Source organism: Pristis pectinata, chromosome 11, assembly GCF_009764475.1.
Source record: "Pristis pectinata isolate sPriPec2 chromosome 11, sPriPec2.1.pri, whole genome shotgun sequence".
Taxonomy (NCBI): Eukaryota; Metazoa; Chordata; class Chondrichthyes; order Rhinopristiformes; family Pristidae; genus Pristis; species Pristis pectinata.
The window spans coordinates 11,044,553-11,162,804 of NC_067415.1; the positions used below are offsets into that span (position 1 = coordinate 11,044,553).

General features: G+C 42.3%; 1 protein-coding gene across 3 annotated transcripts; it reads left to right on the plus strand.

The window, feature by feature from the left end:
* The first annotated feature begins 33,331 nt into the window (after positions 1 to 33,331).
* Positions 33,332 to 93,706, plus strand: LOC127575817 (P2Y purinoceptor 8-like). 3 transcript variants are annotated; one of them, XM_052025947.1, is made up of 4 exons: positions 33,332 to 33,427; positions 55,672 to 55,724; positions 66,804 to 66,936; positions 72,860 to 79,296. In XM_052025947.1, the coding sequence occupies exon 4, from the start codon at positions 72,925 to 72,927 to the stop codon at positions 73,975 to 73,977; it is 1,053 nt and encodes a 350-aa protein (XP_051881907.1). In that variant the 5' UTR covers positions 33,332 to 33,427; positions 55,672 to 55,724; positions 66,804 to 66,936; positions 72,860 to 72,924; the 3' UTR covers positions 73,978 to 79,296. The 3 variants fall into 3 exon arrangements, 2 of the variants coding, with proteins under 2 accessions (XP_051881907.1, XP_051881906.1); XM_052025946.1 differs by lacking the exon at positions 33,332 to 33,427 and adding an exon at positions 53,917 to 54,010; XR_007957129.1 differs by lacking the exons at positions 33,332 to 33,427; positions 72,860 to 79,296 and adding an exon at positions 93,524 to 93,706 and having other exon boundaries at positions 55,657 to 55,724.
* Positions 93,707 to 118,252: the final 24,546 nt, after the last annotated feature.

Below are 118,252 nucleotides of genomic sequence, written 5' to 3' on the forward strand. Positions count from 1 at the left end.
GCTGAAAGGCCTGTTTCTATGTTGTATACTCTGTGACTTTATGACTCAACGACCCTAATGACACATATCCTACATATACATATTCTTTCTGGGAAGAACCACCTTTCACTAAAATAATGCTGGATAAAAATGAGTGATCTGGTCATTTATTTAATTGTCGAATACATTACCTTGAATGTGCAAAAAGGACATTGTACTTCCTACATCCTAAGTGCGTCTACTCATGAGTTGTACTTCATTGACTGTAAAGCAGTTTGAGGTTCCTTGAACTCAAGAACACAAGAAAATAGGAGGAGTAGTCATTCTACCACCCAATCCTGTCTTGTCCTTCAGTATGATCACGGGTGATCTATGCTGGCCTAAACTCCTCTTTTGTCCCAGTTCCCCATGACCCTCCATTCCTCCACTTTAAATATATCCAAACCTGGCCTCCACGGAGGTGATGTAGCAAGTTGTGAGGAGGACACAGAGGGTCAGAGCATCATGCAGTTGCACAGCACAGAAACATGTCCTTTCTGACCTTATGCCCGCACTGGGGATGTATCCTTCTATGCCTTGCCTATTTAAGTGCCTGGCTAAATATAGAGTCATAGGGTACTACAGCACAGAAACAGGCCCTTCAGCCCACCTTGTTTGTGCTGATCTAACCTTCTGCCTAGTCCCATCTACCTGCACCCGGACCATCTCCCTCCAAATCCCTCCCATCCATGCACCTATCCAAACTTCTATTAAATATTACAATTGAACCCGTATCTACCACTTCCGCTGGCAGCTCATTTCACACTCGCACCACTCTCTCAGTGAAGAAGTTTCCCCTCAGATTCCCCTTAAATATTTCACCTTTCACCCTAAACCTATGTCGTCTAGTTCTAGCCTCACCAACCTTAGGGGAAAAATCCTGTATGCATTCACCCTATCTATACCCCTCATAATTTTGTTTTCCTCTGTAAGATCTCCCCTCATTCTCCTGTGCTCCAGGGAATAAAATTTTAGCCTATTCAACCTTTCCCTATAACTCAGGTCCTCAAGTCCCGGCAACATCCGTGTAAATTTTCTCTGCACTCTTTCAAGCTTTTTGATATCTTTCCTGTAGGTAGGTGACCAGAACTGCACACAGTACTCTAAATTTGGCTTCACCAATATCTTATACAACATAGCATCTCAACTCCTGTACTCAATGCCCTGATTTATGAAGGCCAATGTACCAAAAGCTCTCTTTACAACCTTTTTTACTTGTGACACCACTTTCAAGGAATTATGGATCTGTATTCCCAGGTCCCTTTGTTGTACCACACGCCTCAGTGCCCTATCATTCACTGTGTATGTCTTATCCTGGTTTGTCCTCCCAAAGTGCATCACCTCACACTTGTCTGCATTAAATTCCATCTGCCATTTTTCAGCTCATTTTCAATATCTCTTAAATGTCATGATTGTATTTGATTCCACCATCTCTTCTGGCAGAGAATTCCAGATATCAACCACTCTCTGTGTAAAAACATTTCCCTCAAATTCCCTTTAAAACTCCTTCCATTCACTTTAAATTTATGACCTTTTGATTTTGATACCCTTACTTTATCTATGCTTCTGATAATTCTATGTACCTCCCTCAGAACACCCCTTAGCCTCCATTCCAGGGAAAACAAGCCCTGCTGGTCAAATCTCTGCCCATAATTAAAGTCCACCAATCAAAGCAAATTTTTGGTGAATCTCCTCTGTATCCTCTCCAATACAACCACATAGTTCCTTTAGTGTGGTGACCAGAACTACACACAATTCTCGAAATGCGGTCAAACCAGTCTTTTGTGAGGTTGCAACACAACATCCCAGCTTTTATATTCTCTGCCTTGACCTATAAAGGCAAGCATGCAGTTTGCCTTTTTTACCACCCTATGCACCTTTGTCAGCACTTTTCAGTGACCTATGGACTATCGGTGTTTCTGTTCATCAACATTACTTAGTGCCTTACCATTTACAGTATATGTCCTACACCTACTTCACTTCACAAAATGCATCACCTTGCACTTGTCCACCTGCAAATTCCATCTGCCAATACTCTGCCCAAATTTCCGTCTGATCTATATCTCACTGCAGCTTTAGTGAACTTCCATTGCTATCCATAAGACTTCCATGTGATCCACACACCTACTAATCATTCCTTTTAAGTTCACATCCCTCTCTAAAGCTTCCACATCCTTCCTATGATGAGGCGGCCAGAACTGAACACGAAACTCCAAGTGTAGTCTAATCAGAGTTTTATAGAGCTGCAACATTACCTCATGGCCCTTGAACTCATTACCCTGACTAATGAAGTCCAGCACTCTATACGCCTTCTTAACAACCCTATCAACCTGCGCGGCAACATGAGGGATCTATGGATCCCTCTGTTCCTCCACACAGCTAAGAGTCCTAACCTTGTATTCTGCTTTCAAATTCGATCTTCCAAAGTGTATCACTTCACAATTTTCCAAGTTGAACTCCGTCTGCCACTTCTCAGCCTAGCTCTGCCTCCTACCAATGTCCTGTTGTAACCTACAGCAACCTACTATGCTATCCACAGCACCACCAACCTTCGTGTCATCTACACTTCACTGGAATTTTCCACCCAAGAGGACGGTGGAAGGTCAGTCACCAGTACACAGATGGGGTTTTGGACATCAAGGGATATGGGGTAGATTGCTAAATTTGTTTATTATTGTCACATGTACCAAGGTACAGTGAAAAACTTCGCTTTGCATGCCATCCATACATTTCACCACATCAGTACATTAATGAAGCACAAGGGCAAAGCAATAACAGAATGCAGAGTATAGTGTTTCAGTTTCAGTGAAAGTGCAAGGCCATAACAAAGTAGATTGTGAGGTCATGAGACTATCTTATCATACCAGAGGTCCGTTGAATAGTTTTATAACAGTGGTATAGAAGCTGTCCTTGAGCCAGGTGGTACGTGATTCAACCTTTTGTATCTTCTGCTGATGGGAGGGGGGAGAAGAGAGAAAGGGGAGCGGGAGCTTTGAAAAGAGCCTCTGTGTGTGTGTGCTTGTGAGTCTCACCTTGCAAGAGTCTAAACGAGGCACATTTGCAAATTGGTAATAGCTGATTGGCTAATTAACAGCAGCAAATAGAACCATAGAACCATAGAAAACTACAGCACAGAAAACAGGCCATTTGGCCCTTCTAGTCTGTGCCGAAACATTATTCTGCTAGTCCCATTTACCTGCCCCCAGCCCATACCCCTCCAGACCTCTCTCGTCCATGTATCTATCCAATTTAAAGTTAAGAGCGAGCCAGCATTTACCACATCAGATGGTAGCCCATTCCACACTCCCACTACTCTTTGAGTGAAGAAGTTCCCCCTAATGTTCCCCCTAAACCTTTCCCCTTTCACCCTAAAGCCATGTCCTCTCGTACTTATCTCTCCTAATCTAGGTGGAAAGAGCCCACTTGCATTAACCCTGTCTATGCCCCTTATCATTTTATAAACCTCTATCATATCTCCCCTCATTCTTCTCCGCTCCAAGGAATAAAGTCCTAACATGCTCAATCTTTCCCTGTAACTCAACTCCTGAAGACCCGGCAACATTTTTGTAAATCTCCTCTGCACTCTTTCAATCTTACTGACATCCTTCCTGTAGTTCGGCGACCAGAACTGCACACAATATTCAAAATTTGGTCTCACCAATGACTTATACAACCTCACCAAAACATTCCAACTCCTGTACTCAATACTTTGATTTATAAATGCCAGGATGCCAAAAGCCTTTCTTACAACCCTGTCTACCTGTGACTCTACTTTCAGGGAATTATGTATCTGAACTCCCAGATCCCTTTGTTCCTCTGCACTCCTCAGTGCCCTACCATTTACTGTGTATGTCCTCCCTTGATTTGTCCTTCCAAAATGCAACACCTCACACTTGTAAAGGGAAATAAAGGGAAGGTTGGTATAAACGGAGTGGCCATTTTGGGAGCGGCAATTGTGTGAGTGGACCAGGGTTAGTATGGGGGACTGAGGCTTTGGCTCAAGAGTCTTCAGCGAGAGAAGGCGGAGGCTGAGGTAAGTCTCTGGTAAGTGTCTTTCTTTCTTACTTTGGTGTTTCCTTCAGTGCCAGGTCAGAGTAGTTAGAAAGGCTCCAGGGTCAGTGGTGTGTTCATCTTGTGAGATGTGGGAGTTCTGGGAGACCTGCAGTCTCCCTGATAACTACATCTGCATGAGATGCATCCTGTTGCAGCTCCTTACAGACCATGTTAGGAAACTGGAGATGCAGCTGGATGACCTTTGGCTCCTACGGGAGAATGAGGAGTTCATAGATAGGTTGAGTGAGCGAGGGCTTTTACCTTTGGAGAGAAGGAGGATGAGAGGTGACTTGATAGAGGTGTACAAGATGATAAGAAGCATAGATCGAGTGGACAGTCAGAGACTTTATCCCAGGGTGACACTGGCCACGAGGGCACATAATTTAAAAGTGTTTGGAGGAAGGTATAAGGGGGACATCAGGGGTATGCTTTTTTACACAGAGAGTGGTGGGTGCGTGGAACACACTGCTGGCAGACGTTGTGAGGGCAGATATATTAGGGACACTTAAGAGACTCTTAGATAGCCACATGAATGGTAGAGAAATGGAAGGCTATGTGGGAGGGAAGGGTTAGACGGATCTTAGAGCAGGATAAAATGTCGGCACAACATTGTGGACCGAAGGGCCTGTATTGTGCTGTAGTATTCCATGTTCTAAGTTCTATGTTCTCTAAGAGGTACAGGGAGGCAGTCACTCCTAAGCTGCAGGAGGCAGGTAGTTGGGTGACTGTCAGGAGAAGGACAGAGAATAGGCAGATAGTGCAGAGTACCCCTGTGGCCTTTCCCCTCAATAACAGGTATACCACTTTGGATACTGTTGGGGGGGAACGACCTACCAGAGGAAAGCCGCAGTGCCCGTCTCTGGCACTGAGCCTGGTTGTGTGGTGCAGAAGGGAAGGAGGGAGAAGAGGAGAGCCGTAGTGATAGGGAATTCCGATAGTAAGGGGGGCAGACAGGAGATTCTGTGGATGTGAAAGAGATTACCAGATGGTATGTTGCCTCCTGGATACCAGGGTCAGAGATGTCTCTGATCGGATCCACAGCATTCTGAAGGGGAAGGGTGAACAGCCAGAGGTCGTGGTACATATTGGTACCAATGACATAGGCAGGAAAAGAGATGAGGGCCTGAAGAGGGAATATAGGTATCTAGGTAGGAAGCTGAAAAACAGGACCTGAAGAGTAGTAATCTCTGGATTGTTGCCTGTGTCACATGCCAGTGAGGGTAAGAATAAATTGAATTGGCAGATGTATGCGTAGCTGAGGAGTTGGTGCAGTGGACAGGGTTTCAGATTTGTTGACCATTGGGATCTCTTCTGGGGAAGGTACGACCTGTACAAGGGATGGATTACACCTGAACTGGAAGGGGTCAAACATTCTTGCATGTAGGTTTACTAGAGCTGTTGGGGAGGGTTTAAACTAGTTCTTCAGGGGCATGGGAACCAGAGTGATAGGTCAGAGGTTGGTGCATTTTGTGTACAAGTAGATGCAGTGCGTAGAAAGACTGTGAGGAAAGATAGGCAATTGAAAGGGCAAAATTGCAGTCAGTTGGATAGGCTGAAGTGTGTCAACTTTAATGTGAGAAATATCAGGAACAAGGCTGATGAACTTAGAGCATGGGTAAGTACACGGAACTGGAGGATCATCTACTGAGTCAATGTGGGTGGAAGTCAGAAACAGGAAGGGAGTGATCACTCTGTTGGGAGTATTCTACAGACTCCATGATAGCTGCAGAGACACTGAGGAGCAGATCAGGAGGCAGATTTTGGAGAGGTGCAAAAATAACCAGTTTGTTGTCATGGTGATTTCAACTTCCTAATATTGATTGGCACCTCCTTAGTGTAAAGGGGATAGATGGGGCAGAGTTTATTAGGTGTGTCCAGGAAGGATTCCTGACACAGTATGTGGACAGGCTGACTAGAGGAGAGGCCATGCTGGACCTGGTACTAAGCAATGAGCCTGATCAGGTTTCAGATCTCTCAGTGGGAGAGCATTTTGGAGACATTGACTATACTCCTTGACCTTCACCATAGCCTTGGAGAGATTTAGGAGCAGACCGTATGGGAAAGTATTTCATTGGGGGAGGGGGAATTATGATGCTGTTAGGTAGGAACTTGGGAGCATATATTGGGAACAGATGTTCTTGGGGAAGTGCACAGCAGAAATGTGGAGGTTGTTTAGGGAGTACTTGCATGGGGTTCTGGATAGGTTTGTCCCATTGAGGCAGGGTAAGGGTAGTAGAGTGAAGGAACCGTGGTTGACAAGAGGCGTAGAATATCTTGTCAAGAGGAAGAAAGAAGCCTACTTAAGATTTAGAAAGCATGGATCAGACAGGGCTCTGGAGAGTTACAAGGTAGCCAGGAGGGAGCTTAAGAATGGAGAGCTAGAAGGGACTATGAGAAGGCCTTGGCGAGTAGGATTAAGGAAAACCCCAAGGTGTTCTACACATAGGTGAAGAATAGGAGGATGACTAGAGTGAGGGTAGGACTGATAAGAGATAAAAGAGGAAACACATGCCTGGAGTCGGAAGAGATAGGGGGAGGTCCTTAATGAATACTTTGCTTCAGTATTCACCAGTGAGAGAAACCTTGACGTTTGTGAGGATGCTGTACCACAGGCTGATATGCTAGGGCATGTTGACATGAGGACAGAGGATGTGCTGGAACTATTGAAAAACATTAGGATAGATAAGTCACCGAGGCCAGATGGGATATATCCGAGGTTATTACAGGAAGCGAGGGAAGGGTCCTCACTGGCCACAGGAGAAGTGCCAGCTGATTGGAGGGTGGCAAATGTTGTTCCTTTGTTTAAGAAAGGGAGTAGGGGTAACCCTGGAATTACAGACCATTGAGTCTTACTTCAGTGGTGGGCAAATTAATGGAGAAGATTCTTAGAGACAGGATTTATGGGCATTTAGAGAAGCATAGGCTGATTAGGGACTGTCAGCATGGCTTTGTGAGGGGCAGGTGCTGCCTCAGAGCCTGATTGAATTCTTCGAGGATGTGACAAAGCACATTGATGAAGGTAGAGCAGTAGATGTGGTGTACATGGATTTTAGTAAGGCGTTTGATAAGGTTCCTCATGGAAGGCTTATTCAGAAAGTCAGGAGGCATGGGATCCAGGGAAACTTGGCTGCGTGGATTCAGAATTGGCTCACCAATAGAAGACAGAGGGTGGTGGTAGATGGAGCGTATTCTGCCTGGAGGTCGGTGACCAGTGGTGTTCCGCAGGGATCTGTTCTGAGACACCTGCTCTTTGTGATTTTTATAAATGACTTGGATGAGGATATGGATGGGTGGGTTAGTAAGTTTGTTGATGATACAAAGGTTGGTGGTGTTGTGGATAGTGTAGAAAGTTGCTGTACATTACAACAGGACATTGATAGCATGCAGAGCTGGGCTGAGAAGTGGCAGATGGAGTTCAACCCAGAAAAGTGTGTAGAGATTCACTTTGGAAGATCAAATTTGAAGGCAGAATACAAGGTTAATGGCAGGACTCTTAGCAGTGTGGAGGAACAGAGGGATCTTGGGGTCCATGTGCATTGATCCCTCAAGGTTGCCATGCAGGTTGATAGGGCTGTTAAAAAGGCATATGAAGTGTTGGCCTTCATTAGTCGGGGTATTGAATTCAAGAGCCACGAGGTAATGTTGCAGCTCTATAAAACTCTGGTCAGACCACTCTTGGAGGATTGTGTTTGGTTCTGGTCGCCTCATTATAGGAAGGATGTGGAAGCTTTGGAGAGGGTGCAGAGGAGATTTACTGGATGTTGCCTGGATTGGAAAGCATGTCTTATGAGGATACGTTGAGTGAGCTAAGGATTTTCTCTTTGGAGGGAAGGAGGATGAGAGATTACTTGAAGAGGTGTATAAGATAAAGAGGGGCATAGATCGAGTGGACAGTCAGAGACTTTTCCCCAGGGTGAAAATAACTAACATGAAGGGCTTGTACTGTGCTGTTGTGTTCTATGTTCTATGTTCTATAACATCCAGCGTGGTTGGGGTCTTTGATTATGTTGGCTACTTTACCGAGGCAATGAGGGAGAGGAGGCTGGATTTCATGATGTGCTGAGCTGTGTCCACAACTCTCTGCAGTTTCTTGTGGTCTTGGGCATAGCAGATGCCATACCAAGCTGTGATACATCCGGATAGGATGGTTTCTATGTTGCATCTTTAAAAATTGGTGAGAGTCAAAGGGACATGCCAAATTTCTTCAGGAAGTAGAGCCACTGGTACACTTTCTTGGCCATGGTGTCTACATGGTTGGACCTGGACAGGCTATTGGTGATGTTTACACCTTGGAACTTGAAGGTATCAACCCTCTTGAACTCAGCAGCATTGATGTAAACAGGACCGTGTGCACCACCCACTTCCTGAAGTCCATGACCGGCTCTTCAGTTCTGCTGACATTGAGGGAAAGGTTGTTGTTATGACACCATGCCACTAGGTTCTCTGTCTCCTTCCTGTACTCCGACTCATCGTTACTTGAGATTTGGCCCACTACGTTGGTGTCATCTGCAAACTCGTAGACGGAGTTGGCTACACAATTGTGAGCATGTAGGGTTAGTACAGGAAGGAACAGCATTGATCTTACAGAATGGTGGAACAAGCTCAAGGGGCTTCATGGCCTCCTCTGTTTCTCTCTTGTTCAGAACTTGTTTACAATAGAAACATCGTGCCTTAGATTCTTAATCTCGGCTTTGTCTGTGACTCAACCTGTTTGACTCAGTCACAATGAAGCCGGCATCTGACACATACCTGTATGTGTGCAGTTGAAGTTATTCTACCAGGAGATGGCATGTATTTTAAGATATCTTTATTAGTCACATGTACATCAAAACACACAGTGAAATGCATCATCTGCACAGAGTGCTCTGGGGGCAGCCCGCAAGTGTCACCATGCTCCTGGTGCCAACATAGCATGCCCACAACTTCCTAACCCATACACCTTTTGGAATGTGGGAGGAAACCGGAGCACCCGAAGGACACCCACGCAGACAGGGGGAGAACGTACAAACTCCTGAGATTTGGTATCTTTGTGGGTTTACTGAGACCTTCAACATCAGTTTCCTTGCAGTAGTGTTTCAGTTGCAGTGGCCCCTCGTTCTAGATTCATTCACAAGAGGAAGCATCCTTTCCACATCCACACTGTTAAAACCCCTCGATATTGTGTACGTTCCCCTCTCAATCTTCTAAACATCAGTGGATACAAGCCTAATCTGTTCTACTTTTCCTCATTTGACAACCCAGCATTCCAGCCATTATTTCAGTAAACATTCTCTGAACTTCTTCCAATGCATTAACATTCTTCATGAAATAAGGAGACCAATACAGTACACAGCGTTCCAGTTGTGATCTCACTAATGCTGTACATAACTGAAACAAAACCTTCCCACTTTTGTAATCAATTTCCCTTCCGATAAAAAGTTAACTTTCCTAATTACTTGCTGTACCTGAACACTGGGCTTTTGTGAATCACACATTAGGCCACCCACATCCCTTGCTACTGCCATGGGAAAGCAGCCAACATAATCAAAGACACCTCCCACCTCAGTCATTCTCTCTTCTCCCCCCTTCCATCGGGCAGAAGATACAAAAGCTCGAAAACACTCGCCACCAAGATCAAAGACAGATTCTGTTGTAAGACTCTTGTACGATAAAGATGAAATCTTGATCTTTCAATCTACCTCGTCATGGCCCTTGCACCTTATTATCTACTTGCACTGCACTTTCTCTGTAACTGTAACTGTAGCACTATGTTCTGCATTCTGTCTTCCCTTTGTACTACCTCAATGTACTTATGTTTAGAATGATCTGTATGGATGGTATACAAAACAAAGTTTTTCACTGTATTTTGGTACATGTGACAATAATAAATCAACCAACAATTACCCTCTGCATCTCAGTACTCCACAATTTTTCACTATACAGCACGGAAACAGGACCTTCGGCCCAACTGGTCCATGCTGACAAAGATTCCCATCTAAGTGAGTCCCATTTGCACACAATTGGCCCAAATACCTTTAAACCTTTCCTGTTCATATACCAATCCAAGTACCTTTTAAGTGTTGTTGTTGTTAATAATTTGCTTCTATTTTTATTTTGCCTGCCAAAATAGACAGTTTTACATTTTCCCATATTATATTCCATTTGCCAGATCATTGCCCATTCCCTTAACCCACTTATATCCCTTTGCAACTTCCTTTATGTCTTCTTGATAGATAGATATATTTATTAGTCACATGTACATCGAAACACACAGTGAAATGCATCTTTTGCATAGAGTGTTCTGGGGGCAGCCCACAAGTATCACCACGCTTCCGGCACCAACATAGCATGCCCACAACTTCCTAACCTGCACGTCTTTGGAATGTGGGAGGAAACCGGAGCACCTGGAGGAAACCCAGGCAGACATGGGGAGAACGTACAAACTCCTTACAGACAGCTGCCGGAATTGAATCCGGGTCGCTGGAGCTGTTATAGCGTTACGCTAACTGCCACACTACCGTACCTGCCCAACTTACTTACCTATTTATCTTTGTTATCAACAACCATACCTTCGCTGCCTTCATCCAGGTTATATTCAGATCTGTTGTTGCTGGGACTATGTATGAGGATCTTAACGTTCAGGACCCAGACTTTATATTGAGGAGTGGAAGTTGTCTGTGAAAAACTTCTTTAACATGGGATAAGGCAATGACACAGACTTGACAGCAAGAGGTCTTAGTTCAATGGCAAGGGGGCCCAAGACTATAAGGGACAATGCATACACACACACACCCTCATTAACTCACAGACTGTCCCTCAGCCCTCAAACCCCCATACCATTGCCCAGAGCATTCTTCTTGGCCCCATTCACTCACACACTCTCCCCATGCCCCTCTCACCCTCAGTAACCCCCAACACCAAGTCTTCCCTCCTGCAATGTCCCCATCATTTAACTTCCTTCCTCCTTCTCTGTCCCTGTCTCTGTGCCCTCCCTCTCTACCCCTAACATTCAGGCCGCCCCTCACTCATTTTGTCTTCCCTTCCCCAGAATCTCCTTCCTCTTTCTCCCTCACCCCACTCCCTTTATTCTGCCACCTTCTGCTCTCCTCAGTCCCCACCTCCACATCCACACTCTGCAACCACATGAGGAAACTTAGGAGAATTTTTTTGTCCCATTTGATGTCGCCTGAAGCACTAACTAATGACCTGTTTGCAAATTTTAATCCACAATTGATTTTCCATTATTATGGGTGAGACATATGGGTCACTTTCAGTTCTGCTAATGTTTTCTTCAACTCCCTGCAAAGCACACATGGTTTTGCTTGAAAAAAACATTTTGGATATTGAGTTTTTTTGGGGGGTTTAGTCAGTTAACATCAAGTTACTGATGCACTTCCTGCAGACTTCAAAAGTAATTGCAATCTCAGAAGCGTGGTTGAGATTCTTGAGTCATCGAATCAACATTCTGATTTTCAGTTGAAGGTGGCTTGATCGGAAATTACAGTTTCAGTTGAGTAAGTATTTTGATGAGTGCTTTTGAGTAAAATAACAGATGCAAAATCAGACATTAATGTGAAACCCTTTGAGCTGCCATCCAAGTTCTAGTAGGTGTATGTTTAAAATAGGATGCTACCTCTGATAAATGAACTGAAGGTACACCAGTTGTGTTCTTCCCTGCTTTATTCTGCCTATTACATTAATGGGTAAAATATGTTGTTTGCACAGTACTGGCTGGTTGCTATTTTCCATTTCCAGTCTAAGAATCTTAACAGCTGCTCATCTATTTTAATAATAGAAACAATCTGCACTTGCATAACTCTTAATGTAGAAAAACACATTCCAAGCCATTGTTAAAGCATACTTGACACTAAGCCACAGACATTAAATCATAAGATTGTAAAAAAAAGGAACAACAGGAGGTCATATGGCCCATTGACCCTTCTGCATAACTCAATATCTTGACCTTAACTCCACTTTCCTGTCCAAGTCTATTCCCCTGAAGTTTAAGATCTACCTATCTTATCCTTGAACTTAGTGACACAGCTTCCATTGTTCTCTGAGGTATAAATTCTGAAGTATCACAACCTTCTGAGAGAAGAAAATGCCCTTCATGTTCATGCTAAGTGACTGACCTCTTATCCTGAGACTGCTTTCTGTTCTAGATTCTCCTGGCAAGAGAAACATCCTTATAAAATTTACCTGTCAGCCCAGACAGAATATTAGATGCTCCTTTCAAAGGTCTTAGCTCGAATAGTATAGCCCCAACCCACTCAACCTCTCCTTATAAGGTAAGCTGGGAATCTGATGAACCAAAGTTTGGTTAAGAACTCTGGCCTTAAGAAGTGTTTGATGACTCAATATGGGACAACAGAGCGGTGTGGCTCGTAAAGCTGCTGTCTCGCAACTCCAGTGACCCAAGTTCAATCCTGACTTCTAGTGTTCTTTGTGTAGATTTTGCACATTTTCCCTGTGACTGTATGGGTTTCCTCCAGTGCTTTGGTTTCCCCCAGTTCCCAAAGATATGCAGGTTGGTAGGTTAGGAAGTTGTGGGCATGCTGTGTTGGCACCGGAAGCGTGGCAACACTTGTGGGCTGCCCCCAGAATATTCCACGCAAAAAAAGATGCATATCAATGTACATGTGACTAATAAAGAAATCTTATAATACATCGGTATTAACCTATATGTTGGTTGGTAGGTCAATATTAAGAAGGAAGAGGTGTTGAATGTCATAAAAAAACATTATGGTGGATAAGTCTTCAGGGTCCGATATCCCAGGACACTGAGGGGAGCAAGGGAGAAGATTTCTGGGAGCTTTCCAGTGATCTTTGTATCCTCTTTAGCCATAAGCAAGGTCCCAGAAAACTGGAGAATAGGCAAGGTTGTTCCTTTGTTTAAAAAGGGCAACAGGGTCAATCCAGGTAATTATAGGCTGGTGAGCCTTACATCAGTGGTAGGGGAATCTACTGGAGAAGATTCTTTGGGGCAGGACTTATTACCATATGGAAAATCATGGACTTATTAGGGATAGTCAGCATGGCTTTGTGCAGGGAAAGTCCAGTCTCACAAATTTGAGTTTTTTGAGGAGGTGATGAAGGTACTTGATAACGGTAGGTTAGTGGATGTTGTCCACATGGACCTTTGTAAAACATTTAACAAGGTTCCTCATGGTAGGCTGGTCAGGAAGATTAAATCACATGGGATCCACGGTGAGTTGGTAAGTTGGATACAAAATTAGCTTGGTGATAGAAGACAGAGGGTAATGGTGGAGGGGGTTTTTCTGACTGGAAATCTCTGACTAGTGATGTTTTGCAAAAATCAGTGCTGGACCACTGTTGTTTGTGGATATATACTTAAATGATTTGGATAAAAATGTAGGTAGTGAGATTAGAAAGTTTGCAGATAACACAAAATTGGTGGAGCTGTGGATGGTGAGGAAGGTTATCAAAGGATACAGCAGGATGTAGGTCAGTTGGAAATTTGGGACAGAGAAATGGCAGATGGTATTTAATCCAGACAGATGTGAGGTGTTGCATTCTGAGAGGTCAATGCAAGAGGAAAGTACCACAGTAAATGGCAGGACCCTTAGGAGCATTCGTGCGCAGAGGAATCTTGAGGTGCAAGTCCATAGCTCCCTGAAAATGGCAACATGTGGATAGGGTGGTAAAGAAGGTATATGGCATCCTTGCACTGTTGGGCTTTCACTTGTCAGTTGGGGCACTGGGTATAAAAGTTGGGAAGTCATGCTGCAGCTGTATAAAACTTTGGTTAGGCCACATTTGGAGAACTGTGTGCAGTTCCTCTCACCACACTGTAGGAAGGATATGGCAGCTTTGGAGAGGGTGCAGAAGAGGTTCACCAGGATGTTGCCCGGATTGCAGTGTATTAGCTATAAGGAGAGGTTGGATAAATTTGGATTGTTTTCTCTGGAGCATTGGAGGCTGAGGGGAGACCTGATAGAAGTGGGTAAAGTTATGAGAAGCATAGTCAAATAGGTAGATTGTCAGAGCCTTTTTTTCCCAAATTGGTAATGTCAAAGAGTAGAGGGTAAAGGTTTAAGGTGAGATGGGGAAGGTTTAAAGGAAATGTATGAGGAAAGTTTTTCACACAGAGAGTGATGGGTGCCTGGAATGGGCTGCCAGGGGAGGTGGTGGAAACAAATATAATTGCAACATTTAAGAGGCATTTAGACAGAATCATAAACAGGCAGGGAATAGAGGGATGCAGACCAGATGCAAGCAGATGGGATTAGTTAGATTGATATCATGATGGGTGCAGACATAATGGGCTGAAGGGCCTCTTCCTGTGCTGTACTCTTCTATATTCTATGTAATTAGCCACTGTAAATTGTCCCTAATGAGTGGTAGAATTTAGGGGAGTTGATGGGAATGTGGGAGAATAAAGATTGGATTAGTGTAAACTTGAGGAGCTGAGTAGACTAATCTGGCTCCCATTTTTTTCTGTTGTCAAAAAGTCAAAGGTGAGTTTATTGTCATATGTACAAGTACATGTACGCACCAGTGCAATGAAAAAACGAATTGCAGACACATAGCATCAGATACACAACATTCACAAGAAAAACATAAACATAAATTATACAGAAGTATGCAAGAAAGAACACAATTAGAGAAAAACAAAGTCCATCGCAGTGCAAGGTGTTCAAAGCGGTTGTAGTGTTGCTATACTGAGGTAGTTTGGGTTGTGTAAGTTGATCCAAGAACCGAATGGTTGAAGGGAAGTAGCTGTTCTAGAACCTGGTGGTGTGGGACATCAGGCTTCTGTACCTCCTGCCTGATGGTAGCTGCGAGAAGATGGCATGGTGGGGATCTTTGGGTGTTATCTTCTTGAAGCAGTTCTGTTCTCGTATTTTTATGTATTTTTTTTTACCCAGAAATTCTCTTGGTGAGCCACAGTCACCTTGCTTGGAACATATTGAAATGAGATAATCTCATGTGATGACCGACATTATCCCATGAAGTACAGGTGTCCTGAGCATCTGAGGAACTTGTGGCACTCCAGTAACCACACCATTGGCTTCCTGTGGTGCAGTGTTAGCGTATTTTCACATACTTATGTATACAATAAATTTTCCTGCAATAAATTTCCAAACTGTAGTTAATTGATTGTAGATGCATGCAGTTACAGGGAGAATAATTGTCCAAATCACATCAAAAGTGCTATTTTATAGCACTTCTCATATTTCAAAAGCTCATTCAGCCAAACATCTGGGCAATTTCAACATTGATGGCAGGAGACCCACTGAGAATTGTATGGGGAATGGCCTTGCTGGAGTTGATCATTTCCTGGTGCTGAAATGATGGAAGTGTCATGGGTTGTGTGTCTGCACAATCAGGAATGTTGTCCTCTTTTTGACATCATTACATTGATATTAGTCATTGGCAGCTCATGAGACTTTTGATTCTGTAGCAGCAAGCCTTCCTGTTTTGTCCTTGAATGTTAAATAATAGGAAGGCATGTACTCACAAAGAAGAAAAAGGCAAGCTGGGTCAAGGAAGTGGGATCCTAGCTGCCAGATACTCCTGCATAACTGACCTTAAAATAAGCAGCTGCAGACTGATGCATCAGCCCATGGTTACTAATCTCTTGCCAATTCAGAGGTTTGAGTTCAAATCCCACAGTAGCAGTTGTGGAATTTAAATAAATGTTTAATCAAAAAATTGAACATGGAACATAGAACAATACAGCATAGGAGCAGGCCCTTCAGTCTACGATGTTTTGCTGAACTAATTAATCTATTGATATCTTATTAAACTAGTCCCTTCTGTCTGCATATGGTCCATATCCCTCAATTCACTGCATATTCATGTCCCTATCTAAGAGCTTCTTTACTGTTTTTATGGTATCTGCCTCTACCACCACCCCGGTAGTGCATTCCAGGCACCCATTACTCTCTATGCATGCCATCCATACAGATCATTTCATTACATCAGTCCATTGAGGTAGCACAAGTGAAAAACAACAGAATGTAGAATAAAGTGTTAAAGTTACAGAGAAAGTGCAGTGCAGGTAGACAAAAAGGTGCAAGGCAATAATGAAGTAGATTGAGAGGTCAAGAGTCCATCTGACCTTACCAGGGAACTATTCAATAATCTGTCCTAGAGTCTGGTGATATGTGCTTTCAGGCTTCTGTATCTTCTGCCTGATGGGAGGGGGGAGAAGAGAGAATGTCCAGGGCGCGTCTTTGATTATGCTGGCTGCTTTACCGAGGCAGCGAGAAGTGTAGACAGAGTCCATGGAGGAGGGGGTGATTTCTGTGATGTGCTGGGCTGTGTCCACAACTCTGCAGTTTCTTGTGGTTTCAGGCAGAGCAGTTGCCGTACCAAGCCGGGATGCATCCGGATAGGATTTTTTCTCTGGCATATTGATAAAGATTGGTGAGGGTCAAAGGAGACATGCCAAAATTATTTATCCTCCTGAGGAAATAGAGGTGCTGGTGAGGTTTCTTGGTCATGGCATCTATGTGGTTGAACTAGGACAACAATGACAAGCAAGGATTTGGTTATTTTTCCAAAAGGTCACACCTAATGCTGAACTCACAGCCTTATTAGATTAGATGGAATTAGATTAGTTTATTGTTATATACACGAGAGTGCAATGAAATTCCTTGTTTGCATGAACTCACAGAATAAACAGTATACATGGTAATAATAAATACAGCAATAAATACAATGACTGGGGCTTTTTGGAGAGAAGGAGGATGAGAGGTGACTTGATAGAGGTGGACAAGATGATAAGAGGCATAGATCGAGTGGACAGTCAGAGACTTTTTCCCAGGGCGAAAATGGCTAACACGAGAGGGCATAATTTTAAGACGATTGGTGGAAAATATAAGGGGGATGTCAGAGGTAAGTTTTTTACACAGAGAGTGGCGGGTGCATGGAACACACTGCCGGCAGAGGTTGTGGGGGCAGATACATTAGGGACAATTAAGAGACTCTTAGATAGATGCATGAATGATAGAGAAATGGAGGGCTCTGTGGGAGGGAAGGGTTAGATAGATCTTAGAGCAGGATAAAATGTTGGCACAATGTTGTGGGCCAAAGGGCCTGTATTGTGTTGTTATGTTCTATGTTCTAAGTGCAACACAACAGAATGGTGCAAAGATTGTAGTGCAGTCTGAAGTTGTGCAGACAGAAATGCTAAAGTGACAATAACGGTATAACCGAGAGAGGTAGGATTAAGAGTCTGAGAATGTGGCAGCACTACCGGAAGGGAATGTGAATTGGGGAAGAAGCAGTGGGGAAGAAGCTGTTTTCAAGTTTGTACGTCCTGGATTTTAAGTTCCTGTATCTCCCCCCAGCAGATATGAAGATATCACCCATGAATTTGGGGAAACTTTTCTGTTCATTTACTCAACAGTTTGGATGCTGCTCTGTTGCATCAGTTCCAATAAAAAAAATCATCAACTCGATGAAAGACAGTACCCAACTAATACATTTATACAAGACATTGGTGAGGCCACGCTTGGAGCATCGTGTTCGGTTTTGGTCACCCTGTTCTAAGAAGGATGTGATTAAACTGGAAAGAGTGTGACAAGAGATGTTGCCAGGACTCGAGGGACGGAGTTAGAGGGAGAGATTTGACAGGCTGGGTCTTTAGAGTGCAGGAGACTGAGGAGAGATCTCATAGAGGTATATAAAATCATGAGGGGCATAGATAGGGTGAGCGGTCTTTTTTCCAGGGTTGGGGAATCGAAAACTAGGGGACATAGTTTTAAAAATTAGTAGTGAAAGGGTTAATAAGAACCTGAGGGTCAACTTTTTTACACAGTGGAGGGTAACTAGCTGCCAGAGGAAGTGGTTGAGGCAGGTACATTAGGTACATTTAAGAAGTATGTGGACAGGTATGTGGATAACAGGAGTTTAGAGGGATATGGGTCAAGTGCTGGGAAATGGGATTAGCTTGAATATACATCTTGGTCAGCATGGTCATATATGGGCCGAGGGGCCTTTTTCCATACTGTACAACTTCATATGATTTCAAGATGCAAGATTACGCGCTGAGGAAGGTCGATGCAACCATTGAGAAGTCTCTGTGGGAAGGACCACGGTCTAGGATGCTGCTCTTACTGGATGCTGAGGTGCAACAGACTCTCAAACATTTCACGGATGGATCGTTTAAGAAGGAGACATGAGTGGCGTTGACACATTGTGACAAAATGTGTTGAATTGATGCTACAATGAATGCAGAGAAAAACAGTTACGATTGTATGTAGAACATATTGAACATAGAACATAGCACAGGAACAGGCCCTGTGCCGGGTGTGATGCCAGTCTAACTAATTTCATCTGCCTGTGCATGGTCTATATCCCTCCATTCCCTGCCTGTTCATGTGTCTGTCTAAATGCCTCTTAAACATTGCTATTGTATCTGCTTCTACCACCTACAGTAAATATATAGTATGTACTTATTGTATATATTGAGAATAAAGTATATTTTAAAAAATCAACAATCAGACTATTTAAGGTTTCCCCTATCCTGTAGCTATTTGGTGGTGTGCTGGACACAGAATATGTACCAAATAGGACACTTTCAAACCACCTTTGACTACTTTGCCCTGCAATGGACTTTTTTTTTGTTCTAATTTTGTTCTTCTTCTATAATTTATGTTTAATTTATGCTTTTCTTGTGAGTGTTGTGTCTCCAATGCTCTGTGCCTGCGATGCTGCTGCAAAGTAAGTTTTTCACTGTACCTGTGTATACATGTACTTGGGCATATGAAATAAACTTGACTTTGACTTTGATCACGTACTCACCCATCTACATACACAATGAGGGCAGTAAAATAATACACAAAAACAAACTCTTGCCCTGAACCTGCATATTGCGGAGAGAAATGAAGAGATCCATTTAGCCAGCCTGACACCTATAAGCAGTTATCTAACCACAATTTCAACATCCACACCTTTCTGGTATTTCTTGGCAGTGTCCATACAAAAGGGAGGAAGAATTAAACACAGTGGCTTTAAACTTAACAGTTGCAGGTTGAGAATGGGGAACTGGCTATGTCCTGAAGAAAATCGCCACTTGGCAGTGTGAACTGTAACTTAAAGCGCCAAGAATAAGTGTTCTGTGAGATTATCAAGCGCCCAGCCAGTGACCGACAGTAAGCGGTGAAGACAGACCACAGAAGCCACAGTAACCTGTAGAGAATAATCCTTGCCATAGAGCTGTTGTTGATTGGATACTCTCCGCAGAATGTCCATTACCAGGAAAAATCATCTGTTGTTGCCCTTTCCACACTATGAGTCAAAGAAAAACCTCTCACACCTTCAGTGTACCTCAAGGTGATTTCTTGAAATACTGTTGTAGTGCTGAAAATCAGCCAGTTTATACATTATGGTAAATGAGCAGATCTTTGAGGCAAGAGTGTAAAAGTCAACATAAACAAAATATTAGAAAGTTGAAAGGGTAGCAGGAACAAAGAGACCCAGGGATAAACACACCTTTGAAGCTGGAGGAAGGTGTTAAAAATAAAATGCAGTGGGATAGAAAATATGAAGCTGGGCTGACAAGTGGCGGATGGAGTTCAATCCGGAGAAGTGTGAGGTGGTACACTTTGGAAGGACAAACTCCAAGGCGGAGTACAAGGTTAATGGCAGGATTCTGGGCAGTGTGGAGGAGCAGAGGGATTTGGGGGTTCATATCCACAAATCACTGAAAGTTGCCTCACAGGTGGATAGGGTAGTTAAGAAAGCTTATGGGGTGTTAGCTTTCATAAATTGGGGGATTGAGTTTAAGAGCCACAAAGTGATGATGCAGCTCTACAAAACTCTGGTTAGGCCACACTTAGAGTACTATGTCCAGCTCTGGTCGCCTCATTATAGGAAGGATGTGGAGGCGTTGGAAAGGGTGCAGAGGAGATTTACCAGGATGCTGCCTGGATTAGAGAGTATGGATTATGAGGAGAGACTAAAGGAGCTAGGACTTTACTCATCAGAGAGAAGGAGATGAGGGGGAGACATACAGATATTGAGAGGAATAAATAGAGTGGACAGCCAGTGCCTCTTTCCCAGGGCACCAATGCTCAAAACAAGAGGACATGGCTTTAAGGTATTGGGTGGGAAGGGCGATGTCAGAGGGAGGTTTTTCACCCAGAGAGTGTTTGGTGCATGGAATGCGCTGCCTGGGGTGGTGGTGGAGGCTGATACATTGGAGAAGTTCAAGAGATTGTTAGATAAGCATATGGAGGAATTTAAGATAGAGGGATATGAGGGAGGAAGGAGTTAGATAGTCTTAGGTGTGGTTTGAAAGGCGGCACAACATGGTGGGCCGAAGGGCCTATATTGTGCTGTATTGTTCTATGGTTCTATGCTTCTATGAAATAAAAACAGAAATTGATGGAAGTACACCTAAGGTCAGGCAGCATCTGTGGAGGGAGAATGAGGGTTAACATTTCAGTTCAATGACCTTATGTTTAAATAATTTTGATGAAAGTTTGTTTGCTTGAAACTTTAAATCTGCCTTTTTCTCATCTGATGCAGTCTGATTTGTGGAGCATTTTCTTCTTTATGTTAAAAAAGCATATATCACCCATGGCTTAGAGTCATAGAGTAGTACAGCGCAGAAACAGACCCTTCAACCCACCCAGTCTATGCTGACCATCATGCCTATCTATACTAATCCTTCTTGCCTGCATTAATTCCATATCCCCCATGCCCTGCTCATTCAAGCACCTGTCCAGATGCCTCTTAAATGTTGTTACTGTTCCTGCCTCCACCACCTCCTCTGGCAGCTCGTTCCAGGTACCAACAACACTTAGTGTGAAAAATTTACCATTCAGATCCCCTTCTCCCACTCATCTTAAACTTATACCCTCTAGTTTTAGAAATCCCCAGCATGGAAACAGACTTTGGCTATCTCCCCTATCTATGCCTCTCATAATTTTATAAACCGCTATCATGTCATCTCTCAGCCTCCTTTGTTGCAGGAAAAACAGATCCAGCCTATCTAATCTCTCCTTTTAATCCAAGCCCTCCAGATATGTTCACACAGTGCAAAAGCTTTAAAAGTTATACTAAACTCTGGGGATGTATCAACTGGAAAACTGTGCTCAGTTTTGGGCACTAAATTTTAGAAATTTTTTAATGGCCTTAAAGAGAATCCAAAAAATATTTAGTGAGGCGAGGGACTTTTGCAAAATGGAGAGATTGGAGAAGATGAAGTTGCTCTTCTTGGAGCAGAGAAAGTTAGGGACAAGAATGACAGATATGTTCAAAATTATGGAGACACAAGATGCTGGAATCTGGAGCAACAACGAGATGCTGGAGGGACTCAGCAGGTCAGGCAGCATCTGTGGAGGGAAATGGACTGATTTATCTTCTTTCTATCTTTCAATCCAGATGAAGGACCTCAACCCAAATCATTGACTGTCCATTTCCCTCCACAGATACTGCCTGACCTGCTGAGTTCCTCCAGCATCCTATTTGGTGTTTAAAATTACGTTTGATTTTGGCAGAGAGAATGAGATAATAATACCAGAAAAGTTGCTAACCAGAGGACTGAGATTTAGCCTAAGAAAATCAGAGGTAATGTGGGGGAAAAGATTTGACTGGGACTGTTCCAGAACCAAAGGAACAGTCATTAAAGCATCCATTTTGTCTGCAGCTACCTCCTTTTAGAATCCCGAGATTCCAGAAGTGGATCCTGGGGATTTATCTGGTTTGAGGACCTTTTAATTTTCTCAGTGATGTCGATTACTAAGTCACAGTCAGAGAGTCATACCAATTTATAGCACTGAAGGTAACCATTCATCCATTGTACTTGAGCCTACCAATAATTACCCACTCAAATTATGTTCACTTCCCAGCTCTTGGTCTGTAGCCTTGTGAGTCATGGCTCTTCAAATGGTGCTTTTTAAATGTGACAAGAGTTTCTACGCCAAGCACATCATTAAGCTGTGAGATTCAGATCACCCTGACCTTCCAAAACTACTCATTGGATCCTCAGTTCCCTTGCATTTCTGTTGTTTTTATTGCATCCTCTGCAGTGAAGACAAGAACAACATACTTCTAATGCCTCATTGAGTAGCATTGCCAGAGGGATAGTGGAAATGGCTTCAGCAGAAATTTTACACATGGAAATTGGGCAATTATTTAAGGGGTGCGGGGAAGGAAAAAATTTGGGGTGGGACATTGTATGGGCCAAGCTCATAGCAGGTAGTGACGCAATGGGCCGAAGGGCCTCCTCTCTGGTGCACCATTTAATTACTGCAAGTGTTTACAATCAGCCTCTGTCAATCGATCTGCAGCAGGTCCACACACACTGTAATAACTCATCATGATGGGATCACATCGGCTGTCAACTTTGTCCTCCCAAGCAAACCACACTCACCACATGTTGTCTTAAACTGCTTTAATTACGGTACCTCAACACAGCAGTTTCTGAGAGAAATCTTCCTTATTTGCATTTGGCCAATTCCCGAGGTAAAGATAAAGGTTAATATCTAAGCAACCATCCTTCATACCTAAACTGAAAAGTTGTACCACATGAACCCATTGCCTGTCACGTGGTTGAAGGTAATAAACTGTTCATTACTGAACCACACAGACCACAGACGCTCCAGATTAATTAATCTGTCTGTGCTGAGCTAAGCCATTTCAGCCAGCGTTGCAAATACATTCCAGAGGAAGTGTTCCGCCCATGGCTAACTAAACAGTCAAGGATAACGTTAAATTTAAAGGTTATCATGTTGCAAAGAAGGTTAGTAAGCTAGACACTTCATAAAACAGTAAAGGCTGTCCAAAATATTGATAGGAAGTGCTCCAGTAGCCAACTAAAAGCCATAAATCCCCTCCACCCAATGGGATTCACTCAAGGTTTCCGAAAAGTGCTGCAATGATAATGGATGATTTATCTGTGATCTTCCAAAATTTCCTGGATTCTGGGAAGTTTCCACCAGATTGTAAAACTACATAGGTAGCACTGATATTTGACAAAGGAGGGAGGAAGTGAAACATACACCAGTTGATCAGTCATCCATTATCAGGAATTGTTGGTGCCCTTCATGATAAATGATAAGTGTGTATTTAGAAAAAAACATAACAGTCTTGTGTAGTCAACAAGGTTTTATTAAAAGGCAAATTTTGTTTGATAAATCTACTGATGTATTTTGAAAATGTTACTTGCGGGTAATGTAATATATTTAGATTTATAAAAGGCATTCAGTAATGGACCACATAAAAGGAAGTTCTCTCAGACTCATGTAGTTAGGGTAATGACTTAGAAAAGAGTGATAAATTAAAACAGAAAAGGCTAGAAACATTCAGCAGATCAGGCAGCATCTGTTGAAAGAGAAACAGAGTTCATATTTCAAGTTGAAAACTAAATTGTTTTCTTTCCTTTTCTCTGTCAGATACTATTACAACATCCTCTTTTCCAAGGAGAACAATCCCAACTCCTCCAGTCTATCCATGTACCTGAAGTCCCTTATCCATGGAATCATTCTGGTAAATCTCTTCTGCACCCTTTCCAAAGCCTTTACATTTTTTCCTAAACTCACAAGTGGATACAGTATTCCAGCAGATTTTTTTCATGTATTTTGTATAAGTCTGTATTTTTTATAAATCTGTATTTGTATAAGTATCTTTATAAGTCTGTAATTTTGTATTCTGTATAAGTCTGTATTTTTTAATTGTTTTTCATTGTTTCCTAGTTCCTGTACACTATGCCTTTAGTTGTAAACCAGGATCCCACACACTTTTATAACCACTTCTTAAATGCACATGTACCCTTAAATCTGTTCTTCTATCCCTTTTATAACTGTGCCCTCTATTTTACATTGCTCTTCTCAATCTTCCTACCAAAATGTAACTCTTCAAATTTCTCAGCATTAAATTTCATCTGCCACCTATTTGCCCCTTCCACCAGCCTGACTAGCAGTATCCTCCTTATACGAAACACCTCCAAGGTTTGCTGTTATCTATAAATTTGGAAATTGTGTCCTGTACACCCAAGCCCAAGTATTTAATACATATTAAGAAAAACAATGACATTAGTATTATTTATAAAGAAGATGTCTTGCTACATTTGTGTGGAATTTTGATGAGACAGCATGTGGAGAACAGTGAATTGTACGGATCCCTTGTTCCAGAAAGGATAAACTTGTCTTGGAATCAGTAAAAAACAGTTTTGCCTGATTGATTCCTGGGAATGACGGGAATGTCCCACATGGAAAGATTTAAGTAGAATGGGCCTTTTTTTCTCTGGAGCTTAGGAAAATTGGAAGCGTTCCCATTCGGAGAGGGATCGGCAGGATAGAGGGCGAGATGATGTTTCCACAAGCTGGAGAGGGGACATAGATTCAGGATAAGGTCTGAGGATGGAAGAATTCCTTCATTCAGGTGACTTAAGGTCTTTTTGGCATTCTCTGCTCCAGACAGCTATGATTCATGATTATTGAGCCATTTGAGTGGGATATAGTCCTTGCCATTAACATACATCCTTTGGAGCAGGGTAACCCCTGGAAGGTAACAGGCGAAGAATGAATGAGCCATGGGAGTTGCCAGAGTACCTGGAAATGACCATTAAAAAAGTCCACTGAGTGAACATGGAGGGAATATACTCTCTTCCTGTTAATGACTATTTATGTTGCAAATGGAACTCAAATAAATGAGAGCAATGTATAGGTGGCTCATTTGACAGCAAATGCCCAGAGCCATTTTGTGGAATGAAGGACACATCAGTGAAGTCTGCTCTTGTGGAACACGCAGTGTCAACGGTCTCTCTAATGCAGTGGTGCTCAGCAAGCCATCAATGATCAATGACTGTTGATGTACAGACATTGTGGGTGTAAGTCTTGCTGATGGTGAATTTTAGCAGTTGACGTCATTTGGCCAAGGTTAATTTTGGAGGAACAGACTGCTTGTGAATAAGACAAACTGACCCAAAAATGAGCCAAAAAAAGAACAGAATATGTGTGATGCTCCAGATATTAGTGAACAGCTAAGCAGAACTGCAGGCAAAATTGATTTACTCTCTGCATTACTGTCATTTTCGGCTTTGCAATACTGTTTTCTTTCATCATCTGAGTCAGAGCAGCCAAGTTCCCACTAACACTGATGTGACAATGAACTAATAATCTATTTCATGTTGATGACTAGGGGCTCATCTTGACCAGGATCCATCACTCTACTTTGAAGTAATATCAGAGTGTCTTTCACATCCACCCCTGGCAGCAGATGGGGCCGTGGCTTATTTCCTTGCCCAGAGTAGAGCACCACTGATGCACAGTGATGAGCTAATGATCTGATGGTAAGCCCTGAAGGACAGAAAGAAGAGAGTGAGAAATTTGGTAAATTGGTTTATTATCAGTCAATTGGTTTATTATTGTCACATGTACTGAGGATCAGTGAAAAACTTTGTTTTGCATATCATCCATACAGATCATTTCATAACAGCAGTGCATTGAGGTAGTACAAGGGAAAGCAATACTGGAATGCAGAATAAAGTGTTACAGTTACAGGGAAAGTGCAGTGGAGGCAGACAATAAGGTGCAAGGCCATAACGAGGTAGATTGTGAGGTCAAGAGTCCATTTTATCATACTATAGTCTTGTAATAGCAGGGTAGAAGCTGTCCTTGAGCCTGGTGGTACGTGCTTTCAGGTTTTTGTATCATTTACCCGATGGGAGGGGGGAGAAGAGAGAATGTCTGGGGTGGGTGGGTCTTTGATTATGTTGGCTGCTTTACCGAGGCAGTGAGTAGTGTAGACAGAGTCCATGGAGGGGAGGCTGGTTCCGTGATGTGCTGAGTTGTGTCCACAAGTCTCTGCAGTTTCTTGTGATCCCGGGCAGAGCAGAAAACCTCTTTGAGTGAATGACGATAAAAAAAACCATCATAGAATCATTGAAAGGTGCAGGAGTTCTCCTACCCCTTTGAAAAAAATTACTCAATCAGTTCTATTATATAAATAGGATATCTAGAAATGAACGGTAATGTAAATAAAGGCCTTTATGCATATTGATATAAGAGCTATACATGCAGCTGCAGAGCTATAAGTAAGTGGAAGGCTCTATATATAAACAGACGACTCTGTATAAAAGGAGGGTTATTTGGTTCATTAACTCTCTTCTTTTAGCATCACTCTGCAAATTTCACCCATTGAAGTATTTATCTACTGATAACTGTCATTGTTTCTACTTCCACCAAACATTTGGGTCGTGGAATCTTGTATCTTAACAAACTGTTTTGTTCCTCATGTATAAGTGGCTCATTTGGCAGCAGATGCCTGCGTACAGAAGGAGAAGTTGTTGAAGTCTGTGGAACACATGACATCAATGATCCTTCTAATGAAGTAGTGCTCAGCAAACCATAACGTATGTCATCCTGGGGTTCTTTTGCCAATGACCTTAAATCAATGTCCCATGGGTAGTGGCCTTTTGCCATTGGAAGCAGTTTCTCCTTATATACTCATCAAAGGCCTTTATCAAATTTCCTCTGAGCCTTTTCACCTCAGAGTCCAATCAGCGTTCCTCTTAGCTTTACTGTCACCAAAGTCTTTCACTCCAGTTTTTTTCTTTATTTGTTAATGGATCTGAATATCACTGGCAAGGCTGGCATTTATGTCCATCTCTAACTGGCCTTCGATTGAGAAACCATTGCTGGGCCACAGTGTACAGTGTATGACCTTCCTCCGCTGAAACCGACAGATACTGACACATAAGTTTTCTTTTCAGAAGTAGTAGATTTATTTAATTACTTAAATTTAAATTCCCCAGCTGCCATGGTGGAATTCAAATTTGTATCTCTGGACCAACTCCAGAATGCTGGCTGCTAGTCAGTAGCTAAACCACTACACCACTGCATCCAAATGTTTTAATGAATCTCTTCTGTCCCTTTTTTAAGGCCTTAACACTTTTCCAAAAGTGCAATGCGAAGAGCTGGCTTCAACACTCCAGTGCGAGCCAAAAGGTTCAGAGTAACTCCTTTGCTTTTGTACTCAATGGCTCCATTTCCAAAGCTATTGACCTGGATTTTCCATTGGTCGATGAATTGCTCGAGCCTGCTAACACCAGCTCCATTCCATTGATTCTATCTATATTTCCTGCTGCTTTAGCAAAGCAGTCAACATAGTCAAAGACCATCCCGCACCCCCCCCCCCCACCACCCTAGTGATTCCTTTTCCTCCCCCCTTCCATTAGACAGAAGATACAAAAGCTTGAGAACATGTACCACCAGGCTCAAGGACAGCTTCTCTCCTGCTGTTATCAGACTCTTGAATGGACCTCTTGTACAATAAAGATGATCACTTGATTTCTCAATCCACCTCGTCTCGGCCCTTGAACCTTAATTGTCTACCTTTGTACTTTTTCTGTACTTGTAACACTATATTCTACATTCTGTTATTGTTTTCCCTTTTACATAACCTCAATGTACTGATGTATCGAACGATCTATTTGGGTAGCATACAGACAAAGGTTTTCACTGTATCTCGGTACATGTGACAATAATAAACACATTACCAATTAACGGTAGGTCCCTGGATGCAGTCATCCACTGGGAAGTCTGCCTCCTGCTGGTTAATGACACCAATCCGGTGCATGGTCACTTGGTTTGTAATAGATAGGCCCAGCCCCGTAAAATGGCATTGACAGCCAGTTAAACTCTACCCTGGGCTTACTGTTTATCAAACTTGTTGAGCAGTGTAACATTCATAAATTTCCAAAAATCACTAAAAATTTCAAAAAGGTCACTTTTTGCAATGGGAGGAGAGTGTGAACTAATGAAAATTCATGGCACAGTGGGCAATTAACACTGGTTGACTGTGCTGGTGGGCTAGTGGCATGGGGATGTCTTACAGTATTGTTGTCATACGGTATTTGATAATCAAGGTTACTCATGAGTGTTTCCAAAAGCATAGCGATGAGTCTCATTGGTATCAACCTGGGGTTAGGGTGTGGAATCTTCTGTTGGGCATGTGGAGAATGGAAACAGCCAGACTTATAGCAACATAATGAAGCAAGCAACACAAGAGAGAAAATGATTTAAAGTGTTGACACAGGTACAGTGGGTTGAATTGTCTCATTCTTTGATGTATCATTCATTGATTATGGAAGTCTCTATCTCTGTCCCTTTATATGTCCTGCTAATAAGCATTCATCTGAAACTCCCTTGGAAACTTGTCATTTTCCCTTCCTCCAACCAATCCTTCCCTTCTCCAACCTGTTCTTATGTAACTGCAGAAATTCTGAATGGACTCCATTTCCGATGTTAATCACAAAGCAGGATTCAAAAATTTTTGCCAGAACTATCCTTTAACCTTCATTTGAAAAAGTAACCAGAGGAATTCCAAACATAAACATGATGGAATTTGTGATTAATGTCCACAGGGATGTTCCAAACTGGTGTTAAAATGTGCTTACTGTACGGGAGAGTTCAATCAAAGGCTTCCTACCAATATCCTCAGTTATTACGAACAGCCTACATGGCTACATTCAACTCAAATAGAATAGAAACATTATTACATGAGAGTTCTTTTAATTCTTCCTCCATTCTTAGCCAGGGATCTTCACTCCTTTCCTCCCTTGATCTTATTGGCGCTTATAGTGATGGGAAAACTGCAAGTCTTTACAGTAATCATGAAACTAATGGCACATGCAAAGTTTATGATGGAAATCCCCAGTTTGTTGTCACTGACATCCTATTCCAACATAAGCAAAAAAGAGGGCATAGATCGAGTGGACAGTCAGAGACCTTTTCCCAGGGTGACAATGGCTAACATGAGGGGCATAATTTTAAGGTGATTGAAGGAAAGTATAAGGGGGACGCCAGGGGTAAGATTTTACACAGACAGTGATGGGTGCATGGAACACACTGCCCGCAGAGGTGGTGGATGCGGATACATTAGGGACATTTAAGAGACTCTTAGATAGACACATGAATGATAAAGAAATGAAGGGCCATGTGGGAGGGAAGGGTTAGATAGATCTCAGAGCAGGGTAAGATGTCGGCACAACATTGTGGGCCGAAGGGCCTGTATTGTGCTGTGCTGTAATGTTCTATGTTCTATGTAGGCTCATGTACAATCCTCAAAATCAGTGGTCTGACATGAAGATCAAAAGTCTTCCCATTGCAAAATAGGCTGATCAAATTATATATGATCCATGAGATTTTAACAGCATCCTCAACCATAATTACAGTTTTGCATGCCCACTATTCCTAAAAAGTAGATTTATTTATATGCATTGTAATTGTCTCAAGTAAACATTTTAGCAATTTAAAATAAACAACAATTTTAAAAGCTTTATTTGCATCTCAATTTCTATTTTGTAATGACCTTCAAATTTTAATCTAACACTTGGTAAAATGTTAAAATATTAGCTAGAGATTGTGCTTTTTTCCTTCCTAGTTTGCTGGCTCAGCTTGAAGACTACAGGGGCGGCAGCCTATGTCTGGTTGATCAACCCACGCTGGGAAAGGGGAAAAAATTGGGAATAAGACTGCAGATGCTGGAAATCTGAATAAAAATTCAGCAGGTCAGGCAGCATCCATGGAAAGAAAAAATTATCTCCCGCATCATTGCTGACCTCATCACCTCGGGAGATCTCCCCCCCCCACAGCTGCCAACACGATAGTCCTGCAACCTGGGACTGCCCGCTTCTATCTTCGCCCTCACTTTGAAGAAGAAAATAGAGATAACACTTCAGGTTAGAGACTCTTCAACTCTCCACAGATACTGCCTGACCTGCTGTGTATTTGCAGCATTTGCTGTTTTTTTGTTTTTGGGAAAGGGACAATTGACATTATAGAGTTTGCTCGATCACTTGTCATTAGCTTTCTTTGAAGTTAGTGATGATGCCATCAATTTGCTATGTTTCTCTGCATCAATTTCCTGCTGACCTCTGAATGCTCCTAGAACTAGCCCGTTCACTTTGTGCAATGTTTTAGTCACCTCACAAGTACTTTGTGTGTAATCTGGATCATGCCCTCCTCTCACTGCTGCCATCGGGCAGGAGGTACAGAAGCCTGAAGTCCCACACCACCAGGTTCAGGAACAGCTACTTTCCTACAACCATCAGGTTCTTGAACCCACCTGCACAACCCTAACCCTACCTCAGCAACAGAACACCATGGACCACCTCTTGCTTCTGATTGTGTTCTTTGCACTAATGACTTGTTTTACACTGTCTTTTTCTTCACTTTCTTATACAATATATGTATAATTTATGTTCTGCATGTTCTCTGAATCTACCTGTCTGTGATGCTGCTGCAAGCAAGTTTTACATTGTATTTGTACCTCACTGTATTTGTACATGTGTACAATAAACTTGACTTGACTTAATCCTCAGGACTTTGTTGGTGCCTGGCTAGCAGATTTTGCGGACAATAGGATATTACTCTTATCAATAGTCCAACACACTTCAATGTGTAACACACACGTATATAACAAAATTTCCAGTGAACCCAATCAGTTTAAAGAGAGTGGAAAATATATAAGTACTCTGGATCCCTACCCTAACTCCAGCCATACACTTGGCATACAATCTGGATCCCAGTGCTGGCTGCACTTTGGACCCTTGGGTCTGGCCTCACACCTCACCCACACTCTGGACCCCTGGATCACATTCCAAACTAAGGAATGAGGCAGATTCTGAACTATCAGGATTTGCAAGCAATTGGCTGCCGGATAATCAGAGTTTTACTGTATTCATTTCTGTACTGACATCAATATAAAAGGTTATCTGATCATTGCTGCTTGCTGAACTTTGCTGTGAACAGGTTGGCTGTTGTAATTGAGTAGCAGAATTATACAGCATGGAAGCAGGCTATTTGGCCTAACTTGTCCACACCAACCAGTGGACCGTCTTCCCTATGGAGCACGTATCACCAGGCTCAAGGACAGCTTCTATCCCTCTGTTATAAGATGATTGAATGGTTCCCTAGTATGATAAGATAGATTCTTGGCCTCACAATCTACCTCGTTATGGCCTTATTGTCTACCTGCACTGCACTTTCTTCTGTAACTGTAACACTATATTCTGCATTCTGTTATTGTTTTCTCTTGTACTATCTCAATGCACTGTTGTAGTGAAATGATCTGTAGGGATGGCATGCAAAACATATTTTTCGTTGTACATTGTTACATGTGACAATAATAAACCAATTTACCAATTTATTAATCCCACCTCCCAGCACTTGATCGATAGCCTTCTATGCCTTAGTGATTCAAGTGTTCATCTAGACACTTCTTAAAAGCTGTCAGCGACCTAACTTCAACCACTCTCTCAGCCAGTGCATCCAAGTACTTAGCACTCTCTGGGTGAAGAAGGTCCCTCATATTCCCTCTAAATCTCTCCCCCCTTTACCCTAAATCTATGTCCTGTTGTGTTTCCCCAATTGTAACAGTAGCGTCTCTTCAAAACATGGCAACAGTGGAACAGGAGGAGACCACGCTGCTCTTCTAACCTGTTCTACATGGTCAATCTGTGATCACATTCCCATATACATTTTCCCTATAATCCTTAATGCTTACATTTAACAAAAGTCTTGTAATCTTAATTTTAAAATTAACAATTGACTTTGTATCTATTGTGATTTGAGGGATAGAGTTCCAACTTTCTCCTACCAACTACACACAGAAGTATTTCCTGACTTTGCTCCTGAAAGGTCTGGATTTAATTTTCAGTTTGTGTCCCCTCAGCCTGAGCACCCAATCTGGTGAAAATGGTTTCCTTCTATTTACCAAAAAGTTCCAACACTCATGAAAATGATGAGGCACTGAAGAAAACCATTTGGCCCATCGAGTCTATGCCAGCTATTGGTAGAGCAATTCTATCAGTACCATCACCTGCCCTTTCTCATAAGCCCGTAAATCATTCTCTTTCAAGGCACTAATTCATTCTATTTCTGCAATTTCTCCAGGCATGGAGTTTCAAATCACAATTACTCTCTGAGTAGATATGTGTTTCCCAAACAATTCCCCCTGTATCTTTTTTCATGTTAAACCTGCGAGACTTTGAAACATTTAACTTCATTTAACTTGTTTAATTAGTGATGATCTTATACATCTGCATCAAATCTCCTCTCCACCTTTTTGTTCCAAGGAGAAGAACCTCAGCTTCTCCTGCTGGAATCCCTCACCTCTGGAAACACTCTCATTAATCTTAACTGTTCTGTCTTTAGGACCTTCACATCCCACCTAAAGTAAGGCAAACAGAATTGAGCACAATATGCTTCCTGAGTTATAGGTTGGGAAGTCCTGAGGTTTTGATGGTTTTTGGCAGTCATGCCTTTAGTTTCCAAGACCTTAAGATCAGAAATTCCCTTGCTAAACCTTTCCACCTCTCTTTCCTCTTCTAAGATGCCACTTAAAAACCATTTTGACCAAGGTTTTACACATCTGCTCTCATATCACTTTATATGTCTCAATGTCAAAATCTATTTGTTGATGTTCCTGTCAAGTGCCTACAGACATATTAAAAATGAAAAAAATATCATTAGGGATAAAGGTCAGTGTTGCAAAGAATAAATAACATATTGAGACTGACTCAAGGCAGACATCAAAATTGAAGTTTTCTCTGTTAGATAAAGGCAGCCAATTTCTGACAAAACTATGCAGTGTCAGAAACGGAACAGCAAAACAATTAACAAAACATCAACTTTGCTTTTTAAAGGGGAAGGAAACTGTAATGCCAAGCATTCACATCCTGAGCTAAGCAATTGTGTAAAAGTCTAGCTCAGTCTAACAGGACTAACTTAAAGCTGTAGCAACTTTATAGCAACTTATTAAAACATCTCAAAAAGCTTCAAAGTATAAAAATAAACTCCGTATGTTGAATATAATTAGAGCAATCCATTCCATTGCAATGGGAAATAGATTTCCCTAGTGGAATAATTTAAAACATTTTCAACAGATAAGTGTGTCTGGGGATACATTCTCCCCGAACCCAAAAAACATCCCTAATTAAAGCTGCTGTCTTCTGGATCAAATATTGGCCCAGAAATTCATTCCTGGTCTCCAGTGCTAGACTGCCTATACAGTGTAGGATGTCTTAAGGTGCACCATGGCTTTCAATTGTGGTGCTGCTAAATTTAACCAAAATGGTGGTATTTGTTGGACACCTCACACAACATGTTTACACACTGTTTATAAACACAGTGCATCACTTTCCCTCTTTGAAAATGAGAGCATGAGCACTCTTCACGTGTGTACACAGTCATAACAGATTCAATCTGTTGACTGGCTTCCTCAGTTGGTTTGACCTTCTCAACTGTGCATTTGCCTCCGATGTCGTTTTAGTTCCTTTCACTGAAGAACTAGTAACCTCGTGTATTAATTCACTGCTGTTCTGCATTTCTTCAACAGAAGCTGTTTCTTTATCAACATCAGGAAAAATACTGATCATCACAAATCACTTCAGGTACGTCTCCTCTTACGCCCATCTGATAATGTGAATAAGACATACTGTTATCTTATCTTATTTCCAATGCTGAGTAAATAAATGTTTAGGCTACAAACTTGGATGACTTCAGCAAGCTCCCATTGCTGAGATGCGAACTTGCTCTAATCTGATAAGTTGGAAAATACTTTTCTTTGCCTTGAGACATGACTTTTTGCTTCATTGCTGCTCCTCTACCCTCCCTTTCAAATTAATATACGACAGAGACAGACTACCCGAGAACATAAGCCTTGTAGTGCAGCTAGTGGAGCTGCTGTCTCACAGCTGTGGTGACCTAGGTTCAATCCTGACCTCAGGTACTGTCTGTGTGGAGTTTGCATGTTCTTGATTAACCACATGGGTTTCCTCTGGCTGTTCCAGTTTTCCTCCCACATTCCAAAGATATGCGAGTTGGGAGGTTATTGGCCACCATAAATTGACCCAAGTTGCGTAGGTGACTGGTAGGATCAGGTGGAGTAGATGAAAATGTTTGGTGAATAAAATGGGCTAATGTAGGGTTAGTGTAAATAGGTGGTTGATGGTTAGGACAGAGTCAGTGGGCTGAAGAACCTGTTTTCAGGCTGTATGTCTCTGTGGCTCAATGTGTTAGGTCTGATTGTGATAGATAAAACATTCAGGCTGAGGTTGGATTGGGTCATACACTGGCACTCAAGTTCAGTATCTTATCCACATCAAAAATATTTGTTTAATATTACTGAATATGTTCTCTGTTCCTGATTAATATTTGGCAGTTTATCCTTAACATGTTGGAGATTAATGCATCTACACCAATGATAGGGTCAGGTATGGAAACATTTATTAGTCCTTAGGTTCAGATTGAAATTGAATTGATCATAGTCAAGTCACAGTTAGTTTAGATTTTAATTTTATATGCAAAGAGCCTACAATTCTGTAAGTATTCATTCAGAAAAGAGCTGCCTTGATGGTGCAAGCTCCACTTGAACCTGTGTGTTATTGAAAGTGTAAGAGAGGGAGTAGAGCAGATTAGAAATGCAATAGGAAGGAAATGGTGATTAGTAGGCTGCAGAGAATATTTACGAGGAGAGTACCAAAATGCAAGGGTATACGCATCAGTGAAGGATGAAGAATCTCTTTTCTCTTGAGAAATAGATGTTGTAATAGAGGTCTTTAAAATAAATGTGATTAAAGCCATATTAATAGATTGCAGAAGCTATGAATGGGAGCTGGAAAACTAAAATGGCCACTAAATTGGCAAACAATGTGGAACAAACTGGGAAATAGCTGAAGCATTATCGATATTGGTATTGGCTTATTATTGTCACTTGTACCAAGGTACAGTGAAAAACTTGTCTTGCATACCGATCTTACAGGTCAATTCATGATACCGTGCAGTTACAGTGAGTTAGTACAGAGTACATTGATGTAGTACAGGTAAAAACAATAACAGTACCGAGTAAAGTGTCACAGCTACAGAGAAAGTGCAGTGCAATAAGGTGCAAGATCACAACGAGGTAGATCGTGAGGTCAGAGTTCATTTCATCGTATAAGGGAACTGTTCAATATCCTTATCACAGTGGGGTAGAAGCTGTCTTTGAGCCTGGTGGTACATGCCCTCAGGCTCCTGTATCTTCTACCTGATGGAAGAGGAGAGAAGAGAGAATGACCCAGGTGGGTGGGGTCTTTGATTATGCTGGCTGCTACGCCAAGTCAGTGAGAGGTAAAGACAAGAGTCCAAGGAGGGGAGGCTCAAGGCTTTGAGAGACGGGGATAGGCTAGATATTTTTTCCTACATTAGGGACATACATTTAAGATGAGAAGAAAGAGCTTTAAAGGGAATATGAGGGCTACGCTTTTTACAGAGAGAGTGGATTAGTATAGTAAAATGGTCGGCATGGATGTCATGGGTTGAAGGGCCAATTTCTGTGCTGTACAACTCTGCGACCCTGACTCGGTGTTCATCAGAATGCAGGGAAAATATTCTGCTAAAAAGAAAGAACAAAATGGATGAATGAAAACAATAAGAGAACAACTAAGGTTAAGAAAAGAGATGTACACTCAGTACATGAGGAGCAGAGGAATGCATGAGGAGAAAAAGGTTAGGAGGAAGGTCAAAACAACAATTAGGAAGGCAAAGAGAAACTGTCAATTAAATTATCAAGGATAACAAGACAAAATAGTATAAGATTTTACAGACTCATCAATTAAAAAAAAGGGTGGGATAGGAATAGGGCCATTAAGGGATAACCAGGGCAAGCCAAAAGGCAACAAAAGGGAGATTAAAGAAATATTAAATCAGTATTTTGCTTCATAACTTACCAGGGAGATAGAACAGGTGAACATGATCAAATTAGTAAGGAGAAAAGTGCAGTTAAAATAGGTAAAAGGAATACATTAAATTAACTAATCAAGGTCAAACATGATAAAATCTCTGTTCCAGCTGAATTACTTATCTGTATTTTAAAAGAATCCAGGGAAGAAACAGCAAAGACATTGTTGCACATCTTCATTGATTTCTTGTGCCAGTGGACTGGTGGATAGCCAACATAATAGCCATGTTTTAGATATCCAAGGAATTATAGACCAGTGAGCTTAAAATCAGTGGTAGGAAAACTAGTAGTATCTCTTGTTAAGGAGAGATTAGAAGACCATCGTTAAATAAAAAAGGTAAAATGATGAATAATCAGCAAGGATTTCAAAAGGGAAAATCTTTTTGAATTTTTTTGAGGGGATAACAGAGACAGTGGAAATATCTAGATTTTCAAAGCCCTTTGATAAGATACCCCATAATAACATGGATGATGACAGCAGCGAAAGAGTAACTGAGGATGCTGGTTTTAGGTTTTCATGGTATTATGGTCAACCAGAAGAGACTCACTGTGCAAAATATTCTCACATAGATTAAACGCTTCCTGTTGCATGTTTGCCCAACTTCATTTCTTGTTCTTCTTAAGAAGCTGGTGCAATTGAATTAGAACCATCACTTGGTTAGGCAAGAATCCAGAGTAAAATTCATTCATTCCCAATAAGGAGGAAATCTCTGGATATTGTCTGGACATTCAGCTTTCATGGTAACATCTATCTTGACTTTAACAGGTTGTAGTAATTTGCGTTTACCTTCAGAGGAGATGCATCATCTCTGGCTGAATGAAAGGGGCAAATAGACGGCTTCAATTCCACATTGCAACAGTGGAATTATTTCAGTCTTCTTCTAAAGTACGCTAATTATCCTCTGCACTTACTCTAATGACAAGGAGATTCCCCTTTTTGTTGCACAGTTGGTTATTAATGCTCTCCAAGATTTTGTCTGTGATGGACTGGAAGACTTTTTGGTAAGGATTAGACCCCATATGGCTGTTCTTTATGTGCATTGATTGACAGGAACATCTAATTATCTTCACTCATGTTCACCTATGCAACAAATCAGGTTTTGTAAAAAAAAACTTGGTTCCCACCAAGTAGGTATAAAAGTCCTGGCAACATGGTAAAGAAATATCATTTTATCATCAAGTGTCTGTTTTATAGTCACTTTGAAGTTGCCTCACAATCTTATTGTTTTACCTGCTGCAGATAAAACCAATTGCTATGTGTTTTTTGGATCAAACTCCATTTATTTCCAGAATTCCCCCATTCCCTAATAGTTTTTTTGACACTATCCCTGATTCTTAGCAAAGCTTTGGAAGTTGACCTTTGACTGCAGTCCATTATCAAATGTGTGGCTGATGAAGGGTTTCTTTGGCAATTTTTTGGCTGCCATCTCTGCAGAAGTCACAATCTTACAAACCAAATCAAATGTGAGGCTTTTTGTGTCTAAGAGCTTAGTTTCAAACCTTAGACCGCACACACACATACACACACACACACACACACACCTGTTCTCAGTGCATGACCTAAAAACGCTCCAGAGATACTGTGCCTAGATAGATGTTGCAGACTGTCAATGTAAGTATTCACTGTTTCCCACGTTTCCTGAACGTGTGCACTTAATTTATCACCTTTATTTGTATCTAGTCTACAGTCTATATCTCAAACATTTGTGTTCTGAAGTGAGCTCCTGACTGCCGAACTATCACTGCAAATGGGATATCTTTAGATTTTTGCAGACGTGGTAAAATAGTGAGTGTACAATTCACTCCAGAACGAACTTTGGTGGGTAAAATTACTTCCTCTCATCTGCTCGCTAAGCACTCTCTCTACCTCATTCTCAGTACAATCTTCTATCTCAAGAACATTATCGGCAATGGAAAGCAAATCTCCATCCTCTCTGGTTGAATGTGAATGATTCACACAACTTTTTATTCACATCCAAGCTGCCTGTAAAGTCTATTAGTGCTTGAATCTTTCTTTTTCATGGCAAAATGAGTCAAGCCTCCTGTGTGCCTGAATTTAAGGCACAGGGTATCCCACAGCCTTGCAGATTAACACTGCCCGTAGAAACAAGAAGATGCTGGAGGAACTCAGGTCAGGCAGATTCCAGCATCTGCAGTCCTTTGTTTCTCTTAATACTGTAAGTTTTTCGTTAAAACAGTTTGGTGTAGCCTTTAAAGGTGATTGCTGTTGTGATAAGATTGATTGCTGCTTCCTGCATTTCTCTCCTCTCTCCATACCATTGAGCTGGTTCACTGGTACACATGCAAATAAACTCACTAAGCCTGTACTTAGCAGTGTCCATACTGGGGGCTGCTTTCTGTTTTTATTGGTGCTTTCAACTCAAGTTTTTTCAGAGTTCCAAAGTCACTGTGAACTGGGAATAATCTTTTGGATGTGCCTCAGTGCTAATCTGAATCGGAACCAAAAACTATCTTTTTCGGCAATTGTATTGTACTATGAGGTGGACATTGAAATAAACAGGCCTTTCTGTTAAGCTTTCACTAAAATAGCAAATAGATAACACCAGGAGCTTTCAAACAAAGGCAAGTATTTTTTTCTTACCTAACAGTAAGGCATCTCATCACGTGCTTACATCATATATATATGACACATTAGAACATAGAACAGTTCAGCACAGGAACAGGCCCTTCAGCCCACAAGGTCTGCACTGAACATGATGCCAAATTAAACTAAATCTCTTCTACCTGCACATGATCTGTATCGCTCCATTCCCTGTATATTCGTGTACCTATCCAACAGCCTCTTAAATGCCATTATTGCATCTGCTTCCACCACTCCCCCCGGCACCACATTCTAGGTACCTACCATTCCCTGCATAAAAAACTTTCCCCCCTCACCCTAAGTGCACGTCTTCCAGTATTCGACATATCTACCTCGGGGAAAAAAATTCTGACTGTCTACCCTATCTATGCCTCTCATAATTTTATAAACTTCAGGTCCCCCCAAAGCTCCAGAGAAAGCAACCCATGTTTGTCCAGCCTCTCCTTATAGCTCATACCTTCTAATCCAGGCAGCATCCTGGTTAACCTCTTCTGCACCCTCTCCAAAGCCTCCACATCCTTCCTGTAATGGGGAGACCAGAATTGCATAGATTGTCCAAGATATTATTGAAAGTGATATATAATTTAAAGTAACAATTATATGACACATTGTCCTGCCAGAAGATTATCATATGGTGAAACCTCTAATATTAATGTTCCAATCTTAAGTATTACAGCATAGAAGGAAGCCATTTGGTCCATCGAGATCATGCCAATTCCCAACATACCCGAAGAAGGCATTTGGTACGCTGGCCTTCATTGGTTGGGGCATTGAGCAGAAGTTAGGAAGTTATATTGCAGTTATAAAAGATGTTGGTGAGGCCCCACTTGCAGTATTGTGTACAGTTTTGGTTACCCTGTTATAGGAAAGCTGTTATTAAACTAGAAAAAGTTCAGAAAAGATTTACCAGGATGTTGCCTGAACTTGGGAGCCTGAGTTACAAGGAGGGGTTGCATAGACTCAGACTTTATTCCCTTGAACGTAGGAGATTGAGGAGTGACCTCATTGAGGTACATAAGAAGATGAGGGGCATAGACAGGTTGAAAGTCCATAATCTTTCTCTCAGGGAGGGGACACTAAAAACAAGAGGACATAGGTTTAAAATCAGTGATGAGAGATTTAAACGTCACACTGTCGAGCAAAGAGCGAGCTCGCGGAGAACCCAAATGCAGCACACTGGTACAAGTCTCGAGTTGGGATGCTTCCTCAGAATGAAACGCAGGCAGCAACCAGAAGGAATCTTGCCTTGGGGCTCTGAGGTAGGGTCCTAACACGAAAACTGGATATCCTAAGAGGAACAGTGAAACCAGGATGGCTCTAGAGTTGACAGCTCTAAGCAGCCAGGAGGCACCATGTACCCAAAGGTTGACCAATACTCTAGCAACTAGTGCTAGTGAAACCAGGGCTCTTATGCTGGTCTCCTGATGTGGCTCAGCTGTGTGTTATTATGCGATTAGTAGTGCATGGAATCCATGTGCTGCACAACGAGGCACCATCAATGGAGTCGAATCGAGGGCCAGCACTCGGAACCATGACATTAAAAGGGACATCAGGGGCAACTTCTTCACACTTATTTGGCTACAAGATCTTATTCACAGCTACCAAACTGAAGGAATTTGATATACTGAGCATGCAGGATGGCTTACAAGCTTCAGATATTGCTCGGAGGTTAAAGACTACTGTGGATGGGACAGAACATCTCTTAGATGTCTGCGTATCACCTGGCGTACTAGATAAAACGTCAAGAACATCACAATGTGAGTGTTCAAGTAATCATGCTTCTGCTGATAGGGTTCTGTGTAAAGTTTGTCCTTGTATGTCTTTGATTTTTAATCCACCTCTCTCGCGTGGATGTTTGTACCGTTGTTACTGAAGCCTTTTTGAAACAAAATAGAGTTCCTTGCAAAACAGACTTCCTCAGGGTGCCTTACAGAATTGGAGAGAATAGTATAATATAGTAACACAGTGACCACTTTGCACTACAATGTATCTTGCTTTTTTTATGGTTCTAATTATGTTCTTTCTTGTACAATTCTTGTATAATTTATGTATAATTAATGTTTTTCCTCTGAATGAAGTGCCTCTAATGCTATGTGTGTGCAATGCTGCTGCAAGTAAGTTTTTAATTGCACCTGTGCTTGTGCATATGACAATAGGTTTGACTTGAGATTAACATGAACTAGAAACAGAGGAAATTGGGGAGAGGAAAGCTGACAAAAATTTGGTTTGCCAGAGCTTCATTGATGTCTGTTGGTCCTGTAAGTAATTGCATGCCTCCTACATGGTAGATTATACTGACCCAGATCAATTTCTGTTTAACTCTTGGCACGATCTTTTGGTACAAGTAGGAAGTTATGCTGCCAGCTATATAACACTTTAGTCAGACCAACTTGGAGTATTGTGTACAGTTCTGATTGCCCCAAGGATTGTGGGGACTGTGGAGAGGGTGCAAAAGAGGTATATTAGGATGCTGCCCGGTTTAGAGAGTATGAGCTATAAGGACAGGTTGAACAAACTTGGTTTGTTCTTCTTAGAGCATTGGATGCTGAGGGAGACCTGATAGAAGTTTTTAAAATGCTGAGAGGTATAGATAGGGTAGACAGTCAGAATCTGTTTGCCAGGGTAGAAATGTCAACACCAGAGGGACATGCTTTAAGGTTAGAGGGGCGATGTTATATGCAACATGAGAGGCAAGTTTTTTACGCAGACAGTGGTAGGTGTCTGGAATGGGTACCAGGGGTAAGAGTGGAAGCAGGCAGTTTGGTGGAGTTTTAAGAGGCTTTTAGACACATGAATATGAAGGGAATGGAGGGATATGGATGACAAACAGGAGGAGAACATTTAGTATAAATTGGCATCGAGATCGGCACAATGTTGTGGGCCAAGTGGCCTGTTCAGTGCTGTACTGTTCTATGTTCTATGTTATTTGGAATGAGCTGCCAGAAATAGTGGTTGAGGCGGGGCACACTAGCAACATTTAAAAGTCTTCTAGATAAGTACATGGATAGGAGATGTTTGGAAGGCTAAGGGCCAAATGTGGGCAGATGGGACTAGCTGCTGGCAACACAGTTGGCATTGACGAGTTGGGCCGAAGGGTTGTTTCCATGCTGTAAGACTCTACGACGCTATACCAATCCTAATCTATCTCAGTCCTAATCCTACTAGTTCCATTCCCATTACTCCTTCAGAACCTCCTGTGAGCCGGGGAATTTGTAAGGATTTAGACCAATGGGAGTTGAGGCTTTAGTTTGAAAGAGTCTGGACAGAGGGAATATTTCAGAACAATTGGACTTGGATTTCAGTCAAGGAGACCAAAGGTTTTGGGATGGTAGACCAATGGGTGGTGAGAACCTTAATGGGTACTGAGGCCAATGGGAGCAGTAATTTCATTGTCAGAGTAATGGGAGGCATGATGTGATTTTGTTTTCAGTGGAGTTGGGAACTGGGATCAGAATGGAAGACAGGTGCCAAGAGGATCGAGTAGGGAAGCAACCAGAGCAAGAGAGCAAAAGGAAATAGCGAGGTGATGAAACAAACTGTTGTAAAATCTAAATAGCCACAAAAGGGTGTGTTCTTCATGTGGTTTGAGCTAACTGGGAGGGGAAGGAGTAATTTTCAGGTTTGAGGTAAGAACTTCCTGCTAGAGAACTGTATCATTATTAACATTTTGTGCATGCCTAGTTAACTTGAGGCTTAAGACGTTGGCAGAAAACTTGACATGAAGGTATGTTTCCCTTGTGATGATGCATTTTTACATTATTTTCAAATGCTCGTACTGTAAATAAAAGCGCGCAGTTGTAAAAGCCAAGTGTACGGATGTTTAGCTTTGGATAAATGTGTTGATTGAAATATGCATGAATTGTTATCCAGTGTCCTTCTGATTATGATCTGAGAATGTTTAACAAGGAAACCAAAGGCTTCCTTTTTAACGTCATTTCCTCACAGGTCATGGCAGAGTCTTCAAAAGATCACGCAATGCTACACAAATAGTTCTACTGCATGCCAGCCAATTTAACACTTCCAGGTGAGTCCTTTAGCCTGCTAATGGCCTTGCCATTTGTTACACATGTGAAGCTTTCTGGATCTGCTTTCTCTTCACCTCTCTCCCTCTCACTCTTCCTTCAAGTTATTACTCAGAAAATTATCTTTTTGATCACCTACTTGTGGGGACTAATATTTGATAACACCACTGTGCAGTGCCTTGGGACACTTGCTATGTAGAAGTGCAAACTCCTTTTGTTGCTTGCACACGCTTAGGAAAATGCAACCAAAATTTTAATGCTTTGTTTTATCGATAATGATTATTCATGTCTGTATAATTTACAGGCTTAAAGCCTGGATAGCCAGTGTACAGTGTAAGCGACTTTTTTTAACTAAACTTGTTTCATGTTTGCTTATTCACTTTTACCTTGCAATTATCAATTAAAATAGCATCTGTCATTTCTGTTCAGACCTTCAGATAATAACACAGTGCATTGTAGGATTATGCATTGTGTACTTCATTGAAGATTAATAATGCAACCTTCAATTAAGATTGAGTTAATTAAGTGTATTATTAATGCACAGGGCTGAGAAACTCTCTGAATTGCTGCTGTCTTTTATTGGCAAGCAGCCTTTCTCCTTTGAGATGAAATTTATGTGGGCAACCACATGGTGAGCTTAACACCAGCACTGTACAGTGGACCAAAGGAGAAGTGATTGCATTAGTTATTGTATGGCAAGCAACTCGCAGTTATATTAATACATCTATATAGCGTTAATGGATTTTTATTTTCTGTTATATATAATGTCAAAGCGGAATATACTCATTTTATACCCCTGGTGCTGCAAGAAAAATGCTTTTTGGAGCAGTGTACTGATTCGTTGAGCTCAAGTGTCAGACTCCAACCCCTGAGATGTGGTCAGTACTTCCTCTTCCCAACAGCTTCATTTTGCTTTAGCGAAGCTTTTCTGTGGTGGTAGAAGGTAGTTCCCAGACCCTTTCCTCCCCGCAGCAGCAGGGGTTAACTCACCACATTGCCATTCCATGAGTTTGCATGCTGTTACTGCATCAGCAATCTGAGAAAGCTGCTATTTTTGATTTAACGGTTGTGCCTTTGCTGATATCGTGGAGGCTGCAAGATTTTAAGTGTGACCAATGCATGAAGTGAAAAATTGAGAAACCTATTCTTTGTTTAACAGCTTCTGCAAAATCCCAAGGTGCTTTACAGCCATTAAAGTTTAATTAGGCTGTTAACGTTGTAATTCAGCTGAGTCTTAACCTGGTCTTGACACACCTCCTCGATCCCTATCTGAGAAGGCACCGGATCCTGATTGGTGCAGAACCCTGAGCAAAGTTGCCCTCTTCCTGAGTTCACAGAATGCATTGCTTTCCCAGGCTACGTAAGTGTCAGAGTTAGGGAAAACCACCAGGAGACCACCCAGCTTCAAGTCAAAGGGTTAGCAAGTTGAGGCTTCCAGCTGCTGTTTAATTTGGTTACAGTAAAGTGAAGCAGGTTGCTTGTTTGTGGTTGTCTGTGCGTAGGTTTAAGTAACTCCAAGCTCTGCAGTGTTGACTAGCAGGTGCATTGGGGTTTTATCAGCTTTTACTTAAGGCACCTGATTCAGTCCATGCCACTAGCCAGGTGTGGCCCTGCAAATGTCCCCTCCTCTGCACAGGTTTTGATTTCAGCCAAGACACCAGGCGTATGCAGCTGAATGAAAGTTCTTTCCACAGAACAGAGGCGAGTAGGTAGAACAGCAATGTGATGTGGTGTCATGTCTCACAGCTGCATTGTTGACTGGATGTCAACATAACTTCCACTCTCTTGGTTGGGCGCTAGTGCACAGAGTGGAGATGAAAACAGCAGCTACTTGGAAATGGCTTAGAGGGTAACATTTTCACCTCTGAACCGGAAGGTTGTGAGTTCACATCCCACTCCAGAAGTAGCAGCACAAAAATCCAGCCCGACACTTCAATCCAATACTGAGGAACCATGACACAGCAGGAGTTGGTTGATGTTGTTTATTAGATGCTCAACCAAGGTCCATACAGACACAGCATATCCCCAAACAAACTCAAAGGTAATCAGGAATGTTTTCCCAGAGAGCTGACCAATATTCCATCACCACATGTTAACCTGGTCATTATCACATCACTCCTTGCGGGAGTTTTTCTACAATTCTTACACTTCAACTGTGCCTTCATTACTTAAGTGTGTAATCAGCTTTAATGTACTTGCTAGTGAAGCACATTATACTTTACAACAAAAAAGTATAAAAGAAAGATTGTTCAGGCTTCAATAGAAAAACAAGGGTGAGTTAAACAAACATTCTAACTCTAAGCCTAACCCTGTTGTATGTGTGTAAGTAAACAGGCACTTGTGGTGGAAAGTGTTAGAACGTAGAACAATTACAGTGCAATTCAGGCCCTTCGGCCCACAAAGCTGTGCTGAACATGCCCCTACCCTAGAAATTACTAGGCTTATGTTTATGTTGTTCTGTCATTGGTCTCTGAGGAATGCGAGGTCGATATTAACAACCACTTTGTTTCTTGAAGTGCTGTATTGGTGCAGGAAGTTATTTTAAAATTTATTCACTGGATGTGGACATTGCTAGCAATGCCAGCATTTATTGTTTGCCTTTGATTGCCCCCTGAATTAAGGAGGCAGTTAAAAGTGAACAATTTCCTCCCCTGAAGGACATTTGTGAGATCATGTCCTGGACACTGGCACAGATAGTAGAGTCACTGCCTCACAGTACCAGTGACCCAGGTGCAATCCTGACCTTGGGTGCTGTCTGCTTGGAGTTTGCACATTCACTCTGTGACCATATGGGTTTCCACTGGGTGCTCTAGTTTCCTCCCACATGCTAAAAAAACATGCAGGTGGTATTAGTTTGTTATTGTCACTTGTGCTGAGGTACAGTGAAGAACTTGTCTTGCATACTGTTTGTACAGGTCAATTCATTACACAGTTCATTGAGGTAATGCAGGGTAAAAACAATAACAGAATACAGAGTAAAGCGTCACAGCTACAGGGAAGTGCATTGCAGGTAAACAATAAGGTGCAAGGTCAAATAAGGTAGGTTGTGAGGTCAAGAGTTCATCTCATCATATAAGGGAACCATTCAAAGTCACTGTGGGATAGGAGCTGTCCTTGAGCCTGGTTGATATGCCCTCAGGGTCCTGTATCTACTGCCTGATGGGAGAGGGGAGAAGAGAGAATGACCCGGGTGGGTGGGGTCTTTGATTATGCTGGCTGCTTCACTGAGGCAGCAAGAGGTATAGATGGAGTCCATGGAGGGGAAGCTGGTTTCCGTGATGTGCTGGGCTGTGACCACAACTCTCTGCAGTTTCTTGCAGTTTTTTGCAGTCCTGGGCTGAAAGGCCACTGTAAATTGCTCCCGGTTCATGTGAATGGTGGGGGGAAGCTGATGGGAATTTGGGAAGAATAAAATGGTATTAGCATAGGATTAGTATAAATGGGGGCTTGATGGTTAGCACAGACTCAATGGGCTGAAAGGCCTGTTTCTGTGTTGGATGACTCGCTGCTTAATAAACCAGACGTTTGGATAACAACCCAGCAGTTTTATGATTATATTACTGAGACAACTTTATTTTAAACATTCCAGATTGATTAAATTACTTTTAAATTAAAAATCTCCATTTTCTATGGCAGGATTTGAACCTGAATCCAAATCAACAGGCTCGAGTTCTAGATATTATTCCAATAATATTATATTACTGTATTTATAACATGAATTAACCTCGGTGAAGACCATTGGGAAAGACCCTACCTGGTTGTTGATGGCTGACCAAGAGTGGCCCTATAGTGGGAGTTGGTCACCTTGCCTATTCTCAGAAGTAATTGGGTTAGGAATACTCATGATTGCCTAGTCTGGGTTCAGACCATTGCCATGGGTGTTGGTAGATCCTCAATGTCAATAGGCAAATTGTTTTAACCTCAGGAACTCTGGTAAATTGGTTTATTATTGTTACATGTACCAAGGTACAGTGAAAAACATATCTTGCATACCGTTCATACAGATCAATTCATTACAACAGTGCATTGAGATAGTGCAAGGGTAAAACAATAAGAGTGCAGAATAAAGTGTTACAGTACAGAGAAGAGGCATTGCAGGTAGACAGTAAGGTACAAGGTCACTATGAGATAGATTGTGTGACCAAGAGTCCACCTTGGGAAACATTCAATCGTCTTATAGCAGCGGACAGTCTTATAATAGTGGACAGTGGATCTCTAATGTCAGGAGAAACATGAAGGCAATATATAAAAAGTCTTAACCAGACTGATGTTGAAGGAGAGGTCATACTGTCATAAAGTCAGACAGCACAGAAATGGGCCTTTCAGCCCACCATGTCCATGCCAACCCTTTTGTCCAGCTACACTAATTCCATTTGCCGGCATTGAGACTGTATCCTTCTGAGCCTCATCTGTTTCAGTGTCTACCTAAACGACAATCGAACATGGTAATTGTACCAAAAAAACTGCAGATGCTGGAAATCTGAAATAAAATCAGAAGATGATGGAAACTCTCAGCAGGTCTGGTAGCGTCTGTGGGGAGAGAAACAAGGTTTATGTTTCAGTACAAGGATCATCAGAACTGGAACAGGAACAGACCACCAGAAATAGAACAGAAAGCAAGTTAATATTAAGTTGCAGAGAGGATTGAAGGGAGGAATAGGACAAAGGGAATATCTCTGCGATGAGGCTAGGGTTGCTGTGGTGATACATTGTTGACTAGGCTGTCTAGTTGATAGATTACTGAGACTAGTTGGGGAGAGAGAGAGAAACAAAGGCACATATAAATGTTGTGAAATGTAGATCCAAGTTGCTATTGAAAACTGAAAGAGAAAGGAGAATCCTGGAAATGTCCAGCAGATTAGACAGTGTCTGCAGAGAAAAACTGAGTTAATAGTACAAGAGATCTGGCCAATTATACCTGAAAATGTTGAATTAAGTGCTGAGTGCAGAAGGTTGCAATATGCCCAGAGGAAATATGAGATGCAATTCCTCAAACTTACTTTGGATGTCGTTGGAACAGAGCAGAAAGCCACACAGAGGTCAACAGAGGATAGATAGTCAGATGGGGAATTAAAGTGACAGGCAAATGGAAGCTCAGGGTCATCTATGCCGACTGAACAAAGGTGCCTCACAAGGCAATCACCCCATGTATGTTTGGTTTCTTAATTGTGAACATTGAATGCAGTACACTAAATTGGAAGAACTGCATGTGAATCATTGCTGCACTTGAAAAGATTGCTTGAGTCCTGTATTATGGGAAAGAATAGGGTAAAAGAGCAAAAAACAAGCTGCTGGAGGAAATCAGCCGGTCAGGCAGCATCTGGAGAAGGAAATGGACAGTCGACACTTTGGGTTGAGACCCTTTATCTGGACTGGTCCAGTCTAAATGAAGGGTCTTGACCCCAAACATTGACTATGCATTTCCCTCCACAGATGCTCCCTGACCTGCTGAGTTCCTCCAGCTGTTTGTTTTTTTTTTGCTGCAGATTCCAGTATCTGCAGTCTCTTGTGTCTCCAAGGTAAAACTGCAGGTGCTGCATCTCCTGTGGTTGCAAGGGAAGGTGCTGTGGAAAGAATTGTGATTGGGAGAGATGGAAGAGCAGACCAAGGACTTGCGAATGGAATAGGTCCCTCTGAAATGGAGAGAGAAAGGGGAATAGAAAATGTGTTTGGTGGTGGAATCATGGTGGCAACTCAGTGTAGATCCATTGGGTGCAGAGATCAGTTGGGAAGTGAGAATCAGGGAAGGGGTGAGGCATGGGAAATGTGAAAGGAGGATTGAAACATATAAGCTCCTGTGTGACCCCGACAGGATGGATATGAAGAGGATCTTTCCTTTGTGTGAGAATATAGAACCAGAGGTCACTGTTTGAAAATTATGGATTGCCCAATTAAAACAGAAATGGGGCAAATATTTTTTTTCTCAGAGCATTGTGAGTCTTTGAATTATCTTCCTCAAAGGGCAGCAGAAGCAGTCTCTGAATATTTTTAAGTCAGAAGTAGATAGATTCTCTAAAAGCAAGGGAGTGAAAGGTTAATGTGGGTAGGTGTTGAATGTGGAATTGAGGTACAGACAGATTAGTCACGATCTTATGGAATAATGGGGCTAAGTGGATGAATCCTTCTCTTAATTCATATGTTCATATAAAAAGAAAACTCCATCTCAATTGGATTATCCATCACTAAGGACATTCACCATCCAGGACAAGCCCTCTTCTTGTTACTACTATCGGGGAGGAGGTACAGAAGCCTGAAGTCCCACACTCAACGATTTAGGAACAGTTTCTTCCCCTCCACCATCAGATTTCTGAACAGTCCATGAACCCACGAACCATTTTGTTATTCCTTTTTGCACTATTTATTTATTCTTGTAATTTATAGTAATGTTGCGTCTTTGCATTATACTGCTGCCGCAAAACAACAAATTTCACATTGTTTAAGTCAGTGGTAATAAATCTAAATCTGATTCTGCTTCTTGCTAGAAGGCTCAGGAGGATGAGGGGAGATTTGATTAAAATAATGAATTGTAGGCTGTTCCCATTGGGAGAGAGCTCGAGGATTAGAAGTCACAGGTATAAAAGGAGAAGAGAGTTAAGAGTGACAGGAGGAAAAGCTGTTCCTCCACAGCAAGTGGTAGGAATTGAAAATGCACTGCCTGCAAATGTGGTGGGGGTGGGTTCCATTGTGGCCTTCAAGAGGGAATTCTATAAATACATGCTGAGGAAGCATTTGTGCAGCTATGGAGAAGGGGCCAAGTGGTCGAATCTAGTGCATTGCTCTGACAGAGCCAGTCTAGACATCAGGGGCCAAATAGCTGCCTTCTATGCTTTGGCTATTCCATGATTCAACTATTCTATTGTATGTTAAGAGTGGGAGATCTCAAACCCTTGATTCTGATCTGCCATTCAATAAGATCATGACTGATCCTGTGCCTCAAGCCCCTGTTTTTGCTCAGCCCCACACCTTCTGGTTTGCAGTGTCCAAAAATCCATGATCCCACTCTTGCTGGAGTAGTGAATTCCAACCATTCATATTCATCTGAAAGAAAGCCTTCTGATCTTTTATGATGAACCCCTTATACTTCTCAACTTGCAGACACTCCAGCCCAAGGAAACATCGACCCTATTACTCCTTCTCAAATCTTGTGTTTCCATCATCTCATCATTTTAACCCTGTCTGTATAAACTCTCCATCAGGGAGGAAGTTCTCTTCTCCTTTTATACCTGTGACTTCTAATCCTCGAGCTCTCCACTGATGGGAACAGCATACAATTCATTATTTTATCAAATCTCCCCTCTTCCTCTTGAGCCTTCTAGTAAGAATCAGAATCAGATTCTTATCGCTGACTTAAACAATGTGAAGTTTGTTGTTTTGCAGCAGCAGTATAATGCAAAGACACAACATAACGTGGTCATCTTCTAATGAGGGAAACTGTTGGAAGGCATCCACTGATATAGATCAGTAAGGATAAAATAAAAGAAGCAGAGGACAGGTGAAGACTCCACCTAGAGAAATAAATGCACTAATGAGATTTGTAAGATGTGCAGGCATTAACTTTCAGATCAATAGGGATTAGCAACCAGAATCAGAATAAGAAGGCAGTTTAGTTCACTTTGGCTATAGGCAGTGTCCAGGTTACAGCAGGTTTTCTTTTCCTGAGAACTGTTCATAAGCTGAACTGTTGGTGTCCAGAAAAATGTGCAAAAGCAGTGTGAGGGAGAGGATCACAGAAACAATGGTGACAGGAGAACAAGAAGCACGAGGAGAACAAGAAGACACGAGGAGAGCGGCCACTAGCCAGCCTCACTGACTCAGTGAGTGAGGGAGAGAGTCTGCTCAGTGCTCCTGGCTCTGCTTGGCTTGACTCTGCCCCCGATTGTTCCAGCTCAGTGGGGGGGAGGGGGTGTGAGGTGAGGATCAGGACAACACACAAAAATGCCCCATTCCACCTGGCAGAGATGCCTGCAGCTCCACAGCAGCCAACAAATCCATCCCCCATTCATCCTATCTGTTTTCCAAATGTTTATTCATTCCTGCAGGGTGTCCATAGGTCGACAGCTCGTAACCTGTCTTGTGAGGAAAGGTGAGTGAGTTAGGGCTCTTTGGAGCAATGCAGGATGAGAAGTGACTTGAAAGAGGTGTATAAGATTGAGGGGCATAGACAGAGTGGACAGCCAGCAGCTTTTCCCCAGGGTGGCAATAGCCAATACCAGAGGACATCAGTTTAAGGTCAGAGGAGGAAAGTTCAGGGGAGATGTCAGAGGTAGGTTTTTTTTACACAAGAGTGGTGGGTGCCTGGAATGCACTGCTGGGGGTGGTGGTAGAGGCTGATACAATAGGGACATAAGAGACTTAAGCGCAGAATGTAAGAAAAATTGAAAGTTATGGCTGTGTAGGAGGGAAGGGTTAGATTGATTGTTGGCACAACATCATGGGCTGAAGGGCCTGTGCTGTACTGTTCTATGTTCGAACCAAAGAGGACCTGTGTGTCATCTCCATTGACTTCAATAGAGTGAATTTGAGAGACCAGAATAATGTCTCGTTGTGTTTACAATGTGTTTAGTGCTGCAACCAAGGGTAAATTTCTAAACAAGGAGCAATTGGAATCAGATAATATGGATGAAGATTTTACAGTCATGGGGTTAGCAGAGATCGGTGAACAGGACTTAGAACTAGAGAGCATCGGTTTAAGGAGAGAGGGGAAAGATTTAATAGGAACCTGAAGAGCAACTTCTTCACACAGTGTACGTCACACATGTATGGAATGAGATGCCAGAGGAAGTGGTTGAGGCAGGTACATTAACAACATTTCAAAGATAGTTGGACCGGTACATGGATAGGAAAGGTTTCGGGGGATATGGGTCAAATGCAGGCAAATGAGCCTAGTTTAGATGGGCATCTCGATTGGCATGGATGAACTGGACTGAAGTCTGTTTCTGTGTTGTATAACTCTATGACTCAGTGAGTATCATGAGATGGTGAATGGACTCTTACATTCTATGGTGCAGTCAGTAGATTGAATTTGCTGTTAATTGTCACCATTAATGTCGGAGATGATTTCAAGACAACTCTCAAAAGTGCAAGAAATTTGCTCCTGCTTTGCATTGGTTGCCACCACAGAATGCTGCAGGGTTTACCCTGAAACGTTGACCATCCCTCTGTCTCCACAGATGCTGCCTGACCTGCTGAGTTCCTCCAGCAGCTTGTTATTTTCTTATCCAGATTCTGACTTTTCGTGATTTTTATTAATATTATTAATGACTTGGATGAGGGGGTAGAAGGGTGGGTTGGCAAGTTTGCAGACGTCACAAAGGTTGATGGTGTTGTGGATAGTGTGGAGGATTGTTGAAGATTTCAGAGGGACATTGATATGATGCAGAGCTGGGTTGCAAAGTGGCAGATGGAGTTCAATCTGGAGAAGTGAGGTACACTTTGGAAGGACAAACTCCAAGGCAGAGTACAAAGTTAATGGAAGGATTCTGGGTAGTGTGGAGGAGCAGAGGGATCTGCGGGGGGGGGCTCCATTTTCACAAATCCCTGAAAGTTGCCTTACAGGTGGATAGGGTAGTTAAGAAAGCTTATGGGATATTAGCTTTCATAAGATGAGGGACCGAGTTTAAGAGCTGCAAGGTAATGATGCAGCTCTATAAAACTCTGGTTAGACCACACTTGGAGTACTGTGTTCAGTTCTGGTCGCCTCATTATAGGAAGGATGTAGAAGCATTGGAAAGGGTGCAGAGGAGATTTACCAGGATGCTGCCTGGTTTAGAGTATGCATTCTGAGGAGAGACTAAGGGAGCTAGGGCTTTACTCTTTGGAGAGAAGGAGGATGAGAGGAGACATGATAGATGTATACAAGATATTGAGAGGAATAGATAGTGGACAGCCAGTGCCTCTTTCCCAGGGCACCAATACTCAATACAAGAGGGCATGGCTTTAAGGTAATGGGTGGGAAGTTCAGGGGAGATATCAGAGGAAGGTTTTTTACCCAGAGAGTCATTGGGGCATGGCATGTCCTGCCTGGGGTGGTGGTGGAGGCAGGTACATTGGTCAAATTCAAGAGATTACTGGGTAAGCATATGGAGGAATTTAAGAGAGGGATATGTGGGAGGAAGGGGTTAGATAGTCTTAGATGAGGTTTAAATGTCGGCACAACATTGTGGACCGAAGGGCCTGTATTGTAATATTCTATGTTCTGACAGCTGCTGTCTCTTGTGTCCCAACAGAGGACGATCCAGCAACTTGATTTAAAAAATGCATCTTAAGGGGAATCTTCAGAGGAAGTGGGAGGGTTTGGGAAGGGAGCTCCAAAGTTTAGCATCCAGGTGGTCAAAGGAAAAAGGTTTTAAAAAAAAATCAATAATAATGTGAAAGGGAAATTAATAAAGGATCCAAGGACATCAGTAAGTTTAAGCAAAAAGAGGGAGGAGATCATGGAGTCCAGTAAGTACAGAATTTTCCCATTTCTGTGACAGAAGGAGGCCACTTGGCCCATCGAATCAATGTTGGCTCACAGGGAAAGCCTATTCTCCCCACTAAATTTCCCTTGTCACTTAGTCTACCCACAACTCCATCAACTCCCCCACCTCACCCCCTGGACTCCACCACCCTCTTCCACAGCATCAATTTTCAACAATCAATTAACCTGTCAACTCTCACATCTTTGGGACATGGGAGGAAACTGGAGCACCTGGAGGAAGCCCACAGTCACAAGGAGAGCGTGCAAACTCCACACAGGTAGTACCCAAGGTTTTGATTGAACCTGGGTCACTGGAGCTGTGAGTCAAAGGTCTTGGTCTTGGTTTATTATTGTCACTTGTAGCGAGGTACAGTGAAAAACTTGTCCAGAATTTTAACTTTGTGGCGTGGAGAACTGGGAACCAATGTTGGTCAGTGAAAATTGTGATCAGTGTGGGATAGAATACAATGCATGGATGAGGCTTTTAGTGAGGGATTAAACATGACGAAGGAGGTGAGCAATCATACAGAGAACAGACCTGTGGCATTTATAGTGGAGAAGATAGGGTGTGGAATTCATTGCTGGCTCTTTTCCATGGACCATTGGTATTAGAATTGGTTTATTATTGTCAATTGTACCGAGGTACAGTGGAAAAACTTGTCTTGCATACCATTCATAGAGATCAGTTCATTACAACAGTGCGTTGAGGTAGTACAAGGTAAAGCAATACGGAATGCAGAATAAAGTGTCACAGCTACAGAGAAAGTGCAGTGCAGGTAGATAATAAGGTGCAAGGCCATAATGAGGTAGATTGTGAGGTCAGGAGCCCATCTTATCATACTAGGGAACTGCTCAATAATCATATACCAGTGGGATAGAAGCTGTCCTTGAGCCTGGTGGTATGTGTTTTCAGGCTTTTGTTTCTTCTGCTCAATGGGAGGGAGGGAGAAGAGAGAATCTCTGGGGTGGGTTGGGTCTTTAATTATGTTGGCTGTTTTACAGAGGCAGCGAGAAGTATAGACAGAATCTGTGGAGGGGAGGCTGGTTTTTGTGATGTGCTGGGCTGTGTCCACAACACTCTACAGTTTCTTGCAGTCACAGGAAGAGCAGTTGCTGTACCAAACTGTGATGCCTCCAGATAGGATGCTTTCTGTGGTGCACCAATAAAAGTTGGTGAGTGTCAAAGGGGACATGCCAAATTTCTTTAGCCTCCTGAAGAAGTAGGTGTCCTTTCTTGGCTGTGGTGTCTACATGGTTGGACCAGAACAGGCTACTGGTGATGTTCAATCCTAGAACTTGAAGCGCTCAACCTCAGCACCATTGATATAGACAGGAACATGTGCACTACCCCCATTCCTGAAGTCAATGACCAGCTCTTTTGTCTTGCTGACATTGAGGGAAAGCTTGTTGTCATGACACCATGTCACTAAGCTCTCTATCTCCATCTTGTACTCTGACTCATCATTATTTGAGATATGGCCCACTAAGGTGGTATCATCAGCAAACTTGAGTGTATAGGGAGTAGAGTTGGGGGCTGAGGACGCAGCCTTGTGGGGCACCGGTGTTGAGGAAAATCGTGCTGGAGGTGTTGCTGCCTATTCTTACTGATTGCGGTCTGTTGGTCAGGAAGTCAAGGATTCAGTTGCAAAGTTATTTTTGACACAGTGAAAAGCCAATCATACAGATCATTCCATACACAGATACATTGAGGTAGGAAAAGAAAAACAGAATGCAGAATATAGTGTTGCAATTACAGAGAAAGTACAGGGCAGGTAGACAAATGGAGTGCAAGGGCCACAGTGAGGTGGACTGGGAGAACAAGAGTTTAGCTTTTAGATCAGAGATGCTTTTCAGGGTGCATCCCTTGCCAACCCCTGGAGTTCTTGCAATCAAAGTTCTTGAATGGATTGCCCTGTTGGAATAAATGTGAGAATCAGAATCCAGGATTAATAAAACTGTACAAAGTTAGTGGTGTGGGTGGTTACCAAGATGGCATGCTAACATTGTCAGGGGATCCATCAGCATAAGTGTAATGGGCCAAGTGCTCTTCTGTTCTTTCAGTTTCTATAATTTTACCAGTGTCATACCCAGCTGGGGTGGTGGGTGCAACCAGGGTTTCGAGGGGATGTGATGGATACGGGTTGATAGTAACCTTCTGGTAAGCAAACATCTCTTGATCACCAGCTTTACATCCAGCCTAAATTTCACTTACAGAGAACAAGAATCATTAAAATAAACCCTCTAGTTATGACACGATTCGGTTTTATAAACCTCTGATGACTATTTAAGAGAACTTTAACTCGTAATTGGGAAAGACCCAAACTTTTTTCATGATGTTTAACCAGTTTCAGTGTAAAATTGAGGAAACAAGCTGGTTATTTTATAAGCTTGTTTTATTTCTGGTGTGTCAGTTCAAGCGATGGTTGATCTTAACTACTCTTTGTGCTGAAGAGCTTCATGAAACTGGTTCCCCTGTGCTGGAGGTGAAGGCATTTATCATTTCATCTTCAGTCTTTGGTGGTGCTGGAAGTAGAAGCAGTCAATGGTTTGAAAAGGAATGTGAGCAGGCATTTGTGGGAAGTAACTTGCAAGGAATGTAAAGATGGAACGGGGAATGGGACTGATTGGATTGCTCCACATGGAACTAGCATGGACTTGAAGAACAAAATGGCTTTCTTCTGCGTTGTAATGATTATGATTTTATATCCCAGAAACATGGCAGTTGATCGACTTCCATAAGACCATTGCACTGTGGGAAATGAGTTTTCGACCAATCTTCAAGTAGCATTTAAACGTCATTGACCTGAAGACTTATATTGTTTCTCTCTCTACAGATGCTGCCTGATCTACCAACTGTTTCCAGCACTTCCTGCTTCTATTTTGAAATGTGAGTTCTTTTGGTTATTGTTAATCTTAAAATTAAATAGTGTTACAACTGTCCTCCTTACAACATTATCAGGGAATATCTCTTCCCTTGGACAAATTCCATGTGAATCTTTAAGCTTTAATTAGTTATAGCACTGGATGTTGTGCAGTAAGTGAGATGGACAGTTAAATGATGGATAGTGGATGGTCCAAGCAGCCTTCTGAGTACTTTCTGATGCAATCCCACTCCTGTTCAAGAACTGTCCCTAGAACTGTGCATGCTTTATGGCACTTATTATTGATGTGCTAAAGACTTCTGAACGTGTGTGTGGCATTAGTTGTGAGATTAATAGCAATTTTTTTTCCCCCAAAGCTGAGTGTTGGGATATTTGAATGAAAACCATTTGAGGAGGGGTCTGATTATTTTCTGGTGCTGTTACAGTGAATTGATTCAGAGCTACACTGGTAACGGGAAGGCTAGGAGTAGGAATTCTTTTGGCAGCTTAGCTCAGGTCATTGAACTTTTTCTGTATTGAATCCAAGCATAGGATTTAAACCACGGATTTACGTACTGCAGACCATGCTTCCCCAATTGTATGGCCAGAAATCTTTCTCCTTTTTAATGGAAATAACCTATACTTCCTTGTTTCTAATAGTGTTATTTAATTTAATCACCAGCCATTGTTAGCAAGGTGGGACAATGTTGCAGCTGGTGGAGCTGCTGTCTCACACCATCAGAGACCCAGGTTCAATCCTGACCTCCGGTCCTGTCTGTGTGGAGTTTGCATGTTTTTCCTGTCACCGGGTGGGTTTCTTCCTAGCCATCTGGTTTCCTTCCACATCCCAAACACGTGTAGGTTGATGGTTTAATTGGCCACTCTAACTTGCCCCTAGTGTGTTGGTGAGTGGTAGAATTCAGGGGATTTGGTGGGAATATGGGGAGAATAAAATGGGATTAGTGCAGGAGTAGCATAAATGTCTGATTGATGGCCAGCACATACTCTATGAACCGAAGGGCCTGTTTCCATGCTGTATTTCTCTATGACTCTGTGACTGATGCATTATTGATGATTATTATTGCCAATAATCATCAGCCATTATTGCCAATTACATTTGAGAAGGTGGTGGTGAGATTTTAAGTTCAAAAATATACTTTATTGATAAATTATGTGCCAGTTATACAATTAGTCAAAGATTTCTTGACATTCATTTTGCCATCAAATCAATACCTACTCTTACAATGCATCAGTGCCATCTATAAAGTGTTTGAGATGCTGTTACACAGGGCTCAGCCCCTCAGTATCCAGTGAGCTTTTGTAGTGGCTGCACCAAGTTTCAGCACGTCCCTCAGCGCCTACTCCTGACCTTGGAATGTGCCAGTCGGCAGAGTTCACTTGTGGACGTCTCCTAAGGCCAACAAGATTTGGGCAGTCCAAGGTGTGTCTTTCACTGAGTTGATGGTCTTCCATCATCCAGATGTTCATCTGTGTGTGTCTGTCCTTGGGAACAGTGAACTACCTTCTTGAGCCACGTGTAGTCACTCAATGCAACTGGGGAGCTTTCTGGGCCATTCCACTGAGTGGTTAAGAGTCAACCACATCATAGCGAGTCTGGAGTTATTTCTAGTCAAAACCACACTGCGTTAGGTCAGTAGATTTTCCTCCCAGTACGACTTGCAATTTAAGTTTATTCAAATTTATCAGTGCTTTGTTTTAGTTGAACTTATTTAGCTGAATTTAAATTTACAGCGGGATTTTAACTCGTGTCTCCAGATCATTAGTCAAATAATGCTGCGGATGTTATTCAGCCAAAGTCTCTAGGGCATTATCAATAAGTCTCAATCACAATAAAAAAAAGTTAAACAAGGGGCACATGACGCTTAAGGATAAAAGAAACAGGAGCTTTTGAACGTAGTACGTGGTTTCTGCTAGCGAAACCAACTGGGAAGGTAGTGTAAGTGCTCACTCAAGTTACTGGCTGGGATTTAAACATCAGCCGGCTTTACGGAGTGTGGCAGATGACCACAACAAATAAGCAAATGCTTGGCATCATTGGGAAGATAATCGGCCTCTTGTGATGTAAAGTTTAAAAACATGCAAAATTTCCCCCCGTGGTAATGTCAGAGGGAAATTCCAATCCAAATTACGCAGAATTTATTCAGGGGAAAAATGCACAGAGAAAACAGTCAGTTCTGAAATCCAGACCTGATTAATGTGAAAGATTTTGTCCAGCACTTAAACTGCAATTTAGTACCTTTGAAAGAGTTTCCACTTGATCTTCAGTAAACCTGATGTTGCAGTGACTGTTTTATACTCATCCAAGACATCCTGCAAGGAGTGGGGTTTTTTCTGGCGAGAGATCTCAAGCTGCTGGTGTGGGAGCATGAGAACATGAGAAATAGGCCATTTGGCTCTGAGCCTGCTGCACAATTTGTCAAGACCTTGGCTGATCTACCTCAGCCCATTTCCCTGCACTATCCCCAGATCCTTTGATTTTTCTAATATCTGGAAATATATCAACCTCTGTTTTGAATGAACTCAATGACTGAGCTTCCATAGTCCTCCAGGGTAGAGAATGCCAAAGAATTTTTGACTTCTAAATGAAGAAATTTCTCCATCTCAGTCCCAATGGCCAACCCCTTGTTTTGAGATCGTGCTCCTACTTTTTGGACTCCATTGCTAGCAGGAAATGTCTTCCCTGCATCCAGCATGAAAAACCCTTTAAAATTGTGTAAGTTTCAATGAGATCTCATTTTTATTTTTCTAAACTTTAAGGAGTACAAAGTAAACCTTATCTTCCTAGAACCAGTGGAGTGATTTTTTTTTTTGCTGCATTGACCTATAAGTCCTTTCTTGGTTAAGGAGACCAAAATTAAATGCAATACTCCAGGTGATGTCCCACCAAGGACAGGATAATTGCAGTTAGACATTTTTATTCATGTACTTTAATCCTTTCATAATAAATGCCAACAAACCATCTGCCTTCTCAGGTGCTTGCTTCACTTGCACGTTGGCTTTCAGTGACTTGTGTACAAAGAACCTAAGTCCTTCGATGTTCACCATAACCCAGTCTCTCACCATTTCAAAAATAAGCTGCTTTTCTGTTGTGTGCACCAAAATGGATACCTTCACATTCTTCCACATTATATTGCATCTGCCAAGTTCTTGCCTACTCACTCGGCTTGAATACCCACTAAAAACCTTCCCACATCCTTCTCTCTGCTCACAATCCCACGTAGTTGACTACCATTAGCAAACTTAGAAATATGACACAAACAATAGAATGCTGGAAGAACTCAGTGGGTCAAGCAGCACGCTTGGATCCAGAACTGGCTTGCCAGTAGTAGACAAAGGGTGGTGGTTGAAGGGACTTATTTGGGCTGGAGGACTGTGAGTAGTGGTGTTCCACAGGGATGTGCTGAGACCGCTGCTGTTTGTGATGTACATAAGTGACCTGGATGAGTATATTAATTGATGGGTTAGTAAGTTTGCAGACGATACCAAGATTTGTGGAGCTGTGAATAGTGTAGAAGACGGGCGATGGATACAGTGTGATATAGATCAGCTGCAGATGTGGGCAGATGGTGTTTAACCAGGATAACTGTGAGGTGTCGCACCTTGGTAGGACTAATGTCAAGAGGCAGTACACTCTTAAGGGCAAGACCCTTAACAGTGTTGAAGAGCAGAGAGACATTGGGGTGTTTATTGGTATTGGATTATTATTATTATTGTTATTGTCACTTGTACCAAGGTACAGTGAAAAGCTTGTCTTACAAACCCATCATACAGGTCAATTCATTACACAGTGCAGTTACACTGAGTTAGTACAGAGTGCATTGATGTAGTACAGGTAAAAACAATAACAGTACAGAGGAAAGTGTCACAGCTACAGAGAGTGCAGTGCAATAAGGTGCAAAGCCACAAGAAGATGGATCATGAGGTCATAGTCCATCTCATTGGATAAGGGAACCGTTCAATAGTCTTATCACAGTGGGGTAAAAGCTGTCCTTAAGTCTGGTGGTACGTGCCCTCAGGCTCTTGTACCTTCCACCTGATGGAAGAGGAGAGAAGAGAGAATGTCCTGGGTGGGTGGGATATTTGATTATGCTGGCTGCTACACCAAGACAACGAGAGGTAAAGACAGAGTCCAAAGAGGGGAGGCTGGTGTCTGTGATGCACTGGGCTGTGTCCACAGCTCTCTGCAGCTTCTGGTTCTGGGCAGAGCAGTTGCTGTACCAAGCTGTGATACATCCAGATAGGATGCTTTCTATGGTGCATTGGTAAAAGCTGGTGAGAGTCAAAGGGGACAAACCAAATTTCTTTAGCCTCCTGAGGAAGTAGAGGCACTGGTGAGCTTTCTTTGCTGTGGTATTTATGTGATTTGACCAGGACAGGCTGTTGGTGATGTTCACTCCCAGGAACTTGAAGCTCTCAACCCTCTCGACCTCTGCACCATTGAAGTAGACAGGTGCATGTACACCACCCCCTTTCCTGAAATCAATGACCAGCTCTTTTGTTTTGCTGACACTGAGGGAAAGGTTGTTGTCATGACACCATTCCACTAAGCTCTCTATCTCCTTCCAGTGCTCCTACTCATCGTTGTTTGAGATACGGCCTACAATGGTGGTATCATCTGCAAACTTGTAGATGGAGTTAGAGCAGAATCTGGCCACACAGTCAACTCATTGAAAGTGGTTACACAGGTAGACAGGGTGGTTAAGAAGGTTTATGGAAAGCTTGCTTTCATTAATTAAGATATTGAGTACAGGAGTCAAGAAGTTATGATGCATCTCTATAGAACTCTGGTTAGGCCCCATTTAGAGTATTGTGTGCAATTCTGGTCACCTCACTATAGGAAGGATATCGAGGCTTTGAGAGGGTGCGGAGGAGGTTTACTAATATGCTGCCTGGATTACGGCATGTTTTATCAGGAGAGGCTGGGCAAACTTGGGCTCTTTTTTTTCTTTGGAGTGGCAGAGGCTGAGGGGTGATCAGTTGGAAGTGTATAAAATTATGAGGGGCATAAATAGGGTGGACAAGCAATATCTTTTTCCCATTATTGAGTGATCAATACCAGAGGGGACATGCATTTAAGGTAAAAGGGGGTTGGGTTTTTTACTGAGAGAGTGGTGGATACCTGGAATGTGTTGCCTGACAGGGTGGTTGAGGCAAATTCATTGGGGGATTTTAAGAGGGCCTTGGATGGGCACATAGGCATTCTGTAGGGATATGGGCATTCTGTAGGTAGGAGGGAATAGCTAGGTCAGCTCAACATTGTGGGCCAAAGGGCCTGTTTTGTGCTGTATTGTTCTATGAGTGAAGGCAAAAGGTCATAGAGCTATACAGCATGGGAAACAGGCCCTTTGGCCCAACATGTCCATGCTGATCATGTTGCCTAACTAAGCTAGTCCCAGTTGCCTGCATTTGACCTAAACCTCTCCTATCTATGTATCTGTCCAAATGTACCCACCTCTACCACTTCCCCTGGCTGCTCGTTCCATATACCCAGCATTGTCTGTGTGTAAAAGTTGCCCCTCAGGAGGCTTTTAAATTTTTCCCCTCTCAATTTAAACCTATGCCCTCTAGTTTTGGAATCCCCTACCCTGGACAAAAGACTGTGTGGCAATTTGCCTCATCTATGCCCCTTGTGATTTTATACGCCTCTATAAGATCGCCCTCAACCTCCTATCTCCAGGTTTAAAAAAAAGTCCTAGCCTATCCGGCCTCTCCTTATAATTCAAATCCTCCTGTCCCAGTAACATCCTCATAAATCTTTTTTGCACCCTTTCCAAGTGAATGGCATCCTTCCTATAGCAGGGTGACCAGAACTGCGCACAATGCTACAAATATGGTCTCACCAACATCCTGTACAGGTGTAACATTATGTCCCAACTCTTGTACTCAGTAGCCTGACCAATGAATGCAAGTGTGCCAAATGCCTTCTTCACCACCCTGTCTACCTGTGTCACCACTTTCAAGGAACTATGTACCTGCACCCCAAGGTCTCTCTGTTCTACAGCACTCCCCAGAGCCCTACCATTTACCCTGGGTTGTCTTACAAAGTGCAACACCTCGCATTTATCTGAATTAAACTCCATCTGTCACTTCTCGGCCCACTTGCCCAGCTGATCAAAGCTCTCATTGTAATCTTAGATAACCTAAGTCGATGTTATGGATCAAGTTTTTTTTTTGTTCCAGATTTGAGTTCTTCCAGTGTCTTCTTTTATTTTCCCAGATTCCAACATCTGTAGTCTTTTGTCATCTGAGAAATATGACATTAGGTCCCCTCTGGTAGATTTTGTTGATTCTGAACGGCTGGGACCACAGCACAGATCCATGCGGTCCCTCAGTGTTACAGCATGCACACCTGAGAACAAAGTGATTAGAGTCAAAGGATTATACAGTGCAGAAACAGGCCCTTCGGCCTAATGTGTCCATGTTGACCAAGTTGCCTTTTTATTCTTGAGACACTCAGCAGGTCAGGCAGCAACCACTGGGAGAAAAAAAAATCAACCTCCGAGGTCCAGGATGAAGTTCTAATGAAGGGTCCTGTATCTAAGAGGTTGACTGTTCCTCTTTCCATAGATGCGGCCTGACCTGCTGAGTGTTTCCAGCATTTTCTGTTTTTTTTATTACTTTAGATTTCCAACATCTGCAGTATTTTTATTTTTAATTTTAATTTTCATCCATTGATTCCCACTCTTTGCCCCAGTTCTCAATCCATGTGGGTATGTTGCACCCAATTCTGTGTGCTCCAACCTAGGGAGGTGCAGCGGTGCTGCTACCTCAATGATCCAGTGACCCAATTTCAATCCTATCCTCTGGTGTTGTCAGTGTGGAGTTTGCACATTCTCCTTGTGATTATGTATGTTTGCCCAGATGCTCTGGTTTCATCCCACATCCCAGAGACATGCTGGTTGGTTAATTCGTTATTGTAAATTAGCCCTGCTGTAGGTGAGTGGTAGGAGCATCAACAGAGTTGATGGACACGTGAGGGAGAATAGTTTCCTGGGAAATATACAGGGGAATGAGATGAAACTGATGCAGTTGCTTTGAAATCTGACATAGACTTGATGGACCAAATGGCCTCTTTCTATTGTGAGAAATATGAGAATCTTGTTGACTCACCTCCTGTGTGATAGCTTATCAAAAGCCTTCTGAAATCTAAACGTACCACATCCACTGATCCCACCTTATCTATTCTACTTGTCACATCCTCAAAGTACTCCATTAGATCAGCTTCCTTTCAGAAGCAGTTTTAACAGCTCAGTCCTACTATTCCTTTCAAGGCCTTCTCCTATTGCAGCCATTTTCCCTACTGGAAGGACAGTGAATCCATTCTATCAAATTCTTCCTCAAGTAACAACATATTGTATTTTTGAACTGATCAAAAGTGCTCCCAAACATATAGTTTCTACACTATTTCTTATAACTTTGGATAAGATCACATTGGCCAGAGAAGACCATCACAGTCCATCACGGGCACAACCCTCCCCACCACTGACAGCATCTACAGGAGGTGCTGCCTCAAGAAAGCAGCATCTACCTTCAAGGATCCCCACCATGTCCTCTTTTTGCTGCTACTGTCAGGGAGGAGGTACAGAAGCCTGAAGTCCCATATCACAAGGCTCAGGAACAGCTACTTTCCTATATCCATCAGATACTTGAACCAACCTGTACAACCCTAACCCTACCTCAGCAACGGAACACTAAGGGACTACTTCTTGCACAACCACAGACTTGCCTCTGTGTATTTTTTTTCACAGTGATGTCTTGTTTTGCAGTCTCTTTTTCTTCACTGTGTCGTATATTTTATGTAAAATTTATGTTCTGTGTGTTATCTGTATTTATGTGCCTGTGATGCTATTGTATCTGTACCTCACAATACTTGTGCATATGACAATAAACTCAACTTGACTTGACCAACAAAAGCATAACATTTACACTGTCTTAAACCAACTGCCACTGATTGCTTCATCTTCAATTGTCGGTCATTAATGGAGACAGTACTTTGTTTAGCAGTCCATTTCCTCCGTAATTAAGGGTTTATAACCACAGGAGGAGACTTCATTGAATTATTAATAAGATCAGAGGTGAGATAAGGAAAAAACCTCATCTCATGAATAGTTGGATGTTGGAGCTCATTGTCTGCAGCTGCTATGAAAGCATAAGCTTTGGGGAAACAAAGGACTGCAGATACTGGAATCTAGATGAAAAACACAGTGCTTTAAAGATCTTTGGATAAGAGGCATTAGATACAAGACCACAGACCAAGTCTGGTAACCTAAATAGCTCCACTTTAGTCAGCACAGATTTGACGAGCTGAGTGGTCTCCCTCCAAGCCCTAAATTTCAATGGTTCTACATCTACCCTGTTCCAGGAACATCAACCAAAGGGTCAAGGAGGCCCCAAGGTTTTTCCTGATAGGTGGAAATAGCATTTTGCAGCCTTTCCTTCCATTCAATACTATGTACTTACCAGCTTGGTCTTGTCTGAAGGCTTCACTGGGAGTCCCAGTGGAGCAATGTTTGGGAATATTTATTCATTTACAGAATGTGACCTTCTCTAGCAAGGCCAGCCGTTGAGAAGGTGGTGGGGACCACCTCCTTAAACCCATGCAGTCATTGCAGTGAAGGCCAGCTGGCAATGCTGTTGGGTTGGGAGCTCCAGAACTTAGAGCAGGTAAAAGGAAAGAATGGCTATATATTTGCAGGTTAGGATGTTGCTGCACTTGTCCTTTGAGATGTGCCAGCTACCTTCAAAGGTTACAGATTTACATTGCCAAAGTTATTGCAGTGCATGTTGTAGATGGTATGCGCTGCAGCCCTGGAGCTATGGTGGGGGACGATAGAAATGTCTAGGGTGGTGGATGGGTGCTGATAAGTTGTTTCATTATGGATGGTGTTCAGCTTATTGAGTGTTTTAGGTCAGCCCGAGTCCACTAAAGGTGTGACTATAGTTTTTAAGTATGTTCCCTAATACTATAATCCTCTAGAAACCAGTTTTCCTCTTTCGACCCTCTCAGTTCAGATTCAGATTAGTTTATCATATACACCAGGGTGCAGTGAGATTCCTTGCTTGCATAAAGCTCAGAGTAAACAGTATACACAGTAATAATAAAAACAAGGAGTGCAAAACGAGAATGGTGTAACAATTGTAGCGCATTCTAAAGTAGTGCAATAAGAAATGTTAAAGTGACAATAACTGAATAACCAAGAGAGGTAGAATTAAGAGTCTGAGAACGTGGCAGCACCACCGGGAAGGGGTTTTAAAGGAGATGATTGGATCAGAAGTCTGACAGCAGTGGGGAAGAAACTGTTCTCGAGTCTGGTCATCTGGGCTTTCAAGCTCCTGTATCTCCTCCCAGAAGGTAGAAGAGAGGAAAAAAAACGACCAGGGTGGCAGGCATCATTGACAATACCATTAGCCTTCCTGAAACAATGCACCGTGAAGACGGACTGGATGGAAGGAAACGAGGAGCCTGTGATGGTTCCCCTAAGTACCCTGACAACTTTGAACTAATCACCCCATTTACTTTCCAAATTGCAGTAATATAACATTGGTTTGTGTAATCTCTCCTTTTAACTAAATACTTGAAGTCCAAATAGCATTCTGGTGAATCTATGTTGTTTCCTCCAAGTAGAGATAATTTCTTATTATGGTTATTGCGGCATGGACGTCACTCACAAGGCTAGCATCTACTCCTGTCCCTCATTACTCTGAGAAAGTGGTGGTCAGCCACAGTCTTGAAATACTCCAGTTCTTCTGGTGAAAGGACACCACAATATTGTTGGGTAGCCAGTTCCAAGGTTTAGACCCAGTGGCTTTGAAGAAATGGTGACAGAATGATGTAGGTTGTGATTTTCCCATGTAGCTGCTTGCCCTTGTTGGTAACAGAAGTCACAAGCTTAGGAAGTATTATCAGAGCAATATAGGTGAGTAAATGCAGGGAACTTATTTGTGTTCAGTTTTGGTCACCCTGACATAGGAAAGATGCCATTAAGCTGGAAAGAGTGCAGAGGAGATTTACGAGGATGTTGCCAGGACTTGAGGAACTGAGTAAGGGAGAGAGCTTGAACAGGTTGGAAGTGTAGGAGAATGAGGGGTGATCTTATAGAGGTGTATAAAATCATGAGGGGCACTGACAGGGTGAATGCATTTTGTCTATTTTTCCCAGGGTTGGGGTATCAAGAACCAGAGGGTATAGGTTTATGGTGAAGGGAGAGATTTAACAACAACCTGAGGGGAAACTTTTTCACCCAGAGGGTGGTGTGTATATGGAATGAGCTGCCAGAGGAAGTGGTTGAAGCAGGTACATTAACAGCATTTAAAAGGTACTTGGACAAGTACATGGATAGGAAAGGTTTAGAGGGATATGGACCAAACACAGGCAAATGGGACTAGCTTAGATGAGCAGCTTGGTCGGCATGGACCAGTTAGGTCGAAGGCCTGTTTCTGTGCTGTATGACTCTGACTCTGTAGATTGTAAAATGGTGCTGCTACTCTGCACCACTGCTGGACAGTGTGAGTGCTGGATAAGATGCAGACTGCTTTGTTTTGGATGGTGAAAATCAAAACTACGACTGCTGAAAATCTGAAATTTATACTAATACTCAGCTGGTTAGTCAGCATCTGGGGAAGAAGAAACAGTCAATATTTCAGGTTCAATACCCTTTGGAAAATGGCCTAGGGCCTGAATTGTTGACTCTGTGCCTATGATGCTGCTGCAAATAAGTTTTCCATTGCACCTGTGCACACATGTACTTGTGCATATGTCAATAAACTTGACTTTGACTTTTCATGCATGTTGACTGACCAGTTGAGTATTTCCAGCATTTGCTGTTTTTATTGTCCTGGGTGGCATTGAGTCTCATGCTGCCTGGGGCACTGCACAAATTCTGTACCTTCGTTCACATCCGTCCACTAGCTGACTCACCTAAAAAAAAAATGACACTTCCAATACCAGTACACTGATCTGGTAAACGTGACCAAGCAAATGCAGAACATTGTGACTCAAAGACTAAAAATAAAACAATGATACTACCTTATTTCACTCACAGTTAACTCTCTATTTGACTAAAAGCACAATTTCTATCTTACAGGATCTTTGCAATGACAGTTGGGGTAAACAGTATCAAGTGGATGAGAGCGGCTTAGATAACAACGTTACTTGGTCTCTGGAAACTGCAGGAGGTTAGAATTGCCACAGTCTTCTGTGGAAAAACAACCCACAAGGTATTTATCATATTTATTCATCCTTGTAAGGAGATTTGTTAGTGCTGTTGGGAAAGGTTTAAACCATGCTGGCAAGGGAAAGGAGTCCAGAGTAGATGTTTGGATGGGGAGGTACAGTCACCTAAAAGAGAGAAGTTAGTCCAGTAGGCAAAGCAGGAGGATAAATGCATGTGAGGAGAATATAATGTTAAATTGCTTCCAATATAATGTAAGGAGTCTAAGAGTAGATGTTTGGATGGGGAGGTACAGTCACCTAAAAGAGAGAAGTTAGTCCAGTAGGCAAAGCAGGAGGATAAATGCATGTGAGGAGAATATAATGTTAAATTGCTTCCAATATAATGTAAGGAGTCTAATAAGGTAGATGAACTCAAAGATTTAATTAACACTTGGGACTACAGTACTGTTGCCAACACTGAGACATGGTTGAAAGATGAGCCATAGGGGTAGAGATGAGGAACAAAAAGGGTGTTGTCACTTTGTTGGATGTGTGTTACAGACCTCCTAACAGTCAACAGGGCAGAGAGGAACAAATATGTAGAAAAATAGGAGAGAGATGTGATAAAATTAGGGTTATAGTACAAGGGAATTTCAATTTCACAAATATTAACTGGCATTGCCTTGGCGTAAAAGGCTCGGGGGAGGGGGTGAAATTTTTGAGGTGTGTCCAGGAGAACTTTTTGACACAGTATGCAGATAGACCAATGAGAGAAGGAGCTTTACTGGACCTTGGGGAATGCAGCTGATCTGGTGGAGGGAGTGTCAATGGGGGAGTGTTAAGGAGACAGTGATTCCAAAGTGTTCATGGAAAAAGATAGGGATGGACCAGGAATTAAGGTCTTTTAAATGGGTGGGGGGTGGGGGGAAGACAAAACTCATTAAAATAAGACAGGACATGGCAAAGGTAGCTTGAGAGCACCTACCTGAAGATTAGACTACATCTGCATGGTGGGAAGCATTCAGAAATAGCAGGGTCATCATGTTCCTGTAAGAGTGAAAGCCAAGGGTAACAAGTACAGGGAACCCTGAATGTTGAGGGACATTGAGGGTTGGATAAAGAGAAAAACATATGGAAGGTATAGAGGACTAAAGGATGCCTGTCAAGAGTATAACCAAGTATAGGGTGATGTTTAAAAAGGAAATTAGGAAGGCAAAGAGGGGCCACAAAATATCACTGGCAGATCGGATCAAGGTAAATCCGAAGGCATTTTATAAGTATGTTAAAGGTAAAAGAATAACCAGGGAAAGAGTAGGCCCTATTATGGACATCAGAGTCAATCTAAGATAACCAATCTTAGAAAGTGGGGTTCTAAATGAATACTTTTCATCAGGATTCACAAAGGAATTGGGAGGATTCAGTGAAGGAGAAGGTGAAATTCTTGAGCAAGTCTCCTTAAATAAAGAAGAGGTACTCAATGTCTTAGAAGGCTTAGAGGTGGATAAATCCCCAGGGCTGGATGAGATTTATCCCAGGCTACTATGGGATGCAAGGGAAGAGATAGCTGGGGCTCTGTCTGACAGTTTTCAATCTTCACTGGACACAAGTGAGGTACCAGATGATTGGAGGACAACAAATGTGATCCCCTTTTTCAAGGTGCATCGATGAGGGCAGGGCAGTAGAAGTAGCTTACATGGACTTCAGTAAGGCCTTTGACAATGTCCCACATGGGAGACTGGCTCAAAAGGGACCAGGACCAAATTGGTCTGGGCCAAATTGGCAAACTGGATCCAACATTGGCTTGGCAATAGGAGACAGAAGGTGATGGCAGAGGGTTTTTTTGTGATTGGATACCTATGACTAGTGTTGTTCCACAAGGATCGGTGCTGGGACCCTTGATGTTCAGAAGATATGTTAATGATTTGGTTATGAATGCAGGAGGCATAATCAGCAGGTTTGCAGATGAAGGTTGGTGTAGTTGTGACAATGTGCAGGGTAGTCTTAGGCTACAGGGTGATATCGATGTGTTGGTGAAATGGGTTGAGAAATGGCAGATGGAGCTTAATCCTGATCAATGTGAGGTGATGTATTTTGGAAGTACTATTGAGGCTAGGACATACGCTATGAACAGTAAGGTCCGAGGGAGTATTGTGGAACAGACGAATCTTGGCATACAAATCCAAATATCCTTGAAGGTAGCAGAGCAAATAGATAGAGGTTAATAACATATATGGGATACTGTCCTTCATAAGTCACTTCATTGAATACAAGAGCTGAGACCTCAGGAAGACACCTTTGTCAGCATAGACAAGTTGGGCTGAAGGGCCTGTTTCCATGCTGTATAACCCTATGATTCTATAACTCCCCTTCACACAGAGGTCAGCAGAAATCTGCCTCTTTCTCTTCTCAAATACGACATGCTTGGAAGAACTGAAAATGTCAACACTGAAATTAATAGATTTTTGATTAAGCGAGGATATCAAATGATGCAAAATCACAACAGGTAAATGGAGCTGAGATTAGCCAAGTGTAACTAAATGGCTTAATGGTCTCACACTGTTATGTTACTGCGTAGAGCCCAGACTGATAGGGTGACATGCCCCTCTTATATGAAAGAAAAAGGCTTGTTATTTTAGTTTTTGTTGCTCTCTCACCATTGCACAAATGTAATCAAATACTCTACTCAATTTATAATTCACTCACCTCGGAGTGAGAAGGCAGGGTTTAAGACCCACTCTCAGACACGAGTTCCAAAGTCTATAATGGCACTTCAGTGGGGTGCTGAGGGAGTGCTACATTGTTGGAGGTGCCAACAATGCAGTACTCCCTCTGCACTGCACAAAAGTATCAGCATCAAATTTGGCACGCGTGTCCAAAATTCAAACAAGAAGTTAAACTTTGACTTCACCTCCCCTTCTCTTATGGACAGTGTTTCAATGAAGTGCAAGAGCTTCATCCTGTCTGATATTTATCCCTTAATCCACATCACAGAGCAAATTATCATTGCTGGGAGTTGTGAGAGAAAATTAGTACCATATTTCCAACATCATATGCTTTGTCCTTACTTCAAACCAGTTCATTACTGTAGAGTGATGCAATGTAGCTGGTGATATATAAATGCAAATTGATCCTTTCTTTTATAATCTCTTAGCTTGCCAGAGAGCTGGCGTCAGGATTGGTGACATTTAGATCTGCACAGACCTGGAAGCTAAATCGACCCTGTGGTTATGGGTGGAGTAATGATAAAAGGAAAAGTCTGCAAATGATAAAAATCTGAACCAAATCACAATGTGCAGGAAATGTATTGTGTTTGAGGATAGAGACAGATTATTTTTTTTCCAGAAATGGCAGACCTGGCAGAGAGTTTGAAGTGAAATTCCCCTTTACGGCTCACAGCAGCAACTTGTGCTGAGTTGGGATGGGCTAATTGTAACTAGCTTATGATCTCTCTGGAAAGCAAACACAGTTCCCTGTGTAGGAGTGGGCTTTACTCCACAAACAACTCTTTCAATGCCGAGACACCCATAGAACATAGAACACTACAGCATGGTACAGGCCCTTCAGCCCACAATGTTGTGCCGACATTTTATCCTGCTCTGAGATCTATCCAATCCTTCCCCTCCCACATAGCCCCTTATTTTTCTATCATTCATGTGTCTATCTAAGAGTCTCTTAAATGTCCCTAATGTATCTGCCCCCACAACCTCTGCTGGCAGTGCGTTCCACGCACCCACCACTCTGTTTAAAAACAACTTACCCCTGACATCCCCCTTACACCTTCTTCCAATCACCTTAATATTATGTCCCCTCCTTTGGGTTTAACCCACTTTGCAACATTTGTAAAACTGAGCTTATCCAAAAGTTTGGGAGATCAAGTGTAAAGGGACTGTTAATAGCAAGACCCTTAGTTGTGTTCATGTACAGAGGGACCTTGGGGTCCAAGTCCATAACTCCCTGAAAGTGGCTGCACAGGTTGATAGGGTGGTAAGGAAGGCATATGGCATACTTACCTTTAGTCAAAGCACCGAGTTCAAGAGTCAGGAAGTTATGTTGCATCTTTATAAAACTCTGGTCACATCAGGAGTATTGTGTTTATTAGCTTGGCACTACATCGTGGGCCAAAGGGTCTGTTCTTGTGCTGTTCTATGTTCTAAAACTCTGCGGACTAAATCTTTATGCATACTAAGTCCTGCTTGTACTCTCTGACCCTCATTAGCTCTTTTTCCTGCAACCTCAATTTTCATTATTGTCTTCAAATCCTTACAAGATCTTGCCCTTCCATATCCCTGTAGCATCCAACCATCCTTCAAAGCATTCGAGTTTTCTGCAGTCCACAAATTCTGCTCTACTGTGTGTTCCTGATTTATGTCATTCTGCTCATGCCAACCATGCCTGCAGGTGCTTCAGCCGTAGAATTTCCTCCCCCAAACTCTGTGTCCGCATTTCTCTGCTTCTCCATAAAATCTTTTTCTTTGACTGAACTTTTGGTCACACGGGCAGTATCTCCTTGTATAACTCTGTGTGAGGTGTTATTTGATTGCATTACTTTGAAGGAAATATCTTAAGGCATCTTATTGTATTAAAGATGCCACAAAAATGGAACCTTCTGTTATAATGGTCACTATTTTCCATTAAAATTGCCAGTTATTCTCATTCTGTTTATATCTGCACTGCACTTTCTCCACAGCTGTTATACTATATTCTGCATTCTGTTTACTAACCCAATGTACTTATACATGGCATGATCTGCCTGGATGGCACACAGACAAGTTTCTCACTGTATCTCGGTATACGTGACAATAATAAACCAAATTCCGATATGCTATCCATGGGAATAATAGGTAGTGGATGAGATTCCACCTCTCTCAGTCGCAGTCTCACACTAAACACACAGCCACACACATCTTCTGCAAATGACAGAAATTTAAACTGTTTCAAGTGCTCAGATCTTGAAACAGTTTCCAAATGTCTCTGATAATCAAACACATGTAGAAAAACTTTTTCTACAAGTAATAATAATTTCATTTAAAAATACATTTAATTGACATTTTTTTAAAAATGTAAAACAAATCAAGACATTTTCCTTTGCAAGTGAAACAAAGGACTGCAGATGCTGGAATCTCGATGAAAAACACGATGATGCCGGAGGAACTCAGCAGGCCAGGCAGCATCCATGGAGAAAAGCCAGCAATCAACGTTTCGGGTCAGGTCCTGAAGAAGGGTCCTGACCCAAAACATTGACCTCCTGTTTTTTTTCCACAGATGCTGCCTGGCCTACTGAGTTCCTCCAGCATCATTGTGTTTTTCATTTTCCTCTTCATTTTTAATGAAGATTGGTAACCCTATTCAATTGAATGGGCCGCGTTAGATGCACTGATATAAATCTGAGGGGCTGGATACAAAGTATATCCAACCACTCAGCTCGGGAAACTATGAAGCAAGAAGACAACTGTCTCGGCATCTGATCACCAGCATGTTCCCTACTTCCAACCTACAGTGGGCAGGTTCTTCTGTTCAGAATGTGCTAACACATGCTATAGAAAATAACTATCTGGCCATACATATGATCAGGCCCAATGCAGCAGTGGGAAAATATTTAATCATTTAGATCAGAGTAGTTTATTGTCATATACACCAGGGTGCAATGAAATTCCTTGCTCGCGTAGTAAACTATACATGGTAATAATAAATACAAGAAAAAATACAGTAATGAATGCAAATCAGAGGTGATTGGTTCAGAAGTTTGATAGCAGTGAGGAAGAAACTGTTCTTTTTGAACTGCTCATTATATTAATTTTCGGAGCTCAATATTGCTGTGATGTTTATATTTATTTCTCATTTGTAATCACCCCTTCAAGGTAGTGGTGAGTTCCTTCAGGTATAGGTTCCATGCAGATATAATTATTTTTTCTCATGTTAACATCAAAATATTACCACTTTTTGAGGTGATGAAATATTATTAAAGCCAACTTTCCTTTCTTTTCTAAGTCAGAAGAAAATCCATCGTATTGCCAGTATTGAGAGACTTCTGAAGCTCTTTGGTTCACATCATCATGACAATAAACGGAAACAAGTTGGACAATGAAACTCTGGAAATGCTCTCAAACCCGCCAATTAAGAATATCCTTCCTGTCATTTACCTCATTGTTGTTATAATCAGTTTGCCTGGGAATGGGTTCTCCTTGTTTCTGCTTTGCCGAACTCAGCCAAAGACACCATCCATCATATTCATGATCAACCTCACCATCACTGATCTGATACTTGGAACCTTTTTGCCCTTTCAGAGCATGTACCATTGGAATGGAAACAACTGGACCTTTGGATCAAGCCTGTGCAGTATGGTCACTGTATTATTCTACGCCAATATGTACTGCTCTATCTTAACCATGACTTGTATTAGCTTGGAGCGTTATGCAGGTGTGGTGCTACCAATGAAGTGTACCAAGTGGCGGACAAAGAGATATGCCATTCTGGTTTGCTTTGGGATGTGGACACTTGTTCTTATCACCTTGCTGCCTCTGGAGATGAATGATTTGACTTATGAGGTTCATGAACTGAATATTACCACATGCTTTGACATTCTGAAAAAAGACATGCTTCCTTCCAAAGAGGCTTGGGCTGCTTTCCTCTTCACCTTGTTTGGAATTCTGTTCCTGATTCCGTTTTTCATCACTGTGTACTGTTACATCCGAATCATCGCCAAGCTGATCAAAACCTCTACATCTTATGGCAATATACAAAAGCGGAGAGCAATTTGCTTGGCTTTAATTGTGCTCTCAGTGTTCATAACATGTTTCACCCCCAACAACTTCATCCTTCTGGTCCACATGATCAAACGGATCTTTTACGGGGAAGGCATTTATAGCGCCTACAAAATCACACTCACCCTGAGCTGCCTTAATAGCTGCCTGGACCCTTTCATTTATTATTTTGCTTCCAAGGAGTTTCGCAAGAAGCTCAGAACATGTTTGGGTTTAGCAAACGTTTCAAGTCAAGGAAGTTTAACTGAATACAGAAGGGAGAGTATGTTTTTGATGAGATCAGGGCAGCACCATCAGAATTTAGAAATGCAGGCTTCTCTGAATACAGCAAATGGATTGGTTTAGATTTGAGGTGGCAGAAGGAAGGGTGATGTTGTACCAGCTCCAGGAAAAATTAACCTGATTGACAACTTTAAAAATCAATAATGAAACCAATGTTACAAATGAGTATTTATCCAACTGTTCTGGCAGTAAATGGATGAATTCCAAAAGTATGTGTCTGAGGTTAGTTCCCAGATTTGATGTAAACTTGAACACAATGAAAGGATTGGGTTCATCAGTTCATAGCCAAGGTTCCTACTCAGCGACAGCTATGACAGGAAACAGGCTCGTCCTCTATGGAAGAGGGAAGAAAGGAGGTTTGAAAACAAGATTCTGACAAGAACTTGGCCAGTGATTGATGGTCACTGACAGAGAAATCCAACAAAGCACACCCTGATGAATGTAACTTTGGGACCATGAACTTAAGGCACTTGGATGTAGGGGTGGGAGAGGAGAAGAGGCTGGGAACTCTCAGTTCTTAAAAATGCACCAAGGATTTTGGAGAGGACTTATTGACCTGTAAAGTTAACCTCATCTTCCCCTCTCTTCTGATGTTTGCCTTACCTGCTGTGCAGTAGTTTACAGTTTTTTTTTGATCAGATTTCAAATAGTTGTGGTATTTTACTCTGTGTCACACATAGGTTAGCATTGTTCTCAGGGTTTAGCAGATACAAGACTTCAGAATTTTAATAATGCTGTGTGAGCACGTCAATAGAATTACTAGTGGATCACAGAAAAGCAAAGTCACCCAGATGAGAAAGCTTTCACTGTTACTTAAGCATAAATTCCAGAACATATGCATTCAGAGCTGTGTAAATGAAATACAATAAGGTACCTCAAATTAAGTTCAAGATTTCTTTCAGCACATACCTTAAGCACGTGGTCATACATTTTATCTGCTGCTGTATAAGTGTGAATGTTTGTTGTTGTTGTTGCATCTTGATGTAAAAATCACCAAGTAAAAAAAAAAATAGCTGCAGACATGAGAAGGTCCAGTTATGTAGTTAGGCACCTTCCTAGACCAGAGGTGGTCGAGAGGGGATTAGAAAGATATCTTCAAAATCATGAAGAGTTGGTAGAAATCAAGAGATGCTGTTGCTATTGGCAAGAGTCAAGAAGCTATGGATGTAGATTTAAATAAATTGGCAGGAGAGTCCATTCCTTGAAAGGCTGATAAAAAACAGATTCAGTCAAGGCTTTCAACAAGGAACTGGATAGATACTTGAGAATGTTTGCAGAGTTCATGGGCAGTAGTGGGAAATGGAGCAATAGTCCAACAATCTGTCATATCTAGTGCAGGTCCTTCCCAGCTTACGAACCTCTGACCGATGTACAGCCCATATATGAGCGAGCTTTAGGGAGACCGGTGGGGTGAATTTACCAGCTGCTTCAGGGCTGCAGGCATCTTCTGCCACCTGGGAACTCGGTTCAAGGCTGAATATCTGACTTGCAAAGGTCAGGTTATGAACCATTCTTAGGAATGGAACCTTGTTGTAACCTGGGGATGACCTGTACAATGTCTATGGCATGCTTGCCTTCATTGCTAGGGGCATAGAGTAAAAGATTCAGGAAGTCATGATGCAGTTGTATAAAACTTTGGTTAAGCTGCACTTGGAGTATTGCATGCAGTTCTGATCACCCCGTTACAGGAAGGATGTGGAGGCTTTGCAGAGGGTTCAGAAGAGGTTTACCAGGATGCTGCCTGGGTTACAGAAGATAAACTATGAGGAGAGATTGGACAAACTTGGATTGTTTTTTCTGGAGCGTTGGAGACTGAAGGGAGACCTGATAGAAGTTTATAAACTTCTGAGAGGCATAGTGTAGACAGCCAGAATCTATTTCCCAGCATAGAAATGTTGAATACTAGAGGGCATAGCTTTAAGATGAGAGAGGGAAAGTTTAAAGGGGATGTGCATTGCAAGAATTTGACACAGAGTGGTAGGTGCCTGGAACGCACTGCCAAGGGTGGGAGTGGAAGCAGATATGATAGTGGCATTCAAGAGGCTTTTAGAAAGGCACATGAATATGCAGAGATTGGAGGGATATGGATCATGTGCAGGCAGAAAGGATTAGTTTAATTTGGCATCGTGTTCAGCACAGACATCATGGGCTGAAGGGCCTGTTCCTGTGCTGCACTGTTCTATGTTCTACGTCCATGCAGATAAGACAATGGGGAAATCGAGAGAACTGTTTCTGAAGAGAATGAGAGGTCAGTTAATGGGGGCACCAAAGATCTTGTGAAAACTCAGCAGAGAAAATGTTTATCTTTCCTTTGAGATGAAAGCTTGTTGCTCTGAGTTACTGAATTCCACCCTGAAACCCCAAAGTGTTTTGCATCCCAGGAGGGAAACTCATCCACTCAGTGAAGCCTGCTGAAGACTGCAAAACCACAGAAGTGATTTAGGTAGCACCTTTAATGGAAAGAAGCAGGAGCAGAGCATTTTCAGATAACATTTGATTGCGAGTCACATCAAGAGTTGTTACAATAGGTGGACAGAAGTTTGGCCAAAGACAGAGGTTCCAATGTGGAGACATTGAGTGGAATTAGGGAGGGAATTCAAGAGCTTCAGCTGTTATTAGTGATGGAAATCAGGGATGCCCAAGAGATCAAATTAGGAGGAACCCAGATCTCAGCAGGTTCTATGCCAGGGGGAGGTTATGAAGGCATCTGATCGCTAGCAACAAGAAATTAAATATGAGACATCACTGGGTCAGGAATCTATAAGGTGAAGGGGATTTAAGATGATACAGACTGACATTGTTCACTGCAGTTGAATAATCTGCCAAGACTTCACATGGTTTTTCAGGTATGGGGAAAGATGACCAGTAATGAGTTACAGGAAATCTGCTGATAGCTCTGAAACCAACAAACATTGGGGGGCCTTAAGTAGAAGTGGGAATAGACATGAATAAACAATCTAGTGATAAAGAGATAACATTTCTCAATACACTTTCTTCACCTGTTCCTATCCTACTCTCTACTATACCATTCATCTGGACTGATCATTTAACCAGGTTAGGTCTTAAACCACTGTGATCAATCTGAATTGCAATACAGCGGCCTCACAGCTCCACTGACTTCTGTTCAATCTTGACATCCAGTGCTGACATGACATACGTCAGTGATAATAAACCTATTCTGACTCTGATCCTGTCTGTGTGGAAATTTGCACATTCTCCCTGTGACCATGTGAGTTTCCCCTGGGTGCTCCCAACTCCCAAAGATGTGCAAATTAATTTGCCTTGCCCCTAGTGTGCAGGTGAGTAAAGAATCTGGGGGAAGTCGATGCAATGATGAGAATAAAAATAGGGATTAGTGTAGCATTTGTGTGAATAGGTTCTTGATGGTTAGCATCGACTTGATGGGCTGAAGGGCCTACTTCAGTGCTGCATGACTATTATTCTATAACAAATTGTTTGCCCTACTCTGGATCCCTAAATGAACATTCAATAGTTAATCATTCTGAAGTTTTTAGCTGCCATTGCTGGTTCTAACAATTTATCATACTTATATGTTGCTGTACCTCATGAAGAACCATTTTCCTCAGTTAGCTATCAACTTAATTCCATAATTCTTTTTCAATAAAGCGCTGGAGCCAAATTCCTGTCTGGTGGCAATCTGAAATAATCCACCCATTATGGATTTAACTGATGTAATGAATGAAAATTATAGTGAGTTACCTTCCTCACTAGATTACTGTCTGAATGTTAAGGGTCTGTTTATCTTACTGTTTGTAATGAGAAAATGACTGTCTGATGTAATGGCAGAATTATCTTCTGCAATATCACATTCAGATTTTATTAATCAACCATTCCTTAAACAGATTTGTTGATCTAATATGCTCTCGCAAGCAGAATAATTCAGTAACAGAATCAATCATGAATCAGCTTAGCTCAGTTCGTAGCATGTTTGCTTCTGGATCAGAAGATTTTATCAAGTCACAATCCAAAGGTATGAGCATAAGTATCTAGACTGCCATTCCAATGCAGTTGTGATGGAGTCTGCACAATTGCTGGCATCTTCTTTCACAAGAGATATTAAACCAAGGCTCTGTGACACATATGCCTGCATTGTACCATAGAACAATACGGCCGATACAGGCCCTTTGGCCCACCATGTTGTGTATCCAGTATATCCACACCAGCCTGTGTGCTGTCCAATGTAGCACATAATGGCCTGTGTATTTTCCAGTATATGTACACAGCAACCCATATATTATCCAACAAGTAACAACTTAACAATCTGCAAATGTTTTATGTATCACTACCACAAACATTATCCACTTCATGATGCTCTCTTGCTCCCATCAATACTGAAGAAATGGGAAAAAAAATTAAAGAAACATTCTCATTGAAAACTGTAAAACAGCTAATAACACTAGAAAACTCAGATTATCATAGAATCAAAGACCCAACTCCATAAACCAATACAAAAATAAAGGAAAATCTGTTTAAATTTTGATTTGGACCACCAATGTGTTTTTTCTTCTGCATTCCTTGCTAAAATAAAAATCCTACATCTTCCAATGGATGGCATCTGAATCCCATGTTCCACTTGGGGCCACTTTTTCTCATTTGCAAGAGAAGCAGGCAGCTCATGCTATCCATCCACTTAGCGTTTGGATGGAGCAAAAAGATCAGCTGGAATTGAGATGAGCTGATGCGGAAAGGAATTGTCATTTTTGAGGTCGGGGAAGCAAAATTTAACCTGATTCAACACCATAACTAGTCTAGCTCAGTTTCTTGTTGGAAAATTCCTTCAATTTCTTTTAAAACAATGGAAGATTCGGGACAATTACATTGAAATGCATTTCTAAATGGGGATGAGGAAGGCTTCTTTGCTGATCCTGATTTATATAAAGTCAGGATGAACCCAAGGCCATCCACTTCCCCACCCCTTCAGTCTTACATTTGATTGCTTTGATGCGTTTATCTCCATTAACCAACCTGGGAAGATATTCTATAAACTTGAGGGATCCTAAATTTAACTTTCACTGCATTGAACCTCTGATAGGTTGATTGTCTCCCCCCATTTTGTTTGAAGTAATCTTTTCCGAACCAGTGAAACTGGCACAAATCTCACTGGCAGCCTATCACTCCTTTGGGCTGGCTCAGCTTCCAAGAGGAAGGTAGCAATGTTGAAGGAGCAGTTCTGATATATTATTAATATTTATGAATGTGTATCATTTGGAGGGAAGACTACAGGGAGTGTACAGGGAGGGCTGAATAGATGCATGATTCCAACTGTGGTCTTTGATTATCTTGCACTTATTAGTAGTTTGCTTATTTTATTTTCACCTACACATTACTGTCTGACTTTTGGTTCTTGTCAATGCTGCTTCAATGTCCTTTGTGTCTCAAGTATCATATCAATTGAATAAATAATGTTTTGATATTATTAAAATAAAGGTGATTTTGTGCTTTTTGATTTATTTCATCAGTGACAGGATAATGGACTAAGCATGAAGATTGGCAAAAAAGAGCAAATCTGTTTCTGAATGTCTGTCTATATTTTGCAAATTCTCCCTCCCTTGGTCTGTTTTTGATGTCTCAGTACTAATCTTACTCTGAGTCAGAAGGGTACGGTTCATTGTCCTACACTGGAGACTGGAGCAAATATTCGCGGTGACCCGTCAATACAGTACTAGAAAGGAACTGCATTGTCAGAGGTGTTATCTTTCAAATGAGATGCTAAACCAGGGTCTCTTTCATTCTGTCAAATGAAGTTATAAGATCCCTATACTGTACACCACCCTCCTGTGGATATCTCCTTCGCAGTCCCCTGTGGATCTTTTCTACATACCCTCCTATTAATGTCTCTTCTTCACCACCCTCCTGTGTAACTATTCACTTACAAAGAGTATAAAATTTACTAGCAATTGAAGGTATCTATGCACCTGATCGATATACTGCCTTCAATGGCGGATCAAGTGTACCTCATGCCTTATGGATTGGAATGAGTGGCAAATCTGGATGGATGAAGGAGAAGTCAGTGAAGTGTTTGTAACTGAGGACTGGCTGCTGTTGAATGTTGAGTGGGATGAAGTGGCAAGACACAGTGAAAGAAGCCAGCTACTTAAACCACAGGATGTAACGAATCAGCAAATGTGCTCACATTACCTGACCTGGTTAGTTAACTAAATCTCTTCCTGCATTGCATCCATTACAGAGAGTTAAACAGTCCTACTGCCCCCTCCTCAGCCCTTCCTACCGCAAGGAGAGATGCATGTTTCTTTGTCCCATTTCGAGGGAAGCACAGCCCCTCCTGCATCTCACTGCAGCTGACAGTAATCCCAAGTAATCAATGAATTTGGATAGTGCTCCATATACAGTGTTTACTCCCAACACCTCTTCCAGCTCCCCTTGTAAGCAGGGTTGACGTTCAATCTTAAGGGCATGTGTCATGACCATAGCACAGTCTTGAGACATGAGAAAGAAAACCAAAATTTATTGTGCTAACTTATGGTGCTAAACCAGTTAACATTGAAGAATTTGTTTCATCCATGCCATTCCATCCACTCCCTTCACTCCATAACCCTGTTGGTCACAGGGAACTGAGAGCTCTCTTAACAAGGAACAAATATTTCAAAATTGCTTCTCCCTTTCAAGAACAACTGTTCTGTCCTTTGATGCTAATTGGCCAACATTTGCTGTATGTTTCAATTACCAAGCTCGATTTTAACATAACCAGCAAGTAGTTAACACTATTGTAAAGATCATAACTATCCTTTGCTTTCAGGGTGAGGGATTTATCTGCAAGATTAGACTGCAAAAGATGGGGTTGATTTTGAAGCAAAGTTGGTTGAGAAGTCATCTGGTAGAAGTTTGCAAGATGATGAAGGGTTTAGAAAGGGTAGTAAAAGGAAGCAACTTCTATTATCAGATAATTCAAAGACTGGTTGAGGGGGGAAGGGCTTGAACTCAAAGTGACTAACCAAAAAAAAGGGAATCCGAGATAAGACATTTTTACACAGAGTAACTCGCCACTCTTAAGGGTAAGAGCCAACTAGGGTTTTCAAAAGGTAATTGGCTAGGCACTTAATAAAAAAAAAATTCGCTGGCAAAGACCAGTGAAATAGGACTGACTAAGTTGTTGTACAGATAACCTGCAGATTCTTGCTGGGCTGAATGACTTCCTTCAGTGAAATAGTGACATTCCTTCATCAGTTGGGCCTGTATACCAAGAGGAGGAAACTATGGACCTGAGACTAAAGGAAGTTCTGAGACAGACAAAAACAGGAGAAGAGACTGCTGGAGGAACTCAGCGGTTGAGCAGGATCTGTGGGGGTTCGGGCTGAAACCGTGCATTAGAAGTCTCCAACAGACTGCTTGTTGCTCCAGGTTCCAGTTTCTACAGTAACAAGACTTGACAACCCTGGCACCAAAGTACTGGGACAGACCACACAGCAAGTTTGAACTGGAGAAGCAATGAAAAAGAAGATAAATTACTCCACCAATCTCTTGTGTGCCTAATGTATGAGGAGATTAATTGGCTCTTTGCATAATTGGCTACCTAATGAACAGAGCCTTCTTTGCTAATTGGTAAGAAAGTATTAATTCACGTATAAAATCAGAAAGTGCTGGAATCTCTGAGCAGCTCAGGAAACAAATGTGGAAAGAGAAACAATTGATGTTTCAGGCCTGGGGATTTCTGGACCTGAAATGTTAACTGTTTCTCATTCCACAGAATGCTTCCTGACCTGCTGAGTGTTTCCAGCATTTTCTGTTTCTATTTCAGGCTTCCAGCATCTGCAGCTGTGATTTTAATTCACTTGTATATTGATGCTGATTCTGTTGGGAGGATATGTGTAAATGGTACTATAATCCAGACAGGCTGATATAGAACAGCTCAGCAAAAGAAGAATTCAGGGAAAACGTCCTCACCTAGGGATGGGTTAGAACGTGGAATTCACCACTGTCATATACATGGTTAATATACTATTGAAGTGTACTTAAAATTAATGAAAACTGCATTCCATATACATAGTATGTTGAAAACATTCAAACTGGTTGACATGTCTGGGATTAAATACTCTCTCTCACACTTTCTCTCTTGTAATTTTTTTTATTTCATAAATTACTTAAATTACATAAATTACTTTGTTAGTTTAATTTAGCAACTATCTTGAAGTATATTGGAGACAGATACTGATGCAGCCACCACAAGGAGAGGTTGAGAGAAGAAGCATTCTGCGAATTTAAAGGAAATCTAGAAAGACATGTAAGACATGTAAGAAAGACATGTAACAGAAGAAAGTACTAATTAGGATTGAAATGGTGGGAAGAGGCTCATGAGGAGTATAAATGCTCTTGTAGCACAGTTGGGCAGAATGGCTTTTGTGTGGCCGTTCTTTGTATATGGAAATTTAATTTACAGTGATAAATTCGTGTTAAACTTTACATGTTCTTGAATGAGATATCAATGTGAAATATTTAGGAATTATTCTGATGTCCTTGATAAATATTCTTGTCAACTTATCAACCCAGTGTTTTACAATATAATTTTGCAATAATTTCTGTAAATTGGCATGTGATAGAAATGTGCAAATCAGTCTGTAGTGGGACAAGTCTTACAGGAAGTACACTTACAGGAAGGACTCTAGATTAAATATGCTTAAAAGACATTTAGAGAAAAAAACATTTAGGGACTTTTATAATTTCCTTGGTATATTTTCATTTGAAATGTCTAAACAAACTTTAGCTTTGTGCAAGATAAAGGTGTGCTCAGGAGGACAGGTTGACCCCCATGTAGATATCTGCGCACATAACCATTAGCGACTAAGAACAATGACCCCGGTGTGGTCTTGGCCACTCATGAACCAGCTGTAAAGCAGTTCCATCTTTGGTAAAATACACAAGCAGACCAGATTACAATGGCCGCTGTCATGTCCGTACCTCTTTGGTGATGCTGCTCAGCAAGGCAACTAACAGAGGCAACGCTATCGACAAAAGATCTTTTACTGAGTGTCGTCAATTCCCAAGTAATAGCTTCGGCTGGTAGAACAATGCATTGAAAGTCATACAGAACAAATAGAAGCCACTCAACCCCTCCTGCCTCCTCCAAGATTCAATAAGATCACTGCTAATCTTTCATCTCAGCACCATTTACATAGAACAGTACAGTACCGAAGCAGACCATTCCGCCCACAGTGTCTGACACATTAAACTAAACCTATCTGCCTGCACATGATCCATATCCCTTCATTCCCTGCCTGCTCATGTGCCTGTTTAAATGTCTCTTAAATGCCTCTTATAAAATTTACCCTCTCATAATTTTATAAAACTCTATCAGGGCTCCCCTCAGCCTCCAACACTGCAGAGAAAACAATCCAAGTTTGTCCAATATCTCCTTATAACTATTATTCTCTAATCCAGGCAGCATCCCAGTGAACTTTTCTGCACCCTCTCCAAAGCCTCCACATCCTTCCTGTAATGTGACCAGAAATGCACAAAATACTCCAAATGTGGACTGACCAAAGTCTTATGCAGGGGCAACATGACTTCCTGACTCGTACACTCAATGCTCAACCAATGAAGGCAAGTATGCCACACATCTGCTTTAACACCCTATCTACTTGTGTTGTTGCTTTCAGATGGCTATGGATTTGGAGCCGAAGATCACTCTGTACATTAATGTTCCTAAGGGTCCTGCCATTTACTGTATTCCTTTCCCTTACATTTGATCTCCCAAAGTGCAACACCTCACATTTACCTGGATTAAACTCTATCTGCCATTTCTTCACCCAAGTTTCCAACGGATCCACTGCATCCTTGGATAACCTTCCAGTATTAATCATGATTCCCTTGGTTTTGAGAAACCTATCAGTTTATGCTTTGCACATATTCAGGGATTGACCCCGCACATACATCTTGGTTGGAAAATTACAAGGATTCCTTACCCTCTGGGTGAAGAAATTTCTTTTTATCACTGTCTGGAATGGCCAACACCTTATATGGAGACTGTGGCTCCTGTTTCTGGATACCCCAGCCAGGGAAAATTCAACCCTGCATCTTAATTGCTTTTTTCTTTTTTTCTTTTTGCTGTTCCCTTTGATGTGCTTACGTATTGAAATGATGTGTATGGATGGCAGGCAAAACAAATGTTTTCACTGTATTTCTGTGCATGTGACAGTAGTAAACCAATAATGATTACAGTTTAAAAGGTACGAACATCTCAAGGAGACCTCCTTTCATTCTTCTGAACTCTAGAGAGTATTGGCCCAGTTGCCACCGCATGTACACTCAGTTTCTAAAGATACACTAATATGCATGCCACACTGCTTGCTCTTAAGAGATAAGGTCATTAAATTTATCAGCCATTTATGTACATTGTGATACCAACAATTAACCACTTTACATGTGCAAAATTGACTACTTATTTGTAGATTATATATGGGTAGCGTAGGGCGGCATGGTAACATAGCAGTTAGCGTAATGCTACTACAGCGCCAGCGATCGGGGTTCAATTCCCACCGCTGCCTGTAAGGAGTTTGTACGTTCTCCCCGTGACTGCGTGGGTTTCCTCCGGGTGCTCCGGCTTCTTCCCACATTCCAAAGATGTACGGGTTAGTAGGTTAACATGGGTGTAATTGGGCAGCGCGGGCTCGTTGGCTGTTACCGTGCTGTATAAGTAAAGTTTTAGGGTAAATCTAATCAAACATATGTTTACTCAGTCACCTAGCAGGGACGTGGTTAGGTGTGCAGACAAAACTGAGGGGCAGGAGCACAGTTTAGGGTGTGACCAGCACTGGGAATAACGGATATGGTTAAGTGTACAGCAAGAACCAGTGACCAAGCACAGAGCCCAGCAGGCAGCTATGTTCAGAAGCTGGCATTAGAGCATAGCTGGGGATGTGGACAAGAAGTGGGTGAGAAGTCAGGAGCCTTTGAATGTGCCTGTACGTATGGGAGCAAGTAGGCATTAACGTTCTAAACCAACAGCTTAAAGGAGCCCTGAAGGCTGTCCCTAACTTTCAGGCCCTTGGGGTTAGCTGCAGTGTAACCTGCCCATCTTTTGTCTTGAGTCCTCATTGGATTCCTGCAGAAATTTGTCCAAGTTTTTGTGAAGATTTTTTTGTCATTCATATTTCAGTTTGAAGCCCGGTGTCCTTTTTTTTTAACCATATAAACTTTGAGAGGAGAGTGACAAAAAGGACTCTTTTAAAAGTTAAAAAGCAGAGTCTTTCATTTTTTACCCTGGTCATACAGACCAAGCAAGGTGTCTGGTCTCTGATTCCTACCAGTGCCCATAAGGGTCTCTGCCAAAGTCCAATGTGGGGCGTCCCTCGGCCATTCCCCACAAATGGGTCTGGGGTATAACGCACCACATATTCTTGTTGCATTGCCCCGCATTGTCCGCTTGGACCCAAGGCACATTGCATCTGTCTTGGGGGGCCTTCTGGGGAAATCTATGGGGATTCCAGGATGGGGCATTGCTTGTCTCCTGCCCTGTGCTTTGGCCTCCATTTCCCTTGTCTCCTGACTCAAGGTCACTGATGTCTGCCTCTCCTCCCATTTTTTGTCTGTCTCAGTGCTTCCTTTAGCCTGCACACTCTATCTCAACATGGACTATAACTCTCTTCCTGCTACTGCCTCTGTTGGTTCTCCTTTGCCAGATACTCTACAATTTTTGGGTCAGCACACTATTTTTCCATGATACAACCTGCGCATATTCCTCTGCTGTCCAGGTGTCACTCTGACACTGGTTGTTTACACATGAGCTTCATGTGAGCAGTACAGGGACTGCACCACTTCTCCTTTTCTGCCACATGCCTTTTTGAGTCATACTTGGCAGCCTGTCATTTGTTTCTTAATTCCTCTAGTAACCTCACTTTTTATCCAATTTTCATTTCAACCTCTCTATCTCTCTTCTGCTGCGCTTTTCTTACTTTCTGTCAATAGGCCAATATACCTCGGGCTTTTTCCATTTCTGGTTTCCCAGTGGAACATTGCGTCCGTTCACTTTCTCCACGAGGGGTATCCTTTCCCTCTGTAACTATATGTCAGCACGGTGGTGTAGCGGTTAGCATAACGCTATTACAGCCCCAGCAATCTGGGTTCAATTCCGGCCGCTGTCTATAAGGAGATGTATGTTCTCCCCGTGTCTGCGTGGGTTTCCTCCAGGTGCTCCGGTTTCTTCCCACGTTCCAAAGATATACGGGTTAGGAAGTTGTGGGCGTGCTATGTTGGCGCTGAAAGTGTGGCGACACTTGCTGGCTGCCCCAGAACACTCTACGCAAAAGATGCATTTCACTATGTGTTTCGATGTACCTGTGACTAATAAAGATATTTATCTTATCACCTCCCATGGTGAGGTTAACTGTACCATTACCTTCAACCTCCTGGAACCTACCACTTAATTTGTAGGCTATTCTGACTCCTGCTCTGTTGGTTTACCTTGGATATCAACGACTCAATAGTTTATTTAATCCTATTAACTTTCTAACACTGCCAGCATTGGTCACCTCACTATAGGAAGGATGTCAAGGCTTTAGAGAGGGTGCAGAGGAGGTTTACTAGGATGCTGCCTGGATTAGAGGGCATGTGCTATCAGGAGAGGCTGGACAAACTTGGGCTCTTTTCTCTGGAGTGGCAGAGGCTGGGGGGTGATCTACTGGAAGTGTACAAAATCATGAGGGGCATAGATAGGGTGGACAAGCAACATCTTTTTCCTATTATTGAGCGATGCAATACCAGAGGGCATGCAGTTAAGGAGAGAGTGGGTAGGTTCAGAACAGACATGAGGCGTATGTTTTTTACTGAGAGACTAGTGGATGCCTGGAATATGTTGCCTGATAGATCCTCGAACTTTCTGATACCAGGAGCTAAAGCCCGCCTTGTTATAGGAGTGAACATCACCGACAGCCTGTCCTGGTCAAATCACATAGATGCCACGGCCAAGAAAGCTCACCAGCACCTCTACTTCCTCAGGAGGCTAAAGAAATTAGACTTGTCCCCTTTGGCTCTCACCAATTTCTATCAATGCACGATAGAAAGCATCCTATCTGGATGTATCATGGCTTGGTACGGAAACTGCTCTGCCCAGGACCGCAAGAAACTGCAGAGAGTTGTGGACACAGCCCAGCGCATCACGGACACCAGCCGCCTCTCCTTGGACTCAGTCTTTACCTCTCGCTGTCTTGGTGAAACAGCCAGTATAATAAAAGACCCCACCCTGCTCATTCTCTCTTCTCTTCTTTTCCATCAGGTAGAAGATACAGGAGCCTGAGGGCACATACCACCAGACTTAAGGACAGCTTCTACCCCACTGTGATAAGACTATTGAATGGTTCCCTTATATGATAAGATGGACTCTGACCTCATGATCTACCTTGTTGTGACCTTGCATCTTATTGCACTGCACTTTCTCTGTAGCTGTGACACTTTACTCTATACTGTTATTGTTTTTACCTGTACTACCTCAATGCACTCTGCACTAACTCAGTGTAACTGCACTGTGTAATAAATTGATCTGTACAATCGGTATGCAAGACAAGTTTTTCACCGTACCTCGGTACAAGTGACAATAATAAACCAATAGCAATACCAATTTACCAAGGTTTTGAAAGGAAGACTTGCATTTTACCAGCACCTTTCATAACCTCAGTGCTTTGCAACCAATGAATTTCTTTGGAAGTGTAGTCACTCCTGCAGAGATGAAGTGCAGGAGCTGGTCTGAGCTTAGCAAGATTCCACAAACTGAAGCATGATGATGACCACACACCAGAGAGAACTTTGACAAGAGATTTCAGGTGATAAGGAGCAAATAAAATGACCAAGATGGGGTCTTGAGCTGCAATAACAGAGTGACCTGTGGTTTGAATGCTGAAGAAGTTAAAATGAATAAGGAAAACAGACCAAGAGGATATGATTGATAATTAATGTAACTTCTTGCACTCATTAAATCAGCTACGTGCCATTTCCCTGGCTTGCACCTCAGTTAACAACCTCTTCAAACAGCAGCCATCTGAGTGAGTTTCCTCATCTGTTCTGACGGAAGGTCTTCAGCTTGATCTGTTAACTCTATTTCACTTTCCACAGATGTTGCCTAACCTGCTGAGTGTTTCCAACATTTTATGTTTCTGTTTGTTTTCAAGAATCTGCAGTTTTTTTTTTGATTTTCAGTATAAATGATTTTCAGTCTGACATTTGAATTTTTGAACATCTTTAAATCCACCATTGGTAGTATCCACAGGAGGTGCTGCCTCAGTAAGGAAACATCTATCATCAAAGATCCCCACCATCTAGGCCATGCCATCTTCTTGCAGCTACCATCGGGGAGGAGGTACAGAAGCCTGAAGACCCACACTGCCAACTTCAAGAACAGTTTCTTCCCTTCAACCATTCGGTTTTTGAACCAACCGGCACAACCCTAATCACTGGAGTTTATCAACACTATGACCACTTTGATCACTTTGCACTAAAATGGACTTCCTCTTTTTTGTTCTAATTGTGTTCTTTCTTGCAAAAAATTGTGTATAATTTATGTTCAATTTACGTTTTTCTTTTGAATGCTGTTTACCTGATGCTTTGTGCCTGTGATGCTGCTGCAAGGAAGTGTTTCATTGCACCCCTGCATACATGTACTTAAGATAATAATAAGAAATAAGATTTCTTTATTAGTCACATGTACATCAAAACACACAGTGAAATGCATCTTTTTTTTCTGTAGAGTGTTTTGGGGACAACCCGCAAGTGTCACCATGCTTCCAGCGCCAATATAGCATGCCCACAACTTCCTAACCCATATGTCTTTGGAATGTGGGAGGAAACCAGAGCACCCGGAGGAAACCCACACAGACACGGGGAGAACATACAAACTCCTTACAGACAGTGGCTGGAATTGAACCTGGGTTGCTGGCGCTGTAATAGCATTACGCTAACCGCTACACTACCGTGCTTTGATTTTAACTTTGACTTTAACATCTTGCAATATGAAAACTGTATTTGTACTCAATTGGTAAATATTGAATCAATTGCAGTTTTCCTTGCTGTTAGAACCAAAGGAAAATTATTTTTTTGTATCTCCCAATGATACATCTGGTAAAGGAGATTTTGCAACACGCCAGCATGTGTCTCAAGTTAACTAAATTTCCTGCACCCGACAAACTGGCAACAACCAGTTTGCAAAGGAAGATTAAGCAATTTTGCTCAGTGACTATACACAAGAGTTGGTTTTCCGATCTTGAGCTAGGCAACCTACTTCACCAGAGCTACAAAACTGGAGGCACAAGAGACTGCAGGTGCTGGGATCTGGGGCAACAATCAAAGAGGTGGAGGGACTTAATGCACTGGGTAGCATCCATGGAGGGAAACAGTCAACACTTCAGGTCGAGACCCTCCAGATGACCCTTCACCAGACAATCTTTATCAGCCCCGTTCCAGGCACCTGTGTAAAGAAAACCTTGCCCACAATGCCCCATCAACTCCCCCTCCCCACCTGACCCTCATGCCACCCACACTAGGGGCACTTTATAGTAGCTAATTACCTCCCAGACAGCGTGCCTATGGGATGTGGGAGGAAACAGAGCACCCGGAGGAAACCTATGTGGTCACTGGGGTAATGTGCAAGCTCTACACAGAGTGAACGGGTGTTCAGGATCGAACCGGGTTTGCTGGAACTGTGCAGCATCAAGACTACCTGCTGCCCCACACTGGTTCCCAAGTTTCATTGTGCCTTCTGTAGACAGTTGTTGATGGTCTAAAGGGGGTAGAGCTCACTATTCATGTGATCTGCAGTATGCTGTAAGTGAATATAGAATTTTTCACCCTTTGCAGCTTAACTAAAACGTTCTACTCTAAAATAAAATATTTATCACACAGGATATAGACATCGCTGGCAATGTCAATATTTATTGTCTAAGCTGGACTGCTCTAAACTAAGTTGGAGGTTAAGAATCAACCATGTTGTTGAGTCTGGAATTACATATAAACCAGACTAGGATTTTCTTCCCTGAAGATCATTAATGAATCAAATGGGTTCCGATCTTGAGCTAGGCAACCTACTTCACCAGAGCTACAAAACTGGAGACACAAGAGACTGCAGATGCTGGAATCTGGAGCAACACACAAAAAGTTGAGCAGTATCTGAGGGGGGGTGGGGGGAAGGAATTACAGATATTTCAGGTCAAAACCCTGCATCAGGACTGAGAATGGAGAGGCAAGATAACCAGCATAAAGAGGAGAAGGGGAGTGGTGAGACGGGAGTCCGAGGTGATTGGTGAAATTACAACCCTCCTCAGTCCATGGGTAAGGTACCAGAAGACTTTATTAAAGAAGAGCTGCAAAGACAATCCAGGGAACTACTGGCCAGTGAGCCCAACATCAGAGATGGAAAAGTTAGTAAAGGAGATTCTGAGGAACAGGATCTACATGCCTTTGGAAAAGCAAGGTCTGATTTGGGTTAGTCAGTGTGGCTACTTGTGTGGGAAATCGTGTTTCGTGAATTTGATTGAGTTTTTTTGAAGAGGTGACCAAGACGATTGACAAGATCAACATTGTAGATATTGCCTACATGGACTTCAGCGAGGCTTTTGACAAGGTACTGAATGGTATGCTGGTCTGGAAAGTTTAGATCACTTGGGATTCAGAGCTAGCCAATTGGCTTCGTGGTGGTGGGGGGTTGTTTTTCAGATTGGAGGCCTGTGACCAGCAGTGTGCCGGAGGGATTGGTGTTGGGCCTACTGTTCATTATCCATATTAACAAATTGGATGAGAATGTAGTTACATGGTTGGTAACTTTATGGATGACACTAAAATTGGTGGTATAGCGGACAGTGAAGAAGGCTTTCTAATATTACAACAGGACATAGATCAACTGGGAAAGTAGGCCAAGGAATGGCAGATGGAATTTAACATGGACAGATGTGAGGTGGTGCATCTTGGCAAGTTAAACCAGGGGCAGGACTTACACAGTAAATGGCAAGAACCTGGAGATTGTTGTAGAACAGAGAGACCTAAGTGTACACATACAAAGTTCCCTAAAAATGATGACATAGGTAGACAGGGTGGTGAAGAAGGTTTTTGGTCCTCTTGCCTTCATAGGTCAGGGCACTGAGTACAAGAGTTGGGACATTGTGTTACAACTGTATAGATGTTGATGAGACCACACTTGGAGTATTGTGTGCATTTCTGGTCACCTAGCAATGGGAAGGATGTCATTAAGCTGGAAAGGATGCAGAAAAGATTCACCAGGATGTTACCAGGACGAGGGCTTAAGTTATAGGGAGGGACTAAATATGCTTGGGCTTTTTTCCCTGGAGTGTAGGAGGCTGAAGGATAATGTTGTAGACTTATACAAAATCATGAGGTGCAAAGATAAGGTGAATGGCCACTCTTTTTCCCAGGGCAGGGGAGTCTTGAATGAGAGGGCACAGATTTAAATTGAGAGGGGGAAATATAAAGGTGGCTTGAGGGACAACTTTTTCACACAGAGGGTGGTGGGTATCGAGAACAAGTCATCAGAGGAAAATGGATTAATTAAAGCAAGCAAGCCAACATGGATTTGTTAAGGGCAAGTTATGTTTAACCAATTTGGTCAATTTTGTAAATGAGGTAACAGATAGAGTTGATGAAGGTAATGTCTTCAATGTGGTGTAAATGGACATCCAGATGGCTTTTAATAAGGTAATACATACCAGACTTATCAGCTAACTTGATGCACATGGCATAAGATGGACATTGATAGCATGGATATGAAGTTGGCTAAGTAATAGGCACAAGAGGATTGTGGCAAATGGTCATTCCTCAGACTGGTTGAACTGGCCTGCACAAACCTAACCCTATCTCAGCCATGGGACACCTCTTGCACCACCATGGACTTGTCAATGATTGCGTTTTTGCACTAATGCCTTTTTTTGCACAGTCTTTTCTTCACTACCTCGTACAAATTGTATATAATTTATGTATAATTTATATTCTGAACCTGTGTGCCTGTGATGCTGCTGCAAGCAAGTTTTTTTATTGTACTTGTGCACATGACAATAAATTGAACTGGACTGGTGGAAGGTAAACACAGATGTCCCCCTGAAGTTGGTGTTAGGGTCATCGCTTTTTTTTGACCTACATACATTATCTAGGCGTGGGATTGCAAGCTACAATTTCTAACTTTGTGTATGACACAAAACTTGTCTGTATGGTGAACTGCAAAGAGGTTAGTGATAGATGGCAGCAGAATCCATACAGCTGATAGAATGGGCAGACATGTGGCAGGTGAAGTTTGATGCAGAGGAATGTGAGCTGACGTATCTCAGGGAGAATGAGGAGCTGCAATGTAGAATAAAACATACGTTTCCAAAGGGAGTGCAGGAGCAGAGGGACTAGTGGAAGGTAAACACGGACGTTCCCCTGAAGTTGGTGTTAGGGGGTGTGGGTGCACAAGTTCTTGAAAGTAGTAGGGCAGGTTGAGAAAATGGCTAACAAGACATACAAAATTCTGGGCTTTATTAACAGTGACACAGAGTAGAAAAGCAAGAAGCATAAAAGTATGAAAGCTGAATTTTTAAAGAAGTACTAGACTGCCCTCAGTTGACATTCTTGTGTTCACTTCTGGTTGCCTCATTGTAGGAAGGATGAGAAGGTCCTGGAGAGAATCCAGGGAAGATTTATATGAGCCTCTTTTCTGGGATGCAGGACTACAGTTACATGGTTAAATTTGAGACACTGGGCCTGTTTTCTTTGAAGAGAGGGTTCAGGGGAAATCTGATGGCAATATATGAAACAATGAGGACTGTGTACAGAGTGCTTAGTAGCAGGCTGTTCCCTTTAGTTGATGGTCTGAGCACTAGAGATCACTGGTATGAAATAAAGTGAAACAATTAATAGAGTCACGGGGAGAAACCTTTATATGTAGTGCATGGTTGAAATCAAGAATGCAGATGTGGCAGAGGACGGTTCCATTGTGGCCTTCAAGACGGAATTGGAGAAATATATGATGAGGAAAAATTTGGAAGGCTATGGAGGAAGGGTTACTGTGGTAGAGTTGCTCAAGTAGAGAGCTGACATAGTCACAATGGGCCAAATTGTCTCCTTCCGTGCTGCAGCATGTTTTCTGAAGTATTCTTCCCATGTAAAGTTCCCTCAAACTATTGGTTTAGCATCAAGGGAGAACAAGCTTGTTATGAGATGCACAGGTCTTTGAACAGATCGAGTCTGAAGATATCATTTTACATTTCCTCATACTGATGTTTCCTGTTAATATTGGTTCTTAGGGTTTGACTGGATCTTCCCCAAGACCTTCCCAGTGGCAAATATCATCAAAGTGAGTTGCCAAAGAATGGTTTGTACCCATTACAAACACAGGACATGGTTGACAACGTGACTCAAATCAGGGATGAGCGATCAGCCAGACAACACTGTCACAGAGTTGGATGAGCTTCACGTGTGTTACTGTGCTGGCAGCTAATAGTGGTTGCTCTCCAGCTACACTGCTGACCTTTGTAGTAGTGGTGAGACTGTGAGCATCAGATGACTTCTGAATGTAGCACTTGACCTAGTGTACCATCAAGGACTTTGGGGGTGTGATTCTGGATGGTGTGCTCAACCCATTGACTCCCATATTCTCTCTCCACAGATGCTGTTTGCAATGTTGAGTATCTTTACTTCAGACTTCCAACATCCAGACTAAAGGGCTTTCATGCTGTGCTACTACCATCATCCATTGGCATCTACTTAAAGGGCTCCTGTGTTCCTTGCATTCGGGATGACACTGAGAACGTTGAGTCCATACTTCGGAAGCACAAGGAATCTGAAGCAGAATCAGAATGATCAGAATAAGGTTTATTATCACTGTTTTATATGATGTGAAATTTGTTGTTTTACGGCAGCAGTACAGTGCAAAGACATAGAAGATACAATAAGTTACAAAATAAATAAATCATGCAAAAAGAAGGAATAATGAGGTAGTGAACATGGGTTCATGGGTTCAGAAATTTGATGGCGGAGGGGAAGAAGCTGTTCCTGTGGGTCTTCAGGCTCCTGTACCTCTTCCCTGATGGTAGTAACATGAAGAGGGCATGTCCTGGATGGTGAGGGTCCTTAACGATGGATGCTGCCTTCTTGAGGCACCGCCTCTTGAATATGTCCTCAATGGTGGGGAGAGTGTCACGAACCAGCAACAAAAGATACACACTGAGCATGATTTAGTGTTAAAAACTATTTTATTAATCACTACTTATGATAATACGTAAAATAAAAGTAAAAATGTTAGTATGTTAGAATTCAAAAATGTTAAACCTCGAACGTTAACCCCAAAACTAAACTCTTCGTGTGTGTGTGTGACAAAGTCCAAAATTCCCAGTTCCGGAATGGTTCTTAAAGTTCAGTTCCGCAAGCCATAAGGTGAAACATGAGCAAGGGCTTCTTCAACAACCACCGTTGTCTGAAGATAAGATGTAGATGTAGAAAAACATAGAGAGAGTACATACGAAATCCAAATGTTCCACGATGGAACCCAAACGACACTTCAGTGTTTACTCGGTAGTGACTTCCTCACCCCGAAAAGCATCCGAACCGTGGTCGTCCACACACAAATACCTGTTTCCTTCTACAGGTCAGCAACAAAGTGAACTCCACCGGATTACTTCCAACTTCCATACATGGATTTCTATGGCAAACACAGTTATTGTTTCTCATCCATCGATAGAGAAAACAAGCAGGCTGGTGTCTCTCTCCAAAAGGCTTCTTCAACAACGTCATTACGTCCTTTATCTTCTATTGACGTAAGCACACCCCACACACACATACACACACACTCTCTATCTTAAAGGGACTTTCACTGAGTCCGTAACAAGAGTTGTGTCCATGATGGAGCTGGCTGAGTCTACAACCCTCTGCAGCCTCTTTCAATCCTGTGAATTGATGCCTCCATACCAGGCGGTGATGCAACCAGTCAGAATACTCTCTGCTGTACATCTATAGAAATTTGCAAGAGTTTTTGGTGACATACCAAATCTCCTCAAACTCCTAACAAAGTAGAACCGAAGACGTGCCTTCTTCGTGATTGCATCAATGTGTTGACCCCAGGATAGATCCTCTGAGATGTTGACACCCAGGAACTTGAAGCTGATCACCCTTTCCACCTCTGACCCCTCAATGAAGAGTGGTGCATGTTCTTTAGACTTCTCCTTCCTGAAGTTCACAAATCAGTTCCTTGGTCTTGCTGACATTGAGTGCGAGGTTGTTGTTGTGACGCCACTCAACCAGCCGATCTATCTCACTCCTGTACGCCTCCTCGTCGCCATGTGGGATTTTACCAACAGTGGTATCATCTGCAAATTTATAGATGGCATTTGAGTCGTGCTTAGCCACACAGTCATGACTGTAGAGGGAGTAGAGCAGTAAGGTGCACACACCACCTCACAAACTACCCAAACACCCACTGCATTTGTTACCTCCAACATTATCTGTGGAAACCAGTTATGGCAGGACTTACATGCCATAATAGGCTACAAGATGAAGTCGGGCTGCATTACTAACAACAGTGCATCCCTTCCTGGTGAACTTAATGCATTCTATGCGCGTTTTGAACAAAAGGGAAGTGGATTGTCACCATCCACCCTGACAGCAACCAACGCAGATGAACCTGTGATCACAGTAGAGGACGGAAGATCAGTCTTCCGGAGAGTAAACACGAGGAAAGCACCTGGCCCAGATGGTGTCCCAGGCTCAGATCTTGTGCTGATCAGCTGGCAGAAGTATTTGCGGACATATTCAACCTCTCCCTGCTTCAATCTCAGGTTCCCTCCTGTTTTAAGAAGACCACTATCATCCCGGTACCAAAGAAAAGCAAGGTAACATGCCTCAATGACTACCGACCAGTGGCTCTGACATCCACCATCATGAAGTGTTTTGAGAGGTTGGTCATTGCATGCATCAACTCCAGCCTACAAGACAACCTGGACCCATTGCAATTCGCCTATCGGTGAAACAGGTCTACAGTGGATGCCATCTCCCTGGCCCTACACTCAGCTCTGGAGCATCTGGACAGTAAAGACACATACGTTAGACTATTGTTTATTGACTACAGCTCTGCCTTCAATACAATAATTCCAAGCAAGCTTGTCGCCAGACTCCGAGACCTAGGACTCAACACTTCCCTCTGTAACTGGATCCTTGACTTTCTGACAAACAGACTGCAATCAGTGAGGATAGGCAGCAATACCTCCGGCACAATTATTCTCAACACTGGTGCCCCACAAGGCTGCGTCCTCAGCCCTCTGCTCTACTCCCTATACACTCATGACTGTGTGGCCAGATTCTGCTCTAACTCTATCTACAAGTTTGTACATGATACCACCATTGTAGGCCGTATTTCAAACAGCGATGAGTCGGAGCACAGGAAGGAGATAGAGAGCTTAGTGGAATGGTGTCATGACAACAATCTTTCCCTCAATGTCAACAAAACAAAAGTGCTGGTCATTGACTTCAGGAAAGGGGGCGGTGTACATGCACCAGTTTACATCAATGGTGATGAGGTTGACAGGGTTGAGAGCTTCAAGTTCCTGGGAGTGAACATCACCAACAACCTGTCCTGGTCAAATCACGTTGATGCCATGGCCAAGAAAGCTCACCAGTGCCTCTACTTCCTCAGGAGGCTAAAGGAATTTGGTTTGTCCCCTTTGACTCTCACCAACTTTTACCGATGCACCATAGAAAGCATCCTATCTGGAAGTATCATGGCTTGGTACAGCAACTGCTCTGCCCAGGACTGCAAGAAGCTGAAGAGAGTTGTGGACACAGCCCAGTGCATCATGGACACCAGCCTCCCCTCCTTGGACTCTGTCTTTACCTCTCATTGACTTGGCGAAGCAGCCAGCATAATCAAAGACGCCACCCACCTGGGACATTCTCTCTTCTCTCCTCTTCCATCAGGTAGAAGATACAGGTGCCTGAGGGCACGTACCACCAGACTTAAGAACAGCTTTTACCCCACTGTGATAAGACTATTGCACGGTTCCCTTATACAATGAGATGGACTATGACCTCACGTCACTTGTTGTGACCTTGCACCTTATTGCACTGCACTTTGTCTGTGGCTGTGACACTTCACTCTGTACTATTACTGTTTTTACCTGTACTACATCAGCACACTTTGTACTAACTCAATGTAACTGCACTGTGTAATGAATTGACCTGTACGATCCGTTAGTAAGACAAGCTTTTCACTGTACCTCGGTATAAGTGACAATAATAAACCAATGCCAATACCAATACCTGGAAGAGTCTGCAGTTCCTACATTAGCTTCACCCACAAATCCAGAGGAAGTAGGACATCCTTGATCTCAAGGGACTGTCTGAGCAGAAGGAAGACTATCCAAACTTGTCAAGGCTGTCTGGAGGATTCACCTGTATATGAACGCTTGCCTTTGTTATTCATTTACATTCAAGTCACTGAGAACAAACTCCTGTATTTCACTTCATTTAAACATCCTCGTTAATATTAGTCCTGACAGTTGTCTGTCAGAAATGGTTTTGCTGAGGTAGGTGAAGGTCAAGTGGTCCGGGTGCTAAAGTTACAGATGCAACATAGTGCAAGGAACTCAAAGGAACACCCCATTATTTGACATAATGAACTGTTCTTTTAGGGGAGAAATCTTCCTTTGAGTCCCAGTGCTAAAAACATGCCAAGAACCAATGTGTTCAGTTAGGCACAAGTTGGAGCCAATACTCATGTCCATGTTTAGTGCTGACAATTAAGACCAATTTCTTCCCTTTTAAACTTCAATTCCTAACAAGTATTGTTTTAGTAAATTGAGAACATATTCATGCATCTTACAATTTGCATTCTGAGAATTCAAAACATTTTATAAATCATTCTGACTCTGATCTTTCGTCTGCCCCACTTCCTTTGAAAAATGTTTTAAAACCTATATCTTTAACCAATCTTTTGATTTCCTGGGTCTATTATCTCCTTAAGTGGCTAAGTCACATTTTTTTTGATTACCTTAGGCCAGTATCGCTTATCCTTCCAGTGAATTTGGATGACTGTGTGGAGACTTTATTGGTGGTATCCATCCTGTGCCTTGGGTCCAGTTCTCAGTAACATATGGGAGGGCAAGATCCGTGGATCATGAGTTTTGTGCCAGGTCTGACGTCTTGATTTTCAATTATCCTTTCTTTAACTGATCAAAGGTCGTTCTGGCAGATTAACAGTCTTGAATTTCATCATTGATATCTGTTTTCACAAAGAGATGGCTCTGGATATATGGGAAGTGGTGGATGTTTTCAGGGACTCATTGCCAGAGGGCAGTATTGTACACCGGGGCAGCTTGATAGAGAATTTTTGTCTTTCAACAGATTGAGTGGAAGACCCTCCATTTCCTGTGCTTCAATGCAGTACACAAGTGCACAAGTTAACTGGCTTGGCTTCTGAACATGTGCCAATGCAATTTTTGTTTGTCGTCTACAAAGCTTGCTGGAGATAAGGTGCAATGTTGTGGTGAGAAAGTTTGAGAGAAACTTTAGAACAATGATGCAACCTTGTTTGACACCTTCTCTTTCCTGAAATTGGGTCTGCAGGTCACAAACGTAATTATTCATATTTTGTCATGAATAGTGGCGGTCAACTAAACAGCTTATGGTAGTGGGAAAGCTCCAAGGATGTCTCCATCTAGAAAGTTGGAGAGGCAAGCAAGTGACTGCTGTAAGCAAGGCTACATCTTTTGCAATAATGTTCAGCTGGAAGTGTGGCGTGGATAATCCACTACGGCCTTGTCTTGAGATCCCCACCTTCACAGATTCCACTCTTCAGCCAGTTGATTAACTTGGTTTAGTATCAAGAAATTGCTTTGAGTACCAAGTATGGCATAGGCTACAGGACCAGGCTGTAGCACTGAATACCTGCACTCCAGAACAAGCCTTGGCTCGAGCCAAGCTGTTGCAGTGCAGTCGCAACACTGGGATCTATCCCACAATGTGGAAAATTGTCCAGGGATGTCCTGCCAACAAATCTAACCCAGCTAATGCCAGAGGACATGTATTTAAGATGAGAGAGGGAAAGTTTAAAGGAGATGTGTGCGACAATTTGTTTTACACAGAGTGTGGTAGGTACCAGGAACAGGCTACCAGAGGTAATGGTGGAAGCAGATACAGTTAAGGAGAATTTACATAGAGGCATGAGTATGCAAGAGGGATATGGATCATGTTCAGGGAGAAGCAATTTAGTTTAATTTGGCACCATGTTCAGCGCAGACATCATGGGCTGGAGGATCTTGTACTCTACTGTTCTATGTTCTAATTACCACCCAATTAGTTTACTTTCAATTATCAACAAAGTGCTGGAAGTGACTTTGCCATTGTAAAACTTACTCATCAGAAACCTGCTTACTGAGGCAAAAAATAACCTATTGGAGGAACTCAGCAGGTCGGGCAGGATCTGGGGAGGCAACTGGGGAGCAAAAGGATGGTCAACTTTTTGAATTGAGTCCCTGCATCATCGGAGTTGCAGGTCCTGATGTAGGATCTCGACCTGAAATGTTGACTGTCCCTTCGCCTCCCCAGATGCTGCCTGACCCATTGAGTTCCTCCCACATGGTATTTGCTCCAGATTCCAGGATCTGCAGTCTCTTATGTCTCCATCTACTTACTGATGCCTAATTTGGGTTTCACCAGGGCTACTTGGCTCCAAACCTGATCACAGCCTTGGTCAAAACATTAACCAAAGGGCTGAATTGCAGAGGTGAGGTGAGAGTGGTTGCACTTGACTTCGAGGCAGCATTTCACTGAGTTGGCATTAAACAACTCTGGTAAAACTGAAATTAATGGAGAACAAGAGGAAATTCCTATTGGTTGGAGTCAAGTATGGAAAAAAAGCAAGATGGTTGAGTTTATTGCTGGTCAATCATCCCACCCCAGGACATCACTGCAGGAGTTCCTCATGGTTACAGACCCAACCACCTTCAGACGCTTCATCAATGACCTCTCATCCATTTTACATCAGAAGTGTGTATATTCACTGATACAATTCCTCAGCAAATGAAGCTGCCCATGCCTGCATGAAGCAAGACCTAAACAATTCAGTGATGGGCTGATAAGTGCCATTTGTCAGCCAGTCCATGACAGTCTCCAAAAATCTTTACAGTCTATGGCAATAGTATTGCTGAATCCCTCACCATCAACATCATGGCAGTTACCATTAACCAGAAACTCAAATGCAGCAGCCTCAGAAATATTGTTGCTCAGAGCGAGTCAGGAGGCTGAGTATACTGTGGCAACAGCACTACACCATCTTGTATTTCTCTTTTGATCTGTTTACACCAAAGTAGTGCAGAGGAGAAATACTCAGCTCATCTCAGTCACGGAACAACCACAGCAGCAACGTGCTATCAGGCAGGTAGGAAGTTGCAACAGTTGTTCTCATGGGAACGTGCATTATGTTAGCTTCTGGTTCATATGCTTAATGTCATAGCTGGTTGCAAAAACACTGCTTCCGAGTTGGCAGGAATTCAACAAGTGGCACACAGTCCAAAGCTGGTGAGAGAACAAATTAAGTCAGGTCCTGGTGTGGATTTATCAACAGCAAGTCCTGGCCAAATCGCCGAACTGAATGCTGGAGAAACCACCAACAAAGCAGATAGGAGCCTTTCCATTACTGAGACATTGGTGTCAACAGCAGGGGAGTTTTAGCACACTCACCTCTGATGCCAAAGGCTATGGGTTCAAGTCCCACTGCAGAGACTTGAGCCCAAGTATATTGGCTGAGATTCTAGCGTAACTTGGAGGAGATACGTTACAATTGGGTGGGACTTTAAACCTCATCTACTCCCTCAAGTGGAGGTAAAAGATATCTATTTTGAATAAGAACTATCCTCCCTGTCCAGGCCAATATTAATCCCTCTCTCACCAGAAAGGGATTAATATTGGAAAGAGAAGCAGAGCTAACATTTCAGATTGAAGGCCTTTTATCGGGTATGTAGTTCCATTGAACTGTATGCATTATATTTGGTCCCTGATCATTGATATAGACTGTGGAGAACTGAGAAAGATGAACCTGAATATTCCCTCGGTGGTAAAGGATCAGGAATTGTGGAGGTGCTTGTTGATACAGAAACCAGTAACAGCTGATAGAAATGTCCAAAAATAATTGCAAAAACAACAGATAGAACCACAAAGAAGTAAGAAATCAAATAAGAGAAACTAACACTTCAATTGCACAGAGTTTGGTCAGACTTCTGCAATGCCACACAGGATTTTGTCTTCAAGACATCACAATTAATTGACCACCTGTACAATAGATGTGACAGAATCATTTCAGGGGTCAGAGAGTTTAATTCTAGAGATGTATTGCTGTGAATTAAAAAGTTGAGATATTTATATTGAGATTTATAAAATGATAAAGCTTATTGGTTATGGTGTTGGAGGTAACATTTTACAGAGGATCGAAGATAAGCTGGTTAACAGAAATCAGATAGAGTAGGAAAAAATGGGTCCTTTTCTGGTTGGCAAGTTTTAACAAGTTCTGGGTCCAAAACTTCTTAAATCCCCAGGGCCTGACAAGGTGTCCCCTCGGACCTTGTGGGAGGGTAGTGAAGAAATTGCAGGGGCCTTGGCAGAGATATTTAAAATGTCCTTAGCCACGGGTGAGGTGCCAGAAGACTGGAGGATAGCTAATGTTGTTCTGTTGTTCAAGAAAAGTTCTAAGAATAAGCTGGGAAATTATAGGCCGGTGAGCCTGATGTCAGTTGTGGGTAAGTAATTGGAAGGTATTCTGAGGGACAGGATATATAAGTATTAGGATGGACAGGGATAGTCAACGTGGCTTTGTGTGTGGTAGGTCATGTCTAAGCAATTTTATAGAGTTTGTTTAAGAAGGTTACCAAGAACATCGATGAGGAAAAGGTGGTGGACATTGTCTAACTGGACTTTAGCAAGGCCTTTGATAAAGTCCCGCGTGGGAGGCTGGTTCAGAAGGTTAAGTCGCTTGGCATTCAGGATGAAGTATCAATTGGATTCAACATTGGCTTAGTGGGAGAAGCCAGAGAGTAGTAGTAGATGTCTCTCTGACTGGAGGCCTGTGACTAGTGGTGTGCTGCAGGGATTGATGCTGGATCCATTTTTGTCAATCATCTATATTAATGATTTAGATGATAACGTGGTAAACTGGATCAGCAAATTTGCAGATGACACCAAGACTAAGGGTGTAGTGGAAAACGAGGAAGGCTATCAAAGCTTGCAGCATGACCTTGACCAGCTGGGAAAATAGGCTAAAAAATGGCAGATGGAATTTAATGCAGACAAGTGTGAGGTGTTGCACTTTGGGAGGACAAACCAGGGTAAGACTTAAAAAGTGAATGGTGGGACTCTTGAGGTGTGCGGTAGAACAAAGGGAGCTGGGAATACAGTTCCATAGGTCCTTGAAAGTGACGTCACAGGTAGATAGGGTTGTAAAGAGAGCTTTTGGTACTTTGGCCTTCATAAATCAGGGTATTGAGTACAAAAATTGGGATGTTATGTTGAAGTTCTACAAGACATCGGTAAGGCCAAATTTAGAGTATTGTGTACAGTTCTGGTCACCTGCCTACAGGAAAGATATCAATAAGCATGAAAGAGTGCAGAGAAAATTTACATGGATGTTGCCAGGACTTGAGGACCTGAGTTACAGGGAAAGGTTGAATAGGACTTTATTCCCTGGAGCGCAGGATAATAAGGGGAGATCTCATAGAAGTATACAAAATTATGAGGGGTATAGATAGGGTGAATGCATATAGGCTTTTTCCCCTAAGGTTGGGTAAGACTAGAACTGGAGGACAAAGGTTTAGGGTGAAAGGTGAAATATTTAAGGAGAATCAGCCAGCATAATCAAAGACCCCACCAACCCGGGTCATTCTCTCTTCTCTCCTCTTCCATCGGGTAGAAGATACAGGAGACTGAGGGTACATACCACCAGGCTTAAGGACAGCTTCTACTCCACTGTGATGAGACTATTGAACGGTTCCCTTATACGATGAGATGGACTCTGGTCTCACAATCTACCTTGTTGTGACCTTGCACCTCATTGCACTGCACTTTCTCTGTAGCTGTGACACTTTACTCTGTACTGTTATTGTTTTTACTTGTACTACCTCAATGCACTCTGTACTAACTCAATATAACTGCACTGTGTAATGAATTGACCTGTACGATCGGTATGCAAGACAAGTTTTTCACAGTACCTCGGTACAAGTGACAATAATAAACCAATACCAATAGATACTATACTTCAGTTACAAAGGGCATTGGTGAGAGCACATTGGGCTTGCTGGATGTTTTCTTTACATAGGGAAAGTTATTAATGCATTGGAAGCAGTTCAAGGAGGTTTACCAGACAGATATCTGGAATGAGCGGATTGTCTTATTAAAAGTTGGAGAGACTAGGTTTGTGGAATTCAGAACAGGAAAAGGAGACTTGATTGAACCATGAGGGGTCTTGACAGGGTAGATTTTTCCTTTTATGGGAGAATCTAGAACTGGGGATTCACTGTTTAAAAATAAGCAGTCAGCCATTTAAGACAGAGATGAAGCAATGTATTTTATTCTTTCAGAAGGTCACGAGCTTTTGAAACTCTCTTCCAAGGGCAGTGGAAGCAGAGATTTTGAATATCTTAAGGCAGCGATAGAGAGATTCTTGACACAAAACTTGTCGGACTCTATATGATAAGTATAATTTGTTAAGTATTATAAGAATTAGCTGTAATGTGTATTGATTGCAGAAACCATGCCCTTAAGTAAGGTTGTAGGTTCAACTCTCAATCCAAGAACACTGAACACACAATACAAAGTCCCAGTGCTGGCTTGAGCACAAGATGCCACCAGTTGGATTAAGTTGATGCTATCAGTTGGATGTTAAAGATCCTGTGGTTCTATTTGAATATAATATTGGATTTACTTTCAGTTTCCAAGCAAATTTTTATCCCTCTTTCAATATTTAATAACATTATCATTATGGGAGCTTTGTAAGCACCAATCGGCAGCTGAATAGCCTACAGTACAGCAATGACTATACTTCAAAAATATTGTAAGCATTTTAAAGCACTTTGGAACAACTTGAGGTCCTGAAAGGTTCTATCGAAAGCAAAAACATTTATTTGACTTCATTGGCAGTAGGATCCAGATCATTGGACTGTTGCAAGAGAAGGGCATCATTAAAAGTTCAGCAATGTGTTTGGTAACCTCTCTGACTTATTGTTGATAGTTCAAACCAAATAAACTTTGATTGAATGAACATTGGGTGTGTTGAGTGACAAAGTTGAAGGGTAGTGCGGTGCCACCAATTGACCATGGCTTGTAACTGCGTCATTAAAAAAGTTGCCAGTGAATAAGATTTTTAAAAGATTTTTTCATATAAGGTTTCTTTATTAGTCACATGTACATCGAAACACACAGTAAAATGCATCTTTTGCATAGAGTGTTCTGGGGGCACCCCGGAAGTGTCACCATGCTTCTGGCGCCAACATAGCATGTCTACAACTTCCTAACCTGTACATCTTTGGAATGTGGGAGGAAACCGGAGCACCTGGAGGAAATCCATGCAGACACAGGGAGAACTTACAAACTCCTTACAGACAGCAGCCGGAATTGAACCCTGCTGAAAATACTCAGCAGGTCAGGCAGCATATGTGGAAAAAGAAACAGAGTTATTGTTTCGGGTCCAAGACCCTTCGTCAAACCTGAGAAAGAGAGAAAACAGGTTAGTTTCTGTGGTAGAGAAGGTGTGGGAGGGATGGGTAGAACAAAGAGAATATCTCTGAGAATGTGAGACAAAATGTCAATGTGGCAATTTATGGCTCTTTGTATGTTAAGTGTTGTTACTAGTGGGGCTGTACTAATGAAGGAAGAAACGCTGAACCTAAATCACAGGTGAATAACTGGCCGAGATGGTCCATCTGATGGAAACAGAAAGAAAGAGCAAGTTACTTAAAGTTGGAGAATTTGACATTGAGTCTGGAGGACTGCAATGTGCCCAGACGGAAGATGATTGACCTTGTGTTAGGCTCTGCTTGCAGCATTTTCGGGTTTTGTTTCAGATTTCCAGAATCTGCAGGGTTATTTCCATAAGGTTTTACCATTTTGAAAGCAAATGCAGAAATTGATGTGGTAAAGTTGGAACAATGGTGCAAATAAAAAAATGGGAGGAAAGGTCTGTGGAGCTAAATGGCCAATTTATGTAAATGAACCAAGGCCCCATCCCAGAACACAAGAGGTCTCACAGCACCTTTTCAAAGGTGATCTGTGATGCCAAGGCCAATATCTATTCCTCAACTAACATTGCCAAAACAGAGTATCTGATGATTTTCATTGAGTATTGTTTTAAGTGAATGACATCTTACATTTAGAGAGTGACCTCTCGTTCTAGATTCTCCCACTAGAGGAAACACCCTCTCCACATTCACCCTGTATTGGTATTGGTATTGGTTTATTATTGTCACTTGTACCAAGGTACAGTGAAAAACTTGTCTTACAAACCAATCTTACAGGTCAATTCATTACACAGTGCAGTTACATCAAGTTAGTACAGAGTGCATTGATGTAGTACAGGTAAAAAATAATAACAGTACAGAGTAAAGTGTCACAGCTACAAAGAAAGTGCAGTGCAATAAGGTGCAAGGTCACAACAAGGTAGATCGTGAGGTCATGAGGTCATAGTCCATCTCATTGTATAAGGGAACTGTTCAATAGTCTTATCACAGTGGGGTAGAAGCTGTCCTTAAGTCTGGTGGTACGTGCCCTCAGGCTCTTGTATCTTCTACCTGATGAAAGAGGAGAGAAGAGAGAGTGACCCGGGTGGGTGGGGTCTTTGATTATGCTGGCTGCTTCGCCAAGGCAGCGAGAGGTAAAGACAGAGTCCAAGGAGGAGAGGCTGGTGTCCGTGATGCGCTGGGCTGTGTCCACAACTCTCTGCAGCTTCTTGCAGTCTTGGGCCGAGCAGTTGCCATACCAAGCCGTGATACATCCTGATAGGATGTTTTCTATGGTGCATCGGTAAAAGTTGGTGAGAGTCAAAGGGGACAAGCCAAATTTCTTTAGCCTCCTGAAGAAGTAGAGGAGCTGGTGAGCTGGTGAGCATTCTTGGCCATGGCATTCACGTGGTTTGTCCAGGACAGGTTGTTGGTGATATTCACTCTCAGGAACTTGAAGCTGTCAACCCTCTCGACCTCAGCACCATTGATGTAGACAGGTGTATGTACACTGCCCCCTTTCCTGAAGTCAATGACCAGCTCTTTAGTTTTGTTGACATTGAGGGAAAGGTTGTTGTCATGACACCATTCCACTAAGCTCTCTATCTCCTTCCTGTACTCCGATTCATCACTGATTGAGATACGGCCTACAACAGTGGTATCATCTGCAAACACCCCTCAGGATTTAATGCTTCAATCAAGTCCCTTTTCACTCTTCTGAACCCCAGCTTGACTACCCATTTCTATCTATTCTATGTATCAGTCCAGTAAACATTCCCCAAACTACTTCCAATGCATTTAAATCCTTCCTAAATCAGGAGACCAATGCTGTATACGGTACTACAATGAAGCATAACTTTTCCACTTTTGTATTTGATTCCTCTGATAACAACAATAACATTTAATTAGCTTTACTTATTACATGGTTTTCCTACCATTCATGCACCAGGACTCACACATCCCTTTGCATCTCAGAGCTCTGAAATCTCTTACCATCCAGACAATACACTTCTTCATTGCCAAAATAGGCAATTTCACATTTTTCAACATCATCCTCCACTTCCCATATCTTTACCCATTCATTAACCTATTTACATCGCTTTGTAGCATCCTTACATCCTTCAGATGAAGAGTGAACTTAAATAAGGTTTGTGCTATATTTTCTGTGGGAATCATAATGGACTGCTGGGCTATAAAGGGTTAATCAAAGTCAACTTGGATTGTCCATTGCAGATGACCTCCTGATACGAGGAGAATATTAGGTGAGACACGTAACAGTACCCTGTCCACATTCATCCTCTAGGCTGGTACTTAAAGGCAAGCATTTTGGATGAGACCCCAAAGGTTTTGGAGGTACCTTGAGAACCATATGCAAGTAGGTATCACCTTACTTGAACAATATGAGCAAAGTGGGCCTGAATTGTGCTGTAGTTTTTCTATGTTCTATGTTCTAATTCAATAAGGTTAAAGTACTCGATTTTCAGCCGCTAAGCTTTATTTTCTTTGAATAAATGCCTCTCTAAGTACTGAGTTATGTACAAGATATTCTAAGTATACATTCAAAACTAACAAAAGAGACCAGCTGGAACTGTAAGGACTTAGAATTTGTGCTTGTTATCTTTGTAATTTGTTCTGCTCTTTTGCTGAAACTGTCAATTCCTGCTTGGGGTTCAGTTCTCAAACTGTGGGTGGCACAATGCCACAGCTAACAGAGCTGTGTCTCACAGTTCCAGTGAGCTGGGTTCGATATGATCTCAGGTGCTGTCTGCAGCAACACACACAAAGTGCTGGAGGAACTCAGCAGGTCAGGCAGCATCGATGGAGGGAAATAAATGGTCGACGTGTGGGGTCGAGACCCTTCATCAGGACCGGAAAGGACGATGGTAGAAGCCAGAATAAGGTGGTGGGGGGAGGGGGAGGAGAACACACTGGCAGGTGAAAGGTAAGTGCAGGTGAGAGGGGGAAGGTAGGTGGGTGGGGGAGGAGGGAGATGTAAGAAGCTGGGAGGTGATGGGTAGAAGAGGCAAAGGGCTGAAGAAGAAGGAATCCGGTAGGAGAGGGCAGTGGACCAGGGAATAAAGGGAAGGGGGTGGGGAATAGATAGGCAGGTCATGAGGGCAGGGGAAGGGGTGAGGGGGCCACAGGAATGAGGGAAGACAAAGGGTACTGTCTGATTCAGATTCAGATTAGTTTATTGTCATATTGGTATGGGTATTGGTATTGGTTTATTATTGTCACTTGTACCGAGGTACAGCAAAAGACTTCTCTTGCATACCGATCGTACAGGTCAATTCATTACACAGTGCAGTTACATTGAGTTAGTACAGAGTGCATTGATGTAGTACAGGTAAAAACAATAACAGTACAGAGTAAAGTGTCACAGCCACAGACAAAGTGCAGTGCAATAAGGTGCAAGGTCACAACAAGGTAGATCGTGAGGTCATAGTCCATCTCATTGTATAAGGGAACCGTTCAATAGTCTTATCACAGTGGGGTAGAAGCTGTCCTTGAGTCTGGTGGTGCGTGCCCTCAGGCTCCTGTATCTTCTACCCGATGGAAGAGGAGAGAAGAGAGAATATCCCAGGTGGGTGGGGTCTTTGATTATACCAGGTTGCAATGAAATTCCTTGTTTGGATGAAGCTCACAGAGTAAACTGCACATGGTAACAATAAATACAGCAATGAACGCAAAACAGCAGAATGGTGCAAAGATTGTGGTGAAGTCTGAAGTAGTGGAGAAAGAAATGTTAAAGTGACAATAACAGAATAACTACAAGAGGTAGAATTAAGGGTTCGAGAACGTGGCAGTACCACTGGGAGGGGATGTGTAAGAGGTGAGGAGTTTAGTTTACGTGGTTTCCTCTGCTTCCTCCCACGTCCCAAACATGTGCAGATTGGTGATTAACTGCCCAGTGTAAGTAACCCCTTGTGCATAGGTGAGTGTTAGAATCTGGGGGGATGATGCACATTTCGGGAGAATAGGTTATAGGGAAAATTGGAACATTAAACATCGAACATAGAACAGCACAGCACAGGAATAGGCCCTTCGGCCCACAACGTCTGTGCTGAACATGATGCCAGATTAAACTAAAACCCTTCTGCCTGCACATGATCCATATCCCTCCATTCCCTGCATATTCATGTGTCCATCTAACAGCCTCTTAAAACCACTATCATATCTGTTTTCACCACTACCCTTGGCAGCCCATTCAAGGCACTCACCAATCTCTATGTAAAAAACTTGCCCTGCATATCTCCTTTAAACTTTCCCTCTCTCACTGTAAATGCATGTCCTCTAGTGTTTGACATTTCTACCCTGGGAGAAAGATTCTGACTGTCTGCCCTACCTTTGCCTCTCACAACTTTATACATTTTTATCAGGTCTTCCCTTAGCCTCCGACACGCCAGAGAAAGCAACTCAAGTTTGTTCAGTCTCTTGGCTTCATGGGGTAGTGCAATTGCTCCTGAGCTGGCACAGATTCAATGGTCTGAATGGCCTCCTTCTATGTCATATGGAATATGGAAATTTCTGGTTTTGCCCCCAGCAGTTTGTCAAAGAGGTTGGTCTTCAGCCACTGATCTGCATTTCTAGCTCATTAAACATTCCTGGCTGTGAATCGGAGTGCTTCTAGGGATTGTAACAACAGACCCAGCGTTGGAGGAACTCAGCGGGTCAGGCAGCATCTGTGGAGGGAAATGGACGGTCAATGTTTTGGGTCAAGACCAGAAACTACAGTCCAGATGAAGGGTCTCCACCTGAAATGTTGACTGTCCATTTCCCTCTATAGATGCTGTCTGACCTGCTGATTTCCTCCAGCACATTGCGTGTTCCTTCAGATTCCAACACCTGCAGTCTCTCTAGGGATTGTAACATTGGATTCAGTCACATTGCAAACCATTCAAGGATCAAGTGTTTATTATTGGACACTTTCCAAGTGCTGAGAAACCACACTGTTTTATCCAATTCCCTTTTAAACACCAGCAATACCCCAGTGCAAATGTTGGCATCCCTCTGCCTTGCTACTTACTAATTTGCATCTAATTCCTTTTGGTTTTGGAGAAGACAGTTTCTTCTCCATAGGGAAGCGAACAGAACTTCTGTCTGTGTGTCTTTTCTCAGGAATTTATTTATTCATTCATTCATGGGAAATGGACATTGCTGTCAGCGCTGCCATTTTATTGTCAACCTTTAATTGTCCCTGGACTGAGGACGCAGTTAAGGGTCAAAGTCAAAGTTCAGTTTATTGTCACATGCACAGGTACATGTATGCACAGCTGCAATGAAAAACTTACTTCCAGCAGCATCACAAGCACATAGAGTCAGATACACAACATTCACAAGAAAAAATACATTAAATATAAATTATACAAGAAAGAACACAATTAGAACAAGAAAAAACAAAGTCCATGGTGGTGCAAAGTTGTCAGAATGGTTATAGGTTAGTGATTAAGGTTGTGCAGGTTGGTTCAAGAACCGAATGGTTGAAGGGAAGTAGCTGTTCTTGAACCTGGTGGTGTGGGCCTTCAGGCTTTTGTATCTCCTGCCCGATGGTAACTGTGAGAAGGTGGCATGGCCCGGATGGTGGGGATCTTTGATGATAGATTTTGCCTTCTTGAAGGAGCACCTCATGTAGATACCACCAATGGTGGGGAGGGATGTGTCCGTGATGTATTGGGCCGAGTCCACTGCTCTCTGCAGCTCCTTATGTTCCTGCGCATTGGAATTGCCGTACCAGACCACGATGCAACTGGTCAGGATATTTTCAACAGTACATCTGTAGAAGTTTGTTAGAGTGTTCAGTGACATGTTCAAACACATGGATGGGTTTGGAGTCACTGGGAAAAAGGTGGCTTCTTCTCTTGAGGACTGAGTTACAGATATGGGTGGAGAAATGGCAGATGGAGTTTAATCTGGGCAAATGTGAGGTGTTGCACTTTGGGAGGTCAAGGAGAAAGTATACAGTCAAAAGCAGGACCCTTAACAGCATTAATGTATGGAGAGATCTTGGGGTCCAAGTCCATAGCTCCATGAAAGTGGCCACATAAGTAGATAGGATGGTAAAGAAGGCATATGGTATGCCTGCCTTCATTGTTTGGTGCACTGAATATAAGAATCAGAAAGTCATGTTGCAGCTGTATAAAACTTTGGTTAGGCAACACTTGCATGCAATTCTGGTTGCCCCATTACAGAAAGGATGTGGAACGATTTGGAAAGGGTGCAGAAGAAGTTTACCAGGATGCTATCTGGATTAGCAGGTATGAGCTATAAGAAGAGGTTGGTCAAACTGTTTTCTCTTGAGATTGGAGATTGAGTCAAGACCTGATAGAAGTTTATAAAATTATGAGAGGCATAGATAGGGTATGCAGTCAGAATCTTATTCCCAGGGTAGAAATGTTAAATACTGGAGGACATGCGCTTAAGGTGAGAGAGGGAAAGTTTAGAAGACATGTGTGGGGCAAGGTTTTTTTTACACAGACAGTGATGGGTGCCTGGAATGGGCTGCTGGGAGTAGTGGTGGAAGCAGATTCGATGGTGATGTTTAAGAAGCTTTTATACAGACACATAAATATGCAGGGAATGGAGGGATATGAATCATATGCAGACAGAAGAAATTTAGTTTAATTCAGCATCATGTTCATCACAGACATCATGGGCTGAAGGGTCTGCTCCTGTGTTTTACTGTTCTAAGTGAGGAAATGGGGTTGCTTTGAGGGCTGGCTTGGACTTGATGGGCTGAAGAGCTGCCTTCTTTGTCACAAGAAAATATGAAGTAATGGCAGCACAATTGGGAAATTGAAGTTAGTCAAGTCAGTGGTGATGTCAGGGGGCACTTCTCTGGGAAAAGGGTAATGGAGAACCTGTACTCATTGCCTGAAGTCCGTCGAGGCTGGTTATCAATTAAAAGTTTCAAAGTTTGGATAGGCAAGAATAAGATACATTTGCAAACCCTGATGAGTGAGTGGAGTTACATTACTGATCAAGTATGACCTAATTTAACAACAGTACATTAATAAATCCCTGAGAAAAGACACACAGGTAGATGTTCTATAAGGCCCATTGGTGGTGCTGTGAAGAGATAGATGAATGATTAAAAAAATAACATAATTTGGTGCTTTAAAAAAACCTTTGAATGATTGACTATTCTCCCAGAATGTCCTGCATTTTACAGGAAATAGGAAAAAAATCATTGAGCTCTTTGTTTCTTATTGAGTTATGACATAAATTACAAGAAAAATCACTGATAATGATTTAAGCATGAATTTCAAAATCAGTCATTACCACAGTTCTTCATTTAATTGTAATCTTCCATTGCTGATTAAAGTATAAATCTTAGTTTGTTTTGTGGTGTGGGTTTAGGTTTAATCAACAGGAAACTGACTTCAGTCATCTTACTCATGTTGATTCATCAGTACTGATGAATGCATTGATTCTCTGCTGCACAGCCAGTGTTGGAACCATTGGATTCTACCAGAGTTTGTATAACACAGCCGGAGATAGGTAAGAACTATTTTATTGTGCTCTAGAAATGTGGTCCACCTCCATTCAATCATTAGGGCATTTCCTTTTCCAATACTAAAAAAAAAATCTGCAGATGCTGGAAATCTGAAGGAAAAGAAAAGTTGGAACAATTCAGCAGGTTCAGGCAGTTCCGACAAAGGATACTAAATCTTGAACTTTAACTCTTTTTCACTTTCCACAGATGCTGCCTGTGTTTCCAGCATTTTCTATTTTCGTTTCAGAACACTTTCCTCATGGGCTTTCAAGTGAAACTGTTGGTTCAATGTTCTGTCTTCTTCTCTGATTTAATTCCATTCCAGTTTTGTGGGTTCTGAGGTGGCCAATGATACTGATGTGTGAACTGCATTCACTTTCTCAAGTGGGATAGTTGGTGATTGAGGGGGCAGACAGATGGGTAGATGGTAAGTGGTTCACCTCTTCTGCCACTTGTACAGGGCTTCTGTGTACTGGTGATACATGGCTTTGTGGTTCTCAATACCATCTTGAATGCCCCTTCTCAACTTTCACACTAATGGACCAGAATCATAGATTCACAGATAGAAACAGCATGGAAACAGTCCCTTTGGCCCACTGAGTTAGCACCAAATATCAAGCACCCATTTTTATGTCCCTGATGACCCTCACCAATTTTTATAGATATACCATAAAGAGCAATCTATCCACATGCAAGACAGCTAGGTATGGCAAATGGTCTGCCCAAGACTGCAAGAGATTACAGAGAGTTGTGAACACAGCCCAGTCAGTGACAAAAATCAGCCTTCCCTCCATAGATTCTACCTACACATCCTGCTGCCTCGGGAAAGCAGCCAACTCAATCAAAGACCCCTCCCAACCTCATCATTCTCTCTTCTACCCCCTTCCATTGGGCAGAAGATACAAAAGCTTGAAAACACGCACCACCAGGCTCAAGGGCAGCATCTATCTCGCTGTTATAAGAGTCTCGAATGGACCTCTTGTATGATAAAGGTGAACTCTTGATCTTTTGATCTACTTTGTTGTGGCCCTGGCACCTTATTATCTACCTGTATTGCACTTTCTCTGTAACTGTAACACTATCTTCTGCATTCTGTTACTGCTTTTCCCTTTGTGCTACCTCAATATACTTATGTTTGGAATGATCTGTCTGGATGGCGTGCAGCACAAAAGGTTTTCACTGTATCTCAGTACATGTGGCAAAAATAAACCAATTACCAATTACATTAATTCTACCGTAACCCACTTTATCCTTCCCACATTCCATCAACTCTCCTCTCAGATTTCACTGCTCACCTACATACCAAGGGCAATTTAAAGAGGCCAATTAAACTACCAACCCACACATCTTCAGGGTGTGGGAAGAAACCAGAGCATGAAGAGAATGCCTACCCTGTCACAAGGAGAACATGCAAACTCCACACAGACAGTACCAGTGGTCATGATTGAACCCAGGTCTCTGGAACTGTATGACAGCAGTTATACTCACTGCAGCACGTGTCACACCAATAAACCTTCCTTATAGAGGATTAATTTTCAGAATTGTGAGTGTTTTCATTAAATTATTGAAGTATCAGTGTAGTATCCCACAACCACATAGGGTGCTCCGGGTCAGACCTACACTTTGTAGAGACAATGACAGAAATTTTTATAACATCAATTAATATAACCACTCTGTTGCAAAGTAGGTGCAAAGAGGGGGGAATAAATAGAGATATTGTTCCACAAGGTGAGCCTTACTTCAGTGGGGGGATTCTCAGGGCCAGGATTTATTGCAGGCTGCACGGTAATGTAGCGGTTAGTGTAACGCTATTAAGGTATCTTTATTAGTCACATGTACATCGAAACACACAGTGAAATGCATCCTTTCTTGTGTAAAGTGTTCTGGGGGAAGCCCGCAAGTATCATCACACTTCCAGCGCCAACATAGCATGCCCACAACTTCTTAACTCGTATGTCTTTGGAATGTGGGAGGAAACTGGAGCACGCGGAGGAAACCCACGCAGACACGGGGAGAACGTACAAACTCCTTACAGACAGCAGCCGGAATTGAACCCGGGTCACTGGCGCTGTAAAGCGTTACGCTAACCATTACACTTCCATGTCTGCCCAGCACCAGCGACCCAGGTTCAATTCCCGCCGCTGTAAGGAGTTTGTGCGTTTTCCCCATGCGTCTGCGTGGGTTTCCTCTGTGTGTTCCGCTTTCCTCCCACATTCCAAAGACGTACGGGTTAGGAGCTGTGGGCGTGCTATGTTGGCTCCAGAAGAATGGTGATGCTTGCGGGCTGCCCCCAGGACATTCTCAGTAATGCAAAAAGACTATTTCACTGTGAGTTTCAATGTACATGTGACTGATAAATAAATATCTTATCTTGTCTATTTGCATTTGGAAAGGCAAGGGTTGACTGGGGACAGTCAGCATGGCTTTGTGTGTGGGAAATCATGTCTCACCAACAGTACCAGTGGTCATGATTGAACCCAGGTCTCTGGAACTGTATGACAGCAGTTATACTCACTGCAGCACTGTGTCACACCAATAAATCTTCCTTATAGAGCATTAATTTTCAGAATTGTGAGTGTGACCCAAAAGGACTGAGGAGGACAGGGTGGTAGATATTATCTACATGGACTTTAACAATGCCCTTGACAATGTATTGCATAATAGGCTGGTCTGGAAGGTTAGATCACATGGGATTCAGGGTGAACTAGACACTAGCCAATTGGATACAAACTGTGGTTGAAGTCAGAGGGTGATAGTGGTGGGTTGCTTTACAGATTGGAGGCTTGTGACCAGTGGTGTGCCACAGGGATCACTGCTGGGTCCTCTGATATTTGTCATATATTAATGATTTGGATGAGAATGTAGGTGGCATGGTTGGTTAGGTTGCAGATGACTCCAAAATTTGTGGTATAGTGGACAGTGAAAAAGATTGTCTATGGTTACAATGGGATGCAGGTCAACTAGTAATGTGAGATGGAATTTAATTCAGACAAGGATGAAATGATGTGTTTTGGGAAATTAAACCAGGGCAGGACCTACAAAGTGAGTGGCAGTGCCCTGGGAAGCATTGTTGAACAGATGGACATCGGGGGTGCAATTACATAGTTCCCTGAAAGTGGCAACACAGGTAGACAGGGAGGTGAAGAAGGTGTATGGCATGCTTGTCTTCATTGACCAAAGCTTTGGGTAGAGGAGTTGGGATATCATGTTTCAGTTGTACAAAATACATACTGTGTGCACTACAGGAAGGACGTCTTTAAGCTTCAGAAGATGCAGAAAAGATTCACGAGAATGTTGCCTGGATTGGAGGGCTTGAATTATAAGGAGAGATTGGATAGGAAGGGTTTGTTTTCCCTGGAGCAAAAGAGGCCGAGAGGTGACATGATAAAGGTATATAAAGTTATGAGAGACATAGAGAGGGTAGATAGCCTTTCTCATGGGATGGGTGTCTAAAACTGGAGGGCATTTGCTTAAGGTGAGAGGGAGGAGGTTCAAGGAGGAGCTGAGGGTAAAATTTTCACACAAAGAGTAGTTGGTGTCTGGAATGAGCTGCCAGAGGAGGAGGTGGGGGCAGGAATGGTAACAACGTTTAAGAGGCATCTGGACAGGTACTTGAATGAGCAGGGTATAGAGTGCAGTGGGAAAGTGAGATTAACGTAGATAGGCATGATGGTCAGCATTGATGTGGTGGGCTGAAGAGCCTGTTTTCTATGCTGCATAACTCTATGACTCCATGCCATTGAAGATCACCTGTCAAGCCCAGCACATTGTCTGCAACAATAGAGAGTAGTTAGAATGTGGAACTTGCTGTAACATGGAGGGTGTGAGCAAATGCCTTAAATATATTTTAGAGCAAGGTTGATTAATAGCCAGGGGAGAAAATACTAGAAGGAGATTCAGATAGATTTAAACAGTGGGAAGCTTCACACAGTGAGCATCAGATCAGGCACATTTCTGGCTCTTTCTGTTACACACACGTATATTGCTCAAGCAAGCCAGTTAAAAGCCTCGTCAATGAAGTCAAATTCTTTGAACAGCAAGGTGAGACCAACAAGTGCCAGCAGTCAATGCAGAGATGATGGCTGCACATATTGTTCTGGGAATCCTCTGGAGTAAGGGAAAGAGGAAGCAGACATGCAAAGGTTTATTGGGCATCAGAATTGTATGACCTTTGTTTCAGAGGAATGGTATGTGTTACAACAGGTGGGACTGGTGATAATTGGTAGTAGGATTACACGTTTTTTAATTAAAGGTGGCATCTCCTTTGATACCCATTTTTACTGACTGCTCCAGAGCTGGATAGATCCCTTGAAACTCCAGTCACACTATATAAAAACTCAAGATACTTACCATTTTATTCAGAGTCTGTTAATTGAATCTCTTATTGCATTAAGTGGGGATATAGTAAGCACAATACAGAAGAACACATATATCAAGCCTCTTTGCTCACTTTTAAGTATCAGTGACCACCCAATTTATTGGCACAGGCATCATACATTATACTGTATTATCAAGACAATTAACACAGGACATTTAGAATTAATCTATACTACCTCAATGCACTGTCTAATGAATTGACCTGTACGATCGATATGCAAGACAAGTTTTTCACTGTACCTCGGTACAAGTGACAACAATAAACCAATACACATATAAGTATACCATCAACGTAACACAAGCACGAATATCTATCAGGAGTATAAGAAAAACAGGGAAAAAGTGGATACTGCCACTTCATTGAAAATGTAAGAGGTTGTTTTATCCCATGGAACTTCCAAACAACATTTCACTTGGATCTTGAGGGAATTGCAAGAAGCCACACCATTTGCAATTCTGGCGTTTAAATTTTAAATCATTAAAGGGTTAAGTAGAATAGATAGGAACTGTTCTGATTGGTGGAAGAATGTAGAAGATACAGAATGACAGTGATCGGGGAAAAGTGCATGAGTAACACAAGGCAAACTTTCTTTACCCAGCCTGTTAAAAGAAGTGTTAGTGTCTAGAATATACCATCAGGGCTGGTGAAGAAGGCAGATTCAACTCTATACTTCAAAAGGAAGTTGCATGTGTACCTGAAAGGAAATAATATGGACGTCAAAAGGGAGAAGTGGGACTAACTGCATTGTGCCATTTATGGCTGGAACATACGTGACAGGCCAAATAGCCTCTTCTCATGGTGTAAGCACTCTGTGATTTTCTGTGAACCGATGAAATAAAGGCCCAAGTTCATGATCTTTGCTGGAATTGGATTAAGAGTGAATGGAGAGAAATTGTTATTCTTTATTCTTTGATTCATTATTCCTTGAATTTGCATTAAGCTTTGTTGGAAAAGATTTCAGAGTGAGAGTGTGTCCATGAGACCATAAGACATAGGAGCAAAATTAGGCCATTCAGCTCATTGAGTCTGCTCTGCCATTCGATCATGGCTGATTTATTTTTCCCTCTCAACCCCATTCTCGTGCCTTCTCCCTGTAACCTTTGACGTCCTTACTAATCAAGAACCTATCAACTACTTTACTAATGAAGAACCTATCAACTACTTTACTAATGAAGAACCTATCAACTACTTTACTAATGAAGAACCTATCAACTACTTTACTAATGAAGAACCTATCAACTACTTTACTAATGAAGAACCTATCAACTTACTCTTTAAGTACACCCAATGACTTGGCCTCCACAGCTGTCTGTGGGAATGAATTCCACAGATTCATCACCCTCTGGCTAAAGAAATTCCTCCTCATCTCTGTTCTAAAGGGACGTCCTTCTATTCTGAGGCTGTGCCGTCCTAGCCCCTCACACTACTGGAAACATCCTCTTCATGTCTACCCTATCCAGTCCTTTCACTATTCAGTAGGTTTCAGTAAGATTCCCCCATCACGCTTCTAAACTCCAGTGAGTACAGCATGTCAGAGAAGTTGAGTGTTGCGTTGGTTCAAAAGTATTTAATTTACATGGCAGCTCAGCACACTCAGAGATATTAAATCAAGGCCTAATTTATTTTACTTATTTGTAAACCCACAACAGGATGAATGCACCATCATAAAATAACTGCTTTATTTTGAGAAAGTCTTTTACCTGTCAACACTTTGTTGCTTAGGAGGCTTGTGGCAAGAGTCATGCATCCACTCATTATTTTCCCCTCATTTATCATTAA

Coding starts and splice junctions, on each gene's coding strand:
- LOC127575817 (XM_052025947.1), top strand. CDS start 72,925: ATGACAATAAACGGAAACAAGTTGGACAATGAAACTCTGGAAATGCTC.